This window comes from Lipophrys pholis, assembly GCF_963383615.2.
Source record: "Lipophrys pholis genome assembly, chromosome: 4".
Classification (NCBI taxonomy): domain Eukaryota; kingdom Metazoa; phylum Chordata; class Actinopteri; order Blenniiformes; family Blenniidae; genus Lipophrys; species Lipophrys pholis.
Genome location: NC_137637.1, coordinates 25,278,444 through 25,389,126, shown reverse-complemented (window position 1 = coordinate 25,389,126; position 110,683 = coordinate 25,278,444). Strand labels below are relative to the sequence as shown.

General features: G+C 40.5%; 2 protein-coding genes across 3 annotated transcripts; both read right to left on the bottom strand.

The window, feature by feature from the left end:
* Positions 1-9,945: 9,945 nt before the first annotated feature.
* On the bottom strand, positions 9,946-36,501 carry shmt2 (serine hydroxymethyltransferase 2 (mitochondrial)). Its single transcript, XM_080461460.1, has 12 exons — positions 36,373-36,501; positions 25,333-25,524; positions 21,100-21,179; positions 19,518-19,718; positions 19,199-19,280; positions 17,074-17,196; positions 15,442-15,581; positions 15,154-15,316; positions 14,735-14,834; positions 13,035-13,190; positions 11,751-11,858; positions 9,946-11,507 (listed from the first exon to the last, which is right to left on the bottom strand). The coding sequence occupies exons 1-12, from the start codon at positions 36,403-36,405 to the stop codon at positions 11,380-11,382; spliced, it is 1,506 nt and encodes a 501-aa protein (XP_080317586.1). The 5' UTR covers positions 36,406-36,501; the 3' UTR covers positions 9,946-11,379.
* Positions 36,502-42,082: 5,581 nt separating this feature from the next.
* Positions 42,083-97,610, bottom strand: nxph4 (neurexophilin 4; the record flags this gene model as incomplete). 2 transcript variants are annotated; one of them, XM_080462298.1, is made up of 3 exons in its annotated part: positions 42,083-42,424; positions 42,689-43,472; positions 97,183-97,610. In XM_080462298.1, the coding sequence occupies 3 exons, from the start codon at positions 97,234-97,236 to the stop codon at positions 42,405-42,407; spliced, it is 858 nt and encodes a 285-aa protein (XP_080318424.1). The 2 variants fall into 2 exon arrangements, with proteins under 2 accessions (XP_080318424.1, XP_080318423.1); XM_080462297.1 differs by lacking the exon at positions 42,083-42,424 and having other exon boundaries at positions 42,666-43,472; positions 97,183-97,236.
* Between the last annotated feature and the right edge of the window lie 13,073 nt (positions 97,611-110,683).

The following is a 110,683-nucleotide window of genomic DNA, read 5'->3' as shown; positions in this document are numbered from 1 at the left end:
TTTTGCTTCATTGTCTTTCTAGGGAGACCGTTGGTCTGCATTTAAACCATCCTATTCATACAATGCATCCTCATGGGTTGGTTATATTTTGGACATGCATGGCACCGAAATAATAGTTTATGGAATAAAAGACATAATGAGCAGGGCAGGCGGTGATTTAACATCTATGGTTTTAAGATAGTTCGTATTTCATGGCATCAACTGTTGTCTAAGCCTAGTTCTTCACTCACAAAGTGCTCAGACTGCCGCTGGTATACCAGCTGAATAACAAGCCTCTTGTTGGTTCAGACCAGCAGCGGCATATTAGTAGGATTCTCATCTGCAGCTCATCGTGCAACGATGATCAACATGTAAGTCATGTTTTTTCTTCTTCTTAATTTATGTTTATTTTTAATGATTTGGGATATTAAAGTAAATACAATTAGAAGCGTATGTGTGCGGTAAATTGTGTTGCAGTAAGTTATGTGCCTCTCATGTAATTTTTGGGGGGAAAGTATTGTTGTTGTTGTTGCCGTGCTGGGGCCTAATTGTTGGACAACGCTGACCGTGGAGAGAATTGAGTAACTGATTTAAATATAAATGACAGTTTAGTGCCAAACAACTTAATTTGCCCTTATTTTCCCGTTGAGACTGAAGCTGTTTACTTTCAGTTTTACTCATCAGACCAAAACGTGTGTTATTTCAGGTTTAGCACACAAATGTCGACGAATGTGTTTCCTTTCTCATTTGTGATAGTAATTGTGTATGTTTTAAGTTAACCATTCGTCCTTTTTGTGTCCCCTAACTCTTTCGATTTATTCATGCGAACTGTTGTGATCAGGGCCAGCAGTACGTTTCATGTAATAGAAAAGAACATGAAAAGAAATGAAGGAAACTTAAGTAATCACAGCAGTTTCACTAATTTAAATTTCACTAGTTTCACATTATTTACTGAGCTCATCACTTCACAAGTCCAACTCTGCTGGGATAAATAAGTCACACGTGGACACACACTGAGATGTGAAGATGCAGATGACTATGACCAAAATAGAAATCAATAAGATGAAGGTTTCCGTGGGTCATGGAGCTCTTTTCAACCAGCTTGCAGTCGCAGAAAGATCCGGTCCAGAGAGACAGATCGCTGAACTGTTTGATCATTCCTCGTCTGGAAAGGCCAAAACATTATTTTCACTTCAGGTGTGGAACAAGAAAATGACACTCAGAATCAGTGCTTTCCACAAATATGTCTCCTGCTGGTATAATTCTCCCCTGTCGCAGAGTTCATTGAATGATGAATGTTTGCGTCTGTGTGAACCTGTTTGTGTGTGTGGGCCCTCGCTCAGTATCGCCGGGCACCAGGCAACATAAAATCCGGCTCTAATGGCACACAAACTGTCTCAATGTCGAACCCCTGGGTTCTCCTAATACACTCTCTAATAGACAATCTGTGTTCCAGACCCTGCGTGTGTGTGTGTGTGTGTGTGTGTGTGTGTGTGTGTGTGTGTGTGTGTGTGTGTGTGTGTGTGCGTGCGTGCGTGCGTGCGTGCGTGCGTGTGTATGTGCACCTTCTAAACAGCAATATGCTTCCTCAACAGTGTGCTGACCTGCCTGATGGTTATTGTCTGTAGCTATGTTGTGACATGTGTGTGTGTGTGTGTGCGCCTGTGTCAGATGCGCAAAAGCTGATGACACGTAATCAGCCAGGCCAAAACATCACACTGAAGTCTCGCACGCACGCACACATTTTCATACTTCCTGGGAACACGCCACCAACTTTCATTCACTCTGTGCTGATTTACTGAAGACTCAAACATAAATACAACAGCCATGTTTGCATCGCCAAGCAATGACTTTAGTCTAACTTAAAAATGTAAAATGCATTATTTCTTTTCGGCTCTTAGTTTTTATCCCCAATTGTCACAATAATATGGGTCATTTTAATCTTGTAACAATAATTTATTAATTCCCCTCCTCACACGGTTTGGGTTTTTATGCCTTTGTGCAACATTACATTGACTCACGCTGATTGAGTCGGCTGATTGTTATGGATTTGAACACACCCCACCAAATAGTTCAATGCAAAACATAAACAAACTAACCGTGGAATAATCCGAATGAAAAATAAAAAGACTGAATTTTTGTTCAACATGCACAGATTTGCTTTCGCTGCCAAAGAGATGCTGGTTCAACTGCCATTTTTTGTGAAACCAGTCACTTATTTTATTCACAGAATTTGTTCCAGGAGTTGCATGTGACATTACACAGCTGGTTCCCCATGTCAGATTTTTATATACTGTATGTTACTTAAAGCATTGGCCTAAACATTCTATTACTTTTTAAATGTGCGGTCAAAGCCACTTGCTTATCTATTAACTTGTCTTTTCTTTTACTGCTGTAGTCTTTTTTTCAGCCGAAAGAGAGTCGGGATGACGCGAGACACAGCCGAACTCATCAACTATAACTGTGTTCATATGGCTCCCAGATTTAGTGTCGGCACACTGATGCGGTACTTTCCCCCAAACTGCAAACATTAATGCCGGCTTGTACTCCCAATCAGACTTCAGCAGGCAATGAAGTGCGGCAGTGTGTGATTAAGATCTCCATTTCACAAACACAGCTTGTGTCTCTCACTTTTTCTGCCTCGGAAGCTGTCGTGAGAGCTCTCGAGCTCCCGCCGGTGAGAGAAGCAGGAGACTGAGGGAGACCGTCCGCTCCTCGATTACATCCTCCCTGACAAGCAAGAGTAGGTATTTTTAGACAAGGATTAATTTTAATGGGCGAGATAAGAAGTGAGTTGTGGGTGGAGGAGGGACGGATAAATAAGTAAATAGGACATGCCGAAAAACAGGAGGCGGCGGTGGCGGTGCGGGGCTAATGTGGGTGTTGTTGTGAGGCCCTGGGCAGATCCACTGATGGTGTGGAGATAGTGAGGCCTTTCATCATTTTGCGTTTTCTTCCGGAGCTGCAACTTCAAAATCAAAGAGCAAACCAGCCGTTTACCACTGGCTCTTCACCATTGTGACCTCTCATACAGGATAAGGGCTTAAACTATGGTTTTCTACTGTTATTTAGTGTTTGAATTGGGGAAAAAAATGAACCCCGTATTGGAAAAGAAAAGTTTATACAGGAAACTTTGTTTAGATGTTGAATACTTTGGACCAGAATCGCCACCGTAGGGAAGATAACAAGGCAGCATTGCAAGTCATTGGAGAAAACTGTATGAAGTGTTTCTGTTTAGTTTTTCTCTCTTTACCTTTCATTGTGTTTTTCATTTGTGTTGTGGTTTTGTATTTGTATCGTTAGCATTTTCTATTTTTGTTGTAATTCACATTTACGTTTGTGTTTGTGATGTCATATTTATCTTGTGTGCTTTTATAGTTTGACATTTCTTATTTGTGTTGTAGGTTTCTATATGTATTGTTTGAATTTATATCCATGAAGACAGATATAAATGCTTGTAGTTGTTATTTAATTTAATTATTTAGTGTTTCTGTGGGGGTTTTTTTGTGTTATGGTCTGTTGTATTTGTGTTGTGGGCTTTGTGGGGACCCTTCTTGGCCATCATACATACACATTAGATATTTTTATTTTATTTTATTTTATTTTATTTTATTCTATTCTATTCTATTCTATTCTATTCTATTCTATTCTATTCTATTCTATTTTATTTTATTTTATTTTATTTTATTTTATACTAATTGGCCGTTGAGCTTTTTGATATCATGATATCAACATACAGTCTTTTTCACAGGGTTAGGGTTTTAACTATAAATTGTTAAAAGCATAAAATGTCAAAGAAAAAGCAACCAAAAATAAATTGCTGAAACTGAAATTTATTATCTTCTCAGCTCACGGGCGAATGTGACACAGCGCTCAGCTACGATGGCTCACAGACAAATCTATTTAAAGTTTGACACTTCATGCTTGGTCTGGTCCTGTTCACAACAGAAAGTGTCTGATCAGATGTGTTGTAACGTGGCTGGTGACACTGCAGGAAGGCAAAGTGAAAATAGCTGCTATGTTTGGAGGAAAAAGTTTCTATTACTACAGTTTTATTTCATAGCATTTCGCGGCACATGCTCTGCAACTTTTAGAAGAAGTTCTTTGGAGTTCTGTAACTTCAAAACATCACAAAAATGTCTTAACATATATTTTTTTAAAAAAGCTCTCTCAGAAGCTTTTTGAATACTGAAAACTACAAAACAAAGGTCTTTTAGATGTAAATACTGAAATAGTAATGTCATGAAAACGTTTAAATTGGTCCTTAAGTATATCTCCTGCACAACTTGGGTGTGTGTGAACACTGAAACCCAAGTGGACGGGTTATTAGAGTTTTGTTTATCACTTGCACAAAATAAACAACATCAAAAAATTATCAACCTTGTTTTTGTTCTTAATCTGTACACAGGAAAGGCACATTTCCTTTTTAAACCACTCGGGACCCAAGCGAAAGAAATTATTCAAATTTCTGATGTTACAGTAACATCAACAAGGAAAAAAGTAAGGAAGAGTGAGTAACACAGCTTTCTATAGATATGGGTTACTTACACACACATCTTTACAAAAGCACCCAACTTCTGTTGATTTGACTTTTCCACCACAGATACTATGATCAGTTAGTCTACACACCGTTTTAACTTAATTTAAAATGCTACTTAACAATAAAACCTATTCTGTTGTTATACCATCTGCTTTAAAAAGGACACGAGCAGATGTATCAGCTACTGATTTGGCTTCATTTCGCACTCCAGGGTTCCTGCGTGACAAATATAATGCCCATAAAGTAGTTTTACATCAGTGTGCACCACCGCAAAGAGAAAACCGACACCTGCACATCCCACCAAAAATATGACAATGCAGAGGTAACTTCCTGCCGGGGTGTCTTCCTAAATATGTCAGCGGTGTGTTTACACCGCACAGCTTCAGAATAGCTTACGCCGTGTGAAAAGCAGGACAAAAAAAAATAGAGATAATGCTGCATCGGCAAGTCTCGTTCCTGGAGTCCCTCGCCGCTGAGGGAGAGAGAAGAGCTTCCAACTGACACCTCGGTGAAAACAAACAAACAAACAAACGCGCAAATAAACAAACTGCTTTCAATTACCGGCTCCCTGCCGCAGGTGAGGAAAATGTTTGCTTACTCGATGTCCATGTTAAAGAAGGAAACCGGAGTCAAACAGGGATGAGGGGCTTCTCTGGACATGATGGATCGTACACTGTGAATAACGATAAAGCAAAAGATACCAAATCAGATCATGAAATAAGATGCTTTGCAATTTTGGGAAAACAAAAAGGAAAAATGACCTTATGTAGCAACATTTCTAACGACAGTCTTAAAGCATATCATTCCCATTCACGGAGCGATAGTGGCGAGCGAGCATCTGGAGCGATTGGTCCACTTCGACACACCATCAGTGCAAGATGGGGCTGAAACCAGGAGTCCTGAGACTGGGAACTCCATCTATTGCCACGCGAGGGAAAGTAAATGGTATTACTAGAAAAACAATCTCTTGTGTGGACATTTTGAAGCCTGGAGTCATTTTCTGGATACTAAATTGAGATGCATGATACGATCCAGATGTATGAGTGTACATATGTAGGGGGGGACAGGACAGCTGGAAAAGTCCAATAGTCCTGTCAGGTTATCTTAGTTCAGGACCACATACGGCCCAATTTCATCTTGACGGGGTTGGATTGGTAAAACTGAATACTGAGAATAACTTATATATATTTGAACTCTAAAATTTTACTTTGTTTTTGTGCAGATTGTATTTGAAAAAAGAAAATCTCTCTTTTTACAGAAACTTAACCATCAGTACAGAAAATTATTACAATTTCAACATAAAACCAGATTGTTTTTTTGTTTTTTTTGCATCCTTTCAGCGGGCATGGCTTCGAGGTGTGGCGTTTATCAGGAATGAGGGAGGTGGCGCTCATGGCGGCACCACTGATGGCTCAGCTCAGCTCTCAGTGCAGTGTGACGTCCGCCACTCATAATAAAAACACTGTGTAGAAATGTTTCCTGTGAAATTTCTATTGGGCCAGACAGGAGCCTCGTCTGGGCCAGTTTTGGCCCACAGGCCTTATGTTGGATTCCCCTGTGCCAGGTGGAGGTGTGCACTCAGAGGGCCTTCTTCTTGTCTCATGTGTTTCAAGTGGTTGGTGCTCCCACACTTACCCAGTTCCAGTCCCCACGTCGGTCTCTCTATGTTCACCCTGCGATGGAGCGGTGACCTGTCCAGGGTTCTTCCCTCACTTTCCCCTACAAATCAGATGGTAAGTTAGTCAGAGAAGACATGTTTATATTTACTCCTAGATTACAGTGTTTTAACATGTTTATGTCCAGATTTTTATCCAGCAGGATTATCGTTCAACCCGTAAGAAAACGTGTTAAATTCAATGAAGAACCAACAACATAAAGATAATCCAACAAACTCAGGATTAAATGCCCCACGAGGGTCTTTGATATTTTCCTTGTGGCCTTGGTCATTTTGTCTATTTTAATGATCGATGCATCATCAGTGTAGCCGTCACAGCATATTAGTATTGTGTGCCTTAATCGTAGCAGCAGCAGGTGCGGGAGAGTGAAAGGATTAGGAGCTGGATTAGGATTACAGCACAGACACCCTCTTGTGTCCTCTCGTACTGAAGTGCTGCCTCTCACACCACGAGGAGCGCTCCTGTTTCATTAAGGGATAATTACAACGCATTAGTACAGCTTGGATATATAAATATGACTTGGAACACGGTTACATCTTGATAGACGGCTCCTCCTGTCTATATTTAGATCCTTTTTTACGCTCAGATCAACTTCTGCCAGGTTTAACCGTGATGGGCGCCAAAGTGACAGCGACAGATTTATGCATGCTACACACACACACACACACAGACAGACAGACGCGCACACACACACACACCGTCAGCCTCAAGATACATTTCTAATTAATTGCTGACAGTGTCATTTATCCCTCTCTTCATTAAACAGACATGATTTATTGTCAGATCAGCTACCGCGGGAATTTAATTTTGTCATCTTTTCATTTTAAACTGCGTGTGTGTTTGTGTGTGTGTGTGTGTGTTTCGCAACAGCAGAGGGCAGATCAGAGGGAGTTTTAGGGCTGTGATGTATGACCAGCATTATGAGGAAATGTACCAGATGGGTAATACTGTGTACAATTATGACAATTACACCCTAAGAGTGCTTTTTCATTGCACTCCCCCCCCCGCTTATGGACCAATTCATTTTACAGAATGATTTTATGATCCATTCTGCTGCTAAGAGACATCGCTCATCTGTGTGTCTCATCTCCTCTCGCAAAAAAAGAAAAAAAGAAAAAAAAGAAGAAGAAAATTCCTGCACAGGATTAAGAAAGAGCTCAATTATGTAAAGTATACAACAAAGTCCAGCTATCCTTCATATTCCTTGACCGCAGTACAGTATATACACCGTGATGTTACAAACACATAGTTCTGCCTCCTACAATAATCAGCATGTTGTTGAGTCTGAAAACAACTTCGATAAACTCATAAGGAAGGATCGGTGTTTGGTTTTTCTTCTCATGAAAATGAGTACATTTGCAGATAAAGAGTTGAATGTGGTGTACGTAGGGACAGTCAGAAGTGGAACAAGTACACATGCTCTTGGCATATCCTCTTTCAAATTTGAATGGATGGATTTTATTTAATTTATTCATTTTATTCTATTTCGATGATAATAGATAAAAAAAAATGTTTACATACAGTAGCAGAGGATTAAACAAGTAATTACATATATTTCACAAATTCAACCTAATGTGAGGAAACAGCCACAGACAATCTGTACGAAGCAGCAGCTCCCAAACTCATCCTAACCAGGCACAGCAAGCCAGGACATTAAACTTAACGCTCTTTCATTCATTCACATGATCAGATTCTTCAAAAAGTATCCTTCTGGACCAGATAATCCAAAAACTGACATATATTTCCACAGCAAAGATCTTAAACATCTCAAATCTCACAGATAATATGTCTTTTAAATTCTAATTTCATGTTTTATTAATTTTCTATAGTACATTTTGTACTATTTTTGGTGATAATCGATATTTCCAAAAATAATTAGCGTTTGAAAAACCCACCATCGAGTGAACATATTCCAAAAATCTGAAGAAATCCTTCAGCGTAAATAAATAAGCTGAAGGGGTCAGTATTAGACGCTGGCGGCCTTTGGGTAATCAGGCTCCATTAGGATCAGGCATGATTTTGCGCGTCGCAACCTTCTTGAGGCTTGGCGTGTGAAATCCTGTCTGGTAAAATAAGTTACTCGCAGTAGAGATGCCCGGAAACTGCTGCCTGCTGAGCAAATCCAAAGACGTGGGCCCTTACTGGGGTGTACATCACCACACGTCAGCACTGCAGACCAACACCGGTTCACTTGACGCTCGCTAAAGTGACAGACGGGTCATTTCCCCGAACATTTCCAGAACTTATGACCCCATATCCAACTCTGTTTATGACGGCATTAAGATCAGCCTGTCCTCAAGTCTTTCACACACATTATAGGTGTCGTCAGAGACTCTTGCTTTCAAACGGCCACCGAGGGGGCCGTTAGTCCAAGAGGCTCAACGCCGTTAACGATATCTCACATTTTCAGCTCGTCGTTATTATCCCTTCACTGTCCACAGCGAAGTTACACATTGAACAGAGACAAAGACCTCGAACCAGTCGTCGTTTAAATAATTCAAATAATTCACCGACGATCCATAAAGACCCCCGCCGCCCCAAACTGAACTCAAACTGCACAGATTCGATGTTGGTTCTCTAAGTGCTCACATGCATATTACAACAAAAAAAAACAACCAACAACACACTGTTATGTACAAATCCCAGAGCTGCTGTAAACGCTGCAGTATACCAACTGCCACGCAGCCATTCGGCGGCGCTGCCACCGTAAACTGCTGCATTTAGTGAAGTGACGCATATAAAGACGGCAATGAGCCTGGTGACGCTGCAGCAGCGACAGTAAAACCCTGAACTGCATGCTAAACACCAACAGACTAACAAAAGAAACAAGGGGAAATTAATTGAGCAACGATTGAGGTTAGAAATCATAGGAATACGGCATTTTTCAATTAATATTTCATTGAAAAATCATAACCTAAAACTCGATTAACGAGAATTTGACTTGTTTTATGTTGGGGAAATTTTTTTTTTATCTTAGTCTCGAAATTATTAGAAAGTAAATCCAAATTTTTGGGGGGGAAGAAATCACGATGCCTTCACTGACACACCTGAGCTGCAAATGGGTTTTTTTCTTCCTCAAACCAGCAAACTTCTAGATACGAGCTTCTTTCCTTCATCAAATTAAAATGTTTGAAAGAGACTTTTGATTGTTTTGTGTCTGTTCGGGGTTAACGTGGCCCGTCTACACTGTTCTACTGGGCGTTGGTGCTGATAGGCGTGTCTGTGAGTAATAAGTCAGGTGAGAGGAGGGTTCCATGCTTTCTACTGCACGATATTAAAATCTGTTTCTTTAATTAAAGCGGGACGTCAATAACGGGCGACAAGGTATTTAGCTGTGCCGATATGCTTTATGCTCAGATGTACACCTTAAAAACTAGGAACAGTTTCCGTTCACCGTACAGAATCTTGTATGTCACACTGTTGCTTTAGAAGTGGCTTTTGCACTCACAGAAATACATCGACCTCGTTTTTTTTTTTATCTGCGGCAAGTCATAAGCAGCAGTTTAATACTTCTTAAAAACGTCCCTCCCTCGAACATGTAAAAAAAATAAATTTAAAAAATCCTACCAGTAGTGATTTTGATGATCAAAGCTTCAGAACAGATAAAAATTAAATGACTGTACTCATTTCGTCTGCGCTCCCACACAGCACAGACATGTCAGTGCCGTGACAGAACGGCATCTGCCCACACTGTGTTTAAACCCTCCGACAAGCGACGTGTGTATTCACATAAAAATACACAACACAAAGTTCACTAATATTACTGAATTTTATTAGGACTCTGCGACTGTAAATGGTAAAACTGTTGTGTAAAAAGAAAAAGTCCGTTTGGAGCTTGTGTTGGCGTACAATTTCCTGCAAAAATAATGAAAGCCGATAAACAGATTTATGAACACTGTACTAGAATACTGGTACATTTGGATAACGTCTGAACACGATCTACAAGATGACTTGTGTACAAAAACAGGAAAGTACCACATCATTTTCAAACACCCACTTCACGATTGTGCTGAAAGGACCGTTTTTTTTTGTTTTTTTTATAGACGATCCTCGCTTCCCCACTGATGCAGTGACAATGAAAACAGTACATATCTGTGAACCAGACAGGCAACAAAATACTTTGAAAGGGTGTCTTCAACTCAAGCTGCCTCAGTTTTCATCTGTGAGCCACAGTGAAGAGAAATGACAGACGTCTGGCAGACGGCACATCGTCGAGGGTTTTGTCATGAAAAATGAACGATTGGCATCGGAAACCATAAGAAAGTTGTAAAAATTCCGGTAATGGCGCCGTTAATCCTTTTTAAGTAATATGTATAGAAAAGTATATACTCTTTGTAAACATGCTGAGAAGAAAGTATTGTAGCCATTATCATTCCATTTATAACAAAATAGAGAACAATCCGCAATCTGGCATCTATGATATGCTGGAAGAAACAGAAAAGAGCTATCAAAATAAAATAAAGCGTCGAAACAAAGCGACACCAGCCAAAGTAAATTCTACTTTAAAGCTCGTGAATTTTTGTTCACGTGGTTTGCCATACGTGTCTGAGCCACTTTGCGCATGTTGTTTGTATTGTTGATTTAGAAACCTCAAATACAAGATTCTAACTTTTCTGCTTCATTTTTGTTTTTATTTTGCAAAAGGATCCAGAAACAATTCTCACGGAGCCTCGTCGTTTTCGGTGGCAGACAGTGGCGGTGCAAAGCTATCATGCACAAAATCTCATAAAATATATTAGTGACATTTGTTAAGACTTGACAGAATTAAGACTCTCAGCGTATTTGAACCGAAAAACTAATCACACGCTTATGAAGTCACAGACACTGCTGGTTATTGTTGGGCTTGACATGTTGTTGTCGTCTCTCCCACAAGGAAAAAGGAAAAAGAAAATAAAATCTTCATAGGTGCAATAGAAAATATTCCGCTCTACAAAATCTGACAAAGGTCATTGTTCTTCCCCTCCGCAGGGAGATTGTGTTTCTACAAGAATAGATTGATGCAGGACTGCAAAGAAGTGTGAAACACAGTTTTCCAAGATCTGACTGGAGAAAAGAGCCACATTTCACCACCGTGACGGTTTTTTTTTTTTCTTTCTTTTTCTTTCTTTCATTTTCTCCGTGCACACAGCTGTCCAGCCGGTTTCCATTTGGCTGCTCCAGACCGGCGACTCCACAGCGGACGGCCTAATGGTCGTGGAAGCCTGGCATAGGGAAGGGCCTGGCGAAGCCTTCGACCCGGTGGCGCAGGTCTGCGATGCGAGCCACCGTTTCTGGGTCCTGGAGAAGGAAGTTCTTGAAGTCCTGCAGCTTTCCTGCAGAGAGAGAGAAAGACAGAGGGGAAGTTCTCCGCTTTTTTTATTTTTAGCCTTCTTTGTTTTATCACCACTGGGCATTTCGTCTCTTCCAGCACTTTAATATAACATACAGTCTCTCTTTTACTTTCTAATAAATACATACTTTCAAACTGTGCTTTCAACACAGATAAAACAAAAAGAAAGAAAGGAAACCACTGAGTCACAGATTAATCCGTCTCTCTTCTCAAGGTGGGCTTTTACCTGTCTTTTTCTTGACATCCAAAGCAATCTGGAAGCCTTCATCCATAAACTCGACAACCTGCACAAAGTCGGCTTCTTTAAACTGTCTGGAGGTCAAAGCCGGAGCACCTGAGAAACGGAGCAACGCAAATCAAGCAGTGAGACACACAGAGCAACCACTAGACATCCTGCTCTCAGCTTTAACTTTATAGATTACTATTCTCCTTGTTAGGACCGACTTAATGAATCAAAATGAATACAAACTAGATGTGCGGTGACAAACAGAAGGTTTAGGTTTACAGTCAGTCCCAAATTGTGTATTGAATGCATCAGTAAGACGTAAATAAGTAAATAAACAAAATCAGCATTTATGATTTCAGAATTACAGTTTCCATCATTTTCTCAATTTGTACAAATCCTACAAAGGCAGATCCATTTTAAAGTTTGGCTGAGCTTTCTCTGCCACTGCTGTCAATTTACTATCAAACAAACAAAGAAATGAACAAGCATGAACCACATACGTTGTAGTAAAGGGTTACGTGCTTGGCTTCATTCACGGCTGACTAATTTCAATACGCAGAGCTACGTTTTGAAAAAGTGAAACAAAGCAGAGTTACTTAAAAGATTCACAGCACCGTGCCACAACGCGCGCTTCTATATCAGGTGCATTAAGTGAACTTTGTTGCCAATATGTTCCATCGTTATCCGTGAATCATTCCTAAAACAGAGGTGGAGCTTGGACTTTGCATGATTCATGCCTGTGAACTCCTCTCCTCCTCCTGAGAGACCATCTGGTCTTTGGAGGGGAAAACAGAACCCCTGGTAGAAACTTGAGAAATGGGTCCCCGCACTGTGAATGTGTTGAGCCTACACAGACGTAGACAGTCGAAGGGGAACCGAGGTGCACGCGAAGAGAGAGAAAATAAGTGCACAGCATTGTCCTGCAGGTTCGAAGCTTTTGCCCGAAGATGCACAGCTGAAAGGCAGCAGTGGAGCTGGTGAGCTTCCTGGAAGACGATTAAAAAGCCAAACAAGTTTAATTAATTATGAAGTGCTCGGTGCTTGTGGCTTCATCCGCGGCTGACTAATTTCCATACGCAGAGCTACGTTTTGAAAAAGTGAAACGGATTAAGTGGAGAGGTTGTTGATGCAAAGCAAATCAGCCACGAAACTTCACTCGGTGGTGAATCTGTTATCCAACACTGATCAACAACACGAGACGTCACATTTACAATTGAGGACGGTAAACACCAGGAGTCTTACTCATCTTTGAGTGGCTGAAACCTGACAGAGGTGCTTCCTTACCCAGCCTGAGGCCACCGGGAGTCAGGGCGCTCTTGTCCCCGGGGCAGGTGTTCTTATTGGCTGTGATCGACACCAGCTCCAGCACCCGCTCAGCCCGAGCCCCGTCGATGCCCTTCGGCCGCAGGTCCACCAGGACCAGGTGATTATCCGTCCCGCCTGGAACATTCAGGCAGGTTAATGCCGCCTCTGAGACACAGGTTTAAAACCTTCCCACCTCATCCTCTTTAACAGGTAGAACAGGTGAAGTGCTGCTAGTTTCCTTAGATTTGAGTTTTCTGCTACCAACTCAAGCCTGTTTCACAATAAAATAACCAAAAGGGTTTAGCAACGTGTACAAATAACATATTAATGACATCTTAATTTATTAGGAGACCCAATAGCTTCCAACACAGCAGCTGCTAATCTTTTCTCAGTTTCATGCCCTATATTATGCTATCAAAGTACATATTATAAACATTTGAAACAATAAACAAAGTTAAGACTGTGCAATAATATCAGTATTTATATAACACCCTTAGAAACAGAGTTTTGGGAAAAAAGAGAGACAGAATAATAATGGAAACAATAAAGAAAAAGGAATGAGACAAATAAGACAAACAAGAGCAAATAAGTTAAGATAGAAAATAAAATTAAATAAATGTATGTTGTATATATGTGCTTCATATTTGCAGAAGACCACAACACTTAATACCTTAAATCACATTGGAGCAACATATATTAATGTTGAAAGTAGCAATATTCATAAATCACTCACAAAAGTGTCACATTATGTTACTGCGATTGGAACAATATCATGAGGCACCCTGGTAGTAAACCTTTTATATCAGGGAAGCTCAAGCTGAAAATTACCACAATTTATCCTCTATTTCAGAGATGGGAAACTTTGATCGGAGTTGTGGCCAAAAAAGTTTTGTCTTCTCTACCAGAGGATGAAATTATGACAGATTATTCAATGATTTCATTTGAAGTATGAGAATTAGACGGACTAATTTTGACTTTGGTAGAGCGGACTTTGACTCTTTATTGAGAAGCGTTTGCTGAATATCCAAGTTCAACTTAGTGAGTCAGAAAGAATGTGTTAGATGATTTCTACCTTCGAATGCACTCAGTTTTCTATTCTTTAAGAAATAATAGTGACTGACATTAGGATAAAATGAGATTAATGGACTTTCTCTTGTGTGTCGCAATTTACTGAAATGATCTCGACAGACGAGGACAACCACTTGCCCGTTTCTGATCCATTTCTTTTATTTATACTTACTGAAATTTAAACTCATTTGTTTTTCCTTTTGTGAAATATTTACAAAGAGATTAAGATAAAGTGAACTCGGACAAGTTGCAGTGTAAGCAGTCGGAATAATATCGGGTATTAATTGAAGGTTCTGCATCAAAGAAAAGAGCTGAGGCCATCGCAACACACGCAGCAATAAGAGCCGGGCGTTTGCCTGCAGCCACAATGTGACCACTTTCATCCGATTGTATTTACTTGACCGACAAGGCAGCCACACTGACATTAGCTTATTTGTAAATCAGGAATTTAAATGCAGTTCAGGTTTTTTTTTTCTCCTCTCTCTCTACTGTGTAATTTGCATATTTGTGACGGGACATTTTGTGCAACTTCTCAGTGTTCACGCGTTTGCTGAGTCAGTGTCTCTAAGGCAATAATGAAAGAAGAATACTTAAAATACAAGTGTTATTACCTGAAACCAGAGTGTACCCTTTGCTGAGGAGAGCAGCAGCCATAGACTTGGCGTTCTTCAGCACCTGGCCAATATACTCCTTGAACATGGGAGCCTGAGCCTGGAAATGATCGCAAATTATTAAAAAAAAAGGTACATTTGTTAGTGATCAAAAGAAGAAGAAGTGAGGATATTCAGTCTGAAGAAATTTGACTTTAACTGTGCAGTTAAGGGATATAACCTTTCCATCCTCTTTAATTAATGAAAGCAGCATTAAGAACCAGAAAGTTCACACAAGAAGCAGAATGTGTTTCACCAAAGCATGTGAGCTGGTGCCGGCGGTGCAGAGATCACCTCTTATTAAGAAGAAAGCGGGCTAATGAAGTATGACATCAAAACAAATCAAGTTCTGCGCTGCAGTGGCGTGTTCGTGTGCCGACCTGTCGAAGTGCCACCGCCACACCAGCAATGGCATGATTATGAGGTCCACCCTGCAGGGAAGGGAACACGGAGAAGTTGACTTTGTCCTCCAGGTCGTACATGATTTCCTTTCCTTTCTTGTCGACTGACCGCACACCTTTGCGGTAGAAGATGAGGCCAGCCCTGGAGGGAACGGGACAGAGCTTCTTACTGACAAAGCATTTTATCCATTTCATTCTTCTACCAAACACAAACGAGGTTTCATCCTCGGTAACGTGATTAGTTCCCACCGGTGGGGCCGTCCTCACCTGGCCCCTCGCAGAGACTTGTGTGTGGTGGAGGTGACGAGGTCGGCGTACTCGAACGGGGAGGGGATGGCTTTGGCTGCCACCAGGCCGCTGATGTGAGCCATGTCAGCAAGCAGGTAGGCCTTAATATCTGTGCACAGCTGGAGGAGGGGGGGGGGGGGGGGGGGGGATACCTGATTAGTCTCAATCAGCCAGAACATTGAGATCATCTGCCAGATATTGTGCAGGACCTTGTTTTGGCCTCCATAAACTATATTGCCTAAAGTATTTGCTCAGCTTTTCAAGAGTTACTCTGAGTTTCTGGTAAACTTCGAAATGCCTGGGCCAGTTCTTATTTTGTTGTTGTTCTTTCCATTATGGGGAAAGAAACAATAAAGAACAAAAGATAAAAAAGTTTCCTGTTCTTGAAATATATGTACCCACCATTCTAGCTCTCATCTTAAAGAGAAACAACAATCAACTGAGTGCTTGTAGGATTGCACTCTTCGGCAGGCTTAGGAGGCCTGAAACATGATAGCTAAATTCAATAAATCCTTGCATTCTCCTGCCAGAAATTAAAAAAAGAATAAATAGCTCACCAACGTGCCGATGACTCACTGGCAAATGATCAGAGCAGTAAACAATCTTTTTAGTGCTCCAATTAACATGCATTATCATGACAATCTGCTTTCCTCTCATATCTTAACGGGATCAGTACATGTTTATTAGATTAAAAGGCAAGCGGGGGGATGAAAAGAGGGTAAAGAACATGAGATTGTGACACGGTGTAGCCAATAAAAGCTGATTGTGAAACAAACTTTAGATTCAGGGAGAAAAAAAAAATAAATGAAAAGGTTCACGCCAATCTAGGTAGCACATCACTGGAAAATCTGGAGAGGAGCCTAGCTGGCAGATTCTGCCATAAAACAGTGAACAGTTCCACAGAGACATGCCAAGGGGAAAATATGGGCCCTCTTCAGGCCTAGTGGCAAAGTAGTTATGGTGCTTAATAAAAACACAGCTCTGTAATGGTGGGACACTCCATCTGATGGTACTGGCTAAAGTGGAGCTCAGCAACAAAGGGAAGCAGTCATGGAGTGAATGAAGTGAATCAGCGGGTGGGTATAACAAAACAGATAAAGGGGCCTCTTGTGCACCGTCAACGAGAGCAGTGAAGTGCGCTGTTAAAAGTTGTGACTGTGTGCTTGTGAGTCAAGTAGGCAACGGGAAAAGAATGCATCTGTGTGGTGGTGTTGTGTAAAGTGTGTAATGACCCTAAAATTGCCTTTTGTTTGGAAACGTTGAAATTTGAAAGTGAAGGCTCTGTATTTAGAACAGACGGGGTCCTCCACTGTGGGACAGAAATTAGCGGGGATATGGTTGGAGGAGAGGCCGGCTTGGATCCCACCCATCAGTATGGGAAGCAGGTGTGTGTGTGTGTGTGTGTGTGTGTGACATTTCGGTGGAAAAGGTTGGCGGAGTTTTTAAATAAGGGGACAAAGCTCGCCTGACCTTCCTGATGGCAGGATGAGAAAGACGAGAAAACGGGAGCGCAGAAAAGAAGAAGACAGTAAAAATACACGCAGAAACTGGGAGAGATGGGGTGAGCGAGAGAGTAGGATGAGTTCTGAATACAGAGAGTTCTGCGTGCACCTTCTTGACGCGGGCATAGTCAATGAGGCGGGCATAGGCACTGGTGCCAGCGATGATGAGCTTGGGCCGGAACAGCTTGGCCGTCATCTCCATCTGGTCGTAGTCTATAAGTCCTGTTGCAGTCTGCAGAGAGAGCAGAGAGAGAGAGAGAGAGAGAGAGAGAGAGAGAGAGAGAGAGAGAGAGAGAGAGAGAGAGAGAGAGAGAGAGAGAGAGAGAGAGCAGAGAAGAGAAGAGAGAGGAAGTGGAATATAGAAGCATTGAAAGGAGTGTAAGGGTAAGGACAGAAAAAAAAAAAAAACCAGAGGAAAAAAATTTGTCAGGTATCCGAAGATCAAGAGCAAACATCAACACTCAAGTAGGATTTTTTTTTTCACTACTCAAACTTCATTTGAATCAGCTGCTTCTGAACTAGTCAGCTTCCTTAAAAGGTGAAGAAAATGTATCTAAAGGAGACATTTACACCCATCATATCATACTAGAAGATGGAGCAATTTCAGTAATGCACCACTACTTATCCTAATCCAACCTTTCAGGGATCTGTTCAACTGGTGCGTTGAGGCTGAACACGTCAGTTTCACGACTTTTTCTCCCTTTCCTTTCATCAAACGCAGCAATTTCGGAAACACGCAAGAGAACATGCACTGCCTTTCAGGGCATGCACTTCACAGTCACGTGACACGGAGTCAAGCTGGACCACTCGAAGAACGAGCATGTCAGTTCAGAAAAAGATGGTGAACGACTTCAGGAAAACAAAGTGAGAGACAGAAACAACGGAGGACAACGGAGGCACAGATGAGGAAAAAGAGGAGAGGAAAAAGAAGAGGGAAAGGCTTTATTTAGACAACCTGATAATCTCCCATCTCCAGAGCACATCTATGGATGGCCCCTCACTCCATCAACCTGCTCATTGTGAAGACGGAGCCGGTGGTGCTGGCCAGCCTGTCGATTTCCCATTATCTCTCTCGCAGAGGGGTCCTGCCTGCCCATACATCAGCAGCTCTGGACATGCACACTCTCGTAGCCATCCATCAGCTGCTACCAACACTACCACACAACTATGACCCCGGGAATGAAATACTACACACTGAATATACAATGTGCTGATCATATCGCTACGTTAATTTGATGAATTACTCTTCACACCCGTGAGACTATGATAATACAGATCTCTGTGCAGGTGGAGAACACCACTGTGACCAAAACACCTGAAATTGCCCTCTTTCAACGAGCGCCTGCCAGCAAGTCTCTGCAGGGTTTAAGTTATCTTGAGTTAGACGCCGAGTCCCAACCCACGCTGCCCAGTGTCTGCCCCCCCGAGGAAACAAACAGAATTTCTTGAAAGGGAATGAGAACTCCTCCGCTACATTTCTTACCCTCGTTTTTATCAGGTTCTTTAAATGAACATCCTGATAGCTTATTTCTTAAAAGTAAAGACAGGCGCAGGTGGAAAATGAGTAATTTCTTTTTCTTTTATTAGAACTCCTTCAGAAAATCAATCCGTTGTTACTGGGGGTCTTCACATTTGATAAAGAAGGCCGCTCGCTGAAACTGTTATGTGCTGATGAGGACGAAGTCAGGATTCACTATGCATATCTGGGCCTCGCACTAAAATAGACATATGCTGTTCTTTTGATCCGGTCTTAAAACTTTTAACATCAGAATTTTATATATATATATATATATATATATATATATATATTTTTTTTTTTTATATTTGTGCCTACTTAAAGCCAATAGAAAGATCATTGAATGGTATTTTAACACAATGGATAAGTTGAAAATGAACCGATTCCACACATGGAACAATCACATGTAAAAACACTGGGGGGGGGTGCTCAATATCTCACTCAATATCTCAGATTGGATATGTATTTCACCAACCATATTTTGAAAACTTTACTGTTGAGTGACTATGTTTTTTCTTCAGTTATCCACATTGTACTTTGATTATAGATTATATATAACCTTTTATACAGTTTTGTCTTGTTTTATTACATAAAGCCATATTTGAGGAAAGAATACTAAGAAAATGGAAACCTATAGCGTGTAGTATAAAGAAGCAACAATAACAAAACTCGATTGTTAATCACAGTAAATAAATATCACTAGTTTTTTTGTACTTACATTGAGCTTGTAAGGCATTGACTCAAAGTAGATTGACGTGGCTGAGATCCTCTTCACATCAGACATGTAGCCGTGGGTTAGACTAAAGTTGAAAGAATGAATATATAGACAAACATAAGTTTGCACGCAACTTGACTCACCAAGCACAAAAACTTTTTGGTATAAACAAAAAAAAATAAAAAATAGCAAGGCAGTGATTCTTGAGGCCTTATAAGTGACACGCCACTGTTGGCCAACAAAGAAACTGGGACAGCTTTGAAAAGTTTGGGGATGAAAGAAAAAAGTGACAACAAGGAGAGTAAAAAAAATCAGTACTGACTGTCCCCCATCCGGCAGGTCCAGGCCCATAATGCGGTCGTGCGGCTTGAGCACGGCGGTATATACGGCGAAGTTAGCGGGAGAACCAGAGTACGGCTGGACATTGACACCCCACTGAGCAGGGTCCAGGTCGAAGGCATCGAGGGCTCGTTTCTGACACAGAAGCTCGATTTGGTCCACCACTTCCGCTCCGCCATAGTACCTAGAGGCAGAGTGGAGGGAATGGAAAGTAATATCAAGATTCATGAAGAAGAAAAAGACTACACCATTTAGCTGAAACTTTGTTTTCGATGTAGTTTCAATGTAGTTGGAAAAGTATCAAAAATATCTTGGTTGCGGCCTTGAGAAGAACCTGTGTCACTGGTATGGAAAAGCACTCAGCAAGGCTTGATTCACTTTACTGGAGCAGAATGACTGGGAAATCAAGATTCTGGTGATTTGGTCACACATCCAGCAATGCCCATGTGTCCTTGAGCAAGATATTTAAGCCTGTACTCTAGCTGTTGTGTGTATGTGTGGATGGAAGCTCTGACTGGTCAGGTGAAGTGTGTTTATACTTCTGGTCGTGGTAAAATGCACAGCAGAAGTCCATGGATGATTTACTTCCATATTCTGGCAGATACAGCCTCAACTTTAATAGAGAATCTGTTGTTTTTAGGTCTATGTTTGTTTTGTCAAGAGTCTTGATTTCTGTACCTCACCGAGTTCATCAGCTAGTTGTTATTCGGCACACAATGAAGGGAGATTTTGTTTTGCTGTCAAAAAGCAGCCTGATGAGGGCTGAATAAACTGTATGAGATTGTTGGGGAGGGGGGGGGGGGGGGGGGGGGAATGTACAGCAGCAGATTCATACTGTTATTTTACTGTTATGATTGTTCACAGCCGCCGAATCCCCTTAATCTGCAATGCTTGTTCACTTTCATACGTTCCCACAAACATCACAACTGGTGACAAAAATCAAAAGCAAGCCAGAACAAATATATATATATCCCAAAATTTCAGAGCAGATCTGAAACCCCTCAGGTTGAAAAAGAAAATCCTCATCTAACCTTTTTCAGTGCAATTACAGATGAAGGAGTAACAGATGGCCTCTGTACAAACCACTCATTAAATGAAATAGTCGTTTTGTTTCATTACATTAAAGTGTAACGCAGCAGCATGAGTGAAACGTGGGGGGGGGGGGGGGGTTTAAAAAAAAAAAAAACACTCAGTGGGAGGTAGATTTATGGCACGCTTGCACTATAGGAATCAAAGACATCTAATGAGGACTATTTTAAAGCATGTCAGGTCACTGTTTGTAGCTGATTAATGTGAGTTCTGCCAGCAAAATAACGGAAAAATCACAAAACTGGAAAATATGCAACTATTTAACTGGCATAAAATTCCTCCAATGTATCCCCTCGGGACCTCTGTTTGGTGAGGCAGAGGTTGTGGATTATTTGCTGTGTGGTTAGAATGTGCTATTAAAGGGGCAAGCTGGAGAACACAGTATAAATTAGTGTGTGTGTGTGTGTGTAACAAATATCCTTAAACCCTGAATATCAACAGTGGTAAAGCCGGGGTGTGGTTGAATAAACACTCACCTTCTCCCTGGGTAGCCTTCAGAGTATTTGTTGTTCAGACAGGAGCCCTGAGCTTCCAGAGCTGCACGGCTGCAGAAATTCTGTGAAGAGAACACACACACACACACACACACACACACACACACACACACACACACACACACACACACACACACACACACACACACACACACACACACACACACACACACACACACACACACACACACACACACACACACACACACACACACACACACACACACACACACACACACACACACACACACACACACACACACACACACACACACACACACACACACACACACACACACACACACACACACACACACACACACACACACACACACACACACACACACACACACACACACACACACACACACACACACACACACACACACACACACACACTTGGATCAATGGCGCAAGTGGACTGAAGGGACAAGGACGGCAAATTAAAGTCTGTTAAGTGATAGTGAGAAATCTCCCTCCGGCTAAAGGCAATCATTATAGTATTGAACCTCTGGACTTCCATAGACTAACACTCTGCACTTCACAATGCTTATCGCCTCGCTGCTGGAGGATACAAGATAATGTAATAAACTTTTCTGCACATGTAGAGATACATTAGTGTGGCCCTTTTACAGAGGTCCCACTGCAATGCGCTTTCTAAGAAAAATACATGTTAGGATATAAGGTTTGCCGAATGAAAAAAAAGAAAAAAAAAAAAAAAGTCTAATCACATTCCAAAAGTTCTCTGTAAATATCTTGAGTGTGCTGGAAGATGGAAATCATAGGATGGACTTTCACAAGAGTGCATACGATAGTAAAAGTGGCCCAAATCCAACTTTTGTTTTTAACCCATTTGTGATACAAATTTCTAAAATCAGATGTTTTCCCAAATTAGATCCAAGAAATGTTTATAAATATGAGATATCTGATTTAGGGCATTTTATGAATAAGACGATGTCATTCCGTGCCAAATATTACAGGATGCTGCATTATCACATGAATCCACTCGTAGGTCCTGTACAAAAGTAGTCGGGCTCTTTTCCTTATTTTCGCTTTATCAATAGCTCAGAATTCTGATTACACAACTATGTCATCCATATTTACCGTACCCATTTTTCATAGGGCTTATATTTGGACAAAACTATTTTACAGACCATCTCTTGTTTTTATAAAGACATGAATTTTATTCTTCTAAATAAAGATACTAACAGCACATGGACTTAAACAGCGGTTGACATTTTGAAATACAGCTGACAGGACACAAGCACAGACACACTGTACAACTTCTGAAGTTCTGAACAGATGTTATAGCTTTGACCAACATGTCCTCAGCCTGTTTCTTTGCGTAGGACTCCTGCCTCACTGATTCCGTTTAGCTTTGAACGACTTGTTAATAATCTCGTCAAGTCTCTGACTGCCATGTCGTCATCCCTTCGGTATGATCATCAAGCTGTCGTTCACCGTGTGCACCTGATGTTTAACTGGCTCAGTCAAGGGGTCCGTTGGTCGCGTCCAGCATGTTTCTCTTGTTTCGGAGGTCCTTGTGCTAATATGAGACTCCAAATACAGAACAGCATAACTTTTTCAGACCTATTTTCAGGAAAAAAGCCTTTCTTCAAATATAATTCATGTTGTCTGTGAAGTCACAGGTGAACTGGAAATGTTCATACCTTTACCAATCATTGTGTAATATCAAACAAGGAATCAGTTTCACCCCCAGGGATGTATATACCATGACAAAGACCATAATCCAACTGAGCTGTACATGTGAATGTACTGACTGAAACGCAAAACGTTCCCAATGGAGCTAAAGCACCTTGCATAATAGCCATGTACATCAACGTGTAAGTGAATGGGTGAATGTGATGAACGGGAATACTACCGCAGGTGAGTGGTTGAGATGGCTGAAATATATGAAAATACACCTTTAATCAGAGACTATATACCATATTTCTTTTCACTGTAAGAGCTCAGACTGTGCAATCTCTCTCTTCAGGTATGACCTCATCAACAACACTGGTGTATATTACCACAATGGTCAGTAACAGTGTCTGACACAGTACAGACAAATACAGTTTCTCCCGTCACCGGATGGAGTAGTGCTGTGTTCCGTGTGTGTGGTTATGCTAATTTCCCACCTGAGAGCCAAGAGGAGATCAAGGGAGATAACAGCTCCAGTAACAGCTTTCTGCTGCGTCCGTCTGTCATGCCAGATACTGTGCATATATCAGGAAGGGAACTGCACTCGCCTCTCAGTGTCATAAAGTGTGTGTGTGTGTGTGTGTGTGTGTGTGTGTGTGTGTGTGTGTGTGTGTGTGTGTGTGTGTGTGTGTGTGTGTGTGTGTGTGTGTGTGTGTGTGTGTGTGTGTGTGTGTGTGTGTGTGTGTGTGTGTGTGTGTGTGAGTAAGAGTAAAAATATATGTCTTTACGTTTAGGAAATGTTTGGCTGAGCTGAAGTGTGATGTGCCTCACGGAGTGAGTTGAGGAGGAGGCAGAGTGAAGACATCAGCTTTATCTCACACTAGAGTGGTCAGGCTCTGTGTTGAGAGGGGGCTGATATACTCCACCAAACAGCGACTGTGGCGAAAAAGAAACGGGGAGGAGAGAAAAAAACAACAGGCAAGAAAAACCCTGTCTGTTCTTTTGAATATTGAAATTTTACATTTCACACCATCCAGCCTTGGAGAGAAAACAAAGACTCACCCCAAGTTCCTCTGTAATAATTGAGCTTTTCTTGCTTTCAGACGATCTAACTCTCTCCGAGCGTCTCTACCGTTAAAGGAGCCAAGTTTGAATGACTTCCAGCCAACTGTGCACAGTTAGTGGGTGAAAAATAAATGAACAGCGAGGTCGATATGAATTTGTTCTTGTCAGAGTTCAAGGCATTCTTCAGTTGTCTGTTCCACAAGGGGAGTCTCACTTTAACAAACCTCGCAGACCACTGGAAACATAAAAAAACTGCACATTTACTGCCATGAAAAAGGAATTACATACAATAAGATTATTTAAAATAAAACAGAAATACTTGCAGTTTACCAAATTTAAATGCAATGCCCCGATCCTCTGTTGTACTTGATGTGCCGTATGTATTGTAACCATGTAACAAGTACAAGTCTGAAAGTCTGCACATTACATCTTTTTGTGGAAACATTGTTCAGAGGTGATGAGGTGGTGTTAGTGGTATAAGTGTGTATGATTAGTCAAATCATTTATTAATTGTCCAACTCGTCTGTAGTGAGCATCTTAAATATCAGTCGATTAAATGTTTTATTAATGTATAAAGCTGCTTAACTGACCACTAGTCAGGGCTACAGAGATGTCACAGAGCAGCTTCCCTTCTCGAGTTCGACTAAAAGTGCAGCTTTAAAACAGCATGGTGAGGTGTTAAAGCCAATTCATACTCCATAAGCACAGGAACGTTCGGACATTCCAGGAAGTATGAAATGTCCTGCCGAACAAGAATTTGTTTTTCGTCAGCTATCTGATGTCAGCAACTGAAGTTTCTTCTTGTTCTTATTCTTATGAGAGTTCTTAGGGAGATTTCCTCTTGCTCAACAAGCAAAGATTGTTGGTACATTTGTCAAGAAAATGAAAACAAGGCAGCATATAAAATGTATCAGGAAAAGAAAACTGATAAGCAACTCAATCCATTTGATGTCATTTACCCAGAGATGCTGTGATTCCATCTGGTTGGACAAAAATAACGCAGTCCATCACGCAAGATTTGCTTTTACTTAATTTTGTAAAGTCAATACTTTAGAAAGTCATTGGAATATGTTGAGCCTGAATACAAAGTGTTGGATTTTGACTGAATGAGTTTTCCTTTTTCAGATTAGTCTTATTTTAAATTTTCATGTTGTCAACAGAGAGATTAGTTGTCAGGGACATCCCTAATTCCCAGTTGCTCAAACTGCCAAGATACAATACAGAAGCTGCCAGCTTTTATAGACATTGCTTACAACAACTGACACGTCTTACAAATGGGCTGAATACTTAAATACAAAATTCTACCACATTGGACTTTATATTATGTTATATATACACCAACCTGATGCCAACATTTTAGGCCTCCAAACAAATTAAAGTGGTCATTATTAACCAAAGACGACAGCATGAGCCTGTCCTCATGGTCCAGAAAGCATTAAGTTGTACATTTCCTTTAAATTTCTCATCCCATTTAAAAGTCATCAGCCGTGACGTTTAAACATGGAGTACCTCCGATGCAATCAGCTCCAAGCCGCGGCATTGCCTGTCCTTCTCCTTCAGCAGCAGGTCCCACATCTCGGGGTCATCCTGAGCCAGGCTCTCCTGACCAGTCCACGGACGATCTTCATCCACAGCACGGGTGGCAGCGTGGGACTGCTGAGCGCGGACGCCGAGACGCACCGGGGCGCGCTGGCACAGAGGCTGGGAAAAGAGGGGTTGGGCAATAAGTGATTAGAAACCTTGAGAAAATAAATTGTGATCCACATTTAAACCCTGTGTTGGACTGTCAACCTATCCAGGCTGCTTTGTGCCTGATGTCAACTGGGACTGGCCCACACCCACAATAAATTTGTCACAGAAAACCGATGGATCCATTTGTCAAACTCAAAATAATTAATAAAAGGCTTTAAGTTATCTAACAACTGCAAAATGAGTTTTGTCACCTTGCTTGCCTTTCTCTTTAGCAGCCGTCTAAAAACTCTTCTTGTATCTAAAGGTTTCTCAAAACCTCTCTGCAGGCGGTGCTTCTGAAACTCTTACACCGGTGAATTCAACATCTTAATGTTGCAGCGTTTTCTTCTTCAAAATGCAGATTACATCCCACTCCAAAGGTTTTCAGTTGGATTTAGGTCAGAATTGCTCTGCTGAGTGAAAAAGAGTTTTTCACTTTTTAACAAGTTTTTGTGCCGTTGGATGTGCACATGGGTCATTGTTCTGCTGAAAGACAACAATATTTCGCAAATGTATTGCTACTGTGAAAAGTACATGTGCAATATATAAATCACAAAAGACGAGCTGAACTGTACATTGTGCAATCATGTCAATATATTTTGTCAATCAGATCAGCCTATTGCTGGGTGCCTAAGGTCACAAAGAGTGTCCAAGAAAAAAATTAAAACCTCTTTGGAAGAACAAAACTTAAAGCCCAAAGACATAAGAGCAGAACAAATCACATTTTCATCACAAAACTCAAGATTATCGCATGTTCACGTCATATCGTACAGCCGTAATTAGTTTATTTGTACTGAATCTGTTATTATTCTCTTCATATAAAATCAGCATACAAAGAAGTTCATCTTAAAAGAAAAATAGTGTTTTACCAATATCACAGTTTTTGTGGGCTCACTTTCTATAAGTGGGTCAATGCACTAAAATGTGTAACGGTTTGTGATTATTGATGAAGGTTTACAGGCTTATATGTTCTTTAAATATTAAAAAGATACATACTTTTCTGTGACACATCATCATTGCACATATAACGAAGATTTCGATTTGTCCTACATAAATAAAAAGACGCTTCGAATCCTTCCCAGTACTCTGCCCCCCTTACTCTCAAACACAGCCTGGTATAATTAGAAGCTGGCGTGGTTGCATGATATCAATAATCAGCATGGTTGTTCAATTATGCCTCTTTCAGCACTTCTACAAACTGAGGGACTGACTTTTACAGCCTCAGTGTACCAGGAGGAGGCATATAGAGAACAGATTCAGCACTTCCTGCTTATCTAATCTGGACTGGGGCTGGCGAGTTCTTCTGCTGCGGCAATGGCTCATCATTCAAGAGTGCAGAGTCCATACAATTTTTACCGGCTCTTTTCAAACAAATCCAATACCGGGTCCATCTCTGCTCACACTTTACTAAACCAGAAAAGTGCAAGCAGAGATGCACTATTGTTCACACACACACACAAAAAAAAAAACTCACTGCGCTTAGTTTCTGTTACATTTCTCAATCAAAATCAAGCATGCAGTGTAAAAAAAAACACTCAAGAGGTTTCTTAAAATACTTGATAGGGTGATTGTGTACACAACAAATTGTTTCTGTCCTGTTATTCAATCAACAACATGATGATGAGTCCGTGCGCCGATCAATCGCCCTCAAACTAACATAAAGTTATCATCTGTACAGGTGTGCTGGGGTGTGAGGGACAGCCTCCTTTCTAATGGCGCCATTAAAAAGCAATTAACACAATGCGCAAGACTGGCTGAGGACATCCTCATGAAAAAACGTGCAATTACCTTTATTCCATGAGGGGGAAACTATGTTTTGGTTCGTAATCTTTGGAAGTGGCCATTATTTAACTTAAGATTTAGCAATCAAACCAACTGTGTGCTGTTGCACAGTTTACAGCACACACAGAATTACAGCTACTTGTCATATTTTCCTTTTTTTTTTTTTCCACTGAAAAATGACCAACCACAGTAAAATATTTTAAACGCTGTTAAGCTGAACCATTTATCTTGAGAAGCAGCCTGGAGATAGTTTATCTCCTCCATTGTTGTTTGGCCCATCCTCTCCACTCTCGCTCTCCTCCCCGGGGTGGCAGAGGGGACGATGGAGACACACCAGGGAAAGCGACTGGCACATTAATGACCGATTTCTAACCGTCTCCACCCTGGCCTTCTGTCACCAGTGGCAGTGGTGATGGTGGAAAGGGGGAGAGGCCCCCCTCCCTCAGGGTCTTGGAAGAGATGAGGGCCTGGGGAGACAGGTTGAGCTGCCTCTGAGGACACATTTCTCGCTGGGGAATCACACGGGTCATTAAATCTTGACGGGAACTGTCCTTCGCTGTCTGCATTTCTGCTGGGGCACACCAAGGCTGGAGAAAGCAGGATCAGAAAAACCCAGCACTGTGGTTTTGAGCAACTGAAGGTATTACAAAGAAAAAAAAACAAAACAAAACCAAAAAAACAAAGAATACAGACACGGGTGCCTCTCCTGCCTCCTCGTCCCTGCGTTCCTTCCCCCATTCTCCTGTCCCCATCCTGTCACCCGACGCTTCTAAGCACGCTCGGCAAAGCAACACTGGGGTGGCATTTTTATTACTTCTTGTCGTCTAGATCACTTCCACAGAGCCGCGAACAGGAGAGCTCTGGGTTTAAACAAACAACACGCAGGTCAGTCCCTGTGGTCTGCCTATCTGCTTTCCCGCGTCAGGTCTCTGCCGCAGATGATTACGGGAGATTAATTAATAAACACAAGCTGAACTCATCCAAGAGAAGTGAGAGCCAAGAAACAAGCACCAAATATGTCACAGCGGGACTATTTTTAGGCGACAGATTACGCTGTCGTTTGAAGGTGAACCCGATGAAAACGATGCTGTGAGAAAAGGGGCGGGAGAGGCCACATCAACCTGGGCGCTGAGCACGAAATAATGGCAGAGTCACAGATGCACTACATCTGTGTGACAATGATAAGGTAATTGTTGGGATTTTGAGTCTCCTGTCAAACATCTGTACCTAAAGAACAATGGCAAAGAAGAAGAAAGGGGAAGAAAGAAAATTGTTTCATTAATCCTAGTTCTGTATTATTTTTGCCCATTTCCTGGAGCCGCTCCTGAGGCGAGTCAATTTTACAGATGACTGCTGTCCATCAGTGGTTATACCAAACAACAATCAACCCCGTAACACGAGAAAAACAGACGGGATGAGAGTAAAGAAACTGTGAAGTTAAAAAAAAAAAAAAGAAGAAGAAAAAAAGCAGATATGTAAGGTAGCACAGAAGTAGTGTCAATGGGGCCGCCAAATCCGTCAGTCTGACATGTAGTTGCCTCTTTTCCTGTCACTGACTAATAGCTAAGCTGTCCGTTACAAATTGCCCCGTGATTCACTCCCGATGACAGTCGAGTGAGAAATCTGGAGGGGGTGAACAGGCGTGAAGGAAGTAAGGCCCAGTTCAGGGTGATTCTACTCGGCTTGGGTCAAAGGATTATCAGGGTGGTGGAACGATACGTTTACACTGTAATCTTTCAACAAGACTTCTTGTAGCAACCACGCTCTTGACTGGAGTTCCTGTGGCGTCTCAGACGTACTACCAGCACCATGGAGTTAAAGTCTGGCTTATGGTGGGGTTTTTGTTTTGAGGTTGTTGTTTTTTTGCAATAAAGCCTCTCTCGGTGTCTGTCAGTTTCACATCAGTGGTTTTAAAGGACTGATATTTTTCACCACTTGTTGAAGTTTGCAAAGAAAACCCACACAGACAATCACTAATGCTGAACTAACATAGGAGCGAGGACTGTACAACATATAGTAAAAGTATTCTTACTGCATTATCAGCATATGTATATATGTCAACCTTAACCTTTTCTTCATACTTGGTGGCTGAAAAAAATCCAAAAAAACTGCCTAAATCCAACTAAATATTTATATTCATTGCAAATCATATATATATATATAATATGATTGTATATTGTTCGTTCTCTTAATATCAGGTAGCTCCACTGGAAGAAATCACTAATAAACATACTCACAGTTATGGCTAATTTAGGGTCATCAATTACCTAAAAAGCATGCCATGCCCTAACAAAATCACCTGGGACAGGGAGATCATGCAAACTCTATCCACAAAGTGAGACGACAGTGCTAATGGCTGCACCATCATTCCACCCCAACATGACCAGAAGACAGATTTTAACCCAAAATGGAAAATAACTGAGGATCAACTGCTATTGCTTGTCTCATGTGACTTCCTGTTTTGTTTTTACCCCAAATTAAAACATCTTAGAACAGCAAATCAGTAATACTACTGTTGTATCAGCAACAAATGTTGATTGTTGTTTACAACATGTTAAAAAAAAACAAAAAACACCCAGCTAAATTAGTCAGGAAAAAAACAACATCTGATTAAGAATTTATTTATTTTCAGTTCACCACAAATCCAAAGCTAGAAAAGGCTGTCAAGATGGTGTGGTAAACCAACTCCTCTCAATCAATCCTTCTGTCATTAAAAGGCTTGCTTTAATTTCCTACAGGCAATTGCAATGGTTTAAAAATATCACATTATCAAAAAGAAATCAAATTGATGTCCTGTTTTTTTTCTGTCTTGTGGAAGAACAACACCTTTGAAAAGCATAGATTAGCATGCATTTAGAGCCGTTTATTAATTGAAAATTTGTTATAGGGATCTTTGCCATACACAGATTGAAGTACAGATTTTTTATTAGCTTGGCACATAAGGATGCAAGTTAAGGCTGAAAATGTGTGAGGCATGTGCAGCAACGCTGCGCGACACCTCCCAAGACGACAGGAGATTTGCTTGTTTGATGCCCGTTCATGCTTGTTTGACATGACGAACACTTTCCATTTTGAAGGCAGTGGCAGCAACGTTTCACCGTGTCAAAGTAGCTCCAAGCAAGATATAAACATCACTGTTGAAGAACAAAGATAAAGCGATGAATCAGTGCTGATAAATGTGTGTCTGTTCTGCCACTGTTGAATAAATAAAACTCAGAAAGTTGAGAACGCCTCTGCTGGAGCTGTATTATCTTAGTTTGTGCCAAAAACTAATGAGTAAAAAGCATTCGATTTGGATTTTAGTGGTGTCTGAGTGGGATGTGTTGAAGCCAGACAGGCTGTGTTTAGGATAACAATGAAAGCCATTTCTTAACCAAAATCTGCAAGCTTTATGCTGAGTAATAAATAATGAATGCACTGTTATCACTTGTTTTGGCTGCTGTTTGCAGCATACAGATGAAAATGTATATGTTGTTGGCTCAATCTGGACATATTTAGCCTACAGTAGCGGGAAGTAAGAAAGAAGGATTACTGCAAAGCCGTTCCTCTGAACTGAAGACAAAAGACATGCTGAGGAGGAGGTATGCTCCAAATTCCAAGGGTCAGTGAATGTTGTCACCATTCAAAACAAACAAAAACTATTATTTCAATACAGCACTGAAAACAAGGGTGGAAGTAAACTCAAAATTCTATTTATATTGTGGCTTGAAATTGATGTATTTAAAAGTCAAATATGTAAAACCAAAAAATTTGATTTACCATCTTTACACATTATAAACACTAGTAAATGCTGGTTCTTAAAACATGTTTGATCGTGTTGCTATGAAACACAGTCTGCCTCCTGGCTGTTGCCTTGCCTAGATGTTTACTCATCATGGGCCTCTGGTGCCATTTTAATTAAAAACTTCCTAAACAAGTTCACCAAACCAGTTAATCGTATCACCACCGAGTGAATCTTGTGTTATCATTTAACTGTTTTTTTAAATTATGTCAATTTGTGAAACATTCACATCGTGACCTGAATGGATGTACAATATGTAAATGATCGATGGGCAAAGCCGCAATGACTTCTGCCAGCTTAACCAGTCAGCACATGCTTGAGTCTCTACCTGCCTGATATAACAACTCAATGACACAACGCTTCTGGACTTTATACCTGTTATTACAAGAAATGGGTCAAAATGTAGTCGTGAAACAAGCCACCTCACAGTGTTTCTTGACAACAAAAACAATAATCCCAACAATATCAGTAGTGATCAATCAGAAACATGTCAACGTGCATTTTGCAGAGTGGTGTGGATGGGTCTTTTCGGGGTACTATAATTTCCCAAAACATGTATTTGAGGTTAACTGGAGACTCTAAATCCACAAGTGTAAATGTGAGTGTGTGTGGGTGTCTGTCGCTCTGTGTTTGTTCCTGTTATTGATGAGCGACCTGTCAGGATGTGCCTGGCCTTTTCTGTTAGTCAGCTGCGGTCAGCTCTGACATCCTGCGACACAAAGGTGAACAAAGTGGTACAGAAGATTGTTTGTTTGGTATTTGGTGTCTGAAATGTCAGAAATGCTTGATGAAAGAGAAAGAAATCATCGTCATATGAAGGGCTGGGCGATTTGGCCTAAAAAAATAAAAGTCTGTGATTTTTTTTAAAGAAAAATTTGAATTTCTATAAAAAAAAAAATTCTTAATGCACTTCAAAATGACTGCAAAATTCAGATGTATTGTCAAAAGTGCATCTTCATTGCTGTGGTTGTCCTCAAGAGTTAAAATGCATATAAACAATCCCAAAATGAAAAGTAAATGAGACTGTCATTTAACAAATAATTCACCCTCAAACATATTTTAATCAAACAACAAAAGCAACCACGAAATAAAATATTTAAAGCCTAAACTGAATTATCTTTTTTCCCCCATTGAAGAAAATCCAATGTTTTTTTTAAATATAGTTTTTAATCTAATCATCTTAACATTGCAGCTGGTAACAGAAGTTGTGCACAGCTGGATCCTTACATTGTTTTCAAGCAGAAAGAGCAACTTCATATTTCAAAGTTGTCAATTTCTTCTTGTTTACTCAGATAGGGAAAACACACATCTGTTACCAAGGTGTTGACATTTTTAGGTGTTAAGAGAAGCAAGTCTGAAAATAAAAATAAAACAAAAACCAAATTAAATCTACGTATCTCCTGGCAGTGATAACAGGATCTAAAAATAAAGCAGCAGCTAATGCAAAAAAGTTGCAACCTGAACTGAACTGTGACTCAGCCCATTCCCATTCCTCTTCTACGTCAGGTTTCTCACTTAAGCAGATCATTACAGCAACATAACAAAGCCTACATTTTCTTTTTAAAAAGGTGACATTTTTATGGAAATTTGCTCACGTTTTGCTTCATTGATGTTTACAGTGTTTAAACTTACATTTAAATTTAGAGACTCTTTTAAAAGTCCAAGTTGGAGCGTGGAGGAGCCGCGTCCAACAACACATAGAAGTCAATGCTTATTATTGAATCCACCAAACCCCTGTACTTCAAACTTACTCTGTTCAAATACTGTTTAAATGTGCTCCAAAAATGACTTAGAACGATCACAAAGAAATGCTCCCTTTAGTCATCCAAACATAACAGCTACCGCAACCACTGGCCGGAGATAGTCGTCAGAAGGAGGTCCTCTCCCGATGGCACTTTGGGAATATGGAGGGATTTTCTCACAAACCCAGTATTTATCAGTACTTTCATCTTGAAAATGAAAACTAGGTAGCATGATGCTCGCGTCAGACAAGAACTGGAACACAATCACTCCATCAGTGCCATGAAGGGCTCCATTCAACTTAAGCATTTGGATATCAACCTGCGACAAACTACATCTGTTACTGCGAGCAGTGCTGAACACATTCAAAGCCATTCTGATATAATCTATCCGGAGACGCTGGGATCGGTCTTGAGAAGTGAACACAGCTCATCACGACAATGACTTAGAAGATTAACTTTGTTGAAGAATTGGAATTCAACATATTTCCTGGTGCACGGATGCAAAACAATAACTTCAAGAGTTTTTCATGATGTAAACTTGAGCAGCATTAGAAATCTGATGTGGCTGTTTAATATTATGATTGAAGGCTTAAAAGGAAAGCAACATTATTGAGGAGAATGGTTAAAAAAAAAAAAAAGTATATTTGACTTCTGTTAAATTCTTAAAGTTAAAGTCCTAACCAAACCTTCCATTCAATTTACTGAGAAATTACAAATATAATGCAAAAGAGACCAGAATGTCCTTGAAGAACCTGAGGTCAACAATAAGAAGAAACAAAAGTACATGAAATCAAATGTTTCCGTCAGGAAAAGAGATCCTGTGAGGACATCACATGCCTTAAATACATAAGAAAGGAAACATCTTGTGAGTTGGTTTAATACTGAAGAGCACTGAACCCATTACCACTAATAGGGAAAATCGTGCGAGCATGTGAGCCACTTATGTTAACAGGCAACCTCGAACACACTGATTGCAAAACCAGGACACATTCGCCACAAGATTTTGGCACAGACTTGATAAAACCTAGTTGTTTCTGAGAAACTATGTTAAATATATACCATCCTCTAAATAGGGCACTTCATGAATTGGGAGCTTAACTTTTTTTTTTTTTTTTTTTTTAAATAATGTTGAATAAAGTCACTATCAACAAATCAAACAGACTCTTCAAAAACAGTCAAGACTTGATCCAGAAACTTGTGTTGGTGTGAATGTGTGTGGACAAAAATTAAAAGTGGAATGTTATGTTAATGCATGGAACATAAACTTGTGTAAAGTCACTGCCTGTCTCACAAAAAGCTGCTTAGCTTCCGATGGCGTCCCATTTCACTTACGTTTGATTGAGTTTTAAACAGTGATGTGAACATAAGAAAAAAGATAATGATTTGAAGCATCTTCCAAAACCAAAGCACAAATGATAACTGACTCTATATTAGAAAATTAGCCCGATGGAAGATTAATGACTGCATCACTTTGCACGGGGAAATTATACCCATTTTGTCTTTCAGCTCACCTGCAGCAATAAATAGATAATATTTAAAAAAAAAAAAAAAATGCTGATATGCCTAAACCAATGACTGTTATCTATCTTTGACATAATCATCTCACAGGAGGAGGTTAATATTTGCTGGATGTTTCTATGATACATTTTGGCCTCATCTTGCACTTTACAAGCTGCGGGGGGGGGGGGGGGGGGGACTGCTCATTTCTAGTTTGGACTCATTATCTGTGTGGACTTATCGGGGCTGAGGGCAACTTGACTTCAGACCCCTTTAAGTTCAGAAGCAGCATAAAGGCTACTTATTAACTTGCTGTCGAAAACAGTAGTTGAATAAATTGTTTAGTTTTTCCAAACTGATGCCACAGTTACTCACCAAGTTATCACAGCTAAATTCAAAGATTCCCTCGCGCAGAGAAAAATAATTCATGTCCTCCGCCCACCGCCCTTTTTTTTGTCAGTTTATATTTTCTATTTGTTGATAAAAGTGATTTACAACAAAGATACAAAGAAAACAGAATAAAAGCTTTTCAATTCAGAGTGAACGTCTCAAAATAAATGCAATAAAACAACAGAGCTCTGGGGCTTTAGCTCATATCACAGACGGTTTTTCACTGATACAGTTTTATGGCCTCCTCAAGGTTTAGAGTGGCCACACATACATTTAAAAAAAACTACTGTGAGCGCGATGAAATGTCTTTGTTTTAACTTCAAAACTTACTTTGTACAATTCAGCAAGCCCCCCCCCCCCCTTTTTTTGTTTCCCATAATCAACTACAGTTATTGTTTTGGCTCTCCAAATGAGAGAGTACAAGGGTCAGTGCCATATCTCACAAGAGTCTGTTACAGCATAAAGATAATACACAGTCCACTACAGCTAAAGTAACCTCCCCTTTAGATAACAAACATCCCTTTCAGTCTTTGAGAGTCAGCACATGTTATCAAGAAAACATTTATACTATGGTACACACAAGACAGATTATATATTCTTCTATTTTTTTTAATAAAAAAGTCCAAAGGAAAGCCAATAACACAACACCAATGTTGTGTCAAGCCAAGGCTGGGACAAATAAAGAAAAATATAATGTTGACACAAGTTGATATGCAAAAAACCCCACAAGTAATAATCATACAAGGGAAATAACTCACTCTTTAGAACAGTGATTTGGTTGATCTGATTTAGAAAATAAACGAAATATACTTCAGTTGTGGACATTTTTAAACTAGATTTCAAATAGTGGAAGATTTTAATTCGTCATAAAAACACACTTTTGAATGGCATATTGAGGTAATAAGTTACAGTGATCATCTATAGTAGTTCTACCAGCAGAATGTTTCAGAGTATTAGTGCAGTCTGATGATAACAAACAATATCCATTGGTGTTGTAATGCATCCTTAGCAAGTTTCTTTTTCCCTTTGATTGAATAGAATAGAAATACTTCATTAAGCCAAGATGAAAATTGTTTATGCAACTTATTCTGGCCAACACTACACATTTTAAGATTCCAAACAAGTAGATGAAGTATTACAAACGACGCAAACTACTTTTGAGCAAATTCCACTGATTAACATCTATGTTCTATAATAATAAATCCCATTTCTGCAGTTTGATGGGCTTGGAGATGGTTCTAAGTGTTTATTTGTGAGGCGTCTCGCCACATGATGAAACTGAGCGGCGGCTGTTGCATCATCATCAGGCGAAAGCTGGAAGATCTGCGTGACACTGACAGTTAGCCTGCTAGCTCTTCAGCTGGCTAATGAGCCCCACGGTTCAAAACAGACATTGAGAAAGGAGAGTAAACAGCCCCGAGTTTCTCCTCAACATGATATTTGTGCCCAGGTGGAGTGGAGCTGGGGGGAGTGAAGCCCCCCCTCACCACGGTCACTCAGCACCGACCCACGCTGACACCGAGCTAGCTACCCGTTCAACCGTGCACCGACTGCAGCGTGGTGAGGATATCGTGGACCCTGTCACATGAAAACAAAGACGTAAATTATATTTAGTGTCAGAGTTACCCGTGCCAGTTGTCTCAGAGCAAAGGAGAGCATGTTTCCAGTCGGTCAGGCCGGAGGAAGAAGCTGCACAGCGGGTGACACGACAGGCTGCTCGCGGCTCGAGGAAAGTCAGTTCTGACGCAAGGGACCATGGGAAATGTAGGCGATAGCAATGAGGCGAACCTATAACCCACAATCCACAGCAGCACTCTCACAGTCTTGGCATATGCCTACGTCAATTTTCAAGAGGGTAAACACATTCTGATTTTTAGGTATTGTTCTTTAATATTAACCAAGAAAATTTTTAAGATAAAAAATCTAATTTTCAAGGGATACCTGGCCAAGACTCACACTGGTACAATACAAAAGAGCGAGTTCCAATACAATTCAATTCAATTCAATTCAATTCAATTCAATACAATACAATACAACTATATGTATATAAAACAGCACAGTCCAATAAGAGATAAAGCACATTCCAAACTTGAGCAAGCATAGGTGATTTTTGAAGCCTGGGACTCTTAAAGTCCACTGTTTCCTGCAGTGTTTTGATTCTTGCCAAAGGCTGACTTGAAGGTATAATCATTTATTTGATAGGTACAAGCAATAATTAGCACGCTGGTCCACCGTGAATGTTGCTTGCGCAGGAGAACGTTCGAAGTGTCTCCCGATTTGTGATTTCCAGTATCACCTTTATTCTTGAACTGGGCATTGTTCTGACATAGAGGTCAGACTTCAGCTCCGTTTCCACCGCACAAAAAGTGCAGGAATGGAATGGTATGGTCCGGTACAGTTCGGGTTTCCACAGCAAGACTTGTTGATGGTATCGAAATAAGCACTCCAAAGGTTGACGCTTTTCCATTGCTCTTCCGTTGGGGTACTCAGGACAATTGAATGGGTCTGATTTTGAGTAGCCATCTGCTGATTGGTCAGTGATTTACTACACGTCCTCAATATTTTAATATGTCGGCTGTATGAATCCTCTGTTGTTAACATATTCAGCTTTGCACACTGGTTGTTTTTTGTTTTTTTTTGGCAGAGCAACTTTCACGTTGGTCCCAGAAGAGCTGACACGAGGCAGGGATGGAGTCCGGGACTCGGGAACAGGTGCTACGTCCGGAACCGAACTGGGATCGGAGCTCTGAGGCAAACATGGCCGTCCGTTGGCCAGCTCGGAGCAGCTCCGGTCCACTCGTCGCGTCAGGTCGTATCGCTGGCTCCGTAGCTCCAGTTCCCCGACGCTAGAGTTCCGGAACCTGCCAGTGTGTGCAGACACGGAGCTATAGTGCACCGGCCAGCGGCTCAAGACGCAACGTGATGCAATGCGACAATCGAACTCGGACCACGGCCACGCACGCTGTTCCGAGCCCCGAGCCCCGAGCCCCGAGCCCCGAGCCCCGAGCCCCGGTCTCTGTCTCTGCCTAGCGTCCGTGGTCTCGGCCCCAACACAGAAGTTGCGGCTTTCGTTCTACACCTGGTCCACAACATTTTATATGAACACATATAAAATGTATAATCTTAAATGAAGCCTGTCTTACTTCACTTCAAGATTTGTGTTGTGGTATTGTTAAATAGCTGGTTTTATGCTGCTATTGCTGGTAACTAGACCATTTAGTTGGGAAGGTCCTATTTTCTTTCTTCACATTGGTCACTTGACGATAATAAACAAGCAATATGGTAGTGTTCGGCAATGCTACAGGCAAATGTATTCCTCAGAGTACATTTGAGGAGACATGCACTCAAATGAGTCAACCTAAAGAGAGTTTGTTATGTCAGTGTTAAAATGATACTGTTAAGATTCATCCTTTGGTTATTATTTTTTTATTTGACACAAACTATGTTACAATAATGAGGATATCTATGACTACAATGGTCATTGAAACAAAGGCGAACCTTTAACTTACATCAAAATCACTGCCATTTGGAGTTACATTGAATTGGCTCTAGGAGCGCACTTTCCCAGTGGGAAAATCCCAGTTTGATCGCTTTCAGATGTATTGTTCCCATGTTACTCATGAACACTCCAGCAGATGAGACAACATGAGTAAGAAACATGGATTATTTTCATGACAAATCAGATCCCACAATACTTTTTGAAATGAACCTTGAAGCTCCAATCTTTCTCTTTAGTAATTACTCACTTTCCCATGATAATCAATTGGCTACGGGTTGTATCTCCTCGTGTATCCATTATTGTGTCAACAGAGGTGTGCTGTCACTGTCCACAGAGAGAGGCCAAATCAATACACCGTTCAATGTAAATCATTGCCTATAGAAGCACTGGAAAATACCCAGCAGCAGGATATGTATGGATCTTTGTCAGACAGGAGTGACAGTATATTTATGAATTACCTTTTAACGTTCCTGCTAAAGTTTATGTATAAACACTTTTCGATGTTTGGACTGTTTTCACGACAAGACTGGGTTTTTCCAGATGTACAGGAAACAGCATGCCTTAGATTATTAGCAGCATGACACAATTCGTTTGAAAGAATTCTCCTTCTGCAGCCAAAAGGAGAATTCTTTCGTTTGAAAGAATTCTCCTTTTGGCTGCAGAAGGTTGCAAATGTTTTATTTTGTGGATTGTTAACTGTATCAGATGCCCACCAGTGCTTTTAGTGTAAGGTGTTGGAAAATTGCTCATCCAAGTCAGCACAACGTTAGATTTATTTCAGCTGCATTGCTCACAAGACCTCTGAGATTTCAGAATATCCTTCATTTATAGCTGATGTGAGGAAGTGTGAGAGACCAGGGAGTAATCTATACTGAACCAAATGTCACACATTCTTCACATTTGTAGACAAACAAAGTGTATCATTTGAAACAATAGAGGACACCACAGCATTTCATTAAAGTGTTGAGTTAATATACTCCTTTTGGACTATTTAGTCTACAGCTTCATGACTGTAAAACACGTGAAACCCACAAAATATCAATGTAGAGTAATTGCTGTTAGATCATTGTTATTGAAAAAGTGATAAGATGTTATCCATCTGTGTCAGACATTGCATTAACACTACATTACATTACATGTTTGTGTCTTTGTGTTAATCCTGTAAATTACCATAGACATATTAAGTGTGAACTCTGCTTTTGACTTGGTGTGAGCTTTGGCTGGTTGCAGCTCTGTGTAACTATAACCTCAATAAAGTCTGTACAGAAGGTGGATATGGATTGAAGGAGAACCCCATTCTCTACTGTGGAAATAGCGGATTATATTGATTTTGACTATATGTAGTAATATTAGGACGCTTTGATTTTATTTAAAAAAAATTTGCAGACTGGTGACTGTTCATTGTTGACCTTGCGTTCACCTAAAGTCTCTGTGACTTTAAGTTAGATAAAGCTGTATAGAGAATAGACGTTCATCCACAATATTATATTAATCGTTATTCTCAAAATGTATTATCTCACCATGGTGTGTGTTTTCTTTATTCATTATGTTGGAAGTCAGAAAATGTAAGCCCACATACATTTGAAATCTCTGAAACAAGCAACTATAGCTCTCAAGCATGCAATCACATGTATCTTCGCACACAAATGAGGACATAGATCGAGGATTGGTCCACTGCATCTTGTGTAATGATTCTTCACTAAGTCTCCGTATAGACTCTGTGTAACAATGAGAGGATTTCCATCAAGCTCGGTGTCCAAACTGTGTGCTGTGCGTTAGATACACAGCTCTCCGCTGACCTCCATTTTAATGTCATCAATTAAGAACACAATAGTGTATTGAGCCAAAGTAAAATGAAGATTTAGTTTGCGTCGCGTGAGTTTTTGCTAATGAAATTCCGTGCACCAGTGGTATTGGATGAAGTATGTCGAGAGTAAAGATGACAAATCTGTGCCAAACAACACAAAGAGCTGTTAACAAAGAAACTGAAAAAGTCAAACTGGTGTGGGCAATCGGGTTAGTAGTTGAAGATGTTGACTTTTTCCTTGCTTTTAATTCAAAACATGTAAACTGAATGCACAGATAGTATCTTTTATGTTGGCAATGCTGGCGATATGACATTGTGGCACTGTCACCTCACAGTAAGAAGACTCATTTCTGGGTTCAGGGTATCGCAGTGTAAGGTTTATATGCCCTCCCTACTTGTGAGTGGACTTGACTTGAGTAAACTGGCCTGCTGTCGCAACCCAAAGACGGGCTTGTCCGTTGAGATTAAACAGTGAGTCTGAAGCTGCTTTCTCCTCTAGCAGGATTACTATTGCAACAACACATCATCAGGTTAGTGTGGTTAGTGTGAACCAGGGTGTGCTTTTCAGGCTGATAAATATACAAAATTGATACATTATTGTTGCAATGGTTTGCCTACTTCTATCCCTCTAATTTAAATGCTACACTAACTGATGGACTGTCATATTTCAGTGTCTAACTCAAATCACAACATAGGGACTACCATGATCCCTTGGCTGCGTTTTTCTCTCTCCAACATTTCTGTTTTATTAAGTGCATGCTCTTAGATATATCCCGTACGAAATTGTTAGAGTGACTGAAATCCTTTTCTGTGAAGCATTTACTAAATACAGCACATGAGCCATCATCATTGTTCTTTATAGTCATTGATATTTGCATGTATAAAAAAATCGGACACAACATCAATGAGGCATTGAATCTCGATTTCAGTGGTTGCTGGCATTTTCCTTCACCGTGTTTGATTATATGTGATAAGCTCATGAAACAAGCTGGAGTGCATAGGTCACTGGGTGTTGGGAGCATTTTAGCTCTAACCTGTGGAGTAAAGGAAGTCCTTGCTGTGCACCCTGGTGAACTTTCCAATTACACTACAATTACATCAGAGAGCGGCTGGAACTGCACTGAGAACACCTCTTCAAGCTGGTTTCAGTGTAAGTGTTGTGCTCACTCACACACAGACACACCATATTTTATCCCAAAACTCAAATTTGTCAACCTGAAAACAACAGATGTGTAACACCAGAAACTGACCAAAAGAGTCAAAGTTTGTGTGTTCATCTTGTATTTTGTATCCAGCGCCAAGATGGACTGATGACGGTGTTTTTTCCCCCACAAACAGCTGTGACCAGATCCAGGTCCATGAGGCTGTCGGGTAAAACAGGTGTAGAAGATAGATGGAGGGATGTTGGTGATGCGATCCCGGTTAGTGTTACCATGAAGCTGTTATCCTCAGCATACAGGAAACCTTGATGAGGTAAATCTTTTCAGGGAGCCAATAATAAAACACTGGCAGCAGTCATACAGCAGTCAATAACATGCGACAAAGCCACCTGGAGATTTACGCAAAAATGTTTACTCAGGTGTGCAATACTGTATTTGCTTGCCTGATCAAACACTGTGAAATCTGTCAGTCAAAATGCTTCCAATACAATCCTCATTTTACTCTCCAGTTTTAGGTTATGTGTAATTAAAACAAAAATCAGATACTTCTGATGGATTCTATTACTGTACATATCAACTCCCTCAAAAGAAGTAAAACATAATTTTTTTTTTTATCTAAGGACTCAAGTTTCATAGTTGGTTTTCATGTTCAAATTCAATCCGTAACAAACTTTCCTTCAATATGTTTGAGAAAATTAAAATTACGTATCTTCACTGGAAGCCTGAGCATGAAGTCCTAATCAGACCACATTGTGGCTTAATTCATAATAATGTCCTTGCTGAGTTAGATAACATGAATATGCAGCTCTGCTTGTGCCCTGCAATTGCGCTTCAAGCCCCGCAATAGAAGTGTTCACCCAGTGAAAGACAGACAGTTTAAAGAGATTTTAATGTGCTTTTTCATACAGTATATTGTATGCATATCCAGCATAGCATTTCTCATACATATAACTCTCTTATAGCCAGGGTTTGAAATGTAGAGCTGAGAGGATGATTAACAGTCAGTCTACCATAACATTACGTCTGCCATCCAGCGATGGCACAGCACAGCTTCCTCGGAGGCTCAGTCTGTACTCGACGGGCATAATACAGATCCCAGCTGTTTTTAACCAAATTCTCCAACTGCAGAAAGTAATAACACTGAGAAACAAATATCTAAAAACAATAAGTCTGCTGAGGTTGAGTACATTATTTACAAGGGAAAAAAAAAACCTGAAAGAAATAAAAGCAGAAGTTAACAAATACAAAGTTGGAAAACAAGTTAGAGGAATCAGCCATATCATAGCCACCGATAACTCTGATTATACATGATTTAAATCCACAATTCACAGCGGTTTAGAGGCAAACAAAATTGTCCCCTGCTTAGTCGTTGTAATCAATATGACTATCATTTCCATCAATATCATTATACTCATTTAACATAGTCTCTTTAGTCAGTTCAAGTCTTCAAAACTTAACCAAAGTAAGGGTGCTCACTTTGGAAGTTGTGATCCGGACACACTTTCTGCACCAGCTTGTAATCGATGCTGAAGAAAGAGATGAAGATGCAGATCACCTTGAAAGGTTTGGCACAGAGCCAGGCAGCGTGGGACTGGGTGTGCTCTGTGAAGCAGGTCTGAGAGGGGTCGTACAGGCAGGGTTTGGACTTCTTGGACCTATTGGTTTTCTCATACTCGACTCGACAGTTAAAGGTCTTTGGCTCCTTGGGGTCAATGGTGGACTGGTGTGTGTCCTGGAACTGGACATTCGACTGGGTGTGGGTGTGCAGCTGCTGCTGCTGAAGGACCTCAAACTCAACCACTTTGGTCGGCGGTACGATACTGACCGACACGTTCCCCAGGCTGGACGAGTTGTGGCGGAAGTAAACGGTGAATGTCCCATTGATGTGGTCCACAATCTTCCCCGTCACCAACAAGCTGAACTTCGCGGTCTTGACGTTGAAGTAGAAGTCCCCCCAGCCAAAGATCTTCTTGGTCTTCATGGCTGTCTTGAGTGAGGGTTTGCGTTTGGAGCGATAGCCTGTCTGGTCCAGTAGCAGGGACTGGTTTCGAGCAGGGTCATACGGGTTAAAGAAATTGTAGGTGGGTGGCTTGGATTTCATGGGCGTTTGGTCAATGGACGTGGAGAAGATGCGTGTTTGATACGGGGGCTTAACCACTCCTCCCACCGGGCCGCCACCGATGCCATATGGAAGAGTCTTCATCACAGACCCTACTGGGCTCAGATCTGAAAAGTCCACTTGCTTCTCCAACCCTTGGACCTGTAGCAGAGACAGAAAGAGAAATAAAATGCTTTACTGCTGAGGTAATGGCTTTTATCTTTCATTTATCATTCCAGCAGATTGCTCTTAAAAGTTACTCTACCAGAAAAAAATCTTTAAAATATACTTCCCATAAAAGGTATCACTTCTGCAGAGGGAATAAGCCAGGACATGAAAACAAGACCATTGCCACTAATTTGTTTCCACATTTTCACAAATTTCCAACAGGCAGTTGCCCAAATCAATCATAACAAAGTCAATACGTTTACAAACAAACCAGAATTTGGATCCATCAGACTGTGCTTATGTGTCGCTAACTGACATCATCTTCGGAAACCTGCGTGAATAGGTATGTATATGAAAGATGGCGTCGCAGAAGTTCCGGCAAAAAGATTTGACAGAAAAAAAAGAGTATTAAAGTCACAAGAATGGTCTTAAATGTGGTGAAACTGATCGCTGATCGATTTTCCAGTTGCAATTCGAGATCTTAGGAAACTGAGTGTACAAATGGGATTTTGTACACACAATGCTGCCGGTGTCTTCTGGGGTTTGTGTGACGCTAAGATGTCAACAAACTGGAGATGTTCCGTGAAATTTAAATGCTGGAAATATGTGTTTGTATGAGTGCAATGATGAAATTCCTTCAGAACGGTATCAACAACGTATTAGACATCAACAACTAAAACTGCATCCGAAAATTTTTCAGTATTCATGTAAGGATTCTGGTAGAGTAACTTTAAAACATGTTTAGATTGAAGTGACAAAACCTCTTAGAATCAAAACATTTTGGCCATACTGGGTAAAAAGTATAAAAAACACACGGATGTTATGGAGCCTTAAATACAGTAGAACATTAGACTGGAAAAAATTGGCCAGAGAATAGCAGACCTCTTTATACTCAACTAAGTTGTTCCTTGAAGTTCAAACAATGGAATCTAAGTGTAATCATCAACGAAGGTCTGAATTTAACCAAATTTAACAAAACAGCCCTTATACCCTAAGCTTAGCACTCACCCAACCAAATCTTAATCACAGTGTGAATGCACCGACTCAAAAATGATGCAATTACGAGTACAGCAATACTTTAAAGCTGGGTAAAAATACATTTTGGTTGCTTATCTAAATATGCTTATTTTGTTGTCCGTACGGTCAAGCAGTCGAGGCATTCAACCACTCAACCAACATGACAGAAATACGCTATGATTTTGATAGTGCTCTATACTTTGTTGACACAGCAGTTAGCCACAATCTGTAAAGTGATATTATTCATGAAATCAACCTGTGTGTCAAATTTCTAACTTATTTAAAAAATTGAAAATTGATCAGGAGTCATGGCCCCATTAAGCCGGAGCATTGCATATAAAATAGATAAGGTTAAAATGTTTGGTGCCTTGCTCAAGGGAACTAAACATCAGCGAGTGCGCATCGCTATTTCCTTATTTCGCATACTTTTTTATTACCTGGAGGACAAGGCTGCCCGTGGTAAAAACTATAAAACAACCTGCAACTACTCATTCTCAAAGGACATTATTTTTACTTTCAAAGTTGCAAGCAGAAAAGATCAACGAAGCAAACAGCAAAGTTCAGTTTAAACCAAATATACACAATGTTAAATAATTCTTTTATGTCATATTTAATTTGGCACACTCTATTATAATTTGAAATGTTGTACAGGTCACTGTTTCATAGTACTCTCTCTCTCTCTGCCACGCGCAAGTTTTACTTTCACAGGCATTCCAGGCGTTAGATGTTGCGGCGTTTCATCTCCCGAATTCGAGAAAACAAAACCATCTATTTTTGTTAACACACTTTAATTTTGTTGTCAGTGTTGCTCCAGAGAGCAAAACAACTCCGCATGTAAGGTAATGGATGTGATTCTTTGTTTGTTCAGACAGCCTTCTGCCTTTAATCCACAGCCTAGGTGGTTATTCACGGGCCTGATTGACTGGAAATCTTGCTCTGCACTCTTTCATGTCTCATCAATCACATCACTGCCACGCTCATCCATATGCATATGTGTGTGTGTGTGTGCGTGCGCACACTTCGGGACATGCACAGTGAAGAGCGCAGGCACCGTTTGCACACGTGCAGACTTCAAGCTTGAAGCTGTCACGGGGTGACAGTGAGAAGTATTGCAACTTCTCAGAAGGGTTACGTGCATTTCCCTTGAGGATGCATTTGGATGGAGTTTAAAACTATTCTCTGAGCGAATAAACAACCATCCCCCATGATGCACATAGACAAGCGGACGCAAACATACACCGCCGCCGCCACACGGAACGAATACAACATAAATAAAGTCATAAATCAAGTATAGGAGCAGATCTTTGTACTTATTCATGCAAGAACAATTTCTGTCTTCCCACATTTCCATCCAGGGCAGTGCAACCGACAGGCCTGTGTGAAAGCTATCCCCATCTTTCATCAATCACTGAACCCAACAACAACTACATATGGCTGTTTGTGGATGGAAAAGTGCAACACTCAATCCAACTCCTAATGTATTCAGTCATTCAATTAATGTATCTATTTCTGTTGGTCATTCATTAACATGCTTACAGAGCTGCTTTCTAAGTAGATTGATCGGGAAGAAAATAACTGAAAGTTTATCGACCACTGGAAGAATGAATTACCAAATAAGAAAGGTTCTGATAAATGGACAGTGACTCGGATAATGTCTCACTGAGGATTTTTGACAGACCCATATTGCCATGACAGCGGGCCTATGCAGAGGCGTTGCAATTTAAAGTTGGCGAGCAGGTGACGTGAGCCGACTCTGGAACGGAGCTGCAGTTCAAAAAATAAAATAAAAAATATGAATACGTACGGCAACAACTAGTGTGTACAGCACATGCAATATGGAAACTTCTGGTGAATGCGCTGTCAGCAGTGCTGTCAGCTAGCTCCATGTGTTGCCATCTGTCAGGCCAACACTCGGCTGGTGCAGCCCTCATCATTTCTCTCGTTCGTGGTGCGGCGCTCAAACCAGCACAATCATCATAATCCTTAACCATCTTCAGCAGGAACATCACACCACGGACTTCCAGCTCTAACCTTCGGGGTCAGCCACACGGAGCTCAGAAATGATTTCACGTTGGGGTCGGCATGACTCTTTCTGAAGGGGCGAAAAGCAACTGTACGCAGTCAGCAACTTTAACAAACATTGATTGAGTGCAAAAAGATGAGTATGAGAAAAGGGCTTCTTCTTCTGTGGCATGAAAGTAATAAAATGCCAACAAAAGCCAATAAATAGATGGACTTGCTATTAGCATAAATATGATTTTTTTTTTTTTGGGTGCTTGACAGTAAATCCATTTAAAGGGTGAGGATTTGTTAGAAGAAATATCAAATATTTTCTCTTGACATGAAATCCATAAGCTATAGACTTTTTGAAACAGCGGATGTTTGCTATAAGGTCATACCAGGCTGCAGCAGTCAGACAAAGACGGGCGGTTTGAAAAATAATGCCTCATGCTTTTCTTCCTTTTCAGTCCGTATTCATTGCAGTTACAATGAGTGAGAAGTAACTTTTAGAGCAACAGCCAGAGGGGTACCGTTGGGTTGGTGGAGAGGTGATGAGTTTAAGTTCACCCAGGTGTACATGCACAACCGAGTGCTTTATATGAATACACGTAGATGTGTGGGACACACTTGAAAGAAACACACATTGGTATGCAAAAGACTTGCCAGCCGTGGGCAAAATATATATTTTGTTGACTTTTGAAGTGGAGAGAAATAATTACAACTGCAGACATTATAAAGGTGTTTTTCATTAAATGTTAATGCACTGCTACCTTTTTATTTCTTTCACTCGCAAAAACACTTCTCTGGCCTAAATTGGCTCCTTAAGACTTAAAAGATTGGTCAACAATCGGCATTTAGAGTTGTTAGCAGGTGATTTCAAAACTTGGTCTGGTCTTCGAATAGGAGCAGGTTGGAGATGGAACACCTGACACTCAGTCAAGAGGGTGAAACTAAAAAGATTTCAAGAACAACGCAGTCACCCAAACGAGGCAGCGACAAGTTTTCTCCTTGAACTGCCACAACGTCCAAAAGCTCCATCTTTTAGAGTGACCATCACAATGACACTTAATATCTGTGTGTAAGACATTCCAAAAATATCTCTGCAGAGAAGATTACAATTTCTAAATCAAGAGCAGAACAATTGTCGGTCAGTTTACTGGTTTCCATAAGGGAAGTTCCCGTTGTGTCAACCAACACCTATAACAATTCACCCGTTTCAGTTAGATAGAAATGTTTTGTGTGATCGTTGCATAAAATGTATGTTTAGTTTGATGATCACCGTTTAATGAATGTGCTAAAATTTCCAATAAATCATAAGACAACTATTATAGAAAAAATGTCAAGAGCCAAAAGGTTACCAAGCCACTGACTGATCAATCAACCAACCAACCAACCAACTAAAGTTATGCAACTAACTAACAGATGAAAAAAAATGGATCTTCCAGCAAACTATTCAACCAGTCAACTGCATTAATCAGTAAACTACCAACTAACCGACCCACTGCCTCATCTTACTTAAATCTGGACCAACCCAGCCAAGAAAAAAACAGCTCCTTTAAGAGACACAATCCCAGTCAGCAGTGTGCATCTCTCGTCGGCTCTCAGTCTACTTCACATGCCTGAAAGACAAAGATCAGCAAAATTGCAAATCACCTGGAGGTGTTGCTACGTGTTGACGTGCAGCAATCTGTACTGTGAAGGTTTACACGCGTCAACATGGAGTTAGTATTTCCTCCATTAAGGAGTGAAATTCCTGCATGGTCGGATGTTTAGAGCATATCGAAGCAGAAAATAGAATAAGTTTTGTGGTGGACTTATACATATGTATGATCCCAGCAACTCAATAACAGTACAATCATAGAGACAACAATCAGATTACAGTGCTGCGGAGATAGAGGGAGATGGTGAAGAAAATGTTATTAGTGGAGAAGTAAGATGAGGAGAAGAGGGAGTAAGGAGATCGTGTACATTTTATAGGAATGGGAAGCATTAATCATCTTTAACTTCATTTGGAGGCTCATATGAGTAAAAAGCATCCTTAGCTGCTGCTTAAGTGGGAGGCCTATAACCTACCTGAGAGTACAAGCAAGAATGAAAAGTCAGGATTGTTCAATAAGGAACATTACGCTCACAGCACCGATAGGAGTGACACAAGAAAAGGACAAGGCTCACCTATAGGTCGATAGAAATGGACTTGGTGAGAGACTGAAAGACCGGGAAAAGGTAAATGACTTCACAGTAACTTATTAAATAAGGTCAGCTCAGCTCCACAATTGACATACGAAACTTGAAATATCACATGTCGCTACAATTAAGATCTCTTTTCATCATTATGGAATCTCTGGATCAATGGCAGCACCTCTGTCTCGGCTCCCTCTTCCTCTCACTCTCTCTGTCTATCGGCTATCTGATCCTCTGTCTGCACTTCACTCACTCTCACACTCATCCATAACTTCCACACCTTCCTGATAGCGAGAGTATTCAGAGGAAATGAACTGCGCTCCTCTGCCCACAGCGGACTACCGACTCGCTTCGTCGTCCCCTCTCTGCCCCCCCTTAAGGACTGATGTGGAGATGAGAGGTGCTTGTCTCTGAGCTCTCTCCCAGGCGTGTTCCTTTGCTTAATTGGAGTTTTATTGGTGACAATCAATTCATTTCTATCTGTGCTCCAGGCTGCATTGATCTGCTGTCACGCAGAAGAGTCAAATGTACGGTTCCACTCCCACCGCACTACAAACCACAAGCACTGATACATTCAACTGAGTTGTTTTTTGGTTTTTTTTAAGCTTCCTCTTTCAAGTGATTTCTTAGCTTGTTGTGATTAGAAGACCGTTTATCTCATATTTCCTCTTGCCGGACTAAGAGAAGCTGCAAAGTATCTATAAGCACTATCTGAAGATAAAATGTAAGGCCAGGAGTAGACATTAGTTTTTACTTTGAAATCCCTCTTCACCATTTATTTACCATTTATTTGTTCAGACCTGTGCGGGTAAAAAGCCATCTTTTTGTAGTTCCGCACTTCAAAGATACATTTTGTAAATATATATTTATAGATGAATATAAAAATTCCTCTCCATCTGCCTCTGCTTAATGAAATGTTGGAAAGTGATGAAAATTTTATGACTTTCATTTCAACCATCACCTTTTATTTTCATTTTGGGCGATGACCCTGACATTTTTGAATGAATAACAGTATCTGAGTGAGTCAAAGGGTTACAGAGTTTTTCTGGTTTCTCCTGCATCACTGGGAACTTTGCTGCAGTGTATGCAAGATTTACAACCTGGTGTTGAATCACTGCTGTAGACTATGGCCTACATCAAAATACATATTGATTGTGATTTGCTTTTTCTCGAGGACAGAAGTTTAAGTAAACCAGCATTAAAACTACTCATTGACAACTAGAGGTGGCGAAATATCTCACATTCACCACTGAAGTAAAAGTACAGATATTACAAAAAAGACTAGAAATTAGAACTGTGGATTTAATGGATTTAAGTAAATGTAAGAAAATCCATCCAGACATCATACATGCATGCACACACCTATGTTTTATTGTGTCTTATTGTGACATTGTCATTTTATTTTGGAAGAAAAAGTGCTATGGAAATAACATTTAAACAAAATAGACAAAACCCAATGAGAACATCCAAACTTAGCACAGAAAAGCTTCCTGGACTGACCCAGACTAGTGCTAACGCTACAATCTTTGGTCTGAAATGTGCATAAATAACTGTATTGACAATGATAGTGAATGATGGAAATGCATTAATCGACTATGATACAATTATTGTTTCATAAACCTTTTTCTTTTCACCATGGAGTCTCTAATTTTCAGTATTAAGACAAGTTTTAACTTAAACATTATATAATTAATTTAATGGGAATAAAGAAAAAGCTACTATGTGTAATGTAAAACTGTAAATAAATATCTATTATTGTGGAACACAGGAAGCTCATTTTTGTCTTGTGTTTGTTTATTGTGTCACCCTCTGTAAAGGTTTGAGAAAGTATGAAGACAGTTATGATATGGTAAAGAACTGGCGATTCAGATACTTGGAAATCAATATAGAAAAGATTCATGGGTACAGATACAGTAGAAAATAAAACATTCATTTATAGAACAATGGTGAGACACCACCACATATGCATGTATGAATGCCAATAATAATAAGCGCTGTGTTTATTTAAAGGCAAAGCATCAACCAAGCCTAAGTTGGAAGCACCTATAATAGGGGTCAGTATTTTAAAGTCGCTGACAACAGAGCTGTTCCCTTAAATGTGAGGGAACGTTGCTTTCGCAAGTGATTGGCAGTAGTCAAGTCTTTAAACTCCAGTTTTAATCACTAACATGACAAGTTACAAAGCGATACCTCCTTAGTGAGTGGTTTCTGAGCAACCCCTGCTATCATGCTTCATGGACGCTGCGGCGCACACAGTGAAGCAGCTGGGTGAAGTGGAAAATAGATCACAGGTTGTGAAGGTTAACAAATCCGTCATGCCGCTGCTCTCATAGCTCTGAATCACCTGAGTCAGACACAGTGATGCATGATGACAAAAGCTCAAAAATGTTCTCCTGGAAGTCATGCATCACACGTGAAAACACAACGTTACAAAAAGAATCACTTTTTCCTTTTTTTTGGGCCAAGAGTACTGATACAAACAAATAGTTGAGGGAGTTTGTACACAACAATGTATTTCATCTCATGCGGTAAATGGACACGTCATGTCATAGATATTGTGGATTTAAAAAATAAAATATGAATGTTCTTTTTAAGCTAGAAAGGTATTGTGTACTCCTGCAGCCAAAATGAACCAGTATGATATGTGTAAAGGTGTATGGGGTTATTTTGTAAATGCACTCTGCCACCATAGATTGGTTAATGCATCTGTCCTCCTGGTGCCAGGCGGCTGCAGGGATTTAATGTACTGAATGGGAGTATTTCACGTCATAGAAAGCCGTTGTGAACAACAGATGCTGTCAGATTATGTTTTATTCACAATAACTTAGAAATAGGAGCAGACTCCTCCAGAAAAGTGCTTGCTTTCACCAGGCTATGCATACATTTCAATGACAGTATGAGTAGTCCCCCCCCCCCCAACAGTAATTACTTTATACAGAATTTAAAAAAGACTGCATTGGTTGATATTGAAGTCATGGGCATTCATAATAATAACATTTGTAGAAATCTGACTTGTCAGCCGTTCTGAAACTTCGATTCCGCGTAAAACTCAAACGAGTCAAATGAAACACACAACCCAGATCTAATACATCTGCTCAGGTGTTGGCATATACTCAAACTATCACATTGCAAATTTTTACTCCTCAAGTGAGTGCTTCGAAACTGTGTGAAATGTGTAAATGCTGCGCCCTGAACACCTTTTGTGCACTGGAGCTGGCGCCACTTTGCTAATGTGCTGCTAAAGCTGGACTTTCAGTTCAGTGCACCAGAAATGTGACTGAATAGTGAATGAATGTCTCACCTGTGCACACTGCACTCGTTTTCGTCGGCACCAAAAATAACGTTCAGATGGGCATGGAAACAGCTGGAGGTGCTGCTCATGCTCGTTTTTTGTGTCAACGCATTAACAGAATTAGAGGAACTATTTGAGCATGAGAGGGGAAAACTAACACAATCAACAAGTGACAGTCATGATACAAATGAAAGGACCTATCACAGTGAAATCAGACACTTGAGGCCCAACCACCGGGCACAAGATGCACAGCAGGCTTGTTTAAAAAAAAATAAAAAATAAGAAATCCTCAGCCAGACTCGCAAGTAATAATCAGAACACACAACAGCGGGTCGTAAAGTCAAGGAACCACAACTGACACACAAAAGCAGAAACACAAAGATGAATCACGATGATGCCTTCGATCTATGTGGCTGTCAGGCATTAGCTTAGGAGCCAATACTTTTGGTTGAATCTCTAAACTGTCTTCAAACTAAAAAACATGGCTGACTGAACCACTTTTTAAACAACTCAACTTTTAGCAAACCAGTTATTTATATTAAGTCTATTTAAAAAAAAATAAAAAATAAAAAATGCAGAGAAATAAGTTACTATGATGTTCTTTCGAAAAAAAACAAAAAAAAAAAACCGAAACAATTTACAGAAACAGCCTGTTCAGGGTGTAATCTGCATTCATCCCCAATCAGTTTCTGACATCTCTGCAATCGCGAGTTGCAGAGGGTGGATGAGTTGAGTTGAGCAACCCGGCCAAACTAGTACAGACACAAATCACTTTACACCTCGCAAGGGATTATTATATATGAGGAGAAAAAGTACTTACAAGAAGTACTTACACCTACATTTAGTAATTAATTATCATTGGTAATGTCCCAACTTGTACTTGGCGGACTTGAGGTCCAATTCTCCAGTGTAATATTTCACATAGACCTTTTGTGTTGGTTGTGGGACATGGACTTTTAAAACACCGTTAATATTTTAAAAGAAATATGAATTACTGCTATAGAACATTATCGACCAAGACAATTTCCATTTGATAGTCTTCAGAGCTGCACCATCGGATGAAAAGGTGCTTTGGGCTTTTAAAGTACAGGAACCATCACAGGAGCTTCCCTGTAGCACCTCAGGGCAGACCCACAGGTCTCATACCAGGGATGACAAATCCCATTTGTTATGAACATGGCAGAACTCCCATGGATATACGGGACGTGACTGAAAAGACGATCAGAGAAGCAGAACACGAGAGCTGAGTGACAATGGATGTGTTGATGTTCATGGACAGGATGGAAGCTGTTCCCTTATCCATTCACTAAAAGACCTTTTAATACTTCCAAAAAGGAGAGAAATGGCAGCTATGATAACAAAAACACATCAAATACAAATGTGTTAGGTCCATTTAGTGGTGCAGTGGTTAGCACCCCAGCCACGCAGTGAGAAAATCCCTGGTTCGAGTCTGTCTTGCATGCTTGAGGTTCCTCCTGGTTCTCTGGTTTCCATCCACAGTTTAAAAACACATTTGAGTTTAAATAGTGACTGAAAATTGGCTGCAGGTGTGGATGACTGTGGCTCTGTGTTTACACCTTTGCTCTTGGCCTTCAAACACACCGTAACCTCAACTTGAACGATGCGTGGACGGTGTTGTGTCTCGGGCATGTTCAGTTCATACAAGCCACGACTCTGCTCTGCTTTACTAAAAACCCAACAATAAAAAAAGAAACTTTTTAACTTTTAACCCCCCACCCAGCCATTCCAAATAGAAAAAAAAACAAAAAAAACAGGATAGATGAAAATGACATTTAATTACAAAAGGCAAAATAAAGCCAAGGGGGAAAAAGATAAACCAGTAGGGGGAAAAAGGAGAGAATGATAGAGCGAGAGAGAGAGAGAGAGAGAGAGAGAGAGAGAGAGAGAGAGAGAGAGAGAGAGAGAGAGAGAGAGAGGAGAGAGAGAGAGAGAGAGAGAGAGAGAGAGTAAAAGTGATTTCGCAGTCCAGTGGTGTCGCTGGATTATCATGAAAATGAAAGCTACTGAGTCAGGGAGTATCGGAGAGCAAGGAAATGGAGCCGAGACCGATAACACAGTAAGGGAGAGAAAGAAAACGAATAAGCGAACGAGTGTAGAGAAAGCAGAGAGGTCTGTAAAACAATATGAGGCGAAAGTGCAAAGAAAGAAAGAAAAGGTAAAAAGACAATATATATACGACACACGGTGAGATTATGAGAGCAATAAGACAAAAATGAGAATCACTTCACCCCATAGAGAATAATCAGAGGTTTCTTGAGAAGTAATATCAGTAATATTGTTTCAAGAGGACCAGCTCAGTTCTGAAATAATTTTACTTAAAGAAGCTGTAAAATGTTTTATTTGTTATTTCTGAAGAAGTTTAATCAAGACTCTGTTTGATCATCAACAAAAGTTTCACTTTATATATTTTCAGAATATAGAGCACTTCAAAATAAAGTTCTGTACGAGGAAGAAAGAACGAAAGAAAAGAAAGAATGAAAGAAAGAAAGAATGAGAGTCCTCTGCCATCTGATGTTCACACAAGAGGATTTATGAGGGTATTGTGTGCAGGCTTAAGTGTAATATTGCTGACAATATTGCAAAATATTGCAGATCCTACTAAAATTAGACCAAGACTGAAATTTAGAAATCCCCAGTTGTGCTGTGTGAAGTACCACAAGTACGGTAAGAAAACTAAAATGTGCGAATGCGGGTAATTTTTTTTTTTATTATTGCTCTCGCACAGTGAGGAACCTGTTTAGGGTCAGAAGTTCCGTGGTTCACGGTAAAATACTTGACCAGGTTTCATTATTCTTAATCTCTTTGGGTCAGACAGTTTTATTAGGCAGGTGAAGTTATTTAAAACATTCTGCTATTTTCCCATCCATCCATATTCATCACAGAGTAAATACAAAGAAACAGACAACCAGACACATTCAAACCTTCTAGCAATGTTTAGAAAAAAAAATAATGACAGTGTTTGACAGTATTTGAAATCTAGAGAACCTGGATTCTTATTCGCAGACTTGAACTGTGGCTACTCTCACCGTCAGTGCTGTAGCATGTGGCATTGTATTGTGGTCCTCGTAGGTCCACGAGCTGGCATGTTTCAGATGTTACCCTGCTCTGTTACAAAGAAAAAAACTGCAGTTACACTAAAAATAAACCGTATTTACTAAATAGGGAGGGAATACTCGTCCCCTCAGCAGTTTCCTGAAAGGCGGTTTGCATAATCTGCCCCACCATCCATAAAGACACGTCCATACAGAGATTCATTCTACAGGCAATTTAGTAACATAATTTCAGCTAATATGCATTACACCAGTTATTAAAAAAAAACAAAAAACAAAACTCACAGGTGCTTAAGGAGAACATGCAAATTTCAAAGGCCAACAAGCCTGGAATCGAACCAGGGATATATTCTTGCTGTGAAGGGAGAGTACTAACCACAGCAACACTGTGCAGCTTCATCCTATGACACGTCAGCCTTTCACCACTTATAACAGAATTATTACAGCCGCTAGACGTCAGAACAAACGTGTAGGCTGCGTGTTTGTAAAGTTTTTACAACCAACCTATTTATATCGAATGCCCTTAATGATATTCGTACAAAGGATATTCCCATCTGTCACTGTCAAGACAAACAAGCATGAACATTGTGCATAAGTAAATGATTGAATCAAATGAGAAGCTCCACATTAGGATTTTTTCTTCTGTCGAGCCAAGAACGAGATGAAAGGCTCCAAAACAGCTACCTATGTGCTAAACAAGAAGGTGACTCGCAGGTCAGTCAATTTACACATGAATCACTCACAGCAAACATTTTTAGAATGTTACACGTGAGCCTTAAGCCACTGGCCACGTCCGTACATTTGTGTGTGTGCTCCTGCTGAACCAGGCTAAAACAAGGCACTTGAACAAACAATGGCGCTCCCGTTAACAGGATCGTTTCGGAAATGCGGTGGGATTGTAACACTATGTAAGACATCAACCCAGGAGGCTGCACAAACAGCGAGTCGGAACAGCTGCCAAATGAGCACACAATGCTAACAACATGTCAGTGCCAACATTGTGTGGGAGTTTTCATTCATGTATGTTCAAACAACACCGCAACAGTCATTATTGTTATTAATGCATTAGTTGACAACTCCAGAACAAAACCGCATAAAAAAAATTCAAAGGATTAGGAGGAAACCTTGTATTTTTCTTTTGAGCATTTAGCATTCCGCATAAATGTACAGTATGTGAATCAGCAAATCACGTCCTTAAATTTTGATATACCTACAAAAAAAAATATATCCAAGACACATCTGTGCGGCAATGATACAAAAGTACAAAAATTGGGGTATCTTGAAGGAATAAAAAAAAAATAAAAATGCATCAGCAACAATTTACCAGGGGGGAGGATGGAGCGTCACCATCCTCCAGCTTCAGGGGTATACAGGGAAAGGGATTGTTACCTCTTGATTTTAGATCTTGAATCTTTTTAACATGTGTTTGGTGATTTAATAAAATCCAGAGCGGATGCTACAGAAGTTTACATGCTCTGCATGCACACAAAAAATACTACCAGCAAGACAAACAGGAATAATCATATGATTTGCCTGTGGCCACGATGGAGAGATTGGATGGAGGGCTGGACATGTGAGCGGAGGAAATTATCAAGATATGATGACGTTATAGAAAAAGAAATCTTTACAAAAAACAACACAATCCAGATATTCTGTGGCAAAGTGACCAATAATGTAATAATTGTGGCCATTGTAAATGTAAAAAAACTTGCCAATGGCATAATAAGATACTTAAGTGTTTATCAAATTAATATTTTGCATTAAGGAGTAGCATTTTAAAAAATCCTTCCAAAATGTAATAACTGAAGCTAATATTGTAGAAATACACATACAGGGCAGATTTCTAGATTTTGAACAATTTTCTTTTAAGAATGTTTTTATAGTCGATGGCATAGTTGACATATTCATTTATGAACTCCACCAAGGAGGTTATATAATCACCCACGTTTATTTGTCTGTCACTCTATTACTATGCAAAACTGTAGATTTTTCTTTTGAAATATTTTATTTTATGACTGGCAAGTTGTTAGGCTATTTGGTTTTATAACATTCAAAATGGCCAAAATAATATCACTAGTGGCAAATATGTTGTTCACCAAAAAGATATTATTGGTTGCTATACACCTTCTTTACAAACAGACAAGGTTTCTGGTGGTGGTTCAGTCTTTCCCGTTGGTAGACCACTTTCCCCTTGTGTGTTTGTACAATAGCATATCTTTCTAAGTGCAAATCTTTAACAGATTAGCAGCACCGCATCATGAATTCTAACACTTCTACCAAAATAAATAAATAAATAAAACTAAAAGACTAAGAATGTGGCAAAGCCAGCCATGTTGTTGACACAAAACAATGACTTATCTGCGGTACGGTAAGGTTTAGGGCGATATTACAGTGGAGCTCAAACCAGGTACTGTGATAATATGAGATCTGCAGCACCGGGAAAGGCGACTAACTAAGGGAAATCAGGCAACAATCCGGTACAAGCCCACAGCAGCATAACAACAATTCCAAGCAGCTGTGATCCCATCTGAAATATCAAAAAGAAATCTGCTGCTGAAGCCGTCCTCCTACCTGACACCCAGCTCACAAAAAGCCAAGAGGATGAGTATCAGGGAGAGATTTGAAACCTCCTGCCGGAATAGCTGGATGCAGTTCATTTGAAGCATTAGGCCTGTTCTTAATATCAGCTTGATTTATTCAAGAAAGATGTAAAATGTATTTTTCATCATGCTTTTCGTGCCTCGGGAGGATATAAAATCACCCGTGTTTATTTGTCTGTCTGTAAACAAGATATCTTAAAAACTAATGTGCGGATCCTCATGAATATTGGTGCACATGTGCATTTTGATCAAAGGAAGTACACATTTAACCAAATCATTGTTACAATTGAAAATTTTCATTTCGCAGTATATTGTCTTTTTTTTGTGTTTTTTCAAATTATGAAATAAAATCATGTGATCACCAAACTACATAAAGGAATAAAGGCAGTTGATCTAGATGTGGAATATGTGTCACTTCCCTGTGTCCATGTCTGCCCTTGGCGGAGGTCAGAAATCTCTGATTGCTCTTGTTTTTAAATACATAAAAATGTGGTGAGAAAGAAAGTGACGCAAAAACAAAAGTGAAAAGGGGTGTGTCTCCGCCCACCAAACAGTTTTGACTATCTGTCACAACATTTGAAAGTAAGACTGATAAGCACGTACCATAAAATATGAATCTAAGCCGTTTACCCCCCAACATGCCTCCATCTCCTGCTGCACATGAGTTGGAAAAATAAATCAAGGCGATGCAACAATGAGGTTCTAATTGCTCCGTTAAAACTTGGAGCAGCACATTGACCATTTCTTTCATTTGGAGTCAGATTTGACATAAATGCCATAGTTAGAAATACTGTTGATTAATGAAATCCATTGTGATTTGCAGACATATAAAGGGTTAAATAAATCCTGGTAAGTGAGCTGCAGATGACACATTTTAGTATGCAGAACTGAAATTTAGCAGCACCAAAAGAGATGCCTTATTCTGACCACATTGGTCATTTCAGATGTGAAACAGTATTAAATTAGTATTCAAATTAAAAATGTTCATGAAATCAGTAACCATAACTGCAATATATGATGTCTTTTTTTTATTAAATTTTTTTTATCCTCACATGTGACAAAAATGATTCCCTCAACGGAACAAATGCTTCTTCATTAGCACAGAACACATAACATATAAAACACAGCATGTATTAAGCGATTGTATAGTGTCAGTCATCCTGCGAAAACTACTGTGGAGTAGCCAAGTAAAGGTCATTTATTGGATGAATCTGTGTCAAACGTCTTGTGGGACCGTGTGGATTTGTATGAATTAAGCAGATTTACTGTCTAATCACAGAAAAACTACTAATGATTAAGCTGGTATCTTCAAGACGACTAACATAGTGTCACAATAACAGTAGTTAGAATGGTTGAAGGCATCATGTATCGATAAAGTAATACTTTTTTTACTTTGTAAGCCTGCAAGGTGTTGTCATAGTTTGAATTCAAGGTGGCCTCACTCTGCAAAGTTTGCATGTTCTCCTTGTGCACGTATGAGTTTCCTATAAGGTTGTAAGGTTAATTTGGCTGGAGGTGTGAATGTGTCCAGAATGCACAATGCTCCTTGTGATATAGCAGATGGAAGGATGAACAATGTACTAGAGTACAGTACATGAGTAGAGAGGTTGAATCCGTACACTTCTCAGTCTTTCTTTCACACCAGTATTTGTAATCCACACAAGTAAAGAAAGTAACTTTTGAAAAGTGTGAACCTCCAATCACTTTTTAAAAAAATCACTGAGAGAAGGGGTTGGTAAAACACTGCTAATGTCCCGTGCTCTGCATTCATCTTTTCTAACGTCTCCCTGTGCCATTTGCCCAGAGGTAGACAAAGGGAGGAAGTTAATACAAACCTTGGTATGCTTTATCTATAAAGCCATTAGTAGATTCTCCTCTCAGGAGCCAGACTTCAGTAGCCATAGATCAACTGTGTGCAGTCATCCTCCCTTGTTCCTCCTATCTTACTGATCACATCAGATCAACATGCCACTGTTTTCTGCCCTGCTCGCTGGGTGGGCAGCGTCCCCGCACGTCTCCAGCGATGCCAGGCAGCCCCTGATCAATCACCCGGAGCAAGTCTTTGGGGACACATCAGAGTGGGAAAGGGAGGGGACCGGGGAGCGAGGAGGCAGCAGCAGCGGGAGGGTGTCTTGTTTGCATGCAGGATGGCAGGCAATGCATCAAAAGATGACAGCTTGCCCATTCTTCCTTAAATAAGAGTGGTGAGGCTCTCGCTGGCTGCGCCTTAACTTTAATCATTCATCTAAATAACTGTTGCAGAAGTCTGCTACAGGAGGGGCTGCAGCGCCCGGCAGACTGCCACGGGCGTGGGGGAGTATCAGAACTGACGTGGAGCTCTTGGATTTCTCATTTGTAAGCGTGTAAACATATATTTGAGTCAGATTGCAAAGGTGCAAAAAGTGCTTGTCCTCATCCAGCTCCCACCTCTCCTCCCTCACTCCCTCTCTCCCCTTCATAGATTTATATATTAAAAGAGTTTGGGATTCATTGAGGTTAGACTAAGCGGGGGGGGGGGATGTTGGGCGGAGGACTCAGTCGACATGAGCGACATGTTGAACAGCTAAGTGACAGTGATTGATGCCCTCTGTGTTTCGAAACTTATCAAGCGCATATACACACAGAGTCTCCGAAGAGATAAACAGCAGAAACATTTCAGATAAATAAAGAATCGAATGAACACAGGGGATTGTCCACCCCCCCTCTCCACCCTCCACCCTCCACCCTCCACCCCCAGCCAGCCACCCACCCAAAAAGAAAAAAAAAACAAGCTATCTGCATAATGAATAGACGGGATGGAGAGAAGCGTGTAGAAGAGAGGCGAGACTCCCAGCGGGTGAAACTGAGCCTGGGAGACGTCTGCCGGGGAGGGATCCGAGGGACACATGGGCTCGTGACGACTGCGACAAGTCACCCAGGCGGCAAACTAAAGCCCGGCTTCCTCAGATTTGTTTCCAGTGCTCATCAGTAGGAGAGCTGGATGACGGATGGACTGGCACTGGGCGCTACGCGAGCGTGTCAAAGTTACTCACCATAATAAAGACCTGCTCTTTTTCCCCCTATTTGCTTTCCTTTTTTCCTGCCACCTGCCGTCCCGCTGCCTACAACCAATTTCATTTCCAACTTCCTTTCATTTGTGTCCTGCACTGTCTACGAACCATCTATGTTCCCAACATTCTCATGTTTACTTAGATTCTTTTGTTTCATTTCTTGCTTTCGTCATTTTATTTAATAATTTTCTTTACCAGGGATGGATCTTTGTTTCATTCATCAAGAACAGGCTCCTTCTTTCTTATTGTAATTTTTTCATCAAACCCTACATTTTCCTGTCGTTTCTGCATCCCACAATCTCTTTTCTTAATGCTCTTTTGTACTTGTAGCTCCTCTCCACCCATCATTTCATCCTGGACTACAATTAGGCCTCGCTTGTGAGACGGTTTTCCACCTCCCCCTCCTCTTCAGCCGTCCATTATTTCCTTCTCACTTGCATCTTCATCTCTCAATCCTCCACCCACGACCCATGTTAATATGACAAGCACCTCATTTTTTTTTTTTTTTTTTATGTCTCGTGTTATCGGTCTTCTCTCATATTTTTGGCCCTTTTTGTTAATTCTCACATTTTTTCCACTTCAACTTTCTTTGACCTGTTACTTTGTTTTTACAGCTTTGTGTCTTATCATTCTCTTTTGTGCTATCGGTTCATCCTTACATGGCTTTTCTTATTAATCCGTTTGTTGCGACGTCCTCCGGCCCCTCAGCCCATCAGTCACCACAGGTCAGTCTGAATCAGATTGTCATTGCACAGTAAGAATACGAGTTTAAAAATTGGTAGAGTGAGAGAAAGAGACTCATCCCTCAGACTTGTTCTCTGGCCCTAAGGTCATCCCTTTGCTCATTTAATTTGATCACTTGCACTCTTTTCTTTGTTTGTTGTCTTTTTCATGGGAACATTAAGTTCTTCCATTTGTCAAACATGCTGCTTTGTCATAGATAGATAGATAGATAGATAGATAGATAGATAGATAGATAGATAGATAGATAGATAGATAGATAGATAGATAGATAGATAGATAGATAGATAGATAGATAGATAGATAGATAGATAGATAGATAGATAGATAGATAGATAGATAGATAGATAGATAGATAGATAGATAGATAGATAGATAGATAGATAGATAGATAGATAGATAGATAGATAGATAGATAGATAGACAGACAGACAGACAGACAGACAGACAGACAGACAGACAGACAGACAGACAGACAGACAGACAGACAGACAGACAGACAGACAGACAGACAGACAGACAGACAGACAGACAGACAGACAGACAGACAGACAGACAGACAGACAGACAATTTAATACACAGTCACAGGGTTGAAAGAAAAAAATGAGCTGCACATTAGCAGACATGTTCAATACCTGCTGTGTGTCTTTGCGTAGGAAGAACTATAGATGCTTTGACTTAGGTAAAAGTAGTAAAGGTTTCCAAAATGTTCTCAAATACAAAAGTAAAACTAAACAACTAATTCTGACCTTTTCAAAGCATCTCAAACCTTTTCACGAAGGCCGGTGGTTGAGTTGTTTTACGTTGTAAAAGGCCAGGGCCGACTCAAAAGTATTTCACAAGATGAAGAGAGAAAACTCAACACTGAATAATATTGTCCCTGGAAGTCATGAGAATGCTCTCATGGGCCACATGTTCCATCCTGTACACTGCATAGTGTTTGTGTACTGTGCAAAAATTTGCATTTTTCAGAAAGGTGCTGTTTTGTATTTGTCACTGACTTATAATCGTTAGTTTGAATGAACATTGTGGAAATGTCTACTTCCGGTCATTCAAACAGATCACGATTTAACTTACAGCTTTTGAGAAAATTAAATCAAGTTATAATATGGCTGAACTTAATTAAACTTATCCTTAATTCAATTAAAACCAATTAAATTAATAAGCCCTTATTGAATCATCAACTTCTGCAGCTTCAGCATTGATAATTGTTGCCGTCAGCAGCTTTGATCCTTCAATGTAACTCCAGGTTTAAATTAGTAACAAAACGGTTTAAACTAAATCAGGAGAATAAATTGAACATATTTGTGGTCAAATTTATAAAGTGAAAGGTGAGAAGTCAGAAAAATCTTCTTTATTCCAGTAGTGACCGTGTGTTTTTATTCCATCTTCACCACGTTAAATAAAGTCTTGGACGTCTGCTTTCATAATGACGTCCAGATGCATAAAGGCTCCAACAGGACCTGAACAGCAGCTCAAACTTTCTTCAAAAAGGAGCTACAATCTGTTTCCAACCCGAAGAAATTAACTTTAGCATAAATTCAAGTAACTACAGAAAGAATTTAATAAATCAAAGTCAAACAACCACACCACAGATCACTTTTAATTAAACTAAAACAGATTTGCAACAGCTTCCTGAATGGTTCAATAAATGGAAAGATGTAAATCAGCCAAACAAAGTCAAGTTGGGATATTTAATCAAGAGAACATTTGGTGGTGTTTGAAGAACAGGCTGTTTAGCTGAAACCTGAAAAAGGCATTTCATTCATATTTGTACGTTTATTTTGAAACAGCTTGAGCTTCAAAGATATTTTTTTTTCATCCTCCATTTCTTCTTATTTTTGCTTTCTCAATGCAAGCATTAACATATATATAAATCAACATTCACAGTCTCTCAGCTTTCTTTCATCTGTCAGAGCCTCGCTGAGCCCCCCCAGTATCTCTTCCCTCATCTGGGAGTGAGTTGAAATTTATGGGGTGTAATATAACGATTAGACAAAAATATATATATATAAAAAAAAAAAAAGTCCAAGTGTCTCCAAGCTGCGGAGGATCGTAGGGGGGGCAAAGCTCAAACCTGTGAGGTGACGGGGGGGGCTCAGCGGCTTGGGGCAGACTGTCTTCACCTGAAGGCTGAGTTAATTGGAGAAAAAACTGTGGGAGGTGCCAGTGAATTAAACTCCTCAGAGGTGCTGGCAGCGGCGCACAGCGACATTCCCCTGTTCACTTCAAGGTTATGCGCACGCACATACACGAAAATACACACCTGCTCCTGACGAGGAAGTGACACGGCACCCGCAGCATCATTAACACAAAAACCACGAGACCGCCGCCTGAACGACTCTATTCTATAGAGGCTAATTTGATTAAAAGGGGAAAGAAAACGACACGGATTAAAAGGTGAATAAAGATACGACGGCACACAAGCGAGCACACAATGTACGGTGTGTTTTCCTCTCCGCTGCCTTTTGGATGCCTTTGCCAGTGTATAAATCACCCGGCTTCAAGGACACAGCATTGGGACCCCTAACTGGGATCTTTCACATCTACCATCTGGATACAGAAAACCAGAGTGCTGACCAGCGGCCCTGCTCTCATTCTGCTCCTCAGGACGAGCTGTGAGGCGAAGGGGGGGAGGGGGGGGACCTAAATCAATCCCACAACTGTGTACTGGAGGTTGTGCAAAATTCTGTCTGGAGGTGAAGAGGAGTGGAATTGAACAGTGATTATATTTTGAGAGGGAATGAGAGACAGAGGCTCGGAAAAGAGACAGAGAAGCCGTCAGTGTCTCTGCCCATCCAGAACTGTCTAAAGCGTTCATTCACACCCCCCCCCCCCCCCCCCCCCCCACACCCCCCTCCTTTTTTTCCCCTCCTCGCTCGCCATCCCCCAGAGACCATGGCCTTCCATCATTTGACTTGGTTTCACAGTCTGAGACCCAATATCAAAGTAGATACGAAGAGAAAAGAGAAACACGGGATTGTCTTCCCACAGACAATTGTGTCGCCTCTGGTTATTTGTGTCATGCAATCCAGTGATTTAAGTAGGCCCTTTTCTCTCTGGACCGCCTGTCTGCCATCTTTCCATCAGGCCCAAAGTGTTACAGCCCTACGCCCTCTTTCTGCCCACACCAGACAGGACCGTCACTCTGGTTCAGCTCAGGTCAGTTCACCTGCAGTCTGCGGCCCTTCGGCCGAACATTTGGTCATGGTCAACATCCAGATGTGCAAAAAATCGCAGGTAATCTCACATAAATGCCACCGCCCTTCTGTGGAAGGATGAAACACAGTTGGACACAAAAACTAAATCCAGGAGGTTAATTTTACCAATGTGACCAAATTCAGAAGATGAGTTTGATAACCACTGAGAAAAAACTATGTACGCAATTTATGTCATATCATAAACTGGACATTCACATTTACACATTTTAATTCTTAAAGCCGGCAGCTTTCTTTCAAAAAATGATATAAAGGCACGGCAAAATGCATGGAAATGTTTCTTACATAAAATGTCCTACTTTCGTGCAACACAGAAATGGTTTGTGTGGAGGAAAACGTGGCGTGGCTTTCTATGATAGCTACATTTGTATTACTGACCTGCAGCTTGTGTTGATTCCACAACGATAAAAGGGTCTGGGACAGAGCGAGACTTGTGACTAATAGTCTAGCAGGATCTGTGGTTCAATTACAGTGTGGGCCAGCGCTCCTCTGTCCCTGGGCTAGACGCTTCGCTGGAATAACTAACACACACACACACACACACACACACACACACACACACACACACACACACACACACACACACACACACACACACACACACACACACACACACACACACACACACACACACACACACACACACACACACACAGGGGAGCACACAAACGCACAGGCTTTATAAATGTGATGTCAATGACCAAAGGATAGCAACACTGATACATTTCTCTCGTTTCTTCCTTTAAGATATGTCCAAAGGAAATGTATTGGAAGATTGGATATTGGCACTATCTAAATGAATGTTTTCAGGCCCTGAGGAAGCAGAGGCTCACCGCACAGACTGGGTCTTTAAGAATCAAGGGACAGCTGATGAAAAGCTCGGCTGAGGCAGTTTATCCACAATGAGTGAGAAAACACAGGAAATGAACAGTGACCTATGCGGTTAATTTCAGCTCTTTCACGGAGCTATTTCCCCAGTCAGTGGGCGGCAGCTTAACTGCAAGGTTTGAAGCGGATTCATCCTCCGATGGCCACCGGCCTTCTGTAAGTTCGAATCAAAGGACTTGTAATATCTCGCATTAAGCAAACAGACATGATTAACAGCAAAACATCACTGACACAATGCCCTTCTCGTTGCAGCGTCGGTTTGGACAATATCTGGTGCTCTAAAAAGGCAAACACGCTTATAAAGCCGACTCAGCGTTGGCATCCACTATAGAGAAAGTGATGGATGCTACAAAAGCATTACCAGAATTTCTTTGCGTCCCACCCCCCCACCCACCCACCCCCGACTGGTACAACCAGCCGTACAATGACAAAACTAAACAGAGTGGCACACGTGCAGACACAAAAACCCACACGGCGTAAACAGAAGACAGGTCTAAAGATCTGGCGAGTTTCCAGAGCAGATGGGAGGGTGGGGTAGGGGGAGGGTGGCGGGCCGTTCGGGTGGGGTGGGGGGGTGCAGGAGAGAGTCAATCTGTCATTTCTAACAAGCCAGGAGACTCAGAGCCAGGGCAGGTCACACACACACACACACACACACACACACACACACACACACACACACACACACACACACACACACACACACACACACACACACACACACACATACACACACACACACACACACACACACACACACACACACACACACACACACACACACACACACACAACGTCCTTACGAAGGCATCAGATTCCAACTGTGGCATTCCCGCTAATTAGAACACAAATTAATGATCCAAGTAAGTGAGACGGCCTGACTCTCCTTCCCTCCAGTCAACATTTCACCCTCCTTCCTCTTCCATCTTCCTTTGCACTGGCTTTAGCAATTCTGCACCTTCCAGACACACCTTATATCTATTGTTTTACCTTTCTTATCTTTCATATTGTCCCTGTTTCTTTTCACATGCAGCCAAAAAGTAGACGAAATGAACACTTTTAAAAAGCCTCCAGAGTAACATTCTTTCTAATCTATCAAAAAAAATATAAAATTAATCCCGTGGCAACATTAGTACAGAAGAAAAAAGGTGATCACAAAGGCTGAAACAAGTACATCTTAGAAACTATTTTTCAAGCCTTTACATGCTGAACTAAATGCCATAAGATGATTTTAGGTGTTAATTTTCTGTTGTATGCTGTTATCAGAAGGTTCAGCAACACACCAAAAACAACTAGAGTGAATGGAAAGTCACACTGAATTAAATAACTAATTAAAAAGAATAGAAGTGACAGTTATTTCCACAGAGCTGAAAAGAATATATTTCAGATGGCATTAACTTTGTAAAGAGTAACATACTGATTAGCATAAGAAAATAAAAAAACAAACATGTTTTTTTTCCCCTGGGGGGGGGGGGGGGGGGGGGGGGGGGGGGTACACAAACTTCACAAATTATAATAAAAAGTCTTCATGTGATTATTGCTTCAGATCTAAATGTGTTAAAAAAAAATAATAATAAAAATAAAAAATCCCAGCATTACCTCTCAGATTGTCTTGCTGCTAAATGACCAAACATGGACCACGCACTAACTGATGAGCCACATGCATGTGATTAGTAGTGAGCTGTCACTTGATAGATAAGGAGAGAGAGAGTTATATGAGCAGCGCGTCTCCTATAGCAAAGCGCTATATGAATTCCCTTCACTTGTGTGCATGACAGTGTGGTGGGATCGCAGCAGGGTGCATTGTGCTTAATGACAGATACAGTATCAAGTACATAACTGCTGCAAGTCTTCAGGTCACAATCTGAGTTCGACACGTTGCCACCTGCTATTTGAGTAAGGTACAAGGAGAAGTGAACGAAAAGGTGAACAGACTTAGTAAAGAGAGATAAAAGGGTATCCTGTTTGTCCTGGCAGCAGTCAACGGGAAACTTTTCTTTCCCTTGAGGTTCGACGCAAATGCTAATGTCCCTTCGCCTGCTCATTGGGATTAGGATCATTCAGACACTTGATTTGAGGTTCTGCATTTATTCTCCAGTAACTGCAGCTGAAACTCCACAAACATCACATGTTTTTAGTAATTGGACATAGAGTTTCTTGCTTGCCATTCCTGTAAAAGAATGATTGCCTCCTAGAAAAACTGTGATGCTGCGTTTTAGTGTAAGAGCATGCTTTTAAGGTTTTCAGACTCAAATACCTCCTATTGCTGAAGCTTGTTGTGCAAACTGGTCATTTTTGTTGGGTTTTACTTACTCCTCCAAATAATTAACAAAAAGCAGACACAACTTCACCCTCTTTTAGTAATTGCTGTGTCCAAATTTATATATTTTGAACATTCATTATCATGCTGTCTCTTGGACACTCAGTTTGTCTCTCTTTTATACATTTTCCAAGCAGCAGCCGTGTGAAATAATCGGTTTCTAATTTGACGAAACACTGAAAAATCAAGTCTACAACTTGCGGAACTCGCTGGTTCCTACAGAGCTGCACCAGTGAAGAAACTGTCTTATTCCGTGTTTGTATCTGCTTCACGGAGAACAGTGCTATATTATGGGGCTGAATAGCCGAAAACAACAGCAGCAGCAAGAAACTGGATCTGGCAGAGCTCCTCGGCGTCCAGGACACCTTGCCCACGATGCATCAGTGGAGGGCTGACCTTGAGCGCTCGGTATTAAGGTCAGGAAGTATCATTAGTCCTGTTCCCCCACTGCAAGACTAAGAATAGGAGCACAAATACAATCGCTCACTCATCATCTCCATAAATCTTTGCTTTTTGAGCAAAGCAAAGAATTCATCGTTTTTATCCCAGATTTGCTGGAAAGAGCAAAAACGGTTATCAGTCTTAACTGTAGTACCTGTGAGCTTAAGTGGGATTAAATGCGCCTCAGAACAGACAGCTCTGAATTAAGCGCAATTAACTATCAGTACAGACGAGTCAATACTCAAATCAATATGTGTTTAATGCACTTGCATTACCCGAAAGAATCACTTCCCTTCTTCAGGCTGCCTTCTTGAGTTGGTTTCCATGCAAAAGTTCCCCCCCCCCCCCCAAGTTGCTGTCATGTTGCTGCTTGTACCACATACCTGTTTTCGCTGTTGGACTGTCTGTGTATGTCGGGTCTTACAATCAGCATCTCTTCCAGGGACTGAAGGAGGCATGCTCTGATTTATTCAAATAAGTAAACCCCTCTGTGTTTGAGTTGACCACGCTGGAAAAATAACACCTTCCATAGCAGGGAGAGAGCGTGTTTTAAAAATAAATAAATAAATAAATAAATAAATAAAACAACAAATACAAATCACCTGCCGGTAACAGCCCACACCCCCTCGTCTCCGTTTCCCTCAATCCCAGTTGGGTCTCCGGCTCACAATCGATACCTTTCATCGCTAAGCCAATCTGCAATAATAAAGGCATTACAGACAGGAAAAAAATAACATCAAATCTTATTAAATAAGAGAGATGGTCTCTTCCCCTCATGTCTTCCTGTCTCTTGTTGCCTAGGTGATGAGGAAGCCGCTCCATTGGACAGATCCCAGATCTGGTTTGATCCCTAAATGTTCGGGGGTGATCAACAGGCTCAGGACGCGGTGGGTTGGAGGTAGAGTTCGGAGCTTAGCATTCTGCACAACTCTGCTGCCAGCCATGTATATTTCACAGGATTGTCTTTTAAATTCAGTCTGAGGCACAGCGGAGCACTCATCTTTATTTCATTTTGTGGCATTTTTTAATTTCAGCTGAGTTTTTCTTTTTCTTTTTCCTTTTTTTGTTGCACTTTCCTCCCGCTTCTTCGCCCCCTCCATTCTTCCTGACAACCCCCTCTGCCGACTGAATCAGTAATGACATTATACAGCGTGCACTCTGAAGCTTTCAGCAAAGCAAACACCAACTTCGAGCAATTTGATTTTCTGCCTGTGCTGCAATTCAAAAAGAGAGCGATCCAGAGAGGGGGCAACCGCGTACATATTGTTTTTGTGTCCCAACCGCTACAGAAACAGGACATTATAAATGTATAACCCTCAATGTAATTTGGTTTTCACATTTTGCGTGTCACTTAATGACTCTGTTGTATTCGGCGCTATAGAAATAAAGTTGAATTGAAAAACATGGCAGTGTTGTTGAGAGATCCGTTCACCAAACTCAATCAACCCACACGTTTCCGTCTACTTGTGGGAATATTTGACAATGCAGATAGTGAACGTGTGTTGAGGTTTTTGAAATAAAGACCACATAAAAGTATAACTAGTCACATTATAACTGGTTGATGGAATCTGCCCTTTAATTTTAATGCATTTACGGTAATCTTGATTAAAAAAAAAGAAAAAAAAGATGCAAATCCAACCAAAGAATTGGAAAATCCTATAAATTTTCTTATATTATGCAGAAGTTCCATTCATTGAAATTATTATTATTATTATTAGACTACCTATAATTCCAGAAAATTGTATATTCTATATTAGGATGGGGAGCTCTCAGCAGTGTAGCGGTGGTTCGCACTCTCTGGTTCACACTTTCTGTGTAGAGTTTGCATGTTCTCTCTGTGCATAGATGTTTTTTCCTCCAGTTTTCTCCAGCATACCAACATGACCCCCCCCCCCTTTGCTGTCAGCCACAGTCTGCTTTTATCAGCTGCAGTAATCATCTTGTAAATTTGTGATCGCCTTCAGTCATATCGTTTCTCTTTGTGTTCACCTCAAAAACAGGAATCAAACACATCCACCCTGGGTTGGATGAGAAACTGTTTCTTCAGCACACTGCACACTCTGAGTTTTCTAGTTCTTGTCTCACTTATTTTTTCCTTCCAAATGACTCTGGAGGGTGAGAGATTTTCAGATCGTCTCATTACAGTTGGTTTGGTGTCAAGGGGGCAATTACCCCCGCAAACACCCCGATACAACACACTCGGTTAGCTTTGCCAATACACCCTCAAGTCAATACAGCCGGCAGCCCGCTCTTTATTTACACATTTGTTTGTGGTCTTGGTAAAGCTGTTCACATCCCTGCTGGACTATCCCAATTAGGCGCTGATTGAAAACTAAACTGAGAGCAAGCCATCTTGACGGTGCCAGAATTATTACAAATCCACATCAAGTCAATTTACTACGAGGGTGCAGCCAATCCAAAACTCACACTGCAGCGCGTGCAAGCTGCAGCATTGATCAGCCCAAAATAGCATCTGGAGAATTCAGAAGAATTAAAAGCAGGGTAAATCTTTCTCATGTACAGTGACCTCGGCTGCTGGTTCACCACTTCCGACCTTTCACTCCGGCAGAAACGAAACTGACAAATCATCAAACTACCAACTTGATTTCTTTCTGTTGAAAAAAAAACTAAAAATGTTTTGATTCTGCGTTCTGATTGAAACAACTCTCTTCCGAATATTGAAAGAAAAATCCATTGAGTGCTCTGAGAATATGACAAATAACCCTCAATAAGTACTGAGACGAGCTGCACTGCCTCGCAGATGAAAACATTTATTATTACTATTATTATTGGCTGTGCTTTTCCCCCACTTCTATCTGACAACACTTACATTGTGAAATAAATCACAGCCTCTTGTGACAAACTCCTTTTTTTTTTGCATTTTATATTCAAATAATATGCACAAAAACAGTACATGAAGGAAAAAAATTCCGACCAAAAGCTAAACAAGTAGGTATTTCTGTAATATTATAGAAATTTGTCTTTATAAACCCTAATATTACCTTCAATGAGTAAACAAACAAACTAACTCACTGACAAACACACTTGAACGCCTCTCGATGTGACTCGTATACATACATTAATTACATTAATGCGTAGGTGTAACAGTATTGTTACAGGAAAATGCTGCATGGCAATTCTACATCTTTTTTCAACCTAAAACAATGAAAGAAGTGACTGTAGCTAAGCCCAAAGTGACAAACACGATCCCATAGGCCCCAAAAGGTTCCAAGTTTCAAAGTAACTGCAGTTCCTTATCTCTCCACTAGCTGTCTCACTGTTTGTTTCCACAATTCAGCGGCAGACGACATCAATGCGTTCAGCCGATAGATCGGAAAAAGCAAGCGAGTTACCTTGTTGCTAGTGAAATAGCATTACGACCAAAGTCATACAACAGGGGTGATTTGGTAAAAACATGCATGAAAACAAACAGTGCGGCAAAGAAGATTTCACATTAGATTTCTTTCCACAAAGAGATTTCTGGTCCATTATAGATTTTGTGAAACAAAATGCATTGAATTCAAATATTTTGAATTGTTGATAATTATAGGTTTTCATGCCATCATTTGGTTTGGCCCAACTGAGATCAGCACCGTTAATTAAAATGAGTCTTAAACCCCTGTTGAAGGCTAAAGTTCATTAAGTTTGAAGTTCTACATAAAAAAGTATAGAAAATCACACTTGATGACTTTGCTTATTTATTTCTAACTTTTCTAAAGTTTCCACACACTGACCTTGATATATTCGTGTCCTTAAACATCAAATCTAACTGTGGCTGGAGTTGTAAAAATCGTTGTTCAATCAGTTGCGGGCCCTCATAACTTCTTAGCTTTTCCACATTTGCGAAGGCGAAACATAAATATAAATAAATTGCACACTGCACTGTTGCACGAGCAAACAGAAAGAAGGACTGACATCATTTTTATCTGACGTGACATTCAGACTGATCTACAGAACGAGCACAGAATTATTTGCCAACAGAATCTAATCTCGACAACACTGGAAATGTGAATGGAAAGGAGACAGTGGGGGTCTGATATCTCAATGAAGAGCAAGAATGAAATCATTAACTAAACCATTTGGCACCAGAATCTAATCTTTTCTACATCAGAAGTAGTAAATGAAAATGGGAGGGTGGGATGATATCTCAACACAGAACATTTGTTATCGCCGATGAAAATCAATTCCTGCCCAAAATAGAAATCATTGCGGAGGCGACGTGCATAAAGACAGCGGAGGTGTTTAGGTGCAGCAGCGACATGCTAATATGCTCTACAACATGAGCATTATGTGGTGATACACATTAAATACTAAAAGCTTCTGTATGTGCTACAACCTGCTAGAGATAATAACCGGACCAGCAAAAACAAGGGGCGGCAGGAGGAATGTGATTTAGAGAATTGAGACGGGTGATGAAGTGGAAGCAGTGACCTACTGGATTAAACAACGGAGAAAATTACAAAAAACATTTATCAGCGGCATTCATTTGTAAATCTCATTTTAATCTCTGTTTAGTGGTTGTGGCAATCTCCGAATAACACACATCCAGCTGAGCAGGAATTGCTTTGCCTGATGAGACGCCGGTCGATGTGGTAAACCTTGAGAGACGCAATCAAAGTTGGAGCAAAATTTGTGGACCCGTCATTTTTGATGTTACTTTAAGGTTAAGTCCTCAAGCTTGATCACAAGAATGATGTCCAGCCGGTAAACCGGGCTGTAAATTGTGAGCGCACAGTGCTCTCAGAGTCAGGGTTTACTCATTCAAGGTCTCACGCCAAGATTTCTTTGATACCACACTACTATACAAGTATCTATAGTGTGTTTTTTTTGTTGTTGTTTTTTTTGTGGTTGTTCTGTTTTACAAGGCAGCAGGGATAGTCAATCTGTCACAGATATCTTTTTAATCTCTCTCTTTCTGTCCTTGTGCGTGCATGTGTTTGATTTATGTGGCGCAGCAGGCCATCGGGACAATGCTGGCCTCTCAATACTCCGCCGTCTGATGTAGCATCACCCCCGGCCTCCTTATCTCCACTGTACGAAAACACACAACCACAAGGAGTGACAGAGAAGAAATTTGAAGGAAATGAATCCTAAGAAAACAAGAAGAGTAGGAATCACAGATATATATATATATATATATATACAGTATATATATATATAAAAGTGGTGAGAGACAGTTAGTAAAACTAAACTCTGAGAAACTTTGGCAGAGCGGGGAATGGAGTTAAATGCTAATGCAGCCACAGCAATACATTTCAATTCACTCGGTGTTGTGCTCATTTCCAGAAGGTTCAATATTTCCAGAAGGAGCGTGGCGACTAATTTAGCCCCCCCCCCCCCCCCCCATTATTGGGCCGCAGCAATATTAGCCGATGAGCGTTACATTTGTGTACCGGACTGCTGAACCGTTATGAAGACGTCACCGGTGGCGCTACGAAACCGTCAGATACCAGTTATCGAGTAAAGTACAGGGAGCGGAGGGAAGTTGAAGAGATGTCCTCTCGCAAAACAATCACAGTTTGTCTGTATTGTCCTCATGATGGAATAGATACTCCAGCGAAACAATTCACGACTACGATTAAGTCAAGCATTTGGTTATTAACCTGCTTGGAATGACAGCTGCTGAAGCTGGCGGTGCTGACTAAGCACACAAAATGATTTGACAACATTTACCCAGGGACTCTGAGATCCCATCTGTTTTCAGATAACTCATCAGGACCCCTCAAGATGTGTTTTAGCATGTTGTAGAGTTGAGTAAAGGCTTCAGAAACTTATTGGGAAATATGTTGAACGTGAAAACATTGTGCCAGGATGCAAAACACTAACCATGCATTTTGCAAAGTGCTTCATACTTTAACAGCGTTTAAAATCCGAGGTGGTTATTGTTTTTGAATGGCTTTTAATACGCCCAATATGTTTGGGAGCAATGTTTCAAATACTTAACAATTGGGCTGTATTTTGAATGTTTTCTGAGAGTTTTAGCTTATTGTACTAGTTGAATAGAATAAATATTATAATAGAGTTTCTCTGAATGTCTCTCTTTTACATTAACCATTTTAGTCCTCAACTGATCAAGTGATTCCTTATGGACAGTAACAGATTATATATCAATAATTTATTTAAATTACTTGTGTATAAGATTAGTTCCATCAACAGCCTCTCTGACGCAGCATCGCATTGGTAGAGTGCAGCACCTTTCAGACGCGATGATACATGAGAAAATCCTTTTGATTTTCTAAGAGATGATTAGGGACTTAATGTTACACTCAGCAGCGCTGCTTAGTGACGTGTGGATAAATACAAAAATATTTATACTTATCTATTGATTTGGTTGTTTAATGATCAATAATGTTACTGCGCATACTGATTTTAGGTCAATGTGTGTTTGTATTTTCCACAGAGAAAAGGCTAAAATACTTCTTACAAGACTACTTCACCAGCATTTGGCATGAAATACTTCCACCTGTCATAATAACATGAACTGCATTTGTTTAACAAGCTACTAGAGAATCATACATTACAGGCTGGTTGACAAATGTGTTGTGCACCGGATGGTAAATAAGAGTAAGAAAGAAATTAGGTCTTGGAGTCATTTCATTGACAGAACATGAAATAAATAACTTTTTACTTCTCTTTTCAGAAAATATAAAGCTTTTCACAACATGCTGTTATCAGTCATGGTGAAATCTACTGGTTTCATACCATCACTCGTGTATTTGTAATGGCAGTTCCGTTTTACATGGTCACATACAAACTGTTACACCAGATAAGGATAGGAAATTCTGGCTGAAAATTAAAAAGTCAGACACTAGAATTACCTGAGAAGTCTTCCACTATGAATAATAAAGTATTTCCATTTTATTATCACGCACGGCACATTTGTTACGCGAACATTGGCTTATTTGTACACATTCAATTGGCGATAATTTTAGTTTGCTGCTTGCTGGGTTGTTGGCGCCATGCAAAAACTTGTGGATGTTGCGTTAGGAAGACATTAAACATTCAGACTAAAAATCGAGGAATTTGAGATATTTCCCCGACAAAACACAAATATGGGATGGCTGCTGTCGGTGACGATGGGAAAGCAACACATTGTGATCCTAAATCTCTTCAACTTTCAGTCACTCTTAGACAATACACACATGAATGTGAGACCTGTGTGTCATCACACCCAAAAGACACGAATATCACTGAACTCACTCATATCTCAGAAAAGGTTATGCGAGTGAAAATGGGGAATTATTCAAGTTATTATTATTTCTTTTATATAAATACATTTTTATTTTCCGACATTACTCAAAAAAAAAACGTTTTATATTGTGGTAGGTCAGTTTTTGATTCATCCAACGATTCACTTCCTTATTCAAACATAGGCTTTTTGTTTTATAAATCTTTATACGTCATTCATTTGTGCATGTCATAATTACTACAGCGTTAACATGTCTCCAAAATATACATATTTCAACCATGGATGGGTTCAGAGAAACCAGGTGACTGCCGGTAAACAGGAATCAGGAGTTTGACCTACATAAGCACTATTTTCTCCAATTCTCATTAATTGGAGCATCAAAGGGAAATCATGTAGTTCTGGTATCATAAACTAATTTGTATACTTCTTAATCTGTGGGAGCAAATGGAAAACAAAAGAATGGATGATAAACAACGGACAGACGTATTTCATTTTTTTTTACGATATGAGGAATATTAATTTGTTCCAGCCATCAGACCTTGGGGTGAGCTGGAAAGCCTCCATGTTTGATTGACAACTGAGCTGGCAGTGTAATGAAGACAGGACGTAAACAAAGATGCTGTTAAGGACACACAGTGTTTTACCAGCAGAAAACAACAGCGTTCATCATGTAGTGACATTTGCTACAGTTTTATGCTGTTCAATGGGCTGCAGATAATTAGCTAATGGGCTGTCTAGCCTGCACACTAATATGATGGCTGTCAGTGCACTGGATGTTTGCTTGGCAGCTTCTTCTCCAAAGCTTAAGACACTTTTCCACGCTTGTACAAATTGACATTATTGGTGAAACAACCAATATGAATTGTGTTCTTTATATGATGAGATGTTTAGTGTTTCTGGTTTGTTAACATTGAAAAAATGCCACAGCTGACTCAAAAAGTAAAGATATTCTTCTCACCTTTCGTATTGTTTTTGTGAGTTTGTGTGTGTGTGTGTGTGTGTACATGGAATTGTCTTGTTATTTGTCATATATAATGCCTGAAAGAGGTCAGCAGCTATTCAGCAAATTAAAAAAATAAAAAATTCATTGTACTGGGAACTCATTGTCAGTGTCCCTGTAGGTTGATCACACATTCAATAGTGACAGCTTGCCCATTCTGTAAACATGTTGAATATGAAGTTACAGGACATGACGTTTGTCCACACACACACACACACACACACACACACACACACACACACACACACACACACACACACACACACACACACACACACACACACACACACACACACACACACACACACACACACACACACACACACACACACACACACACACACACACACACACACACACACACACACACACAAAGAAGGAATTAATGAAAAATGACTAAATGAAAAGACGAAGGGTACAATGATGTCAACTCAAACTATAACTTGTTCCAGTTTGTATTCACTGAGATTGAATGAACAATTACATAAACAATAAAAATGTTCAGTTGAAGGCTTTTCCAGTTTGCAATGCACACAAGTATCATGTGGCATAAAAAAAATACAAATAAAATAAAGATCTCAGTCATTTCCATCAGTTCCATTTCATTTCCATTGAGTTATCCACATGTTAGAAATACTGCTTCCTTTAGTGAAAGAGTGAATAATGAGTGTGCTGAAGACTACAAAAGTCTCATAATGGAAACAGAGCAGGCCAAATAGCTCGCAAATGACCTCAGCCCATTGAAGCAATCTCCATCACTGGACTGTCATCTGTTGAACTTAATGCATCCTCTCATGCGCCATATTTCTCTGCTGCAGACATGCACTGAGAGTTTAAGGTGATGGTGTTGGCAGCTCCACAGCTCAAAGTCATGAGCGGAGGAAGTAGAAGAGGGGAATCAGCAATCCACCGGCCAGTCCTTCAGGGATCAGCCTGTTCTGCTGCTGCCCTGCTTGTTTATGCTGCATTACACTGTTCACGCTCTCCTCAGCTGAACATATTGAGCCCTGCGCACGGAGGCGTCGGCCCCGTGCTGCTGGGACATATGTGTCTGTTTCCCCATCAGCCTCTTTGTCTATCACTTCCTAGCCTTCATTCGCTGTCTGGCTGCTTCTCGAGGTGCCACATTATGTCACTGTCACTGACTGGTCATGTCGCTACATGTAAGCTGGGGTCTGGTCCAAGTGTTTGCCGAGGGGAGGGTGACATCTGCTGAGCGGAGTGAACCGAGGCTTCAGGAAACTGGTTCCATCTGCACTTTTCTGACCAGGAAACACAGCGAGGGAGTTCTGAATGAGGGTTTTCAGTCCAGCCTCTCAAAGAGAGAAGTGTCAGGAGGAGCACTTCCTCACACGTATGTTTATCAAGGCACCACCACTGCACAAATTCAAAGCTGTGAATTGCCGTCTGTTTTTATTCAGGTTGTTTCGGTGTTAAAAACTGTCAAGTAATTTTGACAATCAAAATCGATGAACATTTGTCAAAATGAATGTAATCATAGTTTTATAACTTATCCTCGGGCTTCAAACACTATTTGGAATATATTGGTATTAAATACACTGACTAAGAGGTGAGTTTGGGGCACCATTAACCTTCTTAGAAGAAGTGTAAGAAAGGTTTTAAACTGAATAGGATCCTTGGACTGCATAGCCTTTACAGCAGCTCCACACTATGACTATAAAATATCATCATTTCAACCTAAGTGAGTCAACTAATGTTGTTAAAGACGATAGATGGGGGTTGTCAGAATTGAATAGTATTAACACATTATCAACGCTTTCACAATGAAACTGAACCACTCCTGTTGTAAGCGGGTCTGAGTCTACATGGCGAATGTTTCATACAGATTGCCAATCAAGGTTCAAATGACAAGTTAAGGTCGACACTCCACCCCCATGCTTCTGAGTGAGAAAGACTACAATGGCCGACTAGTTATAAATTCTCTTAAACAACTTGTAATAAATACAATCTACTCACTTCATCAGTCGGGCAATGCTGTCGTATAAAACAGTGTCACTGAAGATCCATGTAACTTAAAACCAATGCTCCTCCTCTGGACGGATCAGCAGAGGAGTTCTAGTTTTCATATCGTTCCGGTTCAATTCTTTTTGTCCTGAATTGTTAGCACTCACAATATAATGACATTTAGGTGATGCGGTTGGATCCCGGCCCTGAAAGGTACCGATTGACCCCGAGGGTGCCTCGTCATTGAGGAATCCTAACCAGGTAGAAATGTGGAGGATCTCTGACAAGTCACATGTTGTAGTCAGTGCTTCAATGTAGAATTTTCAAATATACCCTAAATATATTTCGCAGTGAAAAATTCTATTGGTCATAGCCTCTGGGATCCATAGACAATAAATGATCTGGAATCTTGCTCACACATGGCACAGGTACGCACGCCCTGCAACTTGCAACTGTCTTACCTTTAAATTGTATTTATTAGAAAAATCTATCCGATCATGACAAAATTCAATCATGTGATATATGTAATCAACCTAACACTCCTAAAATCCCAGTGTGCTGGAGAACATTACACCACGCTGATATTTTTTCTTGCGGAAACATCAGAGGTGAAGTTAGGGGAAATGAAAAAGCAATAAAGGGCTTTTCTATTAATTTTCTATTTTTAAAAGTGAACGTAATCATTGAGCTGACAATTAAAACAAACACCCACCGAGCCCCATCAGGAAGTGAAGGAAAATTGTGCGCTCTTTAACAGAGATTACACATTAAATTGGTAAGACCCCTACCTCGCAGCCACATATGCATTCATCAACGTGTGAAATCGTACGGGGCTCCGGTGTACGTCAGGGTATTGTCAGGGAAAAAACATTAAAACACGACTCGTGCAAGGATGTTTGTGGGGGCAGCTCAAGTGTGAGATGACTTTCTAATGTTTCTCTTCATGCCCACACAGCCTCAAGTTCAGTTCGCTCGGCACTCCTTTCCTTCCTCAGCTGACCTAGACTGCCTCCCCAGAAGCCTCCTCTGGGCCAACTTGGACCAAGTTAAAGGAGGGAAAGTCCACCCTCGCTGCCTCCACACACTACTTCTCTCTTGCCATCAATCTCCCCGTATCACCCTCTCCCCCTCCGCCCCCGCTTCGTCTTTGCTTGGACTAATTAACTAAAAACCAAGAAGAGGTTTTTTATTATTCAGTAGCAAGAACTGCCATGTCTTGATCCAGAAACACCCAGAGAGAGACATTGGTGACTGAAGCCAGAAACCACCAGGAGAGGAACAGGGAAAAATAAAAACGCAAATTGAATCTCCACAGTACAATATCAGAGCACAAGGACGCTGAAACTATGAAAGTCTCCTTCCATATTTTATTCCTTCCAGGGCTAAATTTTAATCACAGACGAAGCAGTCACGGCCCGGGCATGACCGTTATCAAGGTGGGGAAGCAAGGAGGATGGGGACGTGGAAAGAGCCTGCAAGAGGAGGAATGGAGGCAAAGATAGAGGCTCGATTGTGAAGGTTTTGATAGGCAGGTGGCGGGTGAGAGGGGTGTAAGATGAAAGCCAGCTCGAGGGAAGACGGCGGAATAGGCTGAGAGGGATGTGTGACCAAATGGTTCTGTGGCGCTGAAATCTCCCAACCACCCTCCATTAGACTCAAATCCACAAAACAATATATAAAGAAAGTTTTTACATCAGGAACCCCCCCCGCCCCCCGCCCTCAAAAAAACCAAAATACTAAACAAGCATATTGGTTGGCATTCATCTCAATAATACAATGTGTGAATCTTCTGAAATCCTGCATAAGCACAAAAGATGGCAAACAAGACTTTATTATTAAACAGTTCCAAGAAAATACAACATAAAATCTCTGAGATTCAATGTCCAGTGGATTTACACATGATCTTTTATTTATTAAGACGGTGTGATTGCTAAGCTTGAGTGTGTACTGGGGCTTACTAAAGAGGTCACAGATCTCGCTGGGTTACCTGCCTTTTTCTCCCTCCGCCTTCTCGCACACAGCCACATTCTCCAATAAATCCAAGGCTTGTCTGAATTAATGCATTACAAGCTGTGCTGGAGATATTAAAAAAAATGATAAAAACTAATCCCTCCTCCACAGTCCTGTGCGAGGTGGGGTCCTAACACCGAGCTGACCCTGAGCATTCGCTGCCATCTGCACCATGAGTTATGATATTTGGTGTTGCTGGGATTACACTTTAATATTTCATTACATGCACAAAATCCTATTCTATATATCTCCCTCAGGTATCACACTATTAATCATAAGATGTTGTGGAAAAGCCAAGGCTGGCTAATACTTTCTAACTCTGATAGGTGTAACAACACACATTTCTATCTCTAATAAAAAGGTTCACTGCATTTACGATGTTGATATTGTCAACACCTGTATCAAGGAGTGTGATTACGCCTGAAAGTGTGGAAGGGGACTTAAAAAAGGGCTATGATGAATTCAGAAACGCTTCTGGAGACTCCTGTCTTTTGCATGATGAAGAGTGTCAAAATAAGTTGCCGGAATATCGGAGCAGGAAGAAGATGGTTTTTAATCTGGATTTCACAAGCAGTTCTAAGAAACAACTTCATAAACTAAAGTCAATGAGAAGAAGCAGCCGCACAGGGAGCTGAGACAAACTACAAACATGCGGTCAGCAGCTAAAATGGATTGAAATGGTGAGAGGATTTGACTTATGTAGCAGGTTCTAGTTTGGAAAGACTTTAATAAGACAATATGTTTGACGGACGCTGAAGGCTAATTTATACATGTGTTTCACTGCAACTGTGTAAATGTCGCTATGTTGCGCGATCCATTAGAGGGCAATGGTTTAAATCAAGAGACTGACTAAAAACTGCAGTAATTACAACTTGGTTACCAATTTCATAAAGTAATCAGTTACAATATACCCCCAGGTGATGGATTAAGTCAGATCTGGACCTTGAGTGTTGGAGATCCTCATCCAACTCCTGGATGTGGCAGGCAGGACAGCCAGGATAAAACCTGTCTAAGTTACACAGATTTATTGACACGACTCCTGTAAACGGGAGCGACCAGGGAGATACCTTGTCAGCTAGTTAAGAACTTCTTGCGATCATGAGGTGAGTGAGGCCGGCCACATTCTGTGTGTATTTGGTTTGGAGGTCTTTGGTTTGTTCTGAATTCAGACATTTAATTAAACCACACTGGGATTCGTTTGGAGCTAAATCAAGATATGCTTTATAAAGAGTGTGGGTCTGCTTCTTTGTTGTACACAACAGGGTTGTTATGGTGTTCACACTTTCACAAATGGACCGTTCTGGCTTTTCTGTGAATGGTCCATGTTTGACGACAGTAAAAGCTTCCTCAGCTCAGACTACATTTTTTTGTTTACTGAGAGGTGAGGGGGCTGACCACTTCACCCACACTACTGTATGCCCTACATTATACATTTTTCTCTCATTTTTTTTCAATCACAATATTGACACAAGACATTCAATAAGACAGAGACACTTCAGTAAGACACTCTTACTCCTCATGAAATCACATGGAGAGTTCAAATAAATGTTTACATTTGCCTTTGGGCTTTGAGTGATTAGTGATTAGTGATGCCAACAACAACACCAAGTACAATTATTCTGACAGTGTCTTCAAAAACTGTAAATGCATAAGCTGCGTAGGTGCAATATATGAAAAAAGGTGTTGGGTTTGCCTGTACAGGTGTGCTTAATGAAGTCTTCCACCATAGTGTAGCAACACACACACACACACACACACACACACACACACACACACACACACACACACACACACACACACACACGCACGCACACAAAACATGTCATCTCGAGGTGCTCTGCGTGAGCTCACGCTCAGTTCACATGTCTGTCTCTCGCACCAGTAAACACACGTGAACGCATCAGAATACACACTGCTGTATCAAATAGTGAAAGTATGAAGCGCAGCGTGTGTTTTCTCCCAGGGGGAGCCGAGACTAGGCAGCACATTGACCACGGGCAGCAGCGTTATGCCATAACTGGTGGCTCCCACCGAGAGCTGCGCCGCTCATCATGCATGTATGAAACAAACACGGCGCCCATCATCAGGAGCCAAGCGTCCCTTCTGATGTGATCTATTTCCAAGGCTCGACTCTGCTCCTCGCAGCCAGGAAACAGAGAGAGAGAGAGAGAGAGAGAGAGAGAGAGAGAGAGAGAGAGAGAGAGAGAGAGAGAGAGAGAGAGAGAGAGAGAGATTAACACGCCACTCGCATCACAAAGATGACTGGGGACCTCTCAAATTGGAGCAACACGAGTAGACCAATTCAAAGTAGGGCTGACCACTTCACCGAGAATCTCCCTCGACTGCTTTATCTTATGAAGTCATGCAAAAGAGGACAAAAACAAGAAAACCCAAGTGGAGATTCAAGCAAAACAACTGCAGAATACAAACAAACTTAACAACTAACTAACCGAGTAACTTACTAATGAGACTGAACTTTAAACGGAAAAACAATTGTAATACCGTTTCTGTCAGCAGAAGGAAAGAAAGAAAGAAAGAAACTCATTTGAATGTGTACATGTGCAAATGTGTTTAGTGTAAATTAAAATCAGTCTTTCGTTTAGAGTTACATTCATAAAAATCCAATTTGATTCTGTTCAATTGAAGAGTTTGACATTTCAATCTCACGTCCCACTCCCATAAAGACGTGACTCTGTGTGAGTGTGTATGTATGTATGTATGTATGTGTGTATGTGTGTGTAAGCAAAATCCATTTACTTAATTACATACTAGGAAATTTCATAGTGATTGTTTGAGCTTTGCATGTACATTGTCGTCTGTGATGAACCAACATACTATCCAGGCTGTACTTCCGGTTTGCCCTGTAGTGGGGGCAGGGGGGTATAGAGGGGAGATGGATAGTACTTGATCCTCCAATGTATTTATATTTATCAAGTGCAGTCTGGTAACAGTTAATGCACCCGTGTGCCATCTCAACAATGTTAAGTACCAAACAGGACGAGGCCGGCTTGTTGGGTGGGACTGTGGCACTTTCAGACTTCAGTCTATCTGCCCCAAAGACATGTCAACCAATCTATCGCGGGACAAGACAAATTCCTTTGTTACACACGACAAAGCACCAACCTATCCCAAGAGTACATTCAGCCAAACAAAAAGATTTGCTACGGACAATGGAAAAGGTATTTCTACACAATATACATGCAAAAGACACAACTTGCTGTCTGTTTAGACGTCTGACGCTGTTGGTTGGACCAAGAGGACTAAACACAGTCTGATATATTTGTCAAGTCAACAATATGACCTCTTTGGGAACATTTAAATACCTAAATAATAAATAATGAATAATTCAATATAGAATTTATTGCAAATGTGTTTCTAAACGTTTTGGTCTTATCTATCACTGACAAATGGGTTTTAATCTGATAATAATCTTCAGACGACAAGAATATGTGTAGGTTTTATCATTACCGTCCAATAGTTCACAAATCTCACTAAAATAGATAAAGTAAGCATCATGACAGTGCTTAAATGAATAATTCACGATCACCAAAGTCTTTAAACTACATCCTATAAAAAACACAAATGATACAATAAAATATGAAATGTCATGGCAATCAATGGCAAAGTTTCTGAAATATTTAAGCTGGTGGGTTCTTTTCTAGCATGGCTAAAACATGAAACAATACAACAGTTTCAGACCAAACTATTTGAATATTAAGCTGCCAGAATTAATGACAGTGCAGTGTCTAGATCAGTTTCAACAAAAGAGCAACTCCAGCACAAAATGAAGGAACCATAAATATGTGAAACAGTGCAGGCAAACATTTTGACATCGAAATCAGAAACTAAAAAAGCGAGATGACGACGCAAGAACCTTTCTCCTCTGGTCAGGACGCTGTGCGTTGATGGATGTCTGCCCTCTTGGCAGACCCGCTACAGGGCCACCACACACCCGGCTGCAGTGTCCCTTTATCAGCTTCAACTAAGTGTTCATTTTCTTCTCCCCGCCATCACGGCTGTAATACCTCCCTGGTAATTGCAGTGTGATGAACGAGCCCTTTGTCTTGCCCACCTTGGTTCATGATAACATAGAACAATCACGAAGCCACATTCCCTGGATTCTTTAATTTTATCTCTCCACCGTAAGCATGTTTACGCTCACAGACAAACCATTTTAACGCAGGTTTATTCGTTGCATGCACGACAAACAGATTACTAGTAATATTTTCACGCTGATTCCTTTTCAGGTCTTATCGCTTCCTCAGACCCCCCCCCCCCCCCCAGCCTGCTCTGACTCCTCTTAGGGAGCAATTTTCGACAGTCAGTCTGTATGATTCGGTGAGTGAGACATATTGTAATAATGGCAGCCCATCTATTGAGGTAGGTGAGGATGCATTAAAATGCTGTGCCGTGTGTGTTCTGCAGTGTGAGTGGAGCTCAGTTCAAGACACATCAGGTGTGGTTATCTTGACCTGGACCTCCGTATGTGCTTTGCCCGCCATGCCCTCATCCTCCTCCCCTTCAGCCGGGCGGTGAGGAGAGTCAGAAAGACAGAGAGAGCAAACATATGACACAGAGGAAGAAAACAAACAAACAAACAAACACTGGCGTCAATGCGTGAGGGCTGAGAGGAGCAGAAAAGATGCAGAACAATAATGGCAGAAAGTAGAGAGTATTAGGATCACGGTTTGCTCCTGATTAATCAAAGCCCAACCAAAAAGTCACCACCATCCTCAACCACTTCCTCCATCACCAAGCGGCTGATAGTCTGGACATGGTTCAGGCCGTGTGACCCTCATGGGGTTGAGGCAGCAGATGTCTACAGACCTTCTTTTCCAAACTGTCCTGGCAGTAAAAACAGCGTTCGTGTGGTCTGATGTGGAGCCCAGTGCTCTGCAGCTCAAGAATTCACAGGACAGAGATACGTTGTGAGCTGGTGTTTACACTCCCACTTTGGCGTGGCTGTTGAAATCAAACTTAACTTTGTGTTTAAATCCACTTAATTGAAACTGTCTTGGCCGTGTCAGACCAAAACAAAAGCAACCGAGATTACATTGTGGCATAAAGTATGTGGTGTGACCACAGACAGCGACAGTAATAACATTTCCATTATTCGTCCTACAGGCTGCCGCTACAAGCTTCAGCTGCAAACAACCTACAGAAATGCTGGTTAAAATGACATTATACTGAGATAAAGCCAAGTTCATTTCCTCAGCCTACGTCCCTGCACATAAATGTTACGAGCTCTTTTCTTTTGCAACGTTTACTTCCTGAAAGCGCCGGTGATGTATCCTGTACTTAGATGACATACGTTATATAGATGACTGTTATTGAGGATGTTTTAGGGGATTTCACCCACAATTCAGTGGACAGAGACGACTTTTAACTGTGTCAGACCCAAGTTCATGGGATCCGCATCCACAGAGTAGCTGGCGAATTAAAAGGTGCTTGTTATTTGCTCTCAGAGTCATATTTTATGTCAACCCTCTCTACCAATCGCTGCATATGATATTAGGAGGAACAAATGATTTTGTTCTGGCACTGTAGAGTCATTCCCTCAAATTCACCCTGAATGTAGCCCTAAAAATCAACCCTGAGCTGCCAGGTCCACTGTTTCAAACTGCATTTGAAACATTTTACTTTCTCTCTCTTTTTTTTTTTTTTTTTACATTGCATCAGAGTTCTTACTTGCCCAAGCCTGCCACCATACCTTCAATAACCCTCCGCATTATTTGTTGATCAATTCAAATGTTTATCTTTGCCATTTTCTTTACTCAGTACTGACTTCAAGTGTTTTTTCTGTGTTTGGTTGCCTTTCCTCGCCCTCGGTTTGGGTGCTGTGTATTTTACCCTGCACTAAACCTGGCGAGGGTGTGCTTGGTAATTCAGCTACAAGATGACCTGAAGGTGTGGAATAGCCAAGGTAAAAATAATTTATATGTTATGGAGTGACCAGCATTCAAAGTAACTTTGAGATGTGATATGTCTTTAATCTTCTTTTGTACTTCACTTCTGACAAATTAAGACACAAGGGTGTCATATAAAACATCTGTATCAAGTGATTCTGATCTTGAGAACAAAATACTAAAATTGATCACATTTGTACTGATATGCTGAAGGATATTAACAGTATTGCTTTACAGTTAGCCCTGTTGCTGGGCATTTTTGTGTGGAACTTTCCTTTTTTTTAATAGCCTCTTACGGGTTGATTGTTTAAATTATTACCTGTCTTTCTGAATTAAAACACTGAGATGGACTCGCTGACCTGTACAAGGTGTACACTGACTTTCTCTGAATTCCCGCTGGGATCCGCTGCCTGAATAAAGTATCTTTGGAAGCCTCTCAGGGTCGACATCAACCCTTTTCACAACCAATGACTCTGTTGTTCTATAGGATGTAAAGTGACTTTGAAGACTGAATTCTGAAGCACATTTGAAGAGCAATGAACACTGGTGCCAGATGGAAGAGGTCCACCAGTCATCGCTAATGGTCCCAAAACTTGCTTCAGGAAGTTGTTTGTAAACAGTTCTCGGGATTTATCATGACATGAGCAACTGAGAATCTGGCCGACAATGAGGGCTCTGATGCTCTCGTACAACCAGTGGTATACAAAGTTTTAGTACGCAGAATGCAATCCACTTTATGCCAAGTATGCATTATGAACAGAATATATGGAATGAGTCCAGGCCTCAAATTGACACCAGTATAAAGTCCATGTGTCGTAGCAATACAACAATGAGGGGACTTGCACAGCCTTGACCAGAGCACCCGTCGAGGATTGCTTTGTTTTATGCAAAATGGATTTTCTCAAAAAGAACGTGTGGTGCATGGAGTGTTAAGTAAATAAAAAGCATCATAAGTCAAAGTAGTTTCCTATTCTGATGAATAAATGTGTCAGTTTTAACAAGTGCTGTAAATTTGGACTTCTGTGTATCACATTGTCTATTCATGTTGTTATATATATATATATATATATATATATATATATATAAAATTTTCTTATTTATAATTTTCTCTACAAGTCTGTAATGTAACAAAATATTCCACAAATGTGTAAATTCCCAAATATAACAGAATGTAGCAAAAGACTCCACTCGTCTTTTGACAACGGCTGTTTTTTACGATTTGCAGCAGTCTGAAGTTGCTTTGGCCGACTCCTGCACATTTCAAACTCTAAACCGTGAATTCAACTGTAAACTCGCTCAAGTGTTTTCGCTTTGACACCTTCCCTTCTAATCAGATATACATGTGACAACTGTTAACTGAGAGATAATACAGCTTTTGCTCTGAGATGCTACACCTCACAGTCTCGTTTACTGGTTTTTCAAAATGACAGAGAAAACAGAAACGCTTTCATTCAGCCAGTGGAGGTTGTGGATTTGATGGAAGCACATTTTGTTGCATCTAAACGCTCCCATGATGCTATAAACTGTTACCATATGAAAGAAATTCTAGTTTACCATTTTTATATTAACTTAAGCCCAGACGGGACAGGAAGGGGGCGTTTATTCAAGTTGTCGGTATCTGCTTCTCTGAATTTTATATTTTTTCTTTCCAACAACAACAAAAAAGATCCTCAACCAATTGCCAACATTATTTGCAGTTATGTGAAAGCCGACCATCTGGCAATTACCACCCAGTCAATCCAAACCAAAGTAAGACTCTCCTGACAGCTGGAGGCTAGTTTGTAAAAATTAAAGAGGAAAATTTGCTTCATTTTATGCAAAATCCTTTCTTTTCTCACTTCAAGCAGCTTGGGATGTTTAAAAAGCATTCATTTAAAAGGAAATAACTATAGAAATACAGCTAAGACTCTGAAAAAAAAAAGAAAAAAGAAAGGATGCAAACAAACCAGGAGATTGCTAAACTTTTATACAGGAGATTGACTGTTACGCCATCTGCTCCTATGTGTATGATTTAGTGAACACAGGATGTTGAACTGAGGACGTTTAACAGTTTGGTGGGAAAAGAGATGAGATGGTTTGGTGTCATGTAAATAGAAGAGATGATGGGCAATGTAGTGAAAAGGATGTCGAAGACGAAGCTGCTGGACTCTAGAAAATAGGAAGGCCAGTGAGGCGCTTCATGGATGAGGTGATTGGTGTGAAGAAGGAAAATACAGGAAACAGAGTGTTGGAGGAAGGTCATCCACCAAGGCAACCCGTAATAGGAAAATGAAGAAAGGGAAAAAAAGAAGAGGTGTGTCTGGAGGTCACAGGAAAAAAAAAAAAAAAACGTGTTTAAAAATGAAATATATTCCCGCAGCAGCTTTGAGTCGCTCGCTGTGTTTACATGCATAGAAATAATCGGAATGAAGATATGATCGGAATGAAAATGCTTCACATAGACATCTCTGTTGAAAGATTCCAATCCTATAAGGTCCATTATAAAACACATTTTGTTCTGACATTGAGAGGTGGTCTCACCCGATCCTCATAAAGCAGACTCCATGCCATATGGATCATGTTTCTTTAGCTGGGATCAAATTATCATTACTGCCTGTTTCTGTTATGTAAGATGATGCTTCCCGCAGTGTTTTAAGGGAAAAGTGGAAAAAGACAAAACTGGTCGGGAAAAATAAATAGATAAAAAAAATCCCTCTGTGCTCGTGTCTTCTTGATCAGATTGTAAATAAGGAGAATGGGTGTGGGTTCATGTTCCAAACTGATCCCGCATAAAAACACAAACATACCACTCATGAGATGGGTCCACTGACTAAATACCATGACATTCTTGTTGCACACGTATAAACCCACACATTAATTTGATTCCTTTTATTCAGAATTCATGTGAACGGGACAATCTAGATCAGACAGTGCGAACCACTAACACCACCAAATAAACATAGATGCACATCCCCCCCCCCCCCCCCCCCCCCCCCAATATAGTGGAACACTACATTACACCAGTGCTCCAGTCACTGCGCGCTGGCTTCAAAATGTGTGGAACGACCGACTTCAAAATCTTGTAACCTGCCCATTAAGCACTAAATACTCTCAGGCCTGTGATTTATTGGGACCTTATGAAGCACCCAGAGCCCTCGGATCATCTGGAACAGGTTAACTCAGTGATTCTAGGATCAAAAACAAACATGTTTAAGCAGCTTTTAGCTCGTCTACTGCTCAACCAAACTACCATCATATAATTTAATTTAGGGCTTCAAAGACTCATATTTACTGCAGCTTGTGAAGTAAAAGTGACTTCTTAACGAATGATTATATCCATAGCATGAGTTGCATTTGGTTTGTTTACTGTTTCCATACAATTAATTAATTAATTGTTTTTTTTTAACAATTGTCTTGTTTTTAGCTTGTTTTTTGATGAAGTCAAACATAATTCTAATGTTCCTCCAATGTCTTTTTAAAATTCTATTTACAAGTTCTTGTTCAATAAATGTTTGTGAAGCTTTCATCACAGTTACTTTCAAAAACATTTGCCTAAATAAAAAAAAAAAAAACCAAAAAAAAAAATGTAGATCCCATGAAATAATTCCGGTCATCTCGCCTCATGCATCTCTTTTCGTCGGGCATTTTCTCTGACAGGAGGCACGAAAGGAGGATTTTATAAGTATATTTCTACGCAAAGTATTCCCACTTGATGTGGGCAGTATTGGTCCTTAATGACATTAAGTGACTCTAGTGTATTTGCATGATAATGAGATTTTTGTACAGCATGATTAAGACTAAAGAATGATGAATGTTCTTCTTTGTCATTGGTATTCCAATAAGCAACTGTATTTTCCACAGATGTTTTAGAGACTCAAGCCACCACCTGATACTTTTAGAATTGTGGGTTGTACACGAGTATCAGTGTATACTGGTATACACTGTATACCAGTATATACTGTTACTATACTGTTTCTAAAACATAAGATAAACTCTTAAAAGTGGAGAACAAAAAAAGATGACCGAAAACACCAAACTGCCATTAAATGCCTCGCCGGGGATGTTCTTGCTGTTGAGGCTAAAATTTCACAGAAACACTGAACAATTGTCAACGAAAGCTTTTATCTTTAGCAAAACACTCAAAATAAAAGCAGAACATTTCGACGCATGTTTGGTTCCATTAATAAACTTTTTCTAGCAATTATTGATTCTTTCATTGGCTGCATAAGGAGATTATGTCTAGAAATCTTTTACTATAAACGAAATTACATTAATATTGATGTGAATAATACAAACCTGTTTCTTTTTGTTTTTTTACGACAACATAAAGGCTTGATTCAATATAGGATGAGTCCCAAAATGTTAAATGAGCTTTAGTTTGTCTGTTGCCACTTCATCAGCCTCAATGGATTTACCTGATCTGTCACATCCACTCATTCCCTGGAATAATCACACATCAACAGTGAAAGCTGCCATGAAAGGTGCTTGCACACCACCGGGGGGGCACTTGGGGTTCAATGTCTTGCCCAAGGACACTTTGACGCATACTCATGAGTGGATGTGGGATCGAACCGCCCACATCGGAATTAAAAGACAAGCCACTCCAACAGCTGAGCCAGAGCCGCTCCGTGGTGGCGGTTTATTATTTGCCAACCTCCGAAAATGCTTTTGGAAAAAGCTGCGTCAGACATTTCAGTCAAATGTGTCTAATTAAGAAAATGATTCCTGAAAAACAACCTGGAAAGGTTAAAGACAAATATTTCGATTCACTTCACATGTAAGCGAATGAAGCTGTCTGGGCAGACCTCATCTTTAGTCTTGACACACAGAAAGTGTCTGGCCTCTGGTGTTTTTTCCTCTCATCAACATTTATCTTGAGAATGCACACATTTTCCCTGCCGTCACCCACAAGAAGTGGGGATCAGCTCCTGCGACCCTGAAATGGATGAATCGGTATAGAAGATGGATGGATGGAGGGAGCTACCCATTTTTTGAACCGGTTCTATATTCAAAATGAAAGCAAAAGTATGTTGTCTATGTATTTATTTATCAAACACACAATTTATGTCCTTTCTTCGGGCATGTGAATAGGCCTGTGTTTTCAGCTCACTCGGCACATAATTCACACGTCTTGTCAGGTAACAATGTAAAAAATTTCCCTTTTTAAAAAGGTTGACACAAAAAATGCAAGGACAAATTATTTTTGCATTAAACTTAACACATTTTTTATAAAAATAAATAAATAAATGTGTCTGCTGGCGACTAAACAGCACCCAGACACATTATTTCTTTATTACTGCTTACAAGCATCAGTAATCACAATCAGAGTCAATTCCTGATCTGAGCTGTTTTAATTGCTGCTCCTCTGTTATGTGAAGGACCACTTTTCATTACCAAACCACACAACTTTCAAACAGATGGACGTTACATTATTAATGTTTGATCAAATTGTAAAAACTATGAAATTCCAAAATTGAATATATCAGATTGTGGTATTTTTTAAAACGTTACAATACATGGATGAAAATGTGTTTCTCCCACAAATTAGCATAATGATACTGCACCATTAACTCCCTGAAAACAGCTTTGGAGCGAAAACTGGCCGGGCTTTCATGGCGAGCTGACGTCCAAACGGCAGCACAGACAGACCTGCTTTTCACAGGCCAGTGGGCCCAGACTGGAACAAAGTTTTAATCTAGGCCTGCATTTTGATACGTTTAGGGACCCGGCCTTAAAATAAGCTTCAAAGCCACTTGCTCATGTGACAGGAAAAACACCACAGGGTCTGTTTTCCAGCTGGCTTTTTTTTTTTTTTTTTTTTTCTTTCTGTGCACAGACATGTGAACTGCTTCACTTCAGCCTAAGACCGACGACAGCAAATCCGCCGACGAGGTGACGTGTCTTGACAAATTCATCTTGGCTGGATGCGAAACATCCGCCCCTAAATCTTCTATACATGCTCGCTGAAACGCACCACACGAAGAGCGTTTCCAAAACAAACTCGACTGAGGACCACCGCACTCTGGAATACCTCCCATCTCTTGTGTTTGATTCTTTAAAAACATCTCTGGTTATTTTCGGTGAGGCTCCACGGGATCAGACTTGAGGTGATAAGATGCAGATGCACTCATCAACCCCACGCATGCACGACCAGACAAACAGAAGCCATAAAACCCTTGAAATTAAATAAGCGAGGGAAAATGTTGTGTTACGCAGCTTGAATGAGGCTTTCAGTGTCTGTGAGGACAGTGCAAGGCCAACACTGAAAACACACAGAAATATGCAACTGCAAGGTAAAAAGAAATACTAATACTGTGGATGTTTAAGAGCAGCTGCGATCTCAGTATCAAATCAAAATCTGTTTTTTGTACTTGTAGATGTACTTGTACTTTAGTTGTAGGTGTATATCAGGTGAAATTAAACATAAAGTGCTTCTTAGTCCTTTGTTTTGGCTATCAACTTTAATAACCTCATAATTATATACAAATACATATAGTCCAATAAAACAACACATCAATATGGAACCTTAATTGGTATATTCTACACTTATTCTTGAGTATGGATGGCAATAATATAAAACTCAATGAATTAGGATAAACATTGAGATTGGTCAACTCTGTCAAGGCATAATTCGCTTGTGGTCAGTTCACCTAGTTGACCTGATTTATTTGAAAATAAAATAAACTCTTACAAACCATGCTTGAGTAACACATTGTCTATATAGAACTAGTTGTACCTTTTTGCAGAGATAATTTAGACACTTTTAAGATAGAAATTGTGAAACATGTCTTCTTGTGGACAGTGTAATGCTTTTCAACATATTTCATGTTCTGTGTTTTACACAGATTTTAAAATAGTGAAAATCTTCAGTTGTTCAGTGTGAGATTTCTCTAAGCCCTGTGAGCAGAGAGACTACACGACTGAATGTATTAGCAAGCAGGTATTAGCTCCACCTCTAGCAACTGTAACAGTAAAATGACATAAAGGCACCGGTCGTAGCAATACAGTCATAATTAACTGAATTTTTTCAGCCTCAGGACTGGATTTGCTTTCAATACTTAAAGTACACTTTGTTCATAATACACACAAGCGATGCTATCTGTGCAGGACTTTACGTATTTGTCTCAAGTGTCCTCCGAAATGTCCTCCGCCGCTGATCACAGAGACTAAAAGAAATGAAAAAGGGTGTGAAAACAGTTGCACGACTCAAAAATCGCGACCGGATGTATGACTCAGAAACACGTTCAAACATCTGCATGTGCGACCTGAACAGGTGGCTCAACCAGAAAAAGACGCCAACACCCGCAACAATCCAGCTCAGCAGTGAGAGCTGCTGCGGCGGCAGCAGCAGTGGCGGCAGCAGCAGCGGCGGCAGCAGCAGCGGCGGCGGCAGCAGCAGCAGCAGCAGCAGCAGCAGCTCTCCAAACTCCTGCCTTCTTGACTTTTAAGTCTCAAAAAAGATACCACTGCCTTATCAATAATTTCAAAGGCGAAGCTCCTTTTCTTTCCACTTCGAGTGTAGTCGAGCTGTCAGTCACAAGGGGGCACGTGCCTTTTTTTTTTTTGAGATTGAATTTCAACAACTTTATCACGACCTTATAGTTAGGAGATTGCAGAATACTGGTGGGATCTTGCAGTTGTTCAACACCCCTGACTTATTTACATGTCTAAAAAAAAAAAATGCTGTAATTCAATCATAAGGAATGGAAAACGTATTTAAATGCACATACATGAGCTCCATCAGGTAAAACACCGATGAGGGATTCTGTGTAATAAGCTGGAAGCATATATTACTCTCTGGTAGTCAAAAATACATGAAATCACACACACATATAAATTAAAATTCTGTCTCCTTCAGGCTAATACAAAGCCTGAGGTGGAACCATTCCCTGTACCAAGCAAGAGATGACTCATTTCACAAGTGATGGTTTAGTCAGAAAAAAAAAAAAAAGGGGGCAGAAAGCTTTTGGAAGGGTGAAAACCAATGAAATAAAAATGGCTCGTTGCTTAACCTTCAGTGAAGCCACGTTAGGATTCATTAAAATACTGTGTGAATCGGTGCCATTTTTCTTTTTAGGTTAAAGAATACTTTGATCTCTGGGAACAATTTCAGAGGCAACAGATATAGCAATAATGTGATTGCTTCTGTCATCATGATTCAACAGATTACATATCTAATCGGTTTGTGAATGGAGAATATAATTTGCACAGATTACAGGCCATTGGAGCCGCCTGCTTGTTGGAACTGGGCTGTCTGACAGTTGAGACGATCCGCGGAAAGACAGAAAAAAAAAAAAAAAACGACAAGTTGGATGGAAACCACCAACCACCTGGTTTAATCTGTGGTGGAAATAATCAAAATAAAAAAAACATCTGATGCTGGGTACGAACATGAAGCCTGCACACACACACTCAGCTGTGGCTCTCAGACACACTTCACACAGACATATACAGACTGTGCTGAAATGCAAAGCCGTGCAGAATATACGAGACATAATTGCAAAAGGAAGTAGGACTATATATAATGAAATTAAAGTGACTCAGTTGCTGTAATATCCCTGGGGTATACAGCTAGTTGTTTTATGGGGGGAGATAAGAGGATTTTGTCAGGTTGAGATGCTGGCTAATGCTATTGTTTCTACTGGGAGCATAAAACGGCAAAGGAGCTTTTCACACATCTTTTCTCCTTTTGTAGTGTCGTTACTGGAGATATCCTTTCAAAGCACAGGCTGGAAAATTATAATATTGCAGCAGAGGACATCATATGCAGCAAACGCAACTCTTTTATTATTTTTATCAGGTATTACGAGCATGAGAACCCCCCCCCCCCCCCCCACACACACACACACACACACACACCCAAAAAAAGGTTTCCTTATCGAAAATTCATTTAAAAGAGATAAAGAGGGCTTTACATTTAAATGTTGCCTGAAAATATGAAATTGGTTTTAAGATATCCTGAAAGGATTCTTCTCATTCTCTTTCCTCCCCATTGCTTCCTGCAAACACCCAGTAACGCACTTACACAGGCCTCTAAGTTCAGATTGAGGGTTAAATTGAAGTTAACTGAGTGGTTCACGTAGTTTTCTCTCACCCCCCCCCCCCCCTGCATTCTTTTCTCTTCTATGTTTACCCAATTCTTCACGTGCCTTTTACTTGTTGACAGCCTCCTTTACCTCTTCATCTTTTAATCTGTCAAGATAATAGACCTCCCAAGGATGCAACTTGTCATATTATGTCACTGTGTCATCTACACCACAAAACAAACAGGCTTCTGTGCCTTTTAAACTCCTATCACAATTCCGAGCGGCACATTACTGAAAAGCCTGGCTGATCTAATCTAATACAAAGTCAATCCCCATACTTGAACCGTTGCACTCTCGTGCGGACGAGATGTAACAGTCCCACTTTGCGGGGAAGAAAGCATTTGCATTCGATCTTCAAAAGAGGCCTAGATGTTATTACCTGTCACAATGGAACCTAACCCAAATGTGCCAGAAGGTAATGGTGTGTTAAAATGAATATATAAATAAAAATCACACACATAAAACACCACAGACATTAATTTTCTTTTGTTTGGTCCACCAAGTAAATGTGTTAGCAGTGAGGGTTCCCCACTCATCCACCCCTTCAAAAAGCTGTTAAACTGGCCAAAACGGGACACTTTGCCACTTGCATCAAGTGAAGCTTGTCTGCTGATAAAACTTATTTTGCATAACAGCAGTGCTTATTAAAGGCCTGCAAAAATATAATTATCTGAAGAAATCTGCAACAAGCTTTGACAGCTTTCTGTGGTTTTCCAAGCCTATTGGCAGAAATGCAAAGAGAATAGATACATTGAAGTTAAGAATAGAAATCAAGGAGTCCAGAGGTGAGGAGAAGGGAACACAGGAGGAATATGGTGGAGGTCATGTTTTTATTCTCTTTCATTGTTACTGAGGCCAAACACACACTGGTGTTGTGTATCTGCTGGGACATCCAGCTTTTCACTGTGTTCTTGGTGTGTTGCGTTGCATTGTATTCTATCATATGTCCAGGTTTGGGCATTAAATGCACATTATTCCTGTCAGTGTGAAAAATTCAGGGGGGGGGGGGGGGGGGGGGGGGGGGGGGGGGGGGGGGGGGGGGGGGGGGGGGGGGGGGGGGGGTAAAAAGAAACTCTGGCATCATGCGCAAAGCGCAAGGAGAGCGCTGGGCAAACATGTGCGCTTTTACCCACACATATGAGGCGCAGCTGCAACCTGCTCCAAACTGTGCGCGCAAACTCTTTGCCATAGCGATGAGGAGATAATAAAAGAAGCCACGGGCGTGTTTAACTTCTGAAGAAATAATTAGGGGAAGTTGCTGGGAGCGCACAAAGATAAATAGATTAGGAGGGCTGCTTAACCGGGAGCAAAGGGGAAACGCACAGGCAGCAGAAATCCGCGCGTTTGGGCAAAAGTGGTTCATGCGTTTTTACGCTCGTAAAATAAAAGTGAGGCAGAGAATATAAACTACTGCGTTTGTTCAACGTCTGGACTGCTGTTATGTTGATTAAACAACTTTAATCCAAGTTGGAGCGATACGATATAGCTGAAATAAGGCTCAATTAAAATGAGCTCCACCTGCTGATTCAAATAAAGGAAAATGAAACGAAATAAAAAAAAAAAAAACCTGCGTCGCTCATACGGTGTGGCGATTTTCTAAAACTACATCTCTAACAGGATCAGGTGAGTGTTTCCCTCCAAACTCTTCATCTCAAGGGTCCATATATATATATATATATATTTTAAAGAGGTGATCATAAAAATTAAAAAAAAAGATTGATTTCGTCTGTGGAAGACAATAAACTCACCTGCTGTAGGATCCACTGGCAGAGGAAAACTATGGTCCAACCGAGAACCTGCATGTTACCTTCCTTTGAGAGGACCACCCCGAAAAAAAAGCTACACGTCTCCCCGGCTGAACATATAAAGACGCACCGCGGAATCCAAGCAATCCCAAGTGGCAGGCGACGAGCGAAAAGTGTTGCAAAAGCAGGGTGGGGAGAAAAGCACGCTTAAAGTTGTGCGCGTTTGCTTGGTGAGAGTCACACTGTGGCTTGCAGAACAAACTTTGAGCGGTGGTTTCAGTTCCTCTGGTCCGCCTCATGTGGCACAACATCCATGGTGTTTTTGGCTCCGCTCATGCTGGACGGCTGCTGGAAGTTTGCGCGGAGACGGAGTCAGTTCGTGAGGTGGAGGTAGAGCGCAGACCTCATTCAGGATGAGCTCTGCTTCTTGTGGGCTTTTTTTTTTTTTTTTTTTTTTGGAGGGGGGATTCTGACTGGATGGTTTTGAGAGATGAGACGTATCCCACACCCTCTCGCTCATCCCCCCTCTCTCTCTCTCTCTCTCTCTCTTTCTACCTCTGTCCGCGCGCGCGTCACGGCGCGCAGCTGCTTCGCTTTTATTGGAGCGCACTGACCACAACTGTATGTGGATCGTTCTGAGAGTCCAGGCGGGGTTCAGATGATGAACACGGCTATTCGTGTTCTTTGAAATATTCGAACAAACCAACAACTGGGCATGTATGTTTTGTTAAGAATATACGTTTAAAAAAGAAATACATCTCCACTCCTTAGAGTTTGTGCAATTTTAGTTTTGCTGCTTCTATATCATTTTTTTACAGATATCTGAGCAAGATAAGCAATTTGATTCTATCCCCTTTGGCTATGGGGGAATTGTTTTTACTGTTGTTGTTTTTTGACATTTCATTTGCAGAGATTTTTCAACTGTGACAATAATCATGATTACTTAATTTTTTTTATTTATTTTTTTGCTTTTGACTTTATCCAGCTACCTTTTAATAACTTCTTCAAAATATATTTTAATCTGTCATTAATTTTGCATTCTGTGTAGATATCTTGTAAACTAAGTAATTAGAGTGGAAGTCTGTTAAGGGTGTCATGCAAATGCAGGATGACGGGGGTTTTTTCTCTGCAAGCCTGGCAGCATTGTGTGTCCCCCAGTATTTGTAGGGGGTAAAGCACAAAGTCTTGTGAGACAACAACTGCAACTTTGCTCAGAAAACTAGAACTTGGACTGCTCTGTGTGTGATGGAGGCCAACTGCCCACACTAGCCAGACTATAAATTCCCAGAAAAACAATTTTGAAATATTAATGTTGCATGGATATATTGGGGCAGTGTGGCCCCACATCTCTCCCTGATGGCCAGTCCCAGCTGCTGCCTGCCTGATTGTGGCCCCTTTAAATTGCACCGATCTGGGATGCACAGTGTTTGCTCGCCCATCTTGCAAGTTTGTGCGGAGATTAGTGTGTCCATCTGCTGGACTGCAAGTGTGTGTGTTTGTGTAGCATTATGTAATGTTGTCTGACTGAGTGACTGGCTCTTCTGTATAAGCATATTGTCTGCGTCGACACCCAGTGTTTGATGTAGTATGTTCCTTAGCATTGGCTGTCTGTCTGAATGACTGACTCGTCAAATGTCTGTTTATTTTCCCCACTGAGTGATTCTTCACCTGCCTACTTTGTCAACGGTTCCCTGCATGTTCCCTGTCTTATGCATGAAGTCTTGCAGGGTTTTTATGGCTCTCCAAAGTTAAAGTTTGAGGCTCTCCAGAAATGAAACAAGTGTACAGCATTCTTAAAATTGCACAAATGTTTTTAAAACACACAGCTTTTTAAAAAGATGTTGCTGGAGCTCACAATGTATCCATTACTAGTCATTACAAACCCTATGGCAACACATCAGTTAGGTTTGATCCATATTGACAATGTTTATCTCATCCAGGTAACGATAGCTTAATTCAGCCCGATACAATATGCTATTAGTGGAAGATATTACATATGGACTCATGGATCATCACTTCATTTACTGGCTCTGCATGTAAGGACAGTAAGGTCATCCAGATGGGGAGGTGAGTATTCTTGCCGTCAGGCTCCTGAAGGATCTGCTGGTATCTGCCACTGATGTGACCGGTTGTAATCTTTCTTTGAATGCTTGATTTACTAATATATTCTAAAATATTCCACAATTAATTGTACTAATGTTAACAGTACGTGGGATCCATAGATAGTTAATTGTACTACCAAACATCTGAATGTCAGAAACTATCTGTTTAGGTCAGTATATAAAGCCTACAAGTGTCATGCCTTTTATATTATTTCTTAAGATTTTTAGATTTAGTCCAAGCCACATAATAATGCAGAAATTTCATGGGTCCAAATCCAACCGGGCCTTTTTGTGCATGTTTGATTATTCTTTCTGTGTGTAGATTGTTTGTTTGTTTTCTTTTGTCTGTTCTTTTTTTTTTTTTGTCTCCTTTCACACTTCAAAACCATGCTTTTAAAGTTAATTGGTGATTCTAAATTGTCCATAAGTGTGACTGTGTTTGCCCTGTGATGGACCTGTGACCAGTTCAACATGTATCCTGCCGTTGTTAACCGAGACTCTCGATAGACAAAAAGTGGTACAGAAGCTAGAGGAATACATTTAGTCCCAAAATTATGTTTGGATAAAATGAAAACACTCATCTATGTACTTCTAACTATGATTTCTTAAAGAAGAAAAAAAATGTGAGGAAAAAAAGGCATGCTGGGAAAAAGCCTGTCATGTAAAGTTGTGACATTACAGCCTCTCGGTAAAGTTTTGTCATGCTGTAGGTTTTACCTCCATGGTAGTTCTTTGTCTTTCGCTGTGAATTATTACCGTGCAGATGATGTGTTGCCACAGCACATCTGTGGCATGTCCTCACACGTCTCAGTCCAAGGCCAGTCTCTGGGAGTGCTGGACGGCGTGCGTGCCATGCTGATGAGCTCGGAGAAGGTGAAGTAGGACGGCCAATCTGTGACAAGTGAAGAAGAAGAGTTTCTTTTTTTGTTTGTGGCTGTGTGTGTTGAACATTAGCAATTAGTTATCAGTCTTTGCAGTCTGTCAGTGGATCTCATGGTTGTGTGAATGACACAGCACTGCCTCCCTGTGAGGGAACGAGTCAGTGCACACTGGGACAAAGATGGAGGAGAGGCAAGCGCCGGGCTCTGTGTGTGCACGGAAGAAAGAACTGAGTGGCAGAAAGAAGGATGTGAAAGGATGACCAATTTAGTGGGATAAGTCTGTAAATTTCTTGATGATCAAGTCGTATGTTTCAAATCATCATTTAAAAGAAAACTGTCAAAACCAAATTTAAAAAATGCAGCTATTCAATACAACCTTTTGAATAACGTGGAATTATAAAAAAGAAGTAAATTCAAGGGTCAGCTATGGACAATCATCTCAGTGGGGAGTGACAGGTGAAAATTAAAATATGCCACAATGAAATATCACATTTCTCCTCTGCACGTAGGAGTCTCTTCTCAAAGAAGTGCAAAACACAAAACGATTCATTGTAAATGACATTTATTTGCAACATGTGTTATGAGTTTCTCACCGAATTCTATATTTAAAGTGGAACTTGTCGTTTACATGTTGTGATTATTCCCTGAAAAAGAAAATACCTTTAATGAAATGTTAGTCATATGCAACTAATTGTTTTAATTATATACAGTATTTTGCATTTTGTTTTCCCAGCAATAACAGCTTTTGACATCTGAAAAATCTTGTTTCTCCAAAAATCGTATAAAATCAGCATCAATGTAAAAAAAAAAAAAAAACCTAAAGTAGGGGACAGGCCTCACCTCGGGGGCGCCAGAGAGCCTCCGGTCTCTGGCGCATCTGGTTGACCTCTGGGGGATCGTCCTCACACTATGAGAAAACCTGACTAAGTTTTAAGCTTCAAATGTAACTGATACAATCTAAAAGAAAATCATAAGGCACCAGAAAATACGTAAATTAAATGCATCTTATTGACTTTTTCATGTGAACCTTCAAATCTGGGTGAAAGTAACTGTTCAGTGCTCAGGACAAAGCAAAGTTCAGTCTCGCTCACTTTGCGCCCACATTGACATTTCTGCTGGTGGACCAAAGCATGTAAACAAAATGCATGCTGGGAAGCTGACATACCATTCATAACTTCCACTGAAAAGGCGGTGTGCTGGACCTAATGCTATGCGGTGCTCGTGGGATTATTGAGGTGGGATGTTTCACCAGCTGAGAACTCACCGCCAGTCTAAAAAATGTATAAAGAATTCAAAACCGTGGAAGGAATTCCTTCGTTGCACACACCAACAGCAACAAAGATCTCCAAGGATACGGGTGTTTCTGAAGCTAATCACGTCCACCGTTTGGTCCGCTTGTCGGTCTTTCAACCACATTGTGAACTTCTATCAAGCCATGTCAGACTTTGATGGTTTGAAAAGAAGGTTTCCGTCTTGATGGGAGCTGAGGGCGTATGTAGTTGATGGACTACACTGAAGCAGCAATTACTCTGGGATTTGTTCTAACCAGACCAACATACGAATGCCTCACTAAGCACTTTCTCCTCCATCCCCCCCCCCCCCCCCCAAAAAACTCCCCTTCGTTGCTTTGGTCATAATAACTATGGCCACTAGAGGAAGCTATAAAATCAGCATTATGTAGAGACGTGCTTTGTTGGGAATAAGGCTATACATGACTGAATTGTAAACAACTTTTGTAAGTAATGCTGATTACTATTAGAAAACGAGTAAAGCAGTTACAGTAACTAAAGCTTCATTGACCTTGATACTTCAGCGTGCAAACGTAAAACATTTAGTCGTACCTTATTTCTCAACATCTGTGGGACTGAAAACTTGACCTCCCTTTGTCAGACCTCCTGCTGGTGTCTGTATGTTTTGTTTCAGCAGAAACTGCAAACATGTCTACTGAAAGGTTTGCCTGCACCTGAAATGAAAAAATAAAAGATAAAATAATAATTTTAATTAAAAAAAAAAAAAAAAACAGCATTCAAATAAAAGTGCATCATCACTGGACCTCCCACTAACTTTATGTGAATTTGTCGAGTGAATTATTCATCAGACTGACCCAACCCATGCTCACAACAATACAGCGACATTCGGCTTTGCATACATTATAATTGAGAGGCTAAATGAAAAGGAGCTTACAAATTATTAATTTAGCAACTAGCCACTTCCATTTTCAATAAGTAGAGTAACACGAACATGATTACTTAAAAAAAAGTAACTAACATTAACCCTAACCCAAATCAAGCACATTTGTTTTAGTGATAGGCCGAATATGGTTAACATGTGACATAGTTAGGAATGAAGCCAAACATTAAAGATCATTAATCCCTGGTGTTTTATCTTGTTCTGTTTTGCATTATTAACTTTATATGCTTTCCTATGTCGGATGTCCTCCAAGTTTCTGGTGTCCTAGAGTTTCACACTGCGTCATGCAGTTGTGGTTCTTGTTGATGACGATGGCCTGATGGGGAGCCAGAGCTGCTCCGGGACGAGTCTCTCCAGGTTCTTCATGATGTGGGATATCAGCACCACGTAGTCCTTAGATCCACACGGACGTGGTGCAGCTGTATGCCTCTTTAATGTTAGCATTCAGCAGGTCCAGGGTACCTTCCTCTCTGGAGGGGCAGCTCACATACTGGGTGAAGGTGGTGAGCGTGGAGGCCGTCGTGATGTGGTTGAAGTCACCAGAGATGATGACGAAGGCACTCTGGTGTTGAGTCTGTACCTGGGCCACTGTAGAGGGGGTGGTTTTGCAGGCAGTTGTAGGGTTAGCAGAGGGAGGAACATAAACAGCCACAAGGACGGCTTGGGAAAACTTACGTGGTAAATAACATGGCCTGAGACCAAAAGTAAGCAAATCAGTGACCGGGCAGCAGACCGCCTTATGATTGTAATATGCGTGGGATTACACCAGCAGGTGTTGACGAGCATAACAGGCCTGCCTCCCTTCCGCTTTCCTCTCTCGGTGCAATCCCAGTAAGCCCGGACTGTCTCAAACCTGGCAATGGTCACGTTGATGTGAGGAATATCAGCACAATATAAGCCCAATAAACTACACTCCCGGTACTCCTTCGGATTCAGACCCAGTGTTGTCAGCTCGTTCATTCTATCTGCTAGTGATCTTCTGCTGATCATCTGCAATCCAAACACAAGATTCATGTTGCACAGTATAGTATGTACAATATTTATGCAGTGGCTAAAATCACTTAATCTGAAGGAGGCATTAGAGGACAAATGGCTGAAAAGTAAGGGTTGTTACCCAGTGCATCTTTGACGCTATGAAAATGTTGGTTCTCATAATATGGCTCTATCTTTCAGTTAGCCCTCGAGGTAGATCTGCCTTTTGTTATTGTCCTTTGTTTTTTGTATATCTCTTGCACGGACCCACAAATGATCTCTTGTGGACATTAATCATACGCTTTCACAAAACATTCAAGATTAGTAAAAGAGGGGGAAAAAAACTACTCACCATTTACCTGATTATAAGCACTAAAGTAGTTCAGTGTGTCTCGGAGAAGCTACTTGTCTGTCTTGTCTTACAGCTGCAGCAACTCAGTGTGTTGCACCCATTGCTTCGTCTTCAGTCGACCATGAAACCCTGTCTATCAAACACAGCAGGTCTCAAAGAATGTGACCATTTCCCATTTCCATCACTGCCCTCCATTCAATCTACTGTCTGTGATTTGTATGGCCACAGCACACTCTGTCCTCCTGTTTCCCCTAATTTTTTTCCCCCTACTGCTGGAGAGGGGCTGCTGGTGTGAGTGCAATTTCTGATCCACATTAGAAGTGGCAGGTGAATTTTGCCCAGCTGCTCCCCTTCTCTGTTCCACTTAGCAGCAACACTCCTATTCCGAGTCACTCAGTGGCTGCGTGGTTATGGTAAATGAATGAACACGCTCCGAGCAAAAGTCGAGTGCATCTACTTTCACAAATATCATCCTCACATCATTATTCCTATTTGGCCCCGCAAAATGTCAACAAAAAGTTTCTTCATTTCCAGAAGTGTACCCTTAAAGGTTGCTTACGTTTCTTCAGCTCTATGATTATAATAAATTAACAAGTGCATAGTGTTAGACCACAACAAGACACAGTTTGTGGAGAATAACACATTTTAATGCAGCATGAGGCTTCGACCTGAAAGTAAAGTGTAAGGAGAAGAGAAGGTGGAGAAGAAGGATAAGTGAGGAGGACAATGATGAGAGCATGATTGAGGGGGAAGAAGCAGGTAGTGGAAGCAGGATGAACGGGGGGAAAAAAACTCTATAAGTAGAAAGTGGACGGTCATGAAAAGTAGGCACATTAGATAGTGGGAGAGATGGGTCGGTGAGGATGAGGAGGATATGGAGGGAGGGAGTCAATGGAAGTGAACAGCTGGAGTTGTCTTTACTGCTCAGAGAAACTCGTCACATGAGGTACTCATGATTTGCAGTACGGTCCTGGATTTTTCCCACTGATAAGAGTCACTGTTTGCCTAAAGGAAAACACTCAACATGACTGATTGAGCTTTACATTAATTACTTCTACGATACTATAGTGATCATTCTGTAAAAAGAGCCTGGGGGGAGCTACTGTGGTTCGCAGGTTTGTCTGCTAGTGTGAAGACTCTCAAGCTGAACACCTGGCCCATCTGCGTGTTGGTGAGTTTGCATGTTTTCTCTGTGTGCTGGTTTTCTGTGAATTTTCTGACCACATGGACCAGCTCAGTATGAAAGGTGTATTGAGCTGTGTGTCAAGTATGTGAAGTGTATGCAGCTTCCTGCCACTATACATTGGCTGAAGCAGGTATAGAACGTTTAAATGAAGAGAAGATTCGTAACACTGGAATTGCAAGGAGGCATCATTTAGAAGAAAAATAAATTATTTTATTTGTCACATGTACAAGGCATGACAGTGAGACGAGTCTTGTGTATTTTATGTCCAGAGTGTGGAGCTTTCATACAGAAACCAGGGTTCACATAAAAGGTCTAGCATAAGACTTTGGTTTGAAAGTAAAATTGAAACTATGCAGAAATATATTTACTATGTATGTGACATGAAATGTGACTTTTCTTGAACTTATCATTTATATTATCAACAGAACGTCTGTCATTAATAAATTAAGCAATCCTAAATATTCAAATATATTTATCTTTTATTCTCATCCTGTGACACTTCAAATGGAAAAGCAAAATTTTCTGAAGAAGAATTTGCAATTGCTCATTTGTGACAAAGCATGAGATGCAAAAATTATCATTATTACTATTATTATTATTATTATTATTATTATTATTATTATTAATAAACTCTTCGATTCAAATGTCGTTGAGGGCCTTTCTGCATGTAGTTTGCATGTGTGGTTTTGTGTTGAGGTACTACTATTTTCTCTCACAACTCAAAATATGCATGTAGGGTTAATTGGTGGCTCTAAGTTGCCCATAGGTGTAAATCCAGGGAACCTGTGATCCTAAATTGGATGGATGAATGAATGATACATGGAAAACTCATCCAAAAAAACTGAAAACAAACAAAAAACATTCAGTGCAACACAAGTGTAACGATAAATACTACGAACTTTGTTCAAGCACTGACTTGTTCTGTATAAAACCAGAACCTGTTCGTTCCCACACATAATTCTGTCACAGCATGAATAAACATAATCAAATAATAAGGTTGAACTGTTCCAGGGAAATAAATGAAATCCTCACCCTTTGAAAAAAAAATAAACATTCAAAATATGTTATCAGTACACATAAATGTGTTTATTATTGGAAATTAGCTGCAACTGAAGATTATTTCTACCAGACAACTTTCTCCTTGCATTCACAGAAAAGCAACAATGGAAAGTTTAGCCGTGGAAATGACTTTAAGAAATGTGTATTAGAAAGAAAAGCTCTGTGTGATCCAAGTTGAGTCTGTATGTTCTCCCTGTGTCTGTGTCTGTATACTGTGTTCTCGTCCACAAGCCAATGAATGGATGGGTGATTGGTCACTCTGAATTGCTTGGAGGAGTTAAAGTGTGATTGTCTATCTCTATTAGCTGTGAAGTTGGTGAAGAAAATGAATGGATGGTTGGATAGATTGGTCATATTAGATGTAAATATAGCTGATGAGAAGGCCTTGTTCAGCTATAAGGTATGACTGAAAATTGATTTTTTTTTCTGTCTGGATACCTGCGAAAGTATGTACATTAAACAATAAGATGATGGAGGAAAAGTGAAGAAAGCAAAGGAGAATTGAGGGGAAAAGAAGGGAGAGGGTGGCAGATGAATGTTATTTATGTGTAGAAAGGAGATTGGGAAGAAAATGTAACCAAATGAACCTGACAAGGTCAAACGAAACACTTTTTAAAAGCAGTTCATCAACTGACTCTATGTGTACATGAAATCCTTCTCAAAAATGGGCCTGTTTAAAGAAACAGGCACTTGTTTATTTGATAATGTACAGACAGAGACCTAAACCCAGTGACCAGCCATTAAGTAAATACGTATACAAAAGTCTATTCGCAACAACTGCATGGTCAAATCAACAAAGGAAAATATAATTAATTCTGCCTTCAGCATTCTTTTAACCTGTGAGTTTTAACGCTGAAAACAGAAGGCAATGCAGTCATTGGACACGTGACAGCAGAAGGAAAAAAATATCAGAACGAATGACAGTTTCTGACACTGTAAGAGGAGCACTGGTACAGACACAATTACACAGCTCTCTCTCTCTCCCTCTCTTTCTCTCTCTCTCTCACACACACACACACACACACACACACACACACACACACACACACACACACACACACACACACACACACACACACACACACACACACACACCTGCTAACACATACATTGATGCGCCGATCCTGGGGTGTCTAACTCGGAGGTCAGGGAACACAATGACGAGAGGTCACCTGGCAGTAATGGAGCCTTTTGTGTGTGGAAATAGTCATTTCCCTGTGCAGTCTCAGGGTATCACAGCAGTGATATGAAACTCGCTCATTTTGTTTTTCTTTCTATCGGTTTCAGATAGGAGGATGTGTGGAGAGGAGCGAGGGTGAGAGAGGTGCATCAGCAGAGCATGAGCAGTGTGCCTGTTGCGGGTGTTAGGACTGTGCCATTGTCATTCAAATGTTTTGTTGCAGAAAGAGAAACTGAGAGGAGAATGGGAGATGAGGACTAATGGGGAGCAAAGGGAGAAGTGGAATAATTGGATTTGATTACGTCTGTCTGTCAGAACAGGACGGAACATAATATGTGGCTGGAATTATTTTGACGGTGTCACAATGTGCATGACTCCTCATGAAGTTTGTCCGACGTGAAGCTGCTCTGGAATGACAATTGTTCTTGCGAGATGATTTTAGCTGTTTGGCTCTGTAGATGGTGGAATTTGTCAGCCTGTCAATTGGACACTTCACTTCAGTTCAGAGGAAACACTATATCTCAACACTGACTGGCAGGAGCGCCATCACAGATATTCCGAGATAGACCGAGATAGTTTATGAATCACAATATTTATGGTTTCACTTTTAGTGGCTTTGAATGTCATGCACGACGACAGTACTATCCCACAATATGGGATAGTAGGGTCCAACAGAAGCTACCAGCTTCTGTTTGATTCCCTGTAACCCTAAATATATCATGAAATCCTTCACAGTGGAAGACAGTGAAGTTTGCATATTGTCACGGTGCAAGCGTTGAGGATATGAGATGACTCTGAATCTGCCTATAGGTGAGTGAGACAACAACAATGGAGGAATTAAGATTATATGTGACGCTCACCTTTTTGAATTTAACAGCACTTCCTCCAACATGCTACGTCACGATAACCTAGATCACACGTGGAGACACATTTCTTGCATACGTTAGATATTGCGCAAGTTTATACACTAAAGAAAGACAGTGTGAAGGTGTAGGTGTTCCTTCAGTGAAAACGCTGCACCAATTAATGGCCTGACATGCAAACTAAGGAATTTTCAAAGTTTCCAGCATTTCTGTGTGTACAGTCATCAGTTTCCAAACTTTGCTGTCATAATGTGAAACTTTTCTGAAATTAAAATACAAAATTCAATTTCCAGCTAATTGTTGTTGTGTAAATAGAGCCAACAACAACACATCTGCCACCAGTTTTGTTTGGAAATACTTGATGGTACTTAAAATATTAATCAATAGTATTTAATGCTGTGTTTGCGAAACAAAAAAGTGCACTGCACTAACAGTAACAAACAAATACTCCAAAGTGAAATTCAATGAGTACGTTGCTGCAATGTTTAAATAACAACAAGAACAAGAACAACAACAACAACAACAACAACAACAACAACAATAATAATAATAATAATAATAATAATAATAATAATAATAATAATAATGATAATAATAATAATAAATAAATAAATAAAAATTTAAAAACAAAATTTAATCAGCAATGGTAAAGGACGAATGCAACACTCAGCAGTTATGAAGTGGATCCATCACCCACCCCCACCAACGATTCATTTTGTATTGGGGATCCAACATTGTGCAGACCCAAATGATCAGATCAATATCATGATCACCTGAATCTGGTAAAGAATTCATTAACTGAATTCACATCACCTACTGCAAGGGTTACATAAATAACTACAGGTTGGCCATAGATAATAAAAGCTGATGTGTGTACTTCAGATACAACTTGGAGGCAAGCTGGGAACTGATCGATTTATGCCAGGAGGGATGAGTGAGTCTGTCCAATGTTGAAAGACCCTAAACACTCGCCATGACCTCAGGTTACATGGCTGATGGGCCCAAATGCATCAGATGGCGTATAGCATTAAGACTTACTGACAACACAACTCATTCTTCATTTCACTCAGAGCCCGACTACGGACAAAACACCTGAATAAATCGAAAAATCACTTTGATCAAAGCTAATTAGACTAAACTGTCTGATGGTGCCGCACACTCCAGTATGCACGGCTCATGTTTTAACAGGTGCAAAATATATCTTAACCAAAAATAAAGATGTGACTCTGTGAACTGGGTACAGAAGTTGAAACGTCAACATTAAAGCCTAATCCGTCAAATGAATCTTGAAGCTTGAAATGAGCTGATCTCCTCTTCCTTATAAAAGCCACTATAGAATTTGTTCCATTTAGATATGTACTGATGGTCCGTACTGAGCGAGGAGGAGGGGAATTCAAGGGTGCTCAGGCTACATTAATGATAAACACTTCCTGTTTCCATTGGAAAAAGAAAGGCAATTAAAATGTTTTAAAAGCAATTCATTGTTTCTTCACAGGCACCTTTCAATAAAGAAGACCTTCTAAAAAAAAATTTAAATCTTGTGTACAAGCCTTTGGTCTGTCATTGAAAATACGTAAATGATGGATCTGTGATATATGAACGTTCACGATAGAAATGGGTAAAATGTTTAGAATGTAGAATAAAACACAACCTGAACAATACAATAAAAGACGTGATAGAAAATAAACCTGAACATTAACAGGCCAGGTATGGCTTTGACGTAGTTATTTATTGGATAGACAGGATGTAACAGCCTGTACAGTCTGTAGTGATCGCATGAGAAGTGGTGCGCTGAGATAATTGACAAAGAATAAAGGGACAGGAAGTATGTCTGGGTGAAGGTCAGGATCGACGATGGGACAAAGGCAGGACTTTCATGTCGGACAAAAGTGTCCGAGTCCCTGATGAAAGTTAAAGGTTACATGCTTTGTAAGCCTGTACAAATATCTCTTACGTGGAAACCAAACAGCAAGTGTGTGAGAATATTAATGTGTTATTTATAGAAGCATGTCAAGAAGACAGAAACTGAAACTTTACATACAGTTCTGCATCAAAAATGACAATAGAAATCAGTGTCAATAAAAGGTTCAGTTGACTGTTTAACTCATTCTTCTTCTTCTTCAAAGAGATGATGTTCAAATGGTTAAGTGTTGGTGACGTCTCACTGTACGATATTGACCCTTTTTGACATTTTACAGCAGTAAAATTATTCCAAATTCTTTCACTCACAAAATTTATGACAACTCCAAAAGTCATCCAAAACACAGCTTTGGTTTTCTTTTATACTGATTCTTCTTGTTCAGACCCTGATAGGTTGACATGGAACTTTACATTCACTAATGTGAAATGAACAGGAGAGTATCACAATAACACAGGAATGGACGAAACAAGTAAGACATGAAGACTTGACTGAGACGGAGAAGGAGGCCTGATAATCTTGTTGTGTGAAAGAGTACTGTAAAACCAGGAAAAACACACTGAGACAGCTATTTTTACATTCAAAGGACCATATCCACTAAAGATGTCTTATTCTGGGTCAAAATTGACCAACACCATCCCTGGGGAGACATGGACTATAAAGAGTATATAAGGCTGCCGGCCACATATGGAACTATTGGTTCGCCTCAAGGTGGAACTACCCCCAGTTAGAGTGTTTTAAATGTGGAGTTTCAATTCTCACAGTTCAAAAACACACATTTCAGCTGAACTGGTGACTTAA

Excerpts from the sequence above, each read along its gene's own strand:
- shmt2 (XM_080461460.1), bottom strand. The coding sequence starts at position 36,405 with ATGCTCTCCTTTGCTCTGAGACAACTGGCACGG. Across the intron at positions 13,191-14,734 it reads AGGGTACACTCTGGTTTCAG|GCGGGACGGATAATCACCTG; the intron begins GTAATAACACTT and ends TGAATGTTCCAG. Across the intron at positions 11,508-11,750 it reads GGATGTCAAGAAAAAGACAG|GAAAGCTGCAGGACTTCAAG; the intron begins GTAAAAGCCCAC and ends CTCTCTCTGCAG.